Source organism: Oenanthe melanoleuca, chromosome 18 (genome assembly GCF_029582105.1).
Source record: "Oenanthe melanoleuca isolate GR-GAL-2019-014 chromosome 18, OMel1.0, whole genome shotgun sequence".
In the NCBI taxonomy this organism is placed as follows: domain Eukaryota; kingdom Metazoa; phylum Chordata; class Aves; order Passeriformes; family Muscicapidae; genus Oenanthe; species Oenanthe melanoleuca.
This window is the reverse complement of record NC_079351.1, coordinates 4,081,503-4,221,690: the sequence shown is the minus strand read 5'-3', so window position 1 is coordinate 4,221,690 and position 140,188 is coordinate 4,081,503. Positions and strand designations below refer to the sequence as shown.

At 43.9% G+C, this 140,188-nt stretch overlaps 3 protein-coding genes across 9 annotated transcripts; 2 read left to right on the top strand and 1 right to left on the bottom strand.

The window, feature by feature from the left end:
- Nucleotides 1-438: 438 nt before the first annotated feature.
- COIL (coilin) lies at nt 439-6,328 on the bottom strand. Its single transcript, XM_056505967.1, has 7 exons — nt 6,042-6,328; nt 4,234-5,404; nt 3,837-3,923; nt 3,234-3,281; nt 2,546-2,621; nt 1,747-1,835; nt 439-1,267 (listed from the first exon to the last, which is right to left on the bottom strand). The coding sequence occupies exons 1-7, from the start codon at nt 6,287-6,289 to the stop codon at nt 1,187-1,189; spliced, it is 1,800 nt and encodes a 599-aa protein (XP_056361942.1). The 5' UTR covers nt 6,290-6,328; the 3' UTR covers nt 439-1,186.
- Nucleotides 6,329-6,345: 17 nt separating this feature from the next.
- On the top strand, nt 6,346-17,653 carry SCPEP1 (serine carboxypeptidase 1). The gene is made up of 13 exons (XM_056505969.1): nt 6,346-6,451; nt 7,306-7,451; nt 8,309-8,398; nt 9,072-9,227; nt 9,683-9,757; nt 9,968-10,040; nt 10,969-11,006; nt 11,183-11,311; nt 12,784-12,868; nt 13,633-13,746; nt 14,374-14,511; nt 15,830-15,993; nt 16,106-17,653. The coding sequence occupies exons 1-13, from the start codon at nt 6,400-6,402 to the stop codon at nt 16,169-16,171; spliced, it is 1,326 nt and encodes a 441-aa protein (XP_056361944.1). The 5' UTR covers nt 6,346-6,399; the 3' UTR covers nt 16,172-17,653.
- Nucleotides 17,654-24,318: 6,665 nt separating this feature from the next.
- RAB11FIP4 (RAB11 family interacting protein 4) lies at nt 24,319-138,425 on the top strand. 7 transcript variants are annotated; one of them, XM_056505960.1, is made up of 15 exons: nt 24,319-24,715; nt 59,638-59,725; nt 68,262-68,350; nt 118,895-119,118; nt 122,409-122,600; nt 124,115-124,249; nt 125,670-125,705; nt 126,593-126,692; nt 127,120-127,223; nt 127,745-127,885; nt 128,422-128,503; nt 128,749-128,886; nt 129,342-129,500; nt 129,831-129,974; nt 131,735-138,425. In XM_056505960.1, the coding sequence occupies exons 1-15, from the start codon at nt 24,572-24,574 to the stop codon at nt 131,849-131,851; spliced, it is 1,893 nt and encodes a 630-aa protein (XP_056361935.1). In that variant the 5' UTR covers nt 24,319-24,571; the 3' UTR covers nt 131,852-138,425. The 7 variants fall into 7 exon arrangements, with proteins under 7 accessions (XP_056361935.1, XP_056361936.1, XP_056361941.1 ...); XM_056505961.1 differs by lacking the exon at nt 122,409-122,600; XM_056505962.1 differs by lacking the exons at nt 24,319-24,715; nt 59,638-59,725; nt 68,262-68,350 and adding an exon at nt 107,954-108,090.
- Nucleotides 138,426-140,188: the final 1,763 nt, after the last annotated feature.

Genomic DNA, 140,188 nt, shown 5'->3' with positions numbered 1-140,188 from the left:
CCCTGGGCTCATCTGGACTAAGCCTCTTATCTCTCAGAGACTCAGCACCTTCCTGTATTTTCTGTGGCACTCATGTAGTATCAACCGATACAGACAAAGGTATGCAAATAAAACGGGTAAATACACACCCTCACAATTATAGCTTTTGCTTCTGGAGCAAAGCACAGAATGTTTAGAGCTCAGATGAGCAATTTAAGTTCCTCATTGTCAAAAAGGGCTTGAAATTCTGGTTTGGAGGAAGCCAAACCATTCCTGTTGTCTAAGACACAATAAAATCTTAACATAAAAAATTACTGCTACCATTTAAATAGCTACTGAAGTGCTGGTGTCTGACACCTTTTCATCCAGTGTGTAAGAACAGCTACACAAATCTAACTGAACTTTTCTCTAAAAAAACAAATCCTAGCTTGAAATAATGGCATCTGAAGAGAACCACAATGCACAAATTCATTTTACTTGTATAAAAATTATTCCTTCACAAACAAGACATTTTAATAGGGCTGATGCAAAAATGCACAGTACTTTAATGGATTCATGCACTAGGTCAGAGTACATGACAGCTAAACCACAATGTACAAATTTTCCGGTGTTTGTTTGTATCTAGGCTTTGTTTTTTTCTATGTCTTCTCTGCAGGCTCATGTTAGATTTCACTGGTTCCAAGCAAAGTTGACAGATACCAGTGCTATTTATCTGCCTTAAAATTACAGAAGCTCAAAATCCACAGGCTTTTCTGGACATGTTCAGATGAACTCTTTAAGTAGCTGCAGTATGATGCTTGGCAGCAACAGAGGGCAACTTCTGCACATCAACAATACTTATAACTAATTTTTAAATGAAAGTGACCTCTGGCAGTTATACAGCTTGAGCCTAACCCAGACATTTAAATAGTTATTCACAGTACAGAGTTGTGTTTTACATTTTAATCAAACCATTCAAATGCTGCAGCTTGCTACAGTAGGATATAAATATTCAAACCAAACATATCTATATTAGACTGCCTATAATAAACAAAGTTTTCATGTATTACATAAAAACATAGCCTAAGGGAAAAAATGTTTTTCTTTTGGTCTACTTCTTTTTAAGACAGTAACATTCACCAGTGCACCTGCCACTCTCAGAAGCAGAAGGCAGAATTTCACAGAACAAATCTGTACAATTGTTCACATTTTTTCACATCCTAGATGTTCAATTTTCAACGCTGGATCCATTAACTGGAGGCTCCACAATCAGTCTTGGCTCTATCAGTGCATCCCAGCTCTCAGTTATCTGAAAACAAACCACAGGCAGCACTTAGCAGGTGCCAGCAACACCAGCAGATGCAATTTTTGTGTGTTTTGCTTTTGCCTGGACCTGAACAATGGTGCCACTGAACCAAGAGCACAGCTCCTCCTCTGAGTCACTGATCCTACTGATGAACCTCAACCTGCCTGATGTCCTGGGTAAGGAAAGGTGGGTGAGAACAATAGTGATTAAATGAAAAGCTGGTAAGAAAGGATCTCTCTGAGACATTATGTTGTTTTTTAGCCAAAACAAGAGATTTGATGAATGGCTGTGATCCCAGGTAACTGAGTAATATGCAAGAATGGATTATTACAATGTAAACATTCACATTCTTGCCAGAAAGGGACAATTATTTTTGCTTCCATTGATTGAAATCAGATGCATGATTACAAAGGGAATGTCCCTGAGGTGGACAGGGGCAGGCAGCAGGGCAGGTGGCAGCTCTGCAGAGCAGCCCCACGTACCTTGGTGTCCTGAGGCACCGCGTACTCGATCAGCTCCTCTCCATCCGCAGACTGGTACACCAGGTCAAACTTCCCTGGCTCCTTAGCAACTGAAAAACCAAACAACCCAATCAGCTACAAACCAAAGAAACCTTAAATGTTTACCACAAACACCGATCAAAACCAGCTTGGTGTTTGTTTGGTATTTGGTTTGTTTTTTTGAGCTCGGTGTCTGAGTTCGTAATTGTAACAAAAAATCTTGAGGTAAAACTGAATGCTACACACAAAATTAAGGTAATTATCTGACTACTCACATGAGAAAGTCAACAATATGTTGCTGAAATTTGAGAAAAATGCTCATATGACAATTCCTTAATTCTGGTTTAAATGGTAACTGGAGGATACAGAGTCTGAGAAACATTTATCATTTCAGATCTCAGGAACTGCACCTTGTCATTGCAGGGACTCACTTCCACACCCACTGAAGACACACCATCATGACCTCATACTTTCTCTGTAGTTCCATAAAATAATTTCCTTCAGAAAATGAAACCACAGTAGAGGTGAGTTACTGACCACTCAAACTGACTGAAAAAAATGATTTTGTAAATACCCCGGAGCATCTTTCAGCTCAACTAGCAAGGGTAAGAACTTCTCAATATAAATAGACTTCTTGGGGAGGGAATGAGGAGGGGAGGGGTGTGTTGAGAATGAACCCAAGGCAATTGGGAATACTCCTCAAAGATTAAGTGTTCCTTGAACTTCTGATTTTCCAGGTGGCAGCACATGACAACAAACCTTGGTGTCCCCAGGTACGTACATTGTCCTGCTGATGTTGAAAGGATCTCAAGTTCAATCTGCTTTTTGTCAGCATTCCAACTGATTATTTTTGCCTCCTTCACAAAGCAACAAGAGAAGAATCAGGTAAGACACACTTCAGCAGTGGATAACTATTCCATATTTACAATCAGTGTGCTACTTGATTGCTGCCAGAGGAAATAAGTATATTTGGCTATGAAATTTTCCAGCCTCCATGCATAAAATCTGCAAAGAATTAATGCTTAGCAATCTGTAACTACTGGTATCAATAAACCAAAGTTATTGTCACCAACTTTGCAGTTTCAATCAGTACTTACCCAGAAACCAAGTTATTTGAACTAGCAACAAAATTTTACTCGCACCAGTTTTAAGAACTTGCCCTGACTTCAAACAGCAGTAGACTCAAACACAGCTACATTTTTCTACTTGAGAGTCTGGATTTTTTTAATTCTTAAAATATTAATGATTATTAATAATCCTTGTAGTTGGTGGTTTGTTTGTTTTTTTTTTTTAAATAACACCTACACCTTTCAAATTTTCAATTAGTTTCAGCTTCTAGAGTTTTGATTTTTAATGCTGCACCAGGAATAGCTGGATGCAAGGAAAAACACTGCACACATCAAAATATTTAAGCCATACCTCACCTATCAGTTCTGTGAGTGAAGGAAGGGAGGAAAGAAAACCAGTACCTTATAGTCTGAAATTTCAGGACTGTAATTTTCAGTTAGTTCCAGGCGCTGTTGAAAGAAATAAAAGTCACAAATTGTAACTTTTCCCAATCTGTGATGATTCCACCTGCATCCAGACAGTTTCTTCAGCAAGAGCAAGGTGCAAGAGCCAAGTCTCCTACCCCTGGAACCCAATGCCAATCATGGCCCCTTGCAGACTTCCAGGACTTGCTGCTCCAAAGGATTTTACATTCAGGTCAGGCTGTGAGGATATCAGGGAGATGCATCCCAGTCTCCTCAAGTGCAGGGATTTCATTTACATTTACTTTTTTACTTTGCAGTGCAGTGTAATTATTTGTATGGCAAGATTTATAATAACATTTACATGGAAAATTACATTGAAATGACAGCAGAGACAGCATTTCTTGTGTTATACAAATACAGAAAGTCTAAAGAAATGCACTTAACTTCAATATATGCTCCAAACATTTATAAAAATCAAAGCCAGGCTTTACAACAAGTGAATTTTCTAGAGAAACTATTAGGTCAAAACTTAAGAGCGGCCCAAATGAAGCAATTTTAAGCGATTAACATTCAGTTAGTAGCATTTCCAGAGTTCTTTACCTTAAAGGCAATTCTTTCCCCCACTTGGGGTGGGGCTGCTAGAAGAGGTAATGCACTATAGTCTCTCTTGGGAATCTCCACAGGATTCTGTGAAACAAAGAGTAACCCACTGATTTAATTACTGTATCACTGAAAACAGAAGACAGTGTTCATGCTGTATGGATTGCAACAAGCTCTGAGAACAGTAAGGTATATGCTCTGTTTTTAGATAAATAATACAATCACTTTATTGTTATTTCACAAACACATCCTCAGGCTGACAAATGGAATTACAGTAAACAGAAGATCACCCTTTATCCTAGTAATCTGTTTCTGCTATGAATTACTCATCCTATAGGTTTTCTGTACAATTCAAGCTGTCAGAGAAAGGTGACCTCTGCCTGTGTCAGTCACTCACCTGGATTAGGACAGAAGTGTTTGTCGCAGCTTCATTTAACTGCCTCTGTTTCTGGCCTTCACTGCTGTAGTTATAGAAGAAGCCAGGGCTTGCTCCTCTCCCATGGCCCCTCATCATCCCACGAAACCCATGGCCCCTAGGTCCTCTCCAGAAGTTATCCTCTCTTGCTCCACGCCCCCTTCCACGGCCTGGGCTGGCAAACGATCCTTGGGCACTGGCTGGCAACTGGTTAGTGCAGTTCCTTACCATGGAGTTACCCAGTCCAGCACCTGCTGCAGATTTTTTAATGACAATTGTTTCTGAGTCTGAACTATCAGAGTCTGAAGAGGAGCTCTGTGCTTTGGGAGCCTTGGTGCTGGCTTTTACAGCCACCACATGGTTTGGCACTGATTTCTCCTTTGCAGTGCTGTCTTGTGCTGGTGTCACCTTCTCATCCTCTGTACTCGAGTCAGAATCTGAACTAGAAGACTGGGGGTTTTTAGCATTTTTACTAATTGCAGTCTTAGCCTTTACAGTATTAGACTTTACAGCCACTTTATTAGTTTTCACATCAGAATCTGAAGCAGCCTGGGATTTGTCTTTGGGAAGTGTCACCACTACAGTCTTATGGGAAGATTTATTTTCCTTTACATTTAATTCACTGCTGTCACTATCGGACGATGTGCTGGAGGAATCTGAAGCTCCCACCCTCTTTTTCCTGGACTGTGTTGTGATCTCTTTGGTGCTATTTTTACCAGAATTTAGAGAAAAGCTCTCATTTGCCCGCTCTAAAGCGATCTTTGCTGCAGCAACCTTTGTCTGCTTTTCATCCTTCTTTTTTGTTGCCAACTGCTTCTCCCTCTCTGTTTTTTTCTTTTTTTTAGAATGGGAGGTAGAGCTCTCTTCCTTACCTTCTGTGAGACTATTTCTTCCCCTAACTTCTTCTTTTCTTTTTCTTTTTGTGTACCTTTTCTGAGAGTCCCAAGTATCTACAAAAGTCTCTTCTCTGCAAGAAGAATACTCAAGGTTATGCTTCTCCTTTTTCTTTTTCCTTTTATGCTTGCCTTCATTCCTAGAGGATTCTTCCTCATCCTGCTTGTGTCTGTGCCTTTTTTTGTCTTCTTTTGTTACATAAATAAAGCCATCATCTATCTCTTCATAATCATCTGCAACTATCTCTTCCAATTTTACTCTGTAAAAACAAACAACAAACAACATGTACCGTTCAGCATAATGAGCATTTATCCCTACATGTGAGCAGCTCAGGCAAGCTCCCCTAGAGTGAAGATGCTCCAGCTCTTCCTGGGCACCAGTTCCTGCAGCTGCCTCGTGTCCCGTGTCTCGGTACCACCGGGCAGAACCGGTCCGGCTCTTGGCACCGCCTTTAGACACTGATGAGCGCGTGTGTGGGACTGAGCCCCGGTCCCTCTGTCCCGGTTCCAGTCCTGATCGGGGCAGCAGGACCCCTGGCCCGGTCCTGACGCTCTGATCCCGCTCTCTCTGTCCGGTCCCGCTGTCCCTGTCCCGATCCCACTGTCCCTGTCCTGTCCTTCTGTCTCTGGCCCGCTGTCCCGGTCCCGCTGCCCCTATCCGAGTCCCGCTGTCCCGGTTCCAGTCCTGATCTCGCTGTCCCGATCCCGGTCCCGCTCTCTCGCTGTCCCGATCCCTGTCCCGGTCCCGTTGCCCCTATCTGGGTCCCGCTGTCCCCATCCCCATCCTGGTCCCTGTCCCGCTGTCCCTGTCCCTCTGTCCCGGTCCAGTCTCAATCCTTGTCCTGGTCCGGTTCCTGTCCCGGTCCCTCTATCCCTCTGTCCCGGTCCGGTCCGTACCGCAGCGAGTCGTTGTCGCGCACGAGGCGCGCGCTCTCGGCGGGCGGCAGCAGCGCCCCCTCGAGGAAGAGGCTGAGGCGGGCGCGGCGGCTGAAGCCGAAGCGGTGGCGGATGAGGCTGAGCAGGTCCGTGACGAGCCGCGCCTGGCCCGGCTCCAGCAGCAGCCAGCACAGCGCGCAGCCCGGGCTGGCCGGCGGAGGGTGGTCGAACACCAGCCGCAGCCGCAGCGGGCCGCCGCCGGCCGCCATCACGCAGGAGGAGGAGCAGCAGCAGGAGGAAGGGGCGGGGAGGCGGGCACGGGGGTGGCGCCTCAGGGCGGGCCCGGGCCGGTCCCGTGACGGCGGGAGCTGAGGGAGCCATGGGGCTGCTGCGCGCTGGGACCGCGCTGTCCGTGCTGCTGCTGGCGGCAGGTACGGGACGGGACGGGAGGAAAAAGGAGCGGGGCCTCCGGGCACGGCGCTCCGTGTCCCGCAGCCGCTGCTGGGCAGGAAATTCCGCTCGCCGGGGTGGCGGTCGGGAGGGGGCGGCGGGAATCCCGGCGGGAGCAGCGAAGGTCACCATGGCTTGGAAAAGCCTTATTGCTCGTACTCCAGTGCGCTGTTGCCGTCTGCCCTGACCCCTGAGATTAAGAGATGGCGTGTCAAAGGTCTGTTGCGTGTCCGAGATGGACAGTAGACTGACCGCGTAACGTGACCAGACACTGCTGACTTAATTGAGTTTAAATTATGTTTTGGGTTCCTTTAGAAGTGACCCCCTGTCTGTCTGCATCTGGTCTGTGAAGCGATGCAGTCTCCGCAGCCTCCCAGACCAAAGCGCTGGGATGAGCCCAGTGAGGCCGATAACGCCAAGGCTGCGGGTTCGATCCTGCTCTCTGCACGGTTTTGACTCCTTTTGACCTCAGAATATTCTGTGACCCTTGTCAAAATTGGGAGTTATTCCATTGGGGTTAGTGGGGCTGTGCTTTCAGCCCCGGCCTTGAAAACACCTCAAGAACAAATTTTTCCAGCTCTTATTTCAGCGGCAGCTCTAAAGCCAGGCTCTGATAAGGAAGCACTTAATTACCCACTTCATTCATTGATGATAACTCAGCTGTGGGTGGGGGTGTAAGTATAGGCAGGTTTCTTATAGTAATTTTTTTTAATAGTAGTAGCACTTCTAATTATCGCTCCCAAGATTGAAATGTAATGTTTTGGAACAATTCTGGTGGAAAACCCAAAGCTGAGCCTTTTTACCTGGCTGATTGTTATTTTTATTTCCCCTCAAGGTGTAGTTCTGAGGCAGCCCCAAGAGCCAAAAGAGGTGTGGGGATATGTGGAGGTTCGGAGCAAGGCTCACATGTTCTGGTGGCTCTACTATGCAAATAACCCAACCCAAGACTTCACAGAGTTACCTCTTGTCTTGTGGCTTCAGGTAAGGTTTGCTGAGCGACACCTAAGCAATAATTCTTTCCATCTGTGGCTGGTTCAGTCTGAAATCTGATATTGTGCAGCTCTACAGAAACAGGATTCAAAACTGCCTGGTTCTAAATGCCTTGCCTTGTGAATGAGGTGTCTAGGTTGGGAAAAACAATGATGATTTCATTCTGCAGTTGTGAGGTGTCCTCAAAGGCTCACCTTCCACCAAGTTCAATTGCAATTACAGAGATTGTTCTTACCCTTCATACTACAGTAGTGATTTTTGTGCATTGTAGTTTCACAGCTCCTTTCCTGGAGAGCTTGAAGTCTAAACAATGCTCAGAGAGAGAGTAGATAAAATAATCAGAGATTTAGGATGATTTCTAAATGGAACCAATCTCAGTTTGATAAAAGTGGGGACATGTTCTCCACAGTACTTTCAGAAGTTAATGTTGAACAGAATCACTTGAGGACTTTTGCTTATTCTTTCTGGGTTATTTCATCAGAGTGAAACCCACAAGCTGTACATGCTGATTAAGCTAATGACTTGCAAAGCCCCAGTTAGCAGATAGTTACCTTTTGCACTCCATATTCAGGGAATAAGATTGTGAAACTCCTCACAGAGCAAGTAGCTTACCAGAAGCTCTCAGAAGTGGATGACTGCTTCTCTGCTTTCAGAAGAGGCATATGTGCCCATAACCCAAGACCATGAGGATCAGAGCCCACTCTGCAAATTAATGTTTAGTGTAAAAGCCATTTAAAAAAAATTACAATCTGTCATTCTACTTACTTGCTGGCTTGTATTTTGTTCCATCTGTCATATCTATGCCATGCTGCCTTTTAATGTCTTTGTCATTTGGTATTTCCCTGCAGGGAGGTCCAGGAGCTTCAGGCTGTGGATATGGGAACTTTGAAGAGATTGGTCCATTAGACAAAGAAATGAAACCAAGAAATACAACCTGGGTACAGTAGAGAGTTCAGCTTCTACCTACTAATTACATATATTTGTTTTCTTATGTAAGCAGATAATTGCTATGCAAAAAAAATTGAAGTTTTTCATTTAAAGTTCAGTAGAACTATAATATTTCAAGTTAAAATATAATGGTTAATAAATTAACCTCTTGTTTAGAACTGAGGGGTAGACATATTAATTTGATTTGATGAAGTATACCTGGTCTTCCATGAAATTGTGAAATGCAGAGAGCAGGGAAATTGTAGAAAGTGGTATTTCAAATCACAGTTTCATTTGTGCATTCACAGTGCTTTTTCTGTGTGGCTGGCAGTGTAAAACCTATGGCTTGTAATTACAGGTCCAGTATGGCCTTCAAGGGAAAACAAATTACAGCTGCCTGTGAAGATAGAAGTTTAATTAGTGCAATATATTTGTGCTCTGAGCTAGCAATAGTCTGAAGCACTCCAGAGTCCCCTAGATGACCTGCCTCTGGATCACTGGGAATTTTTGGGTTATAGGGCAAATTAAAGGACTTCATGTTCTTCATGTTGCATCTAATTTTTATGCAAATTTTTTGAGGTCCAAGGATTTGCTGGCCCAGTTAATCATTTGTACCATCAAAACTAAGTTTTTTTGCTGGTGCTGAACTGAGGTTTTATACAAACCTTCTTTCTGCTCCCACAGTTGCAGGCAGCCAGTGTCTTGTTTGTGGATAATCCTGTGGGCACTGGATTCAGTTATGTGGATGACTGTAGCTTGTTTGCCCAAAACCTTACCACTGTAGTTTCTGATATGATGGTTTTTCTTGGAGAATTCTTCAAGTGTAGACCAGAATTCCAGGTAAGTGAAATGAATTCTTGCTTGTTTTTTTCTCTGCTTTTAAATAGAATTCAAAAAGAATCAGGGAGCAGACTTCTAGATGAGCAGTGTTTTGCTGCTAGGTAGTGTTTGGTGCAGGTGTAACCACTGTCATTTATGTTCCACAATTCAGAAGTTGTGTCTTGATTTTGGAGTTAGTTAGATAAGCATTGGGGTGCATTATTGTCTGTTGAGTGATCTGAGCAGCATGTAGAGGATCACAGCTACTTATAGTTCCAAAATACTTCAGAACCAACCCCAGCAAATCACCAGGATGTTATGGAGCCTAATGTGCAGCTTAGAATAAGAAAAACATTAAAATTTTGATGGTGAGAGGTGAACAGCTGGTGCCCGGGTCCTGTGGGATGTGGGAGATGGTTAGAGGTAACTTCTGCCCTCTGCCTAATGAGTTCCTTATGTGGCTTTTCTGTCCCCAGACCATCCCATTCTACATATTTTCTGAATCTTATGGAGGTAAAATGGCTGCTGGAGTTGCTTTAGAGCTGCATAAGGTAAGTACTTGGAGGATACAGTTCACTTTTCACTTTAAAACATGGGTTTCTACTTTTATTTTCTGGAATACTCTGTCCCTGTTGCCTAATTCACAATGCTACTTATTTTTTCACTTAAAGAAAACTGGTTCTAGAGTCATGAATAGCTAATTAAAATTTGATTCTTGATTTGTTTTTTGATTTGTTTTGCTTTTCCTCTTATGCACGAAGGCTGTTCAAAAAGGGACCATAAAGTGCAATTTTATGGGGACTGCTCTTGGAGACTCATGGATTTCTCCTTTGGGTATGTTTAAACTCCTCAGACTGTGGATGATTTGTTGTTATTTTGTTTTGTTGGGTGTTGTAATCATTCTATGAGAGCCTAAAGTCAAAAATGCCATCCCTGCCTTAAGTGAATTAACTCTATAGTGAGACTGGTAAACCAAAAAGAAATTCTCAGCCTTGCAAGCTGTGACTGAAGAATCTCCTTTTAGAATGTATCTGGATTAGGAAAAGTCAGAGAAAGGTCAGTGAGGAGCACACTTGCATCTGAAATGGAGGGATGGTGAAATGTGCCTGCACATCTCCACAGCCTCTGGTTTGTTTTGTAAGAGTCTTGTGCTTAAAGGTGGCCACCAAATTATTCATAAGGCTGGAAGAGAGATTTGTGTCTGGTGGAGGACAAAAAGCAAATTAAAGGGTTATTAGTCTTTCAGTGGGATTGGCAAGGGCAGACTTCACAGATTCCCTGCTGCACAGAACAATACCAAGCAAATTCTTATCTATCTGCCACCTGCTGATCCTTGAGAATTTACGAACAAAGTTGTTATAAAGCAGATTTGTTTTATAACTCAATTTTTCCCTTGTGACTTTTCAAATAGGTCAGTTTAGATAATTCCCATCCTCTTGTTAGATCTTTGGCCATGTTCTGGCAATGTGCTCTGCAGTGCTGGGGGGAAAACATTTTGGTAAAAATATGTTGGATGCTTTAAATAAATTTGACTGGTTAACTCATAGGGGGTTAATGATGTTGCAGGATTTGTAAAGAACCTGCTCTGTTCTCTAATATAACCTTAGGGTTAAACAGAGCTGACTGTGCATTTTTACTGATTAATTCATCCTCATTTATTTTTCTCATAAATACTGTTGCCTCAGTAAAGGAAAAGTAAGTTAAGACTTATGTCAATGATTGATTGTCAGTTTTATGTTTGAAATCTGTTCTGTTTGTTTAGACTCTGTGCTGAGCTGGGGGCCCTACCTTTACAGCACTGTAAGTACCTCCTTAAACTCTTGGTCCTCACCTGATCCCTTGTGCTGCCAGTACAAATGGGTGTTGAGTTTTAAGGTTACCTCTTGGCCTGAATAAAACCTTGAAAGCATGGAGGCTGTTTGCAATAAATGGATGTGGAATTGTAATTGAAGCTGTTCTTTGTGTTTGTTTTCCAGTCTCTCCTTGATGATAATGGTCTAGCAGAGGTGACTGCTGTTGCCAAAGAAATAATGGATGCAATAAATAAAAATCAGTATGGCCTGGCCACTGAGCTCTGGGGCAAGGCTGAGGGTGTCATTGAAGAGGTGAGATGTTTGACTAACATTAAGAACTAATTGCTGCCTGAGGAGGCACATGATTTCAAGTTCTCCTTTCTCTTGAGTGCTGAGCTGGCATGAATTCTCCAACTCTCTGCCCAGTCATTTTTGCCAGGATTTGTTTTATCCCAGTGCTGATATAAAGGAGTCTTTGCTGTACTCTGCTGGGTGTGTGAGAGAAAGTGGGCAGGAGAGCCCTTGTGGTCTTCCTGTATTGCACTGTGCAATGTTTCAGCATACCACTAGTCCTCTTGATTTCCACAGTTTCAAATTAAATAAACTATATTTCCTGGAAAGCTTTGAATATTGAAAACTGCATCCACCAAGACACAAATTTGAAGTTAAGCATACATGTCTATTTGAAGAGCTACAATAGGTGCACAGGATGGAAAGGAATCTTGAGTTATGGTCTGCTACTGTGGGTCACTGCATCTTGCTACTTAGGAAGTTCCACCATAAAAGATTGGTGAAGTTTTGCTTTTGTTTCTCCTGTTAAAAGGTTGCTCCAAAATCTCATTCCTTGTTACATCTCATTCTTTAGTACATGTAAAGCTCTGGCTTCCTTGGACAATCTGGAGCCACTTCCTTTTTTTCTTTTTTTTTGTCATTTTTTGTTTGGGGTTTTTCTGTTTTATTTTCTGTGTTTCATAAATGACAGTGCCTTGCACATAGTTAGTTTCACTTCTTGCTGTTTGGAAGGAACTTCTGGTTCCTGTTTTACTTTTCAAATCTACTTGGCTTCCTCTCTCAGTTGTGATGATGCTGGCAGGTGAAGGCACTGTAGTTCTTCTGGGGTTGCTTTTGTAAGCTGATTTCTGACCTAAGCATCAGAACTTTAAAAACTCAAAAATCAAGTAAAGCAGGGCTTCAAGAATCTGGAGTAACTTCTCTAATGGCAACACTGCTTACATTTGTCCTTGGATGCAGGCAGCCTCTGAAAGCTGCATCAGAGCTGCCAATCTGCAGTGCTTGGGCACATCCAGCTGTCAGCAGCTCCAGAAGAGGGGTGGCTCATACCCATCACCACGTTTTTGAGGAAGCATTTTAGATTTTGGAGGATTGTAGGTTGGAAGGATGTTGAGCGAGAGCAGCACCAGACCAGCTGTGGCAGTAGGGGCTGTCTGAAAGCATCACCTGGCACTGCAGCTGTCTGTCATGAGTAATGCAGGGTAAACTTCCTGTGGCTTCACATCTGCTTCAGAGGAGCAAATAACATCTCTGGCACAACCTGTGTGTGAACAATACAGGCTTGAGGAATCTCTTTCCCAATTCTCAAACTAAATGTAGAACTGAAGTTTTTCCACAAGTATCTTCCTGGTGTGCAGGTAAAGTGACTGGTCACAGGGTCCTTTATTTAGGATTTACTTATGTTTTTTTCTTCTTTTCTTTTCAGGAAAGACTGTTCTTCATATCTGAGAAATGTTTTTATTAGTGATACTGAAATTATCTTGTGTTTTCAGAACACAGACAATGTGAACTTTTATAACATCTTAACTAAGGAGGTTCCAGAAGTGAAATCAGATGAACAAGAAAATCTCCATCTCAGTAAGTTGTATTTAAATACTTGAACTTTAAATATTAAATAAAAGTATTTAAATACTTAAATACTTGAATTTGAGGCCCTGTGTTTCCATTCACATACTCTGACAGTGGAAAGAGCCTCAATGTAGCACATCCTTAAAATGGATGTTGATATTCTTCTGAGCAGGACTTGTTTGCTGTTGCATAGAGACAGAGAGGAATGTGGAACAACCCTATAGATGACACCTCCACCTATACATCCTGCACAAATTAGAGCAAGGAAGCAGTCACTATAATTGCAACATCCTTTTATGACCTTTTAAGCTACTTCCTCTTACTGTGTTTCATTTCTGTCTTTAAAAAAAGTGTCTCATCAGTATAAACAGTCTGATTAAATTATTGCTTCATAATTTTTGTGCATCAATGTGAAAAACACATGTGTAGTTTCTTTCAAGCTCTTTTTCTGTTAGCTTCATAAGGGAAGGTGAAATTAACTCCTGAAAATAAAATATCACAGCTCAAAAACAACTGGTCTGTTGAGAAGAGCCAAGTGGTTAAAGCAGAAAAAGTGCCCAGTGTTAGCCAAAAGTAGGAATGGATGTATCATGCTGCCCTAAATAAGGGTTGACTTTAATGGTTTCTAGTAAAAGTAAGCAAATCTCTCTCTGTGATGTTGCATTTTCATTAGAATAGGGTTTGTTGGCCATGATTGACACTGAAGATTGTTGTCTGTGCAGGATGGTGTCTTAAATGTGCCACTGATCAAAGTGTGTTCTCTCTTCTTTCAGTTCGGCTTTACCAGCGCCATGTTGGCAAAATGCATCAGAACAGCCTGGATGAGCTGATGAATGGGCCCATCAGAAAGAAGCTGATGATCATTCCTGACTGTGTGAAGTGGGGAGGTACTTTCCTGTCTGTTAGTGTGCACCTGATGAGTCCCTTACCACTGCTTATAGTATTGCATCCTGTAGGAAAATACTCTTGACAACCAGTCACATTCAATTGTTTTTATCCATGGAGCTAAGGAGGGGATTTGTTCTCAGAAATGAAGATGTTGTGGGGCAAGCCTGTGGGAGCAGGTGTAGTTCTGATTCTGATGCTCATATCTATCTTTAGCCAAGTAAATAAAAATACAGAGGGAGGGAGGAGGATCCTCTGAGCAGCAGTATTTCAGAACTGTTTTCTGTCTCGTGCAGTCTTGCTGGAATTTCTGTCAGCTTTTCTCTGCCAGAAGTCTGGTGTCATGTAATGATGCATCTTATGGAGGAGAGGGTGTAAAACAGGCTTAAAGGGCTGATGTCAGCACTCTGTGTGTATAAATAGGAGCCCGAAATTACAGCACTGTTTATGGAGCACAGCTGCTGTCTGGTCCTCCTCTTCCTCAAACTGATAAATCACAGCCACTTTGGGCTAGGACTGTTTCTTGTGCAGTTGTGAACTCCATTTTAGAGCCTTTAGCCCATGCTTCTGTCCCAGCTTGGGGATGACATACTTCATCACTTAAAATTTGTCTTTCTGATTCCAACCAGGTCAGTCCAGACAGGTCTTTGAGAACATGGCTGAGGACTTCATGAAACCTGTCATCGATATTGTTGATCAGCTTTTGGCAGCCAATGTCAATGTTACAGTCTATAATGGGCAGCTGGACCTCATTGTTGACACCATGGGTGAGGAAATTCTTGACTAGGGGTGGAAACAGAACATGTGATGAGTAGAATGTGGAGCTGTCAGTATACTGGTACCCAGATTTCTCCAATCTCCTGTACAAATATCTTAACTAACTAGCAGTGCTTAAATACTACAGTCAGAAATGAGCAGCACTTAGGATGTTTTGCTTGTGTCCCTCTGAGAGAGGGAAATCCTTTACCTCCATTATACTGTTGAGAAGTGGATCTGCAACATCAGTAATTGCTTGCTTCAAGTAAGCTAATAATTCACTTAATCCTCCTGGATAGGCACATAGATGTGTGTGTGTGTCTGTATGCTCATTCATAGGCAAAGAATGCTGGTAATTAATGAGGGAGGGTGCAGTGTAAGAGTAATCACACCTGCTCTCAGTGAAGGCTCCTGCACACTTTGGACTTTGTTTGCTGCTTGCATGGTGCTGCTTCCGTCCAGAAGCACTTTGAGAACGGGGCCAAGTGCTGCTGAAATGCCTTATAAGGCTGCTGTGCTCCCTTCCAGTGGTCTTTTCTTACTGAGTTAAAGAATCTGCAGTCAGACTCCACAAAAACCTTCCTATTGTGTGAAAGGCTTTATTCCTTGTATGTCTCTGTCCACGTAAATATTCAGATGCCCTTCCCGAACAACACAGCAATCAATAAATCCAGGAAACACAGTATTTAGGCTGTCAAAACAGATTAGCAGTTGGTGGTGTTCCAGTTTTTCACATTTTAGTCTAAAATTGAGCTGTAGCTAACATGTAAATTCTTCCAGCAGTTCACAGATAGGCTAAAGCTTGGTCCCCCTTGGAGTCCTGGAAATGATCTTGTTGCTGTCTTGACCTCCACCTTCTCTAGCAGCACCTGGAAACAGAAAGCCTTTCCAGCCTTCCCTCAATGAGTGTCTAATAAACAGAGAAAACCAGGAGGGGGATTTGGTATGGATGATTCTTCTCCATAGCAGGACATTCAAGGTGTTTGAGTTGCAAAGTGAAATGTGTTGGAATTTTTGGGGCTGCAGAGCCAACAAGAAGCACATGTTCAACTTTTACAATCCTAAATCCATTTCATACACACCTTCACTGTTTACTTACTCCCTTCTTCCCTCTACTGGTTTGTTTCAGTTTGTCCTGAATTTTTCCAGGCATAACAAAACTGTTTAAGATCTGAGCACACAGACTCTGTGCTAACTCTGCTGTACTGGTATCCAGTGCAGGGGGCATCCAGCTGAGCTGGACTCCAGAGCTGCTGTGGAACCAAGTAGGGGTAATTTCCAAGTATTGGTAATCAGTGCTTAGTAATCAATATCTCTTACCTCCAACAGGTCAGGAGGCATGGATCAGGAAACTGAAGTGGCCTGATTTGGACCAGTTCAGCCAGAAAAGGTGGAAGGCACTGTATGTGTCTCCAGAATCCACAGAGACAGCTGCTTTCCACAAGGCTTATGAGAACTTTGCATTCTTCTGGATTCTCAAGGCTGGGCACATGGTAAATAGGTCATGTCCTTGGGGTAGAATCAGCCAGAAGGCTGAAGATGTGTGTGTAGCTGCTGTCTGCTTCCTTAGAGCAGCTGCTTATCCTGTGCTTTTCTCTGTGCTAGGTACCAGCTGACCAAGGAGAGATGGCACTCAAAATGCTCAGGATGGTGACCCAGCAGCAGCACTAGGGGAGGGGAGGTCAGCTGGTCTGGCTTCCTGCCCAGCACCAGGGTTCTGAAGGAGTGAATCTGGGATCCTAAGCCAAAGAAGGCACAGTGGCTGTTTGGACACACAGCCTCCCTCATCTTGCTGATACTGTGCTCAAGTGCTTGTGGAAAGGCATTTTTTTCTTTGAATGTGTTACTGCTTTTGAATTTTTAAGCTGTGATTTGCTGCCTTAACACTCTTCATAAATGACTCTTCCAGAGGGAAGTTCCCTGTCATAAAGAATAAACCCTGAACCTTTGCCTTGGAAGGATTTTGTGCTCTTGCCCTTCCCTGAATGCTCTCTTGTCTGTTTGCACACCAAGAGTAAAACTGATTTGACTTGATTTGCTTTGTGTTCCTCTGGGGAGATGACCTGCTTCATGAGGCTGTGGAATGTTCCTTCCTTTGGCTTCTGCTTGAGTCACCTGGCTGCATTACAAGCTGAAGACATGGAAATGCCAGGACAGAGGACCTGCCCTAGAGGAATCACAGTCCATCTCATCTTGCTGAGGTGCCTGAATTAGGATCCAGGATTCTTCAGACTTCCTGTGCTATGGAGAGAGAAAAACATCCCACAGAGGAGGATTTGACCCTTTTCATCTGACCATTTGTTTCTTGTCTCCATTCTTCATGCCTGCTACTCAAACTTTATCCTCAATACCTAAAGCACATCCAGCAGGAATTCCTGCTTTTCTGTGTCCTGAAGCAGAAGGCCTGTTAATACCCTCTTGTACCAAAGAGTCCCAACAGACAGAAGCCTCTTAAAACCTTCTAGGTATAGCCAGAAGGAAAGGAGCATTATTTGAGCAATAACAGCATAATTCTGAAAGGTTAGAGGAGTGTTTAAAGGATGGATATACAAAATCTTGCTCCATGTCTTTTAGAGATTTTTTTAAAGTTTTGCAGAGACCTATTATTTTGAAACTTTTTTTTATTTTTAATAATACACAGTCAAGAAGAGATTTGGTCAGACATCATTTTACTTTTGCTATGGAGCATGAAGTAGGTTGTTTTTTATTGGTGTCTGATAGGAGGCACAACAGCTCCTTCCAGCTGTCAGAATCCTAAATAAATAGCAATCTCTCAATTACACCAGCCACTGAAACTGTCATGAAATACCTGATAGTATTGTCTTAGCAAGAACTGAGGTACAATGCTGTGTGAGCACACATGCAATCACTCAGCAGCTGCACTATTGGCACCTAATAATTGCTTTCCTTTTTCATGTTCCCTTCTTGTATTCTTGAGAACTTCAGCAATGCAAATCCAGATTTTTTTTTTAAACGCCTTTTTCAATAAATAAGGCTAATTCATCTCTCTTCAGCATCACATTGATTTCACTGCTTAAAAATGACATCTTTTCTGTTTTGGCTTTTAGATGAACAAGAGGAGGGTGCTACCAGTGTGTAAATTTGCATCTGTGCATTCTTGGAATATTTTTAAATAATTTGCCTAGCAAATCAGTATGTTTTTTGCCTGGGTAATGTGCTGGATTGGGCTAGGATAGATTTAGTTTCCTTCCTAGTAGATAGTATGGGCTATGTTTTGGATTTGTGCTGGAGATGTTGATAACACAGGGTTGTTCCAGTGTGGCTGAGCAGTTCTTTTCTGCCCTCACCAGATCCCATCAGTAAGGTGCCTTTTGGGAGCACAAGGAGTTGGAGGGGACACAGCCAGCACAGCTGACCCAAGGGATGTCCCAGGCCAGGTGGTATCATGCTCAGCTGGGGGAGAAGGAGGGAGGGGAGACATTGGGGGTGATGCTGTTTGTCTTCCCAAGTAACTGCTGCATGTGATGAAGCCCTGCTTCCTTGGAGACAGCTGCACACCTGCCCTGGGAAGTGGTGAATGAATTCCTTGGTTTGATTTGCTTGTTGCCTATTAAACTGTTGTTATTTCAACACATGAGTTTTTCCACTTTACCCTTCAGTCTCTTCCCCATCTGTCTCAGGGGGAAAGTAAATGGGCAGCTCTATGGTGTTTGTTTGCTAGGTGGGGTTTGGACCATGACAGCAGTTTGAGTTGGCTGGTCCTCAGTCCTGTTATATACAATATTCTGCATTAATCCTAAATTAATACTACAGGGCTTGAGAAAGGAAAATAATTGAGAAAGTGGTCTCTCCAGAAAGCAGCATTTACTGCTGTTCTCAGCCCTCTTTATCAAATGGGACATTGATTCAATTGCTATAGGCTGGTGCTCAATCACAGGCCTGAGGCATCTGTTCCTGCTTTGTTTTAGCTTCAGCAGGTTTTTCTGTTGGCAGAAACAGCCTGTGAGGAAAAAAGATGGTGTCAAGAAAGTTGGTGGTAACGATTTGTTGGTTTTAGGGGCTATGCCAAATCTAAGTGTGCAAGAATAAAAACACTTGCCCATGGAGACAGGCTTTTAACTAGGGTTCATTTAAATGCAAACAACAAAGCAGCATCAAGGAAGATTTGTTTTATTCCAGTAAAGGCTTTGTCACTGGTGTGTCATAGCTCTAGATGATCACAAAGGTAGGTCACCTGTCCAGCAGATGCTGTAAGGAATCAGTTGCTTTGAAAGGAGTTCAAGTCCCACTGTGTATCTGATTGGTAGTGACATAATTTGTCTACTTTGATTTCATGCACTGTGTCTTTTCCAGATAAGGGCAGTCACTTGGCAAATCCATTAGAGTGATTCATTCTAAATATTAATGCAATGTTTTACAGATGCTGAATCAGTCAGAAGAAAACAGCCCAGTGTCTGTATTTCATCCTCTGCAGCTGCAGGCTCTGATTGCATAGGTAGCCTGACAGCCACTGACTTATTTTGCTCACCATCAGTTAAAGTTATTTTCACAGAAAGAAATCTCTGTTAAAAATCAGTAATTCAGCACTGCAGCTTCAGCATGAAGAGTTTTGGCTTTCTATAACAATCTACCTTTTCCAAGCCAAAGAAAGAGACCTAGTTTCTTTCAAAGCCACAAGAAAAGAAGAATGTCTGTGTACTGAGCCAAGATGGAAATCTTGAAGCACTTCTTCATTGTCATGTTGTAGCTATTATCCTGTAAATATTCTTATGTATGGCAGCACAATTTTTATGTGTCATTTTTGGACTCTGAGACATATTCATGTTTCTCCAGAAGGGGTTCAGGAATGGAGTAGTAATTTGTCTAGCCCACAAACTGATGCAGAAACAATAAGAACTTGTATAGAGTGGAGTTTACCCTCACAAATGTTTTTTTAAACCTGATTTTAGCATTTGCTGTATGATAGATTTGATAGTTAAGGAGTAGCTATAGGTCTTGTGAAGGAACAAATAACCACAAATCTGGATGTAAAGTACACTTGTGGTAAGGCAAGGTTTAGGATGTGGGACTTGTTCAAATTTCACTTGGATGTCACATAGGCAAACAACTACAGATTCACAGGGGACTTGAAAAAACAAGGCCAGAATGAGTGCTGTACAGAGTGCCTCTGCAGTATAGACATCACACTTTTACTGAAGCTTATTCAAATCTAAGAGCTCCTTTCTTTTTGGAGACACAAGTGATGACTGACATTAGCATCAGTATGGTGTATACCATGTTCTAATTTTATTATTCTCTCCCATTTCTCCTTGCTGAATACAGCAATATCTGGGAATTACATTCTTGTAGTCAGCTCTGCTAAAAGTGCAGATGGAACATTTATTCAATGGTGTGTAGTCAATCTTGGATAGGACAAAATAAACAAAGTTGTAGAAACTTCATTTGAAGCAGTAAAAGATTATTTTTAACAATTTATATGCTGTGTTATGGGTGATTTAGACCAAAAAAATACTCTGGCTGATGTATCCTCAGTCTGTTACAACTGCTAGATGATTTTCTAGATGATTCATTTATTTTTTAACAAATTGAGGGAAGGGAAGGAAAGGAGGAGAAAGAAGTCTTTGGGAATCTGGGGCTTAATGTGATTTCCTTGTTAGAGCCAGAGAGGAATGTCTGTGTGTCACTTGACAGCCCTGTTTGGAGTAGAAGTTGAAAATAGCTTGACTGCTGCTACTACACTGGATCTGCTTTTCACAGAGTTTTCCCGGAGTTTTAAACATTTTATTGCTTTCAAGAGGTTGCCAGATGCCATTTTATGTTATAACCTGAGGGAAATGTAAGCCTGCCCAATTACTTGGAGCTGGTCAGAGAAAAGTGGGCAGGTGCTGTCCTTTCCCTGAGGCAGCAGGGAGGTTTCTGGAATGTACCAAGAAAAGATGCTTGGTCCCAGGGCAGCTGGAGAACTGTGGGATGTGGAAGAGGGAGAAAACTTGTCTATTCACCTTGGCTTTACCTATTCTACCTTTATTCTTCTTGCCAGCCTCGGCAGGTGGATGCCTTGGGATGGTGCCAGACGTGCAGTGGTGTGACCGGCCACTCGGTGGAGTAAGGAGACCTCGGAATGCCAGGGGAACATGCTGGCATCTGCAGCCCTGGAAACGCCAGGGAATGTTAGTTTGATCCTATGAATTCACTGTGAAATGTGAACAAGGACAGAGGATTGTTTATTTTAGCAGTAACTTCGGGAGAACAGGTAGTTTGGTCTTTGTGTAGTATGTGTGTTGTAAAAAAAAACAAGTAAGGCATTAATGTGTTTGAATTTAGTCAGTTGCTCTCTAGCTGGGCTTATCTGACAGTGTTTTGCTCATGGCTAATTCATAACCTGGTAAGAATGCTATTCAAATCAAGCAAGAGCATTCATACTATATAAAACTAAACCAGTAACACTTCTACAAGGTGAGGTCCTATAGCACTTAAAAAATTTCAAGGAATATTCTTGCTTGTAGAAACATTTCCCCAAAATTTCTAAGTTTTGTTCTTGATGTTTAACTTTTCATAATAGAAAAATAGATTAGAGAAAAGGCAGTAAAAAAAAATATCAAGTATCTTGCTTTTGTTCCAAAGTTAATTTAGCTAGTCTTAGGTAATATTTTAAAGTTCTCAGGGGCAAGGGTGATTATTTCTGCCTGTTTGTGATATTTAAAGATAATGTCCAGCTGATAAAGCACATCTGTTAGTCAGAGCAGTCAATGGGAAACAGGATTTGATTCAAAATACAGCAAGACTATGAGAAGCCAAATATTCAAGGAAGACTATATTGTATATACTATGGAGAGAAATTGTACTATGAAGCTGTTCTTAGAGGCTGGGTCTCTGGATGTTGCTGCAACACAACCAGAATTGTGGACAGGGCCATCAGCCCTGGGGAGTGCCCTCCTTAGATGCTGTTTTTGACACCAGATTACAATTTGTTATGTGAGTGGAACTGACATTGATGGAAAAGTAGCTGATTGTAAAGAAATCCTGCAAATGAAAGCCATGGCCTCTGGTATGCAATTAAATATTTTCTTTTGAACTATTTATTCTTAGCAGGCAAATATGGAAAAGCACCACCAGTAGTCATATTTGAAGTTCTAGAAGGAAACTAGAGTGGCAATATGTAAAATTATTTATTTCACATAGTTTGAGTCAAATGAGAAGTTGCTAAATATCTCTAGTTAAACAAGTAGTTAGATGTACCAGTAAGGAAAAATAGTCCACTGGTGCATGTCCTACCTAGAAGTGGAAAAGCAGGGATGAACAAGGAGCAATGCCAGCTGCACCACTGGAAATAGAAAACAACCTCCTGGATTCAGCCCTACAAACTTCACCTTGGCAGAGCAGCTGCCCAGCAAGTGGGTGGCATGTTTGGTTCACTGTTGACTTTAACTCCCATGGGACACTCCCAGCTTTAAAATCACAGACCTTTACTGACAGCATTTCTCATCCCAGTTCTCCTATGTTCAGTGTTATCAAATCATCTCCCAGCTGTCAGATATTTGCTTGACATATTCAGCTGTCTGTAATGACAGCTTCTACAACCTCTCCAGCTCTCTTATCAGCTGTCTGTGGCAGTTCTTGGACTTCAACACTAATTCCCCAAACTATAGTGTCTGAACTCAAATCTTCTTCCCCTGCATCCACCCCTTGCAAATTCGTGCAAGATTGAAACAGATTTTAATGCAAACAGTTTCGGTCTAAATCCATGTTATCCCTTACTTGCATATCTAGACCAAGTTCCTTCATCTTCCAGCAGAAGATAAAGGAGAGTCAGTGGAAATTAACTGGATTTCATAAAACTGAGCACAACCCCTGTGAGGTGTGCTCTTCCTCTAGTCATGACAAACAGGAATATTCCTTTTTTGGTTTTTTGTTTTTTTTTTAAACCACAGTATTTATTGTAACTCCACTTCCCAGTCTGAGCCAAGCACAGCTGCCCACCTACATGGGGAGGGGAGTCAGAGCAAGGAGTCACTGAGACAATCTCAGCAAACGAGGTTGTACAGTGACACAGATGTGCTCTGAGCCTTTGAAGAGGTTGAACTCACTTCAGAGCAGTTAGACTAACAGGAGCTGACTCCACACTGGTGTCTGCCCACAACTCCAAGGGGTACCAGCTCACAGATTTTTGAATAGGTGTCCCCAAGGGGTGTGCTGAGCTCAATCCCCAAGTAATCTGAAGAGTTCAAGGGTCTCAAGATAAAAGCTAAATATCCCCACATCTTAAAAATCCTGTTTTAACTCAACAGCTTCAGAGAAGTCTGCTGATCAAATATTCTGCTTTTCTTTTCACATCTCTTCATATCTCTTTAGAAATTCTTTGCTTCCCAAGGTTCATATCTGATCTCTGCACTTTGATTTTTTTTTTCCCCAGACTGGAAAGACCGTTTAGTACATCAGTGAGGGAAAGGAGAACTCTTCCATGGTTTTTTGTAAAAATAAAGATCAAAGTGGCAGAGGCTCTGGAATCAGCTCCTTATCTCTCTGAGGATGGATATGTGGGGAATTGTATTGCTGTCACTGTGTTGTTGATTGACAACTGACTTACAGGCTACAGGAATGTCAAGCCATCCTCTTTCCAAACCCTGAACTTGCACATAAATGGGATGAGAAACTCAAAGAAATAAAACTTCCTGAGAACACACTCGTTTCTACAAAAGATATAAATTTGAGCAGCTTGCTCTAATCATGTAATTTTCAGGGTTGTTAAGGGCCATATGGGCCTCTCTTACTGCAAGAAGCAAATGAATGGTTACTGTCTCAATTCAAAATCTGCTGCACTTACATGGTCATTTTAGCTGGGCAGCTTTATCAATCACCTACAGGATGTCACTCAGTGATTGATGATCACCTGCACTCAGCATCTACACCAGGAAAGGAGTGCTGAGAGGCACTGAGTACCTGAGCCTGACCAGCCAGAGCTCCTTCCTCCCCAAGAGCTGGACCCATCACGCCTGGTCTGAGGCTCGGTGCAGAAACCAGAACCACCCCCGCTCTCCTCCCTGGCAGCTCACAGCTGTGGGCTTCAAAGGCAGTCCAAAACACTCTCGAGAGAAAGAAAAGGGGTAGAGCAGAGATCAAATTAAAACCCAGCCATGGAGCACAGCAGTTTCAGGCGGCTTTAACGAGGGATCCTGCAAAGGCAGGGCCAGGCTCTCGCTCCCCGCTCTGATGAAAGCGGGGGCGGGCAGTGTCAGTGCCCAGCCGAGCCCAGCCGAGCCGGGATCCTTCCCAGGGCTCTGCCCGCTCGCTTGAGCGCAGCGGAGCGCGGGGAGCTCCGCGTGTCCTGCTGAGCCTTAATTACCCCTTAACTCTTTGCACTCGGCTTTTCCCCTCCAGTCTGGAACTGTTCAGAACAGGCTTTTTCTAACAAAAATTTCTTGATTTATAAGAAAAAATATTGCAATGTAACTGGTGTACTATTTGGGGCGTCGGACTGAGGTATGGAGCAGTGAAGGGGCTGCGAACGGTCCGTCCGCCGCCGCAGAGCCCCGGGGACGCCGGGCCGGCTGCATCTGGGCTGCTGCTGCTGCTCTCCCGTCCATCCCGCCTCGCTCCTCGGGCAGTTTCCCTGCCACCGCCGCTGTTCCCGCATCCCGCCCCGCTGTCCCCAGTCCCGCTGATCTCCCAGTCCCACTGTCCCTGTCCCTGGTCCCGCTGTCCTCCGGGGTTTCGCTTCCCCCCTTTCCCTCTCCCCGTCTCTGTGTTCCCGTCCCGCTATCCCCGGTCCCGCTGTCCCCGCTGTCCCGGTCCCTGTCCCCATCCCGCTGTCCCTCCTGTCCCCGTCCCCCCGCCCCCCCCGCTCTCCCTGCTGCCGCGGCGCCCCCTGGCGGCGGCCGCGCCTCCCTCAGCGCCATCCTCAGCTCTGCCCTATTGTTCCCCGCCCGGCGCTCCCTCCCTCCCTCCGCCGGGGCTCGCGTCCTCCCCGCGCTCCCCTCCATCCCTCCATCCCTTCCTCCTCCTTCCCGCCGTCGCTCCCGCCCCGCTCCCTGGAGCTGATGTCACGCACCCGCTGAAGGCGCGGGCGATCATGGCTGCTGCGGCCGCGGCCGTGCCGCCGGCCTCCAGCTAATGCCCGCGATGGAGCCGGCCAACCTGCTGCGGTTCCTGCGGAAGCTCAAGGAGGTTTTCGACGTGTGCGATGAGGATGCGGACGGGTTCATCCGGGTGGAGCACTTCGTCGCCCTGGGGCTGCAGTTCGGCCAAGGGGATGAGGTGAGTGCGGCGACTCCCGGCCCCTCGCAACTTTCACCTGCTGTGTGCGGCCGGACCCCGCCCGGGCCGCCCGTCCCCACCTGTGCTCACCGCGGTGTGTGTCCCTTCGGAGCCCCGGGTCGTGCCTCAGGGCAGCCCGCTCCCGCTCCTTTCGGGGTGCCTCGGGCTCCCTCCGTTCCTCGGGGGGTCCCGGAGCGGCCCCTTGGCGGCCTGGAGCCCCCTTCCTTCCCTCAGGGCCACCAGCCGCCTTCCCCCTTGGCCGTGGAGCGCTCCCCAAAGACAGCCCGGCTCGCTCCTTGCCCAGGGGTCCCGGAGCATCCCCCGTCCCTCGGTGCAGGCACCGGTGGCGGTGCCTTTCGAGGGCTGTTTTTATTCTGGCTTTTGTCCGTCCTGGCTGAGCGTGCCGGGCTCGGCGGGGCGGGGGAGCGGAGCCGGTGCGGTGCCGGCAGTGCTGGACAGCCGGGGAAACACCTGTCCAGGCACCCCGAAACCCCCGGTGATGGGCTGGGAGCGAGGGCTCCTCCACCCTGCCTCCCCCCAGCCCTTCAGTGACACAGCGCAAATCTGGAGTCGCGCCACCGGTCTGGGCAGAGCGTTGCGTCAGTGGGACCGGTGTGAATCGTGACATCAGTGAGGATGCGAGTGGGACTGGGCCAGAGGCCATGGGGGCAACGCCAGGCGCTGGGTGGGAACAATTCCCTTCAGTGATTCGATCAGGGGCTGCAGCTCCCGCGAAATGAACCAGCAAGAAACGCTTTCCTAGGAGAACTCTTGGTATGTTGCACTTCACTGTTCAATGCCCCACAATGCGCCCCAGCAACTCCGGGTGCCAGGAGGAGGAGTGAAGCTGGGACTGCGATGAGGTTCAGAAAACCGGTGTCAAACAACCTTTTAAACTACAATAAAACAAATTTATGTGAGGAACTAATAAAACGGTGGTTTATAGAGGGATGCCAAAGAGGCAGCAAAGCCAGAGTGAATTCAAGTAATTGTTGGAGCAAATAGCTTATTTATAATAATAGCTTATTTATAATAGCTTGCCACTCATAATGAAACACAGCTTATGAATTAAATCAGGAAATTAGGAGACAGAAGGCTTATTACTTACAGATAGTCATAGGTCTTAAACATTTTCTTGAAGAGAAGATACAGGTTGTGGTTTTAACAAGCAAAATAAGAAGTGAATAATCGTAACAAGTTTTGTTGATTTTGGGTTTGTCTCTTGTACAATTTTATATAATGTAATAGAAGTATTTTTAAATCCTTATTGCCAGATAAATTTCATCCAAATTGCTTTTTGCACTACTGTGTTTGTTTGGAGGCAGATCAGTGGCATTCTTGTGCAGCACTGAGGAAGACTGATGAAATCCCACTGGTTGTTTTGCAGTAGGATGACAGTGATGGTCATAACAATCCTTTCTCGTTTTAGAAATCTTTCAGGTTGCAAGAATGCAGTAGATGTTCTGTAAGATGCAAAGGAGGGTTTGGGTGATGATCTGACAAGCTTAGAGTGAATTGGAGTAAATTAATTGAAAAATATTTAAATGGAGAGAAAGAGAAAACTGGAAATCCCAGTAAAGAGAGCACTAGAAAAGTACCAGTTGTCAGTGATAGTTTCAGGATGGGCTGCCTTGCTGGGCAGGCACAGGAGAGAGTGCTATTGGTGAGAAATGCTTGCTGTGTATTTCATTCAGTTGTAATTGGCAGTGTTTGATAAGATATTTGTAAAACTGGGACAGAGAAGTCTTCTCTATATATCTTACCCCTATATCTATCAGTGTGATAATATAACTTATTCTGGTTTACTCCCCTGTTCCTGGTAGTTGGTGTTGAAGTCCCTTGGCTTCAGGAGAAACTGAGTAAATGGGATTTGTAAATCACCCAAAGAGGTTTGCCAGTGAAATACAGAATCAATTTTCCAAGTGCAGATTTCCTCCAGAGCAACCACAGCAGGTGAACTACTCTAGTTTAAAGGCTCATTAAAAGTGAACTTTTTGTGTGATGAATCACAGTTGATGTTTGGAGATGGTGAGAATCTGTTCTCCCAAGTAACACAGTGCTTTTCAACCTTGCATCTGCAGGAACCTATCAAGTTCTGTGTGAAAATGCATCTCATGAAATTAAACTGAGGAGACAGTTTTAGGGAGCAGTTTCCCTTTAACACATTAGAACATATTTACTGTCAATGAAAATTAATTATATTTTTGATAATGCTAAACTTCTTGGGCCACACCCACTTTGGCTCACTTTGCATTCAGAAGAAATCTTTCCATGGGCATCTGTGTAAGATTGATTTGCCCTCATGTGTAATCAAATATTAACAGAATATTAACAGAATATTATAGCCTGGGGTCATGTCTATGAAATGAGAGAGGATCTGTCCCTTCAGATGTGTCTGAAGGGTACACACAGCTTTCCACCTCTTCTCTACCTCCTCAGAGCCACCACCATCCAAAGTTTGGAGTCTATAAATTCTTCATACTAACTTCAGTAGGGTTTGTAGTGCATTTAGCCTCTTCTGGTTTTTTTTTTTTCTTCTTCTTTCTGTTTTCTTTTTCTTTCTTGTGTGTATGTGTGGGGTGTAGTCAACATGCTGAATTTTATTATTCCTGAAAGATAACAACTCTCTGAAAACTGCCCCAAGGCAAAAACATTGCAGCAAGGCAGCAGCTTTCCCTTCAAGCAAAGCAGTCCTTACCTGCACAGTTGAAATAATAAACTTTAATGTTTCTGGTTAACTTCTTTTCTGTTTTATTTTTAATGGGCTTTTGAAAGCTCTGCTTCTAATAGATTCTAGCAAGATTGCTTGCAAGCTTTTGCTTTGCCCTGCAAAGCATCTGGTTCATCTAGAGGAAAAAAGGATTTGGTTGTATTGATTTTGCAGAACCAGGAACAGAATCTCTGAATTCCTGAATTTAGAGCAGACCTGACGGGCTGTCAAGCACTGCTTGCATATATAAACAGTTGTGGAACTTGTACTTTTAGGCAGTTGGGCATTCTGGCCTTTGTTCATCCCATCTGACTGGGCATTTAACTGAGTTGTCTCCATTAATCTTTCTGTGTGGATGTTGATGAGCAGTTGAACACTCAGAGGCTGTAACAGGACCAAAGGATGAAATAAATCCCTCAGAGATACTTCTCTGTCTCCAGGACAACAGAAACTCCAAGCTGAGACTTTTGGTTCTGTGCTTGGGTCTGACTTTCCTTGTGAATGGGGTGTTTGCCGTTTGTGTAGAAATCTGAAGAAAGACATGAAGGGCTGTTTCCAGAGCGACTTGACTGGATGGCATGTGCTCACTAGCTAAAGAAACACTTCACATAACACTGAGAAATGCCAAGAGTCACTCACCATCTGGTTCCCTTTCACTGGGAAGAGTTGCAGTAGCAGCCAAGTGTCTGGGAGCATTGTGAGTGACATGTTCTGCAAGCCCCAGTGCTGGCAGGGGATTGTGTGAATGTGTATTTCAGGGTAGTGCCAGTTGATGTTTCATTATGCCAGATTCTACTTAAACTCCACACTCAGTTTTCAGCAACAACTGAAGTAAGCTGAGCATGTTGACAACTTTTTTTCTGAGGCAGGTAAACACATTTTTGAGGTGTACAAACCAGGCAGGTGCTCACACAGTCATCTTTGTCATGGTGAGATCTGCTCATCAACTTGAAGCAGTGTCACAACTGAAAAGGAGCTTCAGCAGCTAATAAAATGTATAGGCCAATATCAATTATTCACATGAGTGGACAGTAATTCACTTAAAGTGAATGTTTTATTAGTGATGTAGAACAGAAATAGCTAAAAATGAGTTTATATATTCCTCATGAACAGATGAAAAATTCTTGCCAAAAAAAAAAAGGTTATAGGGAGATGTTTGTTGGCAATTTCAATAATCAGCCCCATTCAGGGCTGAAGTTAAAGGCATCAATCTCAAGTGCTCCCCCAGCAGTAGGTTGTGGCTGTGGCTGAGTTTAATGGCACTCCTGGTACTTCATTTGGATTTGCTATCAGGTGTCTCCCAGAAACTGTGGTTGTCATTCTCCAAACAGCCCTACAGTTGTAACCACTCCAGAAGTAGCTTCTCCTGTAGTTTCAGCACTGTGATTTCACTGCCTGACAATCCAGTGCCTTTCTGAGGGCTCTGGGTAAATTTCAGGCTCCTGGCTGTAGTGTTGCAGCTCAGAGCTGCACCCAGAAATTAACCCAAGTTCCTGTCACTGTGCACAATGACAGGGCAGCTCATACCTTCTTGGTAACATGAGTCTGCAGCCATGAGAAAAAGAGACTTTGGCACTGAAACGTGGAAACAAAAGGGTGTTACCAAGTGATACTGCAATTCTCATAAGGGCATACTTCTTTGCTTTTCCTGGAAATAATTATTAAAAGGAAAAAAGAAAAGAATTTGCCTAGACATTAGTAAGCATACAAAGAGCAGTCCCACGTGACAGCGTTTTCTAGGCAGCAGCAAGGCTGCCACACATTCAGGCTCCTTAAAACTCTATTTGCTAATGACCCAGATGTTTAATATAATTTACAGTGACTGGAAAAAAAATAGAGCTCTGAAGTGGAACAGTGGGGTACTCAGTTTATGGATTAGTCAAGGTACAGCCACTGTAGCCTTCCTAATTCAATATGAACTAGCAGTGAATATGTTTAAAATAGCCTTTTGCTATATGCTGAAACTAAGCATGTATTTCTAAACAGCTGGCATAAAGCAAGCTTGGTATTTAGTGTTAATGAAACGTTTGCCAAAGTGCTGTGGTGGAGAAAGGAACTGAAGGTTTGCTGTGCACTCATGAGTTTAATTCGTTATGTAATGTTTGCATTTCAAAGGTAAGAGCTCTGAGGGGTGCAGCTAAGAATTGATTGTTGCTGTGTTTTGCAGTACAAGTCAGTGAACTGAAACAGTATATTCTTAATGCCTGAAGGAAAGGCAATCAATTTTGATAGCAATTCGTGTTATTTAAATGACTATTTTATTGCTACCTCAGTGTTTGCATTTAGCACAGGTACAGTGATATTGAATTGACTTATCATTAAATGCAAAAGTAAAAAAAGGCATGAATGAAGCATAAGGACAGTATGGTGTGGAAAGTAGCATATGTAAGCGGTGTGTTAAAACATTCAGCTGCCAGGCAAGGACAGATATTTTCTATGTAAATTTTTCTCCCTCCATGCCTGATTCAGTCCATGCTGTTAAGTTGTAAAATTGGTGTTCTTTGTCTGTGATACACCTGCATGTTCTCCAGAAATTTGCTCTTGCAAATCCTACAGAGGTTTTCTGTTTTCTCACATGTATTGATTTTATTCCTCTAATATGATTAAACTCTGAAAAGCAAATTAAACAAAATTGCTGGAAGGGAGGGTAAGTCTTGGAGGGAGAACAAGCCACTGCCATCTAGAATTGGTGGGGGTGATCCCTAATACAGAATTTTTTTTTTTATTCTAAATTGCATTGTTACCTGCAATTTCTCTCTTTGACTCAAACTCAGCAGCAGTGCTTTTGTAGCAATGAAGTCGAAACAAATCAAATGCTTTTTAACGTTTTATGTTTTTATTCTCTGTGCAGTTGACAGTATAGTTTACAGTTAATTTTATCTGATTTTTAACGCTGGTACTCACAAACATTTTAAAATCTTTTATCTGATTTTTGCATTAGACTGTCTGCTCAGGAGTTCTAACAGTTCTTAAAATATGCAGGATTTGGGGACACACGTGATCTCAGACCTAGATCCTGGCACAGGCTGCTGAGTAAACACCCATCCCTGAGCTTGGTTAACTCAGTGCAGGGTGTGATTAAACACGAGTGATAAAAGAGAGCGTCAGACACAATCACTGCTACTCCAACATAACAACAGCAGTGTGAGTGTCAACCAAGCACTGTGTGATAGCCTTTTACTCAAGACACAACTGAAGGGCCTCATTTGGTTAAAACCATGAATAGCAGGGCTCCTTCCTGAGCCTTGGATCCATTTCAGTTCTAAAGGATGTTCAGCCTCAGAATGAGAGACAGGACTGAACTGTGGGGTCAAAGTACAGCAAGGGAGACAGGGTCAGTGCACAGGGCACAAAATGCAGGCACTGGGAAAATTGCAGTGTACTCCTTTTAAAGCTGCTTTGACAGTTTAGTTTGAGTGAAGCTTTATGGTTTTAGGGGGTCAAGTGAAAAGCTTAGAAACAGGTGAGACTTTTCTCTGTTAGGGTTCCTGAAGTTAGAAGGAAAGGACTGGAATGGTGTGCTCTGAAATGCAGAGGATATTGGCCTGTTTCAGAATTATCTGCATTTCAGTACTTATATATGTGTGTTTTGTCAGGTATTCCATAACATCACACATCCATCTGCATTGTCAAACTTTTTTTTTTCCCTTTGAGGGACATTCTGGTGGTGTTGAGCTGACCCTCCCCAATGGAATCCAGATGGTTTCTGGAACATGGGATTTTATTTTCCAGTGGCAAAATATCCAAACAAATGTGCAAACAGCTTTGTCCATGTGTTTGCATGGTATTAATAGATTTGAGAAACTGTCCTAAAATATTGGTGACTTTGCTAGTTTAGTGATAAGTGACTATATGGGCAGTTTTAAATCTAATATATAGGATGTGTATGTTGGGATATGTTGCAAAGGCAATTTTCTCAGTGTTGTAACCTACTGGGAACAGGAGGAACCTGTAGGAGAATTTTATTGCACACTTTATGCAGACTCCTTAACGATTGCTTTATGAGTCTGGCACATTATTTCTGCCTTAAAGAAGTAGGAATGTAATTAACTTCACCTTTTGGGGTTTTCTGTAAGTATGATATCTTGATGGATTTCATTGGAAGCTAGCTTTTTATTGACAAAATTTAAATTGAATATTTGGCAAACAAGAAGTGAAAATGCTCCAAAATAGAAAATTTTGCTCAACACAAAGCATTTTTCTATTTTCTTCTGAGAAACATGTAAAAGAATAAATGGTTTTGATTTCCTTTACTTGGTAATAAAGCTGAAAAATCAATTTTTTACCAAGTTATGTATTGAGTGGGTGCAGAAATTTTGTGGATGTTGGAGGAAGGAGAAGTATGTTGCTCAGTTCTCTGCCTAATTGGAGTAGTGTTCAGGTTGGAGTTATCCAGAGGTGTGGGGAAAATAAAGCAACAGGTAAAGCAAAACCATGAATAATGCCAAGCCATGTAAGAGACTAGACAATGTAATCTGCAAGAAAAGAAAATCAGTGAGTTTGTACAGGAAGCAGTAACAGCTTTAAAGTGTGGTACAAGAGAATTTAGGATTATGGTCCATGAATGTTTGTTTGGCTATGATTCATTTATTGCAGCCTGACATGAGGGAAACTTGTGAATTTTAGCCTCCAGCGTGAAGAGTGAATTGTGTGTTTCATTCCTCAGTTCTCTTTGGGATTGCTTGAAAATAAAGAATTGAGGAGTGCTTTGGGACACATCTTCAAAGGAGCTTTGATAATGTCAGTTTTGCTTTTCGTGCTGAGCAATTACAAGGCATGGAAGTTTCCACCAAGGAAAACTGCATCTGGCCTCCTCACCTGGGAATTGAGTGCTCTTTGCCAAACACAAACTCCTCTACACGGGCAGCTGCATTTCACTGGGAAGTGCTGTGGTATTTGCTTCCAATCAGACAGTCCAATGTGGCTTGTTTAGAGAGAGAATGGAATTGGTTTGAGCAGTCTGCTATTGAGTGTCATTTGGGGAGGTCTAAATTTGAAAGTCAATGCATCTGTAACTGCTTGTGTGACTTTAGGGGTGGCAGATGATGATCTTTATCAATAACCTACCACCTCTCTTGTGTCCTGTAGTCACCTTGACTGATGACTCTGCTGGTTCTCAGGATTTCTGGACATCTGTCAGCCAGATTGGAAGCTTTGGCTCTAACCAAGCTCACAGTGTCTTTCCAATGGGTGAAAGACAATTTGCTATGTGCAGAGAATTTGGCACAGGTCAAGTCACTGTCATGGTGCAAATGCAGATCATTGGTTCCTTGATTTAGATAGTCACCCAGATAACCTCTGGAAAAGGTCAGATATTCACAAATTACTTACATTTTGCCAAGGGTCACAGCTCAGATTGCTTTTTCTGTGTGTGTAGGCCCATGTGATTTCTCCTGCTGTATTTTTCTTGTACATTTGGCCTAACTACTATGAACTGCACTTCTTTTCCCAGAAATACATTTCTTTCCCCTGTGGCATTCTAAATGCATTTTCAGGAGCCTGACAACCCTGGTGTGTGGAAGCATCCTCATGGTACTCCTGTGTGGTTCTCCCTGAGTGGGTGGTGCAGGTTGGTGATCCTCTGTATCAGCTGCTTCTTTGGGGTAGGCACTGAATATTTGGTGCATTGGCACTGAATTGGTGCAGGGCCAAATTGCTGCTCTCAGCCTGCTGCCTGGGGCCACAGGATGGTTCGAGGAGGAGGAGGAGGAGGAGGGCTTCAGGCAGCAGGGATATTTAATGCAGGAGGATCGATGGTGCCTCAAGGGAGGCATCATGAACAGACTGCAATCCCCACTGTCACTCTGCAGCATCACAGCTCTGCTGGGTACTGCTTTTGCTGGAGACTGTCTGAAGTAATGTGTGATGTTCTGGCCTCACTGTGTTATTCTCTGGATTTATTCCTTCCATCTTCAGGGACAGCTTTAGTTCTGGACTGACCATGGCTTGTGCTTTTTGGTATTTAAGTAAGGGTGATTGTTAAGCTCTGGTTTTGTTACAGCAAAATAGCACCTTTTGGAAGGGAAGGGAGCTTTGGAGGGATTGGTCTAAGTAGTTGTAAACACAAATGATTCACACATTTCAGGTGAAAAGCTTGCTTGATTGAGTTGGTGGGATAATGTGGCTATAAATTATCTTTGGGTTTATTGCAGTTGGCTGCAGCAGAAGATCTTTAGCAATCCATTCTGTTTGGTGGCACTGCTCCTAATTCAGTGCCTGACACTGCTTGCATTTTGTAGATGTTGCACTGTTCTGTAGAGCTGCTTCCCTGGATTTATGGTAAAGGGTGAAGAGCGTAGGAGGGTAGAGTCCTCCCACAGAAAGAAATTGCTGATGTCTCTGTTTTAGGGAAGAAGGGTTGCCACCCCCTGCCCTGTTTGACTTTGTTCTGGAAGGACCATGAGCATCAGGTTCATCTTCCAGACTTCTGGATGGCACAGGGTGGCTGAAGAGACACTGGCATTTACTCTTGTTGGCTTCCAGAGACATTTCCTGAGCCCACAAGGACACCAGGCTGAGCACCCTTTGCAGAGCAAAGCTGCAGAAGTGGCCTTTTGGGAGGGGTGATTTTGGATAAAGATGTGTGTTCTGAGTCCTTTGAAGTGCCTGTGAGATGGAACCTCACTGAGCTGGTACCTCCCTTCCCTTTTCATACCGTGTAACTGCTTTACAGCTTACAGTGCCTTAGAAGGTTGTGTCATTCACTGAATAACACATGTGCCAGTCACAGAAGGTATTTATTTAATTAACCAAGTACTATTTCAACTTTAATTTCTCTTCTTTTTCCCCTGTGTTTTCTCTCCCACTCTTGCTGCTGATAGAAATGTACCCATTTTGCAATCAGTCTGTCATCACTCCTGCTTAACTTTGGTGAACCTGCTGTCAGTTAGCACTGTGTGCCACCATCAGCTCTCACCTGTGGTTTCCCTAAATCAGCAGGGCAGAAGGATCCCCGTGGGAAGGGAGAAGGATGTTCCCTTCAAAAGGATTGCAGACATGGACAGCAGTGAATGAATGCAAAGGAAATGGTGCACTGGTGAAGTGCGCCCTGTAATACAGTGTCAGTGTTTGAGGGAGTACCTGTGTGTATCTTAATACTCACGTGCAAGAATTGATTTCTAGGAGTAAACTGCCAGCCTGAAATGGGAATGGATTTGAAGACCCAAAGCATGTGCTCAGTGCACACTGTAATTAGATTGTGATTGCAATTTCAGCATAGGACTGAACTTCAACCTTTTAAAAACTCAATCTTTCTTCAGTAGCTCATGGGGCTGTTTATGATATCAGCGATGGACTCAAGGAATATCACAGCTATCAAATGGGGAGGAAAGGAGAGGCTGTCAAAAGATTACATTTTGATGACATTTTAAATGTTACCCCCTACACTGTATTTAATGACTCTCTAGTTCTGCTAAAAGTCAGTGGCTCCAAAAAACTCCAGTCATTTTTGAAAATGTGATTTTATTTCCCCAGGAACAGCAGAGGCTTTGGCCCTAGGAAAAGACTGGGAAGTGCAAGACACAATAACACATTGCTCTCCACAGAGCAATTTTCCCCTGTATCAGAACTGGCTGTTGTGCTTTCTGTTATTAATGAGGGACTTATGGTTCTCTTTAGGAGAGGTTTCCATGTTATCTGCTGCTTGGCATTTCAGAGACTCTTACTAAAGAGCTGATGTGATTCCCATGGAGATTTTGTGCTCTCTCTGTTAAATGGGTCACTCCATGCCGGATAACATGAGCAGTGTCTGCGCCACTCCTTGGGACCAGCAAGGAAAGCAGGCTCAGTACAGGCTGTGTGTCAGCACTGCTTGAAAGGAAAACCTCACAAAATTTTAAAATATTCATCTCTGCTCAACCAATATGACCAAAGTAAAGTAATAAAATAGACTGGGGTTTTTTGATGCTGGATTAATAGATTTAGGTCACAGCCTGTAAATGAGTGTGACTCAGCTGTGTGAATAAATCAGTTCACTTGATTGTGGGATGAATTTACACTTTCAAAGCTTTTAATAGGTAATGAATATTCAGGGTCTGCCACATGGAAGGCTTAGATTGCAGCAGCTCTGGCTCTCAGTCAGCAAGTGTTACAAAAAGAGTGTCTTGGAGTGGTAGAGAGCAGTGCTGCTCTCATCCCTGCTTTTGTTCTTCTTTACTGCTGCTAATAGGAATGCAACAGTGTGATACACCAAATGTGCAACTGGTGGATTTAGAAGACAGGTTTTACCATGCTGTATTGATGCTCAGAGCTTGGTGGCCTCTCATCACCATTAGTGGACATCAGATGCAGTTGAACAGGTGTTAGATAGGGATTTGAAATCTCCCAGTAGCTTGCAGAGCAGTTTGGGAGCAGTTGCTCACCCCAGCCCTGCAGGCAGGGAGGCAGCACCAGGCTCCCTTTTAGTTTAGGATAAAAGGCTCAAATCTGGGCAGTAACTGAAAGTATTTGATGGACCACTTAACAACTAAGTTTGTGCTGAAGAAGGTGACTCCCCTGGATTCTTCTGACCACCACAGGGTTTGAGATGGTAAAAACCTGTTTCAGTGAGAGTCATGGCATTGATTTCCACTGTAGAGCCCGTGCTCATGCAGGAGCAGACAAGAAATGCGTGACTTTCCTGGGCCCTCTTGAGCAGCTCAGCATCCTGCAATAATCCCTATTTTCTTAGTTTTTAAAATACTGTTCACAAAAGTGGTGGGGAAGGGGAATAAAGTTGCTGGTGCAAAGTTACCCAAATTAAGAATAGCCCATAACATGACTATTAAGTGTTTTACATTTAATATTTTTGCTTGCAATAGAGATTTCTTGCCAGAGTTCTGTGTGGAAAATCTGAGTTCAAGGTAGCTGGATAAGAAAAAAGGATTTGGCAGTACTATGAAAATCTTTAATCAAAAAGGGTCTATACAACACCTCAGCAAAGTTCTCCTGGGCACAGCCTGTCACTGCTTTGTGTGTGCCAAGACAGAATCACAGCTGATGAGGAAGGTGACAGGGCTGATCTGGAATGTGTCTGGTTTAGGTGTAGTGTGTGTTAACCTGCCACAGGAACTCTGTGTATGGGCAGCCCTGGGGGTGGTCAGCACTTCCTGAAGTGGAAAAAAAGGAAGAACACATTTGTTACCAAAGCTGAATTTATAATCCATGTGCAACCAGGACCTCCTGGTGTTCCACTGATATCTCTGCAAGCAGTTGCAGAGTTTGTGATGCTGACAATCTCGATAAGCTTCCTTACTTCTGCTGAAAATCGATCAACTCAAAGAAAACCAAGCAAAACAAAATAAAAGGTGTTAGGTTTCTGAAAGGCAGGGGAAGATCTTAAAAACAGCATTGTTGCAAGGAAGTCTGGTGTAACCTGCACAGCTTCTCCTCTGCCTGAGTGTAGCCAGGCACTGATGGATAGTCTGAAACATGTGACAGAATTTATACAATTGGTAAAGACAATGAAGGGGAGGAAAATCAGGCCTCAGCTGTACCAAGCACTGAGATGGGTGCTCCCAGGGATGTTAGTAGGGTTTGGGTGTGTGAAGATAAAAGCACTGATAGTTTCTGTTGAGCAGGAGTGGGGGCTCAAATTGAATGCGTATAGCTGTGATTTGTTGCATTTAAACCATGCTTTTTTCCCCCTCAAAAAGTCCTGTATGATTTGCGGCATCCATTTTAACAGGATTGACTGGAAATTAATCTGAAAGCATGAGGGATGTAAAAATTGACAGTTTTCTAGGGTTTTAACCACACTATAGAATTCTACAGTAAAAGTACATTTCACTCAACTTCTACAAGAGGACTAAAAATGTGCCATTTCTATTCACTACTATAGGTTTTCTTCAATAGGGTGGTTAATTTATTATTTGATTCTGTTACCTTTAAGAGCTAAGCAGTGGGAAAAACTACTGAGAGTAGGTGTAAAATATTTAAGATGTTTGAGTGGAATGCCAGGATATTATTGAATCAGTCCTCCCAAGCTATAGCATAATGTTCCTGATGAGGCAAGGGCCACATTTTTGAGAGACAGCTCTATAAGGGCATTAGGCTAGCAAAAAGAAAATGGAGAACCAGGGAGTGTTTTTGACAGACAGAGGGTTTGAACCTGCAGAATTCTGAACTGGCAGTTCAGCTTTGTGGTTGTGCTGAATTGGGACTAAACTGCTCAGCATTCCTGCAAGGTGGGAGTCTGAATTGCAGAGCATGGCTGAGAAGGAAATGAGTTTGCTGATCAAGATGTTCCAAAGTGCATCTTCAAGACAGGTCTGAGTCAACACTGAGATAATGCTGTCAGACTAGATGGTAACACAAAATATTCTGACAACCTATTTGTCTGGAAGCAAACACTATCTGTTCCTTTGCAGTGATTTCTGATTAAACTGGGGGCTCTACTTGCCAACGGCCCAGTGCTGGCCATTGTGACTCCAGCCATTGACTCCTTCTGTTTGGCATAAAATATTCAAATATGTAAAAAAAATTGAGTGAATTATAAGAATAATCTTTTTATTTGGAAAATTAAACTGCTCTATCACTTTATTAAGGCTCTCTGAGCTCTATCTGAGGCACAGACAGCAGTGAGGAAGCTCACATACATGTCACAAAATAAAATGCTCAAGAGAAGCTTTTTGATATAGGTACCCTCCATCTATACTTTGCAATTGTATCTGACCTTTTAAAATAACCCAGGTGCAGAAAACATGCTGGAATACATCACACCTAAGGTGAGCTTCAAATACACTTACTGGTTTCCAGAGAGCCCTGCTCTTTGCAGTGAAGAGCAATCAGGTTGGTCAGAATAACTGAGAAACAGGAAATGAAATGGCATGCAGGAAATTCTCCAGGTGCAGATTGTGTGCATTGCCTGTGTAGTAAAGTCTCACCTTGGGTAATCTGTGCTTTGGCAACAAAAGGACACATGCAAGTCTGGAAGGTGATTTACAGTAGGAGGATTAACAATGAAACAAACAGGTTCCTCTTCACTAGAGAAGGTCTGTCAACACATTGTGACAGTTTGGTGCATTAGTCAGCACAGCAGACATAATGTGAAAGTGTCATATCTGTATGTCAGGAAATCAGCCAAATTACTTACAACTCTCAGGACTCTTTAATGTCTTTAAATGGCTTTTTCCTTATATGAATTTTCCCATCCCATCTTTTTCCTAAATCAAAGGTGGGGTGTTGTCAGAAGCTACTGCCTGAAACGTGGCATCTCACTTTTTCCTGGTGTAAAGAGACTGAATGGGCATTGATGAAATGGACATAAGTTGCTTTAGCTTGTCACTCTTTGCCATTCGTGACCAGAGCTTGACCAACTGCCTGGAAACCAATCTGTAAAGTTAGATAAAGATTCTGTGGTCTTCTGCCACAGTCTTTGTGGAGCTCATCCGACTTCAGGAGGGGTTCCCTGTGCCCACAGAGCATGCCAGAGCAGAGCTTCATCTATTTGCCATAAGTACCTTGGAGAGGAGGGGAGGAGGATCAGCCAAGCATTTAGAAAAGCATCCCTTACCAAGGACCATGGTGGTTAGGACAGAGCTAAAAATAGATGCAAGGAAAATTAGTAAGTGTCAGAATCATTGGGACAAAGTGGAAGAGAATAAGGTACCTTTCCTGGTGCCTGTTCAGTATGTTTAAATCGTGCTTGCATTTTAAAATTATGGGACAGACTCAGCAAACAATCAGTCCTGGCACTTTCAAATCAACTAAAGGGCACTCAGCAGAAATGTTAATGGATGAGCTGTAGTGAATGCAGAAGGGAGAAGGATGGAAATAATCTCAAAGGGTATCAGCAGATTTCTCTGCATTGCTAAATGCAAAAGACTAATGAGTAGTGGCTGAACACTGTGACCACTGCACTTACGGTACATGTCCTTCTGCAGTGTTTACTTTTTCTTGCTAGTGACAGCTGTATCTGGAACCTCTACTGACTGCTTAAAGACAGATCTTCTTGTTCCTGACTTAATTTCTTGCTCAAGAAGAACAAAAACTTACACCTAGCTCAAGTCTGCATTTTTACAGACAAGTTGCTGTATATGTGGCAGTGAAGGAAGGTACAGTTCTGATTGTATTGAAGATTCACAATTTTGTCTGAACTGGGTTTAGCCAAACCTGGGCCTTTGAATTAAAAGTTTTCAGTGCAAGCAGAACACTGTTTAAGTATTTTCCATGTCTTTGTCCTTGTGGTAAGATTGATATTTTCAAACAAAAACAAAGATGTTTCATCTTAGACTGACTATCTTTGGTCTTTGCTGCTGGAAACCCCAGAAGCCTCATCCTCTGTTTTTTATTGGCATGAAAGAAATAACAAGAGAGAGAACCTGTCTGTCCTCTGTCACTCTTAAAAACATTGGAACTGAACAAAAGAAACCAGAGGCTTTAGTGACCTCATGGAAAACCACCTAGGAAAAAAAGATCTTCTTTCCTCTTAACAGATGAGGGAATTCTTTTTAGGAATTTTATTCATTCAGATTAAAGGACATTTCAAGGGTCTAACCGTTCTGCATTACTTCAGCATTGGTGTAGCTAAGCATTAATAAAATGCTGATTGATAGAATCAGACCTGTAATGGTTCTCTTACAGAAAAAGCAGCTGTACCAGTTTATACGTAAAACTCAGGAGCCCTATTCCCAAAGCAGTTAAGTAGCTTTATACAGAAGAAACAAGGAAGTGATTAATAAATGCTGTTTTAAATATCTACAGGTCTTTGTCTTACTTCTTAGAGATGTGTATGAGCAGCTGTTTGTGGAAAAACTGCCCAACCTCTCTGCCTGACCAGATTTTCCCTGTTTTTGTGCACAGGATGCAGTCGGAGGGGTGGATGCCAGCCTAGTTGTGCTGTGCAGGAGTGTGTAACCCTCTGGCCCCAGCAGACAGCCCTCCACAGGGGAAAGCTGTGTCTGTGTCAGTCATCCTTTGGAGACCTGTAGTGATCCCTGGTGTTTTGGTCATATCCTGGCCTACCTCCTCCCTGACTGGGAGCTTTACTTCACTCACACTCTTGTTTTTCTGGCTGCACATGAAAATAGCAGCTCCAGGGAATTTCTTCCAGGTATGGTCAGAGTGGTTCCTGCCATTGTTTGTGATCTCCACCCTTTGCTGCTAACCATGGGGTTTGGGCTCTATGCCAGGAGTGGAAGGCTGATGAACTCCCATTCTAGATTCTAGCATCACTTCTGACACATCTTTTCCATGCACATTCCATGCACAGGCTTCTAGACTTGAATATCATAGTATGCTTCTCAGCACTGCAGTGGAGAGTGGGAGTGCTGGTGGGATCAGCTCTTCTGGTGGATGAGCAGGAGCAGAAACATCTGCATAAGAGACAGTGGCAGGCAGGTGTGGTCTGCCCTTGCTTGCTCAGTATTCAGTCTGCATCAACAACCCAGTGCTTTAGAAATATACAGCACTTTCAGAGCTCTATTTGTAATATTTTTCCACTTCTGAGGGTAAATGCTTTAGATTAGTTCCATGATTTTAGTGTCACTGCTCCCTGTTTGTGCTTGACTTCAGCAGCTCATCCTTAAAGTGTTTTCCCTCATTCCAAATCTTTATTGGTGAGTTATTTGCACAGGATTTGCTGCTGCCTCTTCTCTGCTGTTGGAATTTGAGCTTGCTGGCTGTGTGCTGTGTGCTGGATGGTGATTTCTTTGGCATATTTCCTTTCTTCCTTTGGCAGGTCCTGAGCTTATTCCATTATCTTTATGAAGTGAAAAATGCTAAGCAGAATTTTCAGTGACTTTCACTTTTATTTAATTAGTGCTTTATCTTGACATTGTCTAGTGTGTAAATCTTGCCCTTTTGGAGACCAGGAGCAGTTGATGTATGGTGGTTTTGACACTGGCTGCAGATACCTCTCTGCTCAGCAATTGGTGTGTGACACAAGCTTATTTCTGGGGTGGGCAAGTGGAACCACTACATACCTGATAAATGTTCTGCTCAATAGTAATGCAGAATGTGATGTTCTGTTGCTGCCACATGACCCTCTGAATATTCCATTCTCCTTGGTTTCTTACACTGCACCCCTCATTATTTGCTTTAAACAGGCTGTGAGATTGCAGTATCCTGTGGTTCTGCTCCCCTCTCTTAATTCCAAAAGCTGTAAGGGACAAAATCCACACCAGTGCTGAGCCCATATTCAGGGCTGTGGATGTTAGTCTAATGTTTTGGATAAATATGGAGCATTAATCTGCCATGCAGTGGGGTACTCTGGAGACTACTAAGTGACATCTAAGCTCAAGGGGACTTTTCAGGAGCCCATGAAATGACAGCACAGATCTGATCAGCTGCAGCAGCAGAGATTTGTTTTTTATGTCAGATAAGCCAAATTATGCTCATTGTACACCGTGGTGAGGTGAGGTTGAACCAAATTTTGTAATGCCAGCATGTCTGACTGCAGGATTCCAAGCTTCTCTGTGTGCTTGAACATATTTTTTCTTGTGAGTGAAGTGCAGGAGACCTGTGAGTCTGAGAGGACCATGCACACATTGGATATGGGAGAAGCAGTTTACCCTGCAAGGCTTGGGCTGAAGTGTGTGCAAGTGCCACCCACAAAGCAGGACACAGAGCTGCAGCACTGAGCACAGTCTGAGGCTGTAGGATAACAACTGGTTTCCCATGCAAATCAATGACAGTGCAGTGAAGGACTGAGACTGACACTGAGGTAAAAACAGTTGGAGCCATTCCCAGGCTTGAACTGAGAACACAGTTTTGTCATGTGTTTGTTGGGAGGAAGAAGAGTCTCCAAGCCCTCTCACTTATGCAGTGCCCTTGCTAGAGAAGAACAAGTTAATTGTACATCTGACGCAGCAGGAGCCTTTCTGGGTGTCTTTCAGATGAGTTGACAACTGATAATTATAAGAGAAGTACAGGCTGTCTGTCCTCTGCTACTTTCACTAGCAGAAAGCAGCACAAGGAATGTGAGAAAACATTTGATTATAGGGAAGGAAGTAAGATTTGCTGTTGTTGTTGCCTGCTCTTACCATCTCCAGCCAACCTTAAATCTTACAGCTGGTACAATTGCACAGTGTTGGTCGTGTTGCTGCTGTGTTTCAGATTTTACTCCAGTGGGTGGCTGGGAAGATGTGCACATCTAGGCAGACTACTCTGTCTGGTTTCAGCTCTGTCAGGACACACTTCCAGTTTGCAAGGGGCAGAATTTAGGATGCAGCACATCTGTGCCAGCTTTAGTGGGATCTCGTGCCTAATCTCCTGCTCTCCCTGTATCTGCCCATCTCTCAGCAGTAACCTGAAGTCAATGTCAGTGATAAAATAAAAGTTGTTGAAAGTGTTAGATGAAATCTGGGTGTTACATCTGCTTGCAGATTGTTCCCAGGTACTCTATAAGCTTAACTCTGTGACTGAATGAAATGGGCTGTATGTGCTGGAACATTAACCTGTATAAGCAATTACAGCACTTTTACTACTTTTCCCAGCACCAGTTGTGCAAGAATCAGAACATGCTGTAGTCAAATGAGAATGGGATTGGGAAGTGGGGAAGAACAGTATTTCTTCCAGCTTGCCATAAACTTGTGACAGGATGCTGTGACTCAAATCTGAGCCCTGGAATAGTCCAGCAGAGGAGGAAATCTTACATACAAGAGCATGATTTTGGATTGCCATGGTGGTCTGTTCTGGGGAACCAGGGGATTTTTTGGGTTTTTTTAATTGTTCCAGTTTTAGAGCTCAAGCTAACCAGGCTGGGGATTAGATCCCTGTTACTGAATTAGACCTCTGTGTGTTTGACTGAGTATTAGGGTGATGTCCTACATCAGTTCACTGACAACTAAATTTTGTCTTGCGTCAGAGCTCTTTTTTGGCTGATTTGATAATTTGACTATTTCTGGCTTGTCCTCAGACTTTAAAAACCCCTTCTTGCATGTCTTATGTATGTATTTGGGCCATGTTTAGATTCCAGAAATGGTCTGCCACTAGGATATTAGGGAGTGCAGGGCTGCTCACAGAGCAGGACTGGAACCAGGTGTTCCTTGGGCACTGGGAGCTGCTGCCCAATCTGTCAGCCAGGCCAAAGGAACATTTTCCTCCTCATGCTTCTCTCCCTCTCCCTGCACTGGTTATTTTTAGAATCTCTCCACCTCTGCATGTCAGTTGTGGAGCTGTGTTGAGCTGAGATGAGAGCAGAGGCCAAGTAGGTTCAAACCAGCCAGGCTTGGTGTTTCTAATGGTTTTTATATAACACTGCATGAGATGTTTGCTTCTTTTCATATGTCCATGCTGTATGCCAGCTCCCCACTGTAGCATTGCTCCAGTGCCTGAAGTGGAATAACATTTTATTTTTCAGTAATGAGATTCCTTCACATAGGACTTGTTTCAAGAAGAAATCTGTGGATAGAGAAGCATTTGCTTGGCCTCTTAGGGTTCTTGGAGTGCAATTGCCACAAGTAATTGCTTTAATGTATACAGAGCTATGTATGCACACAGGTTTGGGGTCATTGCTGTGTGTCTGAGTGTCTCAGTGTGTGCTTACTGTCACTGTTCTGGGAGTTTGGGAGTGGACACAAAAAGAAACTGATGACCTGTCCATGTCCAAAACACTGAACTTGTGGCTGAGTTGGTAATTTAACCCAGGTCTGCTCAAAGCTGAGCTACGCTTTCAAGAACCGAGACTTACTTTGTATGGAAGGTGGTGCTGGGGTGAGTTTTGCATACCATCCAGACCATTTCAGCAGAGAATTAGCCTTACTAATTACTTGCTCTCCTTCCTTAATTGAGTATTTACTTACTAGCTGACCTCTTTTAACATATTCAAACAATCTGAGATGGTTTTCCCAAGTTCAGTCTTCAGCTCTTTATTCAGGCAGAATTATCATTATACCAGTTCTGCTCACTCTGGAGCAGAGCCAGCAGCTCCTGCCCAGGCTAAACCATGGCCTTTCAGACAAACCACAGATTTTTTTCATACTTGCCATTAGATGCTTTAAAAGCACTTGGAGAGTTTTGCTTTCAGTGAGGACAAGAGCAGAATGCAGGAAAAAGATTCTGTTTCTGTAAAAGATGGAGGTTTGTTGTAAGTTCTGCAGGGACTAGAGGAAAACATGTCCGAAACTGTATAGAAAACTCTTATTCTCTGGAGATATTTTTCCAGTGTCACAGACAGAAGAATCTTGGAGCACTCTGCTGCATGGACATTTGTTTGATGCAGAGTGAGTACAGATAAGATCTGACTGCACTTTGTGTCGCTGTGTCCTTCAGAACAAGAAATCCCTCTCCTCTTCCCTCTTTTATTTCCCATCCATTTGCTCTTAAAGCTTCAGAGTCTCACCTTGTCTCCAGAGGCAGCTTCCTGGCATTATGGGCTGAGTGGTGCTTGTCTCTTGTGTGAGAAGTTGCTGGTGTTTGAATGATAAAGAAGGAAGACCCTGGGGCAGTAAATGCCTCAGCTGTGTTTGCAAACTTCCACAGATGAGCAGTCAGTGGATGGGACTTAAAGTACCAGGGAAGTACAACAGGAAAAGAGTGATTTTTTTTTTTTTTTTTTTTTTTTTTTTTTTTTTTTGAGAATGGCATTGTATTACATTCTTCTTTGAGCAGATAATTTATTCAAGGAATGACAGATTGTCTGTCTGAGGCACTAGCCTGCAACCCGGATTTAGCTGTGGTTGCCACAGATTCCCTTTGCTGTCAATATGCAGTGTATCCAAGCATAAAATGAGCCATCAGACCACAGGTCAGAGGTTCTGTCTTAAGTTGGAATGGCCTTGAAAAGCAGTTTCCTGCACCTCATTCACAGGTTCTCTTAAGGCTTTGGTCTGCAAAGCTTTAATTCAGCACACTGTATTCGCACCGAATTTAAATCTTTATTAGATCTCCAGCAGGATATTAATAGCCCACATAGCAAGTGTCCTCTGGAGCAAGTGGAGGCTTTCCTGTTTGAATCAGCCAAGTAATTGATCCTGGAATACAGGCACAGGAAAATGCTTCAGAACCAGATGAGAAAGGCTAGAGAGAATTCTGAAAGGTCAAGAATGAAAAACTTACTTGGAGATGTAGTGCATAAAGGAAATGTCCTAGAAAAAGAGTATCCCATGTTATAGGGAAAGTTTTTTCCGCTGCCAAGAGAAACAACAGAAAATCATGAACAGAGAAACAGTTTCCGAGGAGTCTGACACTTGCAGTTTGCAGCTTCTCCCTGATATGCTTCTGGCAGAGCTCAGAAAAGCTGCTGATCTCTGTCAAATCCCATAGTAAGTCTCACTTCTCCTGTTGAGTGCTGCTGTTTGTACGAAGTTTGACCAAAGGTGAGAAGGACTTGATGGTAACTGACTTCTCCTCACCACCAGTGCTGCACCTTGACCAGTGCTGCACCCTGACCTGGGTCAGTGGAAAGGATCTTGTGCACTTCTCTGAGCTTTGGCCCCATGCCACAGCTGGCCCACTCAGGGTTACACTTATGTGATTGTGACTCTGTCCTGGCTGTTTTCCCCTCATAATGTCTCAGGACTCAGGGCTGTCCCCAAAATACACCCTGTCTGCTATAGAACCCCTCAGCAAGGTGGTCAAGGCTTGGTGGAGATCTCAGCCCACAGGAGGTTTGGCCACCTGACACCAAAACACTGGTGAGCTGGGCGGCACCTGCTTCATTTCAACCCATGCCAGCCTCCCCAATGAGCTCTTGTGTAGCTTTGGGCTGAGGTCTGTTGGTGGAAGGCTGTCAGAGTAAAACTCTGCAGCTTTCCCTGAGCTCAGCACTTGCTGTTCATCTTCCTGAGTCCTTTGTTCACCCACATTCCATAAAATTGACAGCAACAAGGACAGAAATATCACCTCCTAATATTTCATTCCTTTGTATGAGTGTTGCCTTCTGTTTCCTTGGCAGACTGACCTCTGACTGGAGCTGATGCTGCCATTCCCTGGTGCACCATTCAATGGGCACTATGCTCTTAGATTCTTTTGTTTAATTATTATTATTTATTCATTTTCATCCCAGACAAAGCATGTGCAGCCTTTATACGGCCTTGCCATTGTTATCTGCAAGTGCAGCAGTGATTTAGTTATTGTACCTTTCCCTAATTCTCACCAGTGCAGCAGCGTAAATGCACAGCGAGCAGAGACACATGGTAGGAGCCAGAAACAATTTAGCCACAAGAATTTATCATCAAGATACAAAGCACCCTGGAGCAGGGAAATTGCCTCTTTTACCAGCTCATGGCCTGACTGTTGGCCAAATACATGATGCCCTTCTTTTTTTCACTGACAAAATATTCCTTTTTGTGGAGCCTTGGTGCTTTCCCTGATCTCACTGCTGCATGCAAACTACATGAAAGAACTATGCTATGCTGTTCAAAGAGACATGGAGCTTTCCTGTAGGCTCCAGTCATTAAGAGACCAAGGATATCTGCATAGAGCTGTATTGGGCAGGCTCTGATTTGGTTGCAGTGTTTTGAGAGGTATTTGTAAGGCTTTCCTGGTGGTCCCTTTCAAAAGGTTTTCCTATTACAGTGAAGGGGAAAACCATTTTGTAAACTCTGGGCAAGAAGTAGTGTATTCTGTTCTGTGGCTCTTCACCCCATCGAAGTCTGCAAAGAAATGGGAGTGATGAATTCCTGTGATGAATGCCCCACATAAGGTGTGTGGAAAGTTACCCTTTGTATGCAGGTTTGGAACAAGAGTCTGTACCAGCATTTCTGAGCTCTATGATGATAGACAGTCCAAACCCAAGTGTGCACTGGCCAAAAACCCACAGCTGCTGAGACCAGCAGATATGCAGGTTCAAAACATTTCCTGTTTGAAATCCTCAACACTTCACATTTGCACTGATCCTGCCTAATGAGGCTTTTACAGACCTGACTATGAAGAGATTTGTTCTGGACTAGTGAAGGTGGAGGATTTCCTCTGCTATAGGGAGTCCTGACTGCTGAACCATTTCTGAGTGATAGAGGCTCCTGGAAAGTGACATCCATCTGGAGAAGGTCTTGGTCTGGGACAAGTCTGATTTAAGTCCACATCATAATGATGCCTTCCAGCATCTCTCAAATAAGGGGGTAAGTGTTGTTTGCCAAGGTTTAGAAATTTATTGCAGAAGCACTTTTTAGAGTTAAAAATCTTCCAGTGGTTTGGGTGATTTGTAGATTTTATGGCCATTAAGTTCTTCTAGCATGACTTTCATTGTGTAATACAGTACAAGTGGTTCCTGCGTCAAGTTCCTTCTGGTTTTGCTCAAGGTCAGGTTTAGAATGGTGCTAAGGGAGTTGTTTCCCCCTCCTGTCTACTTCCCTCCCCTTGTTAACCCATTCCTGTGAGCTTTTGATGATGTGATGGTTCTTTGGCTGCCTCACTACCTCGATACCAACCTCACTGTTTCTCTGTCTGGGCAGGGCTTGGTCATTTAATAAAAATGCATCGACCTTTATTTGTGGGAAATGTGAATGCACACCTGGAAGGAACAGCAAGGACATCATCAGGTGTAACATTTCACTGTGACTCAGCTTAGGTGTGTGTACTTAAATCGCAATTGCCCTGTTCCAGGTCACATTCATCCAGATGGCTCCTAGAGCCCCACAAAGCATCTCATTTGCACCCTCTCCATCATAGCAGGCTGTGCAGCTCCAGCCCACTGCAGTCACACAGGAACTGCAGGGAGCTGTCCAGCCGAGGGGGATATGGTGCCATCCATGCAGGACAGTGTGTTTGTCTCTGCTCCATCCCAGAGTCGGTGTTGGCAGAGTTCCCATCTCTATAATAGCTGTGCACCTTGCCTGTGAGGTTGTTATTCCTAATCTTACAGGAAGTGCATGGACCCTGTCCAAACCAGGACAATTAAGAGATATGAGAGCTGCTGGCTTTTCAGGGTGAACAGGGTGAGGTTTGCAGTGGGGAGGGAGCATCTCTTTGCTGCTGCTGAGACACCTGCATTTTGTTTGGCACCAGCTCATTTTTCCTTCAGCATTCCCGCCTGTACACTGACCAAGCTGCAGCCCTGAGGTTCATCTCTTCCCACAGGCAGACTCTTCATAGAGAGATTTTAAGAAGACATGGACAAAAAGGCACCTGGTCCATGAACACATTAGGTAGACTCAGTCCATCAGCCCTCTCTGTGGGGAGCCCTCCACACTGAGGCCATAGTCAACAGTGGCAGAGAGACAGATGTAAAAATGTCTGTTCAACTGGAGATGGCTAGAAACCATGAAACTGCTTCAGTCCATGATGAGGAAACCTCACCATGCCCAGTGAGAATTCCTTTTTGAACTTGTCCAGTGAAAGGTGCTCTGAGAAAGCTCCTTTTTTTATTTCAGGCTCTCGGCATTCCACATCATGTTTCATACATGTGCCTTTGCTACAGAGCTTTGCTGAGCCTTATCACTGAAGGGTAAATTACATCCTTGTTACTGTACCAGGTATGTTTTAAGCAGGTAACACACAGCAGACTGAAAAAGCACAAAAACTTGTGGTTTTTTTGGGGGGGCTGGTACATGTTCAGCTATTAGCAGTAAACTGGCTTCTCTGATCCAGCACTGCAGTGAAATGCAGCTGGGTGAGGGCCTTGCAGTATAAATCTATTGTGATTTCTGCATGCTCTCACCTCTTGATTGTAACTCCTACAAGGCAGCCTTATGTTGGAGGACAATAGATGCAAGCACAGTTTTGGCAGGCTGGGAGAAGGCAGCAGCAGAACTCCAGTGACCATTTCTTACCTTATTCCTAGGGCCCATCTAGGAGAAGCTCTCCTGATTCCCTTAAACAGTGCCTGTTTGTTTTTTACACGGAAAGAGTTGGTTGGTTTTGCTTTCCAAGCAATTCATTTTCACTGTCTGTGACCCTGTGATGACATGTTGTCATAATAACTACAGGGAACTTATTTGCTGGAAAAATCAAAATGACAATTTTTTTGGTCAGGCTTTGATTTGATTTTAATGTGGGAAAAATGAATTCACATACTGATACACAAAACATCAACACATATCAAAAATAAAACAGTATATACCACTGGGAGATAATAAATATATACACGTTAACAGAAAAGGCAAGCTACATCCCTACTAAAAGGCAGTTGGAAAAAACTGTAGAAATGAGCAAGATCAAAACAGTAACTTCTTAGAAGGCTTTAGAAGGAAACAATTTCACAGAACAGGAGCAGCCCTGTGGACCTCTGTGCTGTACATGCAGTCATGAACACATGGTCCCACACACAGATGGACAGAAATGCCTCTCAAGTGACTATTATCCTGAGTGACAGCTGGACTGGGAACAGTGACCTGCTTACCTGAGCCTGAGAGATGTGATTTTCCAGCTGATGAAAGTCACCACATCATTACCCAAATCTCTTTTTCAAAATCCGCCTTTTCCTGCTCAGTCCCCAGGCCTAGCACACTTTCAGTACATCTGTTTCTGGATAAGAAGAGAAGGTGAAATCACATGTCAGTTGAGAAAATTACCTTTGTGCCAGATACTATCTCTCCAATAGTATGTACAGTGAGCCGAGAATGCTGGGTCAAGTTCCTCACTGAGCTTCTTACAATACCAAGACTAATTGATAGGAGGTTCATTGGGCACACTGCTAAAACACGAAAGTACAGTCCCATTGAAGCTGTGCACCTTCATCTCTTTTTGGGATTTTTGTACGGCATTTTGGACCTTTCTTCCATGCAGCCTTAAAACCATTTAGAAGTACTAATGTTGACCAGGCTGTGATGGCTAATGAGGATGCACAGTGCAGGCAGTCCTGTAACATGAAGCACCCTTTTACAGCTTCTAAGGCTGTAAAGAACATTCCTTTTCTATGCATTCAGGCTTTGTATTTCTGTCCCTTTCTACAGAAAAATGCTGGCTGATTATCATTCCTTCTAGTGGCTTTCCCTGGTGTAGATCAAAGAGCAATGTGGATTTCTATGTGTGATTTTATACAAAGTTCCTCCACTGCAGTTTGAATGACACATTTCACTATAGGGGAGTTGCTCATGACATGGGAACGTCTGAGGGGGCTTCTGGGCTGTTGCATTGCCTGGAGCTGGCAGCTGCAGCAAGGCATGGGGGGGATTAGAAAGATTAACACGGTGTGAGTGCTCTGCTCAGGAAGGGCTCCTTCTTCCCTCAGCCTTGAGTGGTTTTGCTGTTGGTTGGGGGGTTCCTTGCTCAGCACTGACAGTCCCAACTCATGCTCATCCCCTGCTGTCACAGCCTGCTATCCCTGCTTCCCTTGTCTTAACGTCAGAGGAGTCAGCTGCTGTTCAAACCCGTCACACTCGTTCCAGACTTGCTAATTATCCCACCCTAATGAGTGGCACTTACTGCTCATTTCCTTTTCTGCTCGGGAAGGACGGGGGAAGGACATTATCTCCCAGCCACACTTTTCTAAAGGTTAAGATCTTTCCCTTCAGCTAAGTGGAATATTGTTCCTTTAATCATACCTTTCTGCCTGATGTTTGTCATCTTAACTAATGTGTGTCTCCCTGAGCTGGATTCATCCCATACTCATTCCTCCCAGGATTTGTGTCAAAGCATTAATTTGCCATGAAATTTCTTTCATTCGGTTTAATTTCAGGACTGCTGCTTTTTTAGATCTCAAGGCCTGCATTTCATGCTCTATATCTGTGAGCATGCCAAAAGCCAAACAGCTGGGCTCAAAACTGCTTTCAGGAGATCAGGCTGAGAGACCTGAGGATACCCAAATTATGCTGCTCTGGACAGGCCTCTGGCTGGCTCTCAGACCAAAATCTAAATTCTTTCTGAAAGTAGATGTGTGTGAAGCACAGTGCTGTGTGCTGGTTGCATATTGCTGGGCTAGCTTTGTGCCTAAAGGAGAGAATATAACAGTAAAGCACACGGTCAAGAGAAGTGGCTGTCTGAGGTGTAACTCTTGCTTTGTAACTCTAAGACTAGAAATCCAGCCTGTGAGGATTTGCTGACAAACTGGGTGATACAGTATCTGGTGAGTGCTGTTGCACTTAGGTGTTTTTGACCTGTGTATCAGAGATGAGCAAGTGAAGTGCCATTGTACGGCTGGTACTAAAGTGCCTTGTTCTGATTTTGTGCATTGGAGCCACTGCCTGGATTTCAGCACGGGCTTTTGCCTCTGGTTTGGTGAATTTTCTGAAGCTCCTGTTTGGCACTGAGCACTGCGTTTTCGCTGGTGGATCCCTGGAGACCCCTCGATGTCTGAGCTGCTCCTGTAAAACCTGCCTGATTTGCTCTGCTCTCCCCACCCTCTCCTTCCTGCTGGCCTTTGGTATTTTGTTCTTTGCAAACCATAACACCTCAATTAAAATGCAGATGTGTCAGCAAGGAAGGCACCAAGAAGGTGTTTTCCAGCACTGAGGGCCCCACATCTTTCCCCGGTTTTACTACAAAACATAATAATTATTCTGAGAGTAGGTCCTCTTTGGCTGATGCAACTGAAAGCCATGAGAAACGTTATTCTGTGTAAGTTCCCTTTATGTACCAATGAGAACGATCACACACACCACAATCTGCAGAGAGGAAGAATATTTTCATTTTCACTGGAAATCAATCCATGCTGCAGCACTTGTAGATAAGCCTGATGTTATGCAAACATTTTTCTGCTCCTTGTTTAAAGGAAAGCATTCTACACCCACATGACCAGTTGCCTCACGTCTCTTGTGATCTGACTGTTTTCTGCTGTATTTGACTTATGCTAATGGGGACGATAATGGGCTGTGCCTCCTTTCAGCTTGTCACAGCTTTTGCTAACAGTTTTGTTTTCCCAGGCAGCCTTGGCTTCCATTCTGATAGCTGTGGAGGAGAAGGTGTTAATGCAGCCCTGCTAATTTTAGCAAGTGAGTGAATCAGTGGTTTTGAGAAAACAGTTCAACGCATTAACCCTTTGTTTCCAGAACAACACTAAAAAAAATCACTGTAGAGTGAACAGATGGCTCGGCATATTCTTAGCCTTGCTCTCTGTTCCCATGGTGCTCCAGACTGTGTGGGATTCCCCATAGACTGTTGTAAGATTGGTGGGCCCAGCCAAATGTCTTGTTTTGCAACAGAGCATCAGAGGGGAGGAGGGAAATGGAATCCTGTTTAAATCAGCAATTTAAGTAACTAAATGAAAGGTTCTCAGTTCTCACATATCCATAGATCGTGGGGGAGACTGTAGTGAGAGGTTGGTCTTATGATTCTGGCATTTGATCATTGTCAGCTGCTACATTGCATTAAGAGGGACAAAATAAATGTGAATTACTCTTCTAGGATTATTGTGTGTATAAACAATTGATACAGCCAAAGATGTAGACTGGTAGAGGAAAAGCTCAACAGGATTTTGGTGGTTTCTGGCTTGATGGGGGAAGGTAGTTTTTGTAGCTGTGAACTGTCTCTTTGGGATGTATAATCTGAGGAAGTTCTGAAACAAATCACAGTAACATAACAATAGATCAATAAAACTTTTCTTAACATACATTCATCCATCCCTTAATTGCAAGAACCAACCATTGCATTACCCCTCTATAACAATAAGTAGAATATTGGGGTATCTTATATGACAAGAATTGTATATGTTGTTATCCCAAATTAGCTTTGTGTCATCATGTATTGAAGACTGCAAGTGATTTCTCAATGTGGAACAGAAATCATAGCATCAATTTTCCTGACACTGCCTGTATTTCTGTTATACACAAACATTCATTGAGGTTGATAGTGTATGATGTTCTCTTAATAGCTCATTTACATATTAGAATGTTTTGAACAAATCCATTCCTAATATGTTCTCTCAGCAGTACTGTGTGGCTCAGTCTTCTACCATCAGAAGATAATAAAATGCTGTTAGCATAACAAAATGCTGAAAACAAGACAATGACAAGGGTCTGCCCAGTGGGGCAGATTTCACTGCAGCACAGCAAGTTTAGAAATACCTGTGTATTGTGTCAGATCATCAGCATGCCTGGTGTTTCATGTCAGTTGAGCAGATGTTTTCAGGGATGACAGACACCAGGCTTTGGGCAAGTGAGACAGGGCAGGAAACCCGGCAAGCTACAGCATGGACCAGCTCTGTGCAGGTTTCATTGATGTCTGCAGCATCACTGCCTTTGTGGTGCACTCTGACTGTGGTGTGAGTATTGCCATCACCATTTTTAAAAAGGGGAAGCCAAGGCAGATGAAATAATATGCTGGTAACATCATGCTACTGGAAGACTTGCTGCTCTGTCCCCTGTACCACAGCCCCATGGCCGCTGGATACCATGTCCTTCCCCAGCAGCAGGGATCTCCCAGTCAAGATAAGCCCTCCTGCCCTGGGAGCTGTGATATGGATCCTACAGCTCCTGCCCTCCTCTGCTCCTTGTCCCTCAGTGCAGTGCTGCCCAGCCCAGCCCAGCCCAGCCCAGCCCAGCCCAGCAGATTGGGGCTGTGTGTCCCTGCCTTTGGGAAGGGCAGCAGCTGCCCTGCCGTGTGTCCTGCAGATCCTCAGTGCTCTACCACTCCTGCTTCAGCAGCTCCACTGCACACACCATCTGTTACCCACCTGAGCCCAGGTGATGCTTGCACAGAGCATTAATAACACATCAACACTAGAAGCTTCCTTTTTCCTCAGAATGCACTCAGCCACCTGCAGTGCCTCTGGAGCCATCTCTTCCTTTCTTTCACATACTCCACATGGTGGATGTTTTCTCCATCTGGATGACTGGGGCTATTTTTCTCCCCTTGCACCAAGGCCCCATGGACTCAGGTCATATTTGGAAGAAGATGCAATTCCATGTGTTGATGCTAAACCCAGGGAAGGCATTTGAATGGACTCCCTTGAATTTGATTAGACTTTTTGCATTGCAACCATTAGTAAATGATGGATTTGACAGATTATTACAGGAGGCCAAGATTACTCAACAGATTTGCTTATGTCATTTAGGACACAATCCCAAGATCTGCCTTCTAGCTAGTAAATTGGGTGTGCACAGCTAAAGCAGAAACCAAAACAATCCTTTCTGTTTACAGAGAGGTCACAGAGAAGCCAACTTTCAGGCTTGAATCCCACAGATAAAGGGGCAATGAGTGATGCTTGAAATCAAAATTCAAAGCAAATTCAAAGCCATTGTTTCCAGCAATGATGTATGTCCCTGCATGCTTTAGGATCAGACAGCAGCTGATGGAAATTCATGCTGCTGTTTGCAGTGATATGAATTATTTACGATGCACAGTCTGCCAGGGCTAAGTGGGCTGGAGTTTGCTGGACTCGTGACTCCCAAACACTGGCCTTCCACTCCTTACATGTGTGACAGGGAACATGGTCCTGTGTGCTGGAGGGTCAGGCTCAGGGAGAGCATCAGGTCATCTGAAATAGAGACAGCTCAGATTTTAGCCCACTTATTCTGGGCTAGGTAGATCTTCCAGGTGTGTCTCACCTTCTCAAAAGGCCTCAGGTGAGGGACTCCAGTTGCTTTTCATAGTTTCAGGTTGTTCCTGATTTACAGTTCTCGTGGGTAAACAATCATGCTGATAAAACAACTGTGCTTTGCTTTTAATTGGAGTCTGTTCAGTTTTATTTTGCTGATAATGGCTCTTAATGTCTTTGCTACAGCCTTTTGGAACCTACAGTTCCCTGCTTACAGAAGTCTTTATACCTCATAACAAAACATCCCTTTATCTCCCTTTTGCCAAATTAAACAGCAGAAAACTCTCTTTTTTTGATTGCATAAGATGTTTTAATTGTATGTCAGTTCTCTGCAACCTGTCTGTTTTCCAGTATCTCACATGACAGTGGGTACCACAACTGTGTGAGTGCTAGTTCCTCCAATGCAATGTAAAATAATTTCCCTCTTCTTGTGTTGCTTCCCTGAAATGCCACAATATCACAGAGAAATCTCATTTCTTTCCCCTCCATCAAAAGACAGCCCTTCTGACTGAGGAGTTCCAACATCTGGGACCACATCAGTGCTAAGAACACCTGAACCCAGGGGCCAGTGGGAAGAACAGGAGTGGGTCTCACACACGTGCTGGTCTCACTGCCCAGCCCTGCTGCTGGAGCAGCATTTCAAACTGTGGAGTGTCAACTTACACCCTTTCCAAACGTGGGAAAGGCCAGCCTGTTGAAACCAGGGCAAGTGCAAGTGCTGTTACTTGTATAAATCATGTGGGAAGCTCTCTAATTCCACCCTGCAGCATTTACATGTTTAATCTCCTTTTGCTGTTTTTTTTTGAGGTTTCTCACAAATGCTCCTGCCTCAGGAGATCCTGCCCAAATGTCGCTGCCGCAGCACAGCCTGACCTTTTCCTGCAAGTGCTTGTGTTGCCTTTGTCACAGCTCCAGGTGTTCCCTGCTCTCACTTCAGGGTGAGACGTGCTCACAGACCTCTGCAGCATGAAGGCAAACCGCTGAGACAAGTTGTTTATTTCAAATGGCATCTCCTGGCTGTGATTTGGATCCTGCTGCACGATTTCAATGAACAGAGCTGGTGTGGGGTCCCTCTGAACTCAATTACGTGTAATACGTCTGAATCTTACAAATGTTTTTTGTGTTAACAAAATCTGTTCTTTTTTGAAGAAAATTAAGTGGGTTCAGTAGTTGTCTGAGTTTCTTCTTGCCTGCAAATGGAAGCAGGATTCAGTTCCAGTCAGAAAATCTTTGCTGGAAAAAGTACTGATACTGTCTTGGCAGCTTCAGTACAAGAGTTGGCCAGGAGTCTGGAGAGGGTTCCTTGGCTATTCAGTACAGGTGCCCCTGTATTGAACTCACTTGCAAGAAAAGATCAGTTTCAGTATATCTCTTCTGAGATCTGTCAGTGATTTGTCCTCTTTTCTCCCCTTACTCCACTCCCTCCACTCCCCCCTGCTACAAACATTCTTTCCATTCTGTTTTTTCAAGTGTTCCCAGCCTCTTCTTATGTGTCAGAAAACAGCATGGGGCAAACACTCCTTTGCAGGGCACTCAGGGTGGCTGGGAAACCCAAGGGACAGGAGGCAAACACCTTGCCTGAAGTGAGCAGTTATTACAATGGAGAAACATGTTTGCATTGAAAGAGCAATCAGCCATTCATCCAGGTGGGTTAAACAATAGGGACAGAGGTATGGTTTTCTCCAGTTGTTTCCCAAAGGAAAATTATTTATTTCTTCTCTCTGAGATTTATGTCTTCTTTCTGACTATTGGATGCCTACTGAAGGGTTCATTAGAGACACCCTTGTAGCTGCCAAAAGAACCAGCTGGATTATTGAGCCTGCAGCTCATTTTTCTGCCCTTGTTCGCTTCCTACAGTGAAGAACTAGTTTGCAATCCTTGTTTGTGCTGTCTATCTCACATGGTGGGGGACTGCTCTATGCAGAGAAGAGTGTCTGCCCCCAGCCCAAAACACTGCCTCTACTCATTGTGATGGCTTCTGATCATAAACCTTGGAGCACAAAGTGCTCCCTTTGCTGCCTGTGTGTATCACAACAATCACACACTCGTTTCACACTGAATTTTGGCAGCAGTTGGTTTTGTGGTCTCAAGGCCCTTGCCATGGGATCAGCAGAGCCCAGCACAGCCCAGAGATGTGGGGCCAGGAGTCTGAGTGTGCCCAGGACTGGCACATCCTGCATGTGCAGAGCTGGGCTGTGCCACCCATTCCATTATCACACACAGAGCTGCTGTTCCCTCATTCCCTGGCAGAGGCCTTGGGCTCCCTCAATCCCAGGGGGTTGTTGAAAAAAGGCTTCAATGTCACCCGGCTCCCAGGTAGGCTGACAAATCCAGAAGTTTGCCAAGACAGTGAAGAAATAAAACAACTTTTGATTCATTTTTGGGAGCTAACCCTTTCTGAGAAGGAGGAGGAGAGGACTTTATTTCTTTACAAAGTGAGGGGTGGTTTATGTAGTGTGGACACCAGAGAAGATTTAGGGGTAGCTGTAGTTTATTTGGCCACAGATTGAAATTTAACTTAAAGCAATGCCTTCAGTCTGGAATTGCCTAGGAAGAGCCTCTTGCCTTATTCCAGAAAGCTACTGGTAAAAATGTATGATAAAGTTCACTGCAGGCTCTTGAAAACTGTGTGCAAATATGCAGGGATTTATGTACCAAATATGTGTTTATATTAATGCATAAACCCTGTGCATGTAACCAGGCAAACGTAGGCCCCATTGATTGAAATCCTTTTATCCCCTGACCTGTGCTGGGAGCTGTGTTTATTCCTGGCTGAAGATGTGAGCACTGCTGCCATTAATTCCATCAGGCTGTTCTGTAAATTCTTCATCATCTCCTGCACTGATGTCAGTTATTTGCATTGTAATATCCAATTGAAAACCTGCAAATTAGATTTAGGGGAAACTGGACACTGAAGCACTTTGCTCAGGTGATAATTTCATTTACTGTTAAGACATTACTTAGACCTAAATGTGAACATATCCTCTGTTCCTCCTTAATACACACTGCCAGACACATAACATCTCATTCAGTTTGATTTCAAAAGTGTAATTTTATATGTCTGCGCAACGGGTAGACTAAAATCATTGAATCAACTTTGAGGAATAAAGTGCCAGATTCACTGGGAACACCCAGTGACACCACTGTGTTATAGCACAATCTTAAATAGATTAGAGGCTTCCCAGCTGGCTGCAGGAATCCGTGCATTAAAATTTAAAACACAATTGTTGCTTGTGAAGGTGACAGGGATAATACCAACCTGGATTTTCCGTATCAAGCATGTCTTTACTTAATTGGTTTCAGTCAGGATTTTCAGCTAGTCTGGTGTGCATTAACCACACACTGTGGTTTCTGGTGAAGCAGTGGTTTTCTTTTTTTTTTTTCTTTTTTGTTTGTTTGTTTAAAGAGATGTGTGTTCTGGTGCTCTAAATTAGTGGGGTTACAGTAATTCCTTGTGATGCCAGGGTGGGAATTTGATCATGAGTCACACCATATTTCACATCTGGGCTCTGCTGCCCAGCTTCTGCAATATGAAAGTTTTAAGAAAATGTCTAACTTGTCATGAGCTCTGAACTCATCATATAGCTCCTTACTTGCCCTGCCTATATGAGCTGATTTTTTATTTTCTCTAAGAAAAGGAGAGGGGAAAAAATTCAATTTAATGCTCAAATTGTTCCTTTCTCATTCAACACTGAATTTTGTATATGAGTAAAAATTCTGTCCTTTTTTTAATCCAGATTTGCTTGTTCTAAATGAGCCCTTTGGCTTATCAATGGCAGTTATTGGTACAGGGGGAATTTATAGCTTTGAGAGGTGCCTGTAAGAAGTGTCATGTGCACACAGTAGTGCATTATCTGCAGGGCTTTGGGAAGCTGCTGGGGTTTTGCTAGCACACGGGAAAAAACACACCAGAAAATCGAGAAACTGGGTCATCTGGATTCATTTGATGCGTCTTCCCAGCTGGGCTTTTGTTGCTGCTCAGACTGACATATCTGAGCTCACACAGATTGTGCTGCAGCAGGGTTCTGTGGCATCCTCCACGCCTGCTGTCCCTGCACTCAGCTTGTTCATCCTCCTGGGAGTCTGGAGGGCCCAGGCCAAGGGCAGGGAGCTGTGGAGCTGCTGTGAGCTCTTAGGAGCAGCAAGAGGCTGCCTCTGCCTCAGTGAGGGTCCCTGCAAGGTGCTGCAGGCAAAGGCACAGGCACACACGGGGATTACACAAGCTCCAGCAGCTTGGTTGTCAGGAAGAACAGCCAGCTGTGTGTCCAGGTGTGCACTCACCTCCCTGGACTGTTCTGCCTCTCACCTTCTTCTTCTTCAGCTACTTGTTCCTCCATTCCTTTTTGTCTAGACAGCACAAGAGGCTTTCCAGTCTAGGCTGCTTTTCTTCCTCTCTCCCAAAACCCTCCTGAAAAATTTGCCAGACCGTTTTAGGGGCAAGTGCTAGTTTGGTGGCTGTGTTTAAATTCAGTGTAATCTCATTATATTGGTGGATAATGACCAGAAAGCCTAAACTGTGAATCTGAGATTATATGGAGTAAGAACATTGCTTGTTTGCACAGTGTACTGGTGTTGGGGATTGAGTTTCTTTCTTTTTTACTTTTAGAATTTTTTCCTGTAAGTTGCTAATAAACTAACTACTAGGTACTTATGAGTACTTAAGAAAAAACCAAAAGAAGTAGCCAGGGTTGGGAGAGGAGTGTAGCATCTGGCTACACTTCTTTTTTCTCTGAGAGTTTCTCTCCAAGGGGGGAGATACCATGAGATCAGCACCAGTATCATGCAAGACATGATCTCTCCTTGCAGAACCATTCATTGGCTGGTTCAGGTGAACAGTGTGAGTATTCTTCAACTTGTAGTCTTCTGTGGAAGATACAGAGTGTATCAGAGCAAGAGATGATACACCAAGATCAACACATATTTTATCATCTTTTATTTTAGGTGGAAAAACTGGCAAAGTACTTGGACCCGAATGATCTGGGAAGAATCAATTTTAAGGACTTCTGTCACGGAGTTTTTGCTATCAAAGGTATGTGCATATTTCTTAAAAATAATTCAGTTCAGTTCCACTAATATTTCTCTGGTTGCAGAAAATGTAATGATCAAAGACATCCTCTCTTTTAACTGTGGTTATTTGTAGTGACAGTAGACCAGCTCTGGGAACAGAGCCAGGATATTCTTTCTTTTTGTGCATCTCATGTATCAGTGGTGAGCAATGCTAGAGCTCCTGCATCCATAGGTGCTTGGGCATTGGTTTACTGCTAATTTTTGTCAGAATAAATGTGTTGTGGTTTGAAGAAGAATACAGCAGAAGAAAGAGTAGCTTTGTGGTAACAGGCAGGGCCCAGGTTTAATACTTAAGATTCTGATCTTGTTCTGCCACCTATTTACCTCAGGGAGTTAGGGAGCCTTGGGGTTTCAGTTCTCTACTAGGAAATTTTAGACTATTATATTCCTCTTGAGGTATCTGCAAGGTGTAATTAATTCATGTTATCAGGGTACTTGGGGTCCTGTATTGGAAGGAAATGAGTTAATTACAGGTTGGCCATGAAAACCCTGAAGATTGAGTTCAGGTGGATCCAACCACCTCCTTTCCAAGGAAACAGTCCTTGACAGAAGACACAGACATTGTTATGCTTTGCAGCTTAGCCTAAAGGCAACAAAAAAACAGTGAGGAGGGACTTCAGCTGATTCGCTGCTGATTGCTTTTCTGACTTCCCATAGTGAAATAATCCATATCCTGTCCTTCTCTGGACATGTGGTGTGTCCAGTGTAAAGTGTTGGAGTGATGTCATAGCCCAGAGACTTCAGGGACAGGGTGAATCTCACAGTGATGGTGGTGTGATTCCAGGAGAAGCCTCTGGGGAGTCTGCTGTGCTGAGATTATTATGAAACCATAACAATGCAAAAACATAAAACCACAGTACTTTTAATTAAAGTTTATGGCAGCCAAAGACAGTGTATAATTAAGTAAAATTACAGTGAGAAACTGCTCTCATCAATGGTCATGAGGACACTGTCCAAGATGACACTGGTGTGTTTGAGGAGAAGGCAAGAGAAAGCCCAGGAGGAAAGTTATTATCTTTGTGCACAGACCCTAAAGTCTCTGCTGGGGGTTTTCCTTGAGCAAAAAATGCTGCAGCAAACTGAGTTCTAGTTTAAGTAAGATACAAGCTCTGTAAATCATCTGGTGTCTTCTGTAATTCACAGTCTAAAGATTGCACAAATGCACAAAATACCATCAGGAAGGGATAGAAATGACCCAGAACATCTCTTCTGTGGTAACTGTGCCCTTGTCCATGTACCCTCAGTGATGGAGTGAGCAGCTGCATCTCCTTTACTGTGGGGACAACGTGAGAATACTGAGTTGTCAGAGTCATGAGGCCTTGGGGGTTTTCATCCTTGTGGGAACTGATTCTTGTGTTCATATTCCAAGGTTTAATCCTGCAAAGATGTGGCTGGATAAAACTGTCTAGAGTACCTTGCACTCCAAGTTTATGAGTAACTTAAAGCCCAGGTGTGGAGCATGTAGGGTCCAAATCGTTTATGTGATGGTTGTTAGGATGTGTCTGTGAACAGATGCAGAGAAATCACCCAATTCTGCAGCATCACCTACAGCTCCCTTAGCACATCATTAGCATTTCAACACTTACACAGACTCAGTACTAATGTTTATCATCCAAGCAGCAGCAGCTGTATCTATTTCTGATAAGACACTGTGCTGCATATTTTCACAGCATCTCTTTAGAAAAGCTGCTTCTATTGCTAACCTCTCAGCATGGAAACTTTATTCATCTTTGGCTACCTGCCATATTTTTCTTAAAAATTAAATTGTTTATGTTAAAGTTCAGAAAGGGCATGTCTGCCTTTCAGAATGGAAAGCCTTCACCATGTTGTTTTAGTGCAGCCACATCCCAAGGGGAGTAGCAGGCTTATTATCAAACAAAAGCAATTGTCTTGTCAGCAACAGATTATAAATATGATTCTTTGACATCTCAGCCTATTAAAATTGCTTGGGGCAGTCAGATTAATAGAGCAAAATGAGATGCTACTATAAATCCAGTGGGGTTTTCAGTAATAGAGTATGAAGTTGTGCTATCCTTAGCACTGATAGCCAAATGTTTTAATTCAAGCTTTACAATCCTAATACCTTACTATATTTCTTATTTATGAGACTTCATATTAATTTGTCTTATAGATGCTTGCCTTTATAGTATGGTGGTGAAATTGTTTGCTGCACAAAGGGGATATAGTGTCAAGGTTTTTTGGTGGTTCACTGCCTTGAATTTATTTAAATCATGCAGTTTGAGACATCTAAGAGCAACAGATTCAAATCAGAGTTGACATCTAATGCTGTTGGTTTGAGCATTTCATATCCAGGGCTGGATTTCAGCAAAAAGCTAAATGTTGGAACTTGAAAAAATCCCCAAAATCTGAATCTTTAATGCTCTGTAACTGGTTTATAGAGAAACTCCTACCCCTGGATCTAAAATCTGCAACTTGGCCTCTCTCCTCCATAAACCAGGGCATTGTTTTCTCTTGTATAGTACAAATGAGAAGTGTTATGTTCCTCTACAAGTGGATATCAAGCCTTGCTGCCTCCTCAGTGCTTCAGAGCTGGATAGACCTCATGACATCTGGATCGTGTACCTCTGGTACTATCAGGTGGAAACAGTTCATTTCCTTCAGCTGCTGAGTAGCAGGAGCTGTGGGTAAGGATGAGCAGTCCCACTGACTGTAGGACCTTGGGAAGTGGTGGAAAGGACTTGTTCAAGTGGAGGTAAATAAGCTAGAGGGCAAAAGTGTGTTGAAGGAGCTCCTTCTCACTGTGGCTCTGGGGTGGAATACTGGACAGGTTTGGTGCTTGCTATTTATGGAAAGCTTTGCTTCTTTTGCTGGTCTTTTGTGGATTAAAGCACTTTGCCTTAGCATCTGTGCTGAGTCCCTGCTGCTAGGCTGCTTTCCTCATGAAACTGGGCTCTGCCAGAGCCAGGGATAGGCTTGCCATCGAATTTAAAGCTTTGCAGCAATTTCATTGGAATGTCAGAGTATGAAGCTGCCCTCTCTATCTGCTGCCTGCAGGGCTTTAATAAGTCTGCCTGTAGAGCCTCTTTCCTAAGTGCTCTGTGGCGCTGCTCAGAGGCACCGAGAGCTGCCAGAATATCACTCAAAGGCTGAATTCCCATTAAATTTCAGCAGGGTCAGCATGGGAACCATTACTGTTTGCTCAGCAGAACCAATGGCTGTTTTTGCTGTTCTGAATTTATATTGTACTGATTGAGTAAATATTTTCTGCCACTTGTAATACTTAATGGCTTGAGTGGAGCTGTTAATTCCCTGTGCTCTGCAGGCTGGTGGGTTCCACAGCCAGATATGTTTGCAGGACCAGGCTCTAATTGAGTCTGACCTGTTCTCTGTATTTTAAGATTTCTATTGTCTTTCCAATAGTCTCTTTGTTATGGTATTCTGCTTAAAAGTACCCAAACCCTGACAAATTAAGGGGGAGCTCCCCCTACTGCCCTTGGTGTACAGCTCACAGAGTTGAGAGGGTACTGTATGAACACAGATTAATGCAGAATTAAAATACAAAGGCAGATTTATAGATTATTTTAACTATGAAAACAATTCTGACTCCTGTATAGTGTTTGGAGGCTCATGGCTTTTATAATGGGAGAGACTGAGCCATGTCAGCACAGAGCATTTCTGCATTTATGAATCTGTGTGCTTTAGCAGAATCACTGTTTTTTCAGATGAAATCATACAGCTTGTTGTTCTTCTGGAGCAAGGGAGTCTTTCCCTCTTCTTGTAGAAGTTTTAAGGACATTTCAGTTGTGCTCTGTTGTGGAATTTTAAAATGTAGAGTTGTAGGAGCTCCTTCATATTCATTAACAGTGTGGAAGAAGCACAGCTGTGAATTTATATACTTCCCCACCTGCAGCAATAGCAACCTTTGAATCTTCAAAATAGTAACACAGACAATTATGTGCCTTCAAAAATCCATCTCTGTGCTTCCTAGATCCTGAGGCATCTAATTACTGCAGTTGGTTGGAAGGCTTCTAGAAGCAGGCCATATATAAGCAGCTAAAAGTTAAAAAGTAGATATGTTTCTCTGTGAGTTCCTAGCACTTTGTAATGAAAATTCCAAGAATATAGATTTGCCCAAAGTTTCAAAGAAATGTTCCAAAAGGAATGATGGCTGTTCTGCTAGGTCTGACAGTGACAGGTTATTTGGACTGTGAAATAATATGGAAATAATACAGTATGAAATTTGATGGTGTTTTTTCAAAACAAAGTTTTCTAAAGCAGACTATTTCTGGCCTTCTGTTTCACTGGAGATTATTTTTTTTCTTAATAGCCTTTATAGTTTCATTCAGATGCTCCAAGCAAACATGCTTCTCACAAAACCAGTGCCAAGTTTTGGCCATCTCCTTCAACTAATTATAAAATCTAATTTGTATTCCCATAGCTGAGAAAAGTGTTGTACCAGCTGTGCCCTGAAGATCCAGCATGGACTAAGAGAGGGGTGTACTGCAGTCATTTAAAAGAGAATTTATTTGCCTATAATATCTAGGACCAGGACAGCTGCACCAGCATGGGAATTTCAGTAAAGCACATCAGAAAACCCCCAGGTCCACATAAACCCATTTAGGTTCATAGCTACAGATCTCAAACTTCAATGAAGCAGTAACTGGAGATGATGTGGTGGATCTATCTGTTCTGGTAAGAATAACTTACTGACAGGGGTGCTGCCTGGGATGGCTCCAGGGACAAGGACTGCCACTGAATGTGAAGAGCTGAGCTCTCCTGGAGTTAATTACCCTATAGCTGCTCAATGAACTGAAGTTAGCTACTCTTAAAAGTACTTGAGAGTTTTCTAAGACTTAACTAAATTTTACTAAATACACCCTGAAACTATAAATGAGTCTAATACACCACTAATGATCCAAGGGCAGATAAAATAAAAAGCTATTGCTGTTAGGAAAAATGTCAAAAACCAACTACATTCAATTAGGTAACCAGACTTTATTTCCTAGGGTATTAAAATTGCTTAATTGTGTGTGAAAATTGTCTGATGTGTTACAGGTTAAATCTCTTCCTTGGAGCATTTGTTGGAAACAGCTTTCCTAAAATTGAGTTTATTTGTGGCCAGAATGTGTGTTTGCAAATTGAATGTTTGTTGTGGTGTGAAAACCATTTTTTAAATTATACTGAGTGCAAATTTTAAAAATTATCTCCTAAGGGGTATCATGACTAGCAACCTGAGTAAACTGAAAAAGTTAAAGGTTCATGTCTTCCCCTTCAGTGACTTGTAAATGACTCTCATAATTTTTGCTTAGGTCTAAAGATGACCCTGTTCTGGCCAAATGAATCTTGTTTGCTTTTGCATTTGTAGTGTTAGAATAAATATTTTTAAACTCAGATAATTTTGACAGACCAGTCTAGAGAGTGACTCAGTGCTTTGTTAAACTAGAACTCCTGCACATCCATGTTTCACAAAGTCTCTTGAGTGGACAGTGAAGCTGCTTCTGTGCTGGCTTATCAGGTGTCTTTAGCCAGGGAAGAAACTTCAGCAGCTTCTGGCCACTCTCATTTTGTGATCTGATTGTTTAGTCCTTTCTCCAGACAGAAGCTGACCACCAGTCTGTGTCACAGTGATTTCCATGGAGCACAGCCTTTCACAGAGTGTTTCTCCATCAAGGACACCCTTCAGTGGAGCTGCAGCCATGGGTGCACAAGGACCTGGAGCTACTCCTGGGTTACTCTTTCCTCTCTCTGCTGCCTCGCTGTTATTGCAGTGCAGCTATGTCTTCTTGCCAAGTGCTGCCCAGAAATGTAGATGAAATTTTTCAAACTGCAGCAAAGGAGAGAACATTGAGCACATTAATATCTTATGATACAGGTGGACATCCAAATGAAATATCTCTAATCAGCCATGTAAGTGGCTTTCAGTTCTACCTTTTCCGGGAAAATGAATTTATAGCAATAATAAGACATCTCTAGTGCAAGAGGTCCTCTAAGTAGGCAGGAATTATTCCTTTGCTTCATTGCAATGGGTTATTTTTGGACAGATTCTAGCCTTGGGTGCACACTGCTGCACAGCTTGAAATATCCACCACGGCAGTTCTGCAGACTCAGCACACAGGGTTCTGCTCAGGAGTGGTTCTGCTAGTAAAGAACAAATCTCTGTCCAGTACCTTCCCATTTCCATATTGAGATTTTCCAGAGTAAACTTTGATTTGTTGTTTTTCGTGTGGACTGTGAGACACTAATTTAGCTCACTGCAGGCACTTCCCAGGCTGCAAACCAGGATGTGTTCCAATAAGAAACATCCTGGGTGATAAGAACACACATGCACAGCATTTGAGACACTCCAGTGTTCCCTCTTTATGTTACACCATTGTGTAACCCTCCTGGAGTACCTGAAAAATTCCAATTATATTTAGATGAGAGGAGCAAAATGTGAGATTGTATGGACACTGTTGCAGAAAAACACTGAATAAGAAAGCTGATGCATCATCACCTGACTGCATCACCGTCCTGGTGATAAGGGGTGGTCCAAGGAAAGACCAGCATCAATGCTCCAGAGTGAAGAGATTCTGATTTGTGTCCTCACAGAGAAGAGGAGAACAGAGAACTTCTTAAAACTCAGTTCTTAACAGGAATAAAAAAGTGGCATCATCTTGAGATTCTTGAAGCCAGTGGCCATTTCTTCATTGATTTTCTGGATGTTGGAACAGGTTCAGATGTCTGCAAGGTAGTGATGATGTGGTTTAGTAATCTCAGAGGAAAATGGTCTCTAAGCATTTCCTTCTCTTCTTCCCTTTTTAATGGAGTGTAATGACATGCAAATCTTCCCAGGAGGATGAAGAGAGCCAGGCAGCCATGCCAGCTTGCATGCAGAGCAGTGCACAGGGGATACGGCCTGCTGCACACCCAGACATCTCCCACTAAAAAGTCACCTTTGCAGAAGGAGACTGGCTCAGATGAACTGATGCCCTGAATCTGCCAGCACTGATGGGAACCTGGCTACAATAAAAGCAAGATTTGGCTTTGTTTGCCATTTTAAGCTATGCAGTTTGGTAAACAAATTGGATTAAATGCCTGCTGATGTTCTGGAAGTGGGTCTGGTGCTTGGCCAGGTTCTGGATCAGGCTGCAAAAGCCTGGGTCAGGTGGCTCTGGTGGAGAAGTGGTGAGGGCTGCACTGAGTCAGTTGGATGCAAAGGAGGCAATGCTTTTCTCCCCAGTGTTTTACTGAATAAATGACAGGCCAAGAGCTGTCATGAAGTGGTTTTCCCTAATGGACAAGGGAAATTAAAGAATGTGATCAGGAGTAATCTTAGATAAGAAATGAACAGCAAAGAGGAGACACAGAAGGACTCTGCATTTCAGACCCTGGAGATGTGGGAGCTGTTTGTGACTCTAGCTCTAACAGACCAGTCTGGCTGGCCTTTTCAAAGGAGGCAAGGTAGAAACTTTGACCTCTGGTCATTTTTTTTCTGGTTTCTAAAGTACTAATTTCCTTTGAAAGGGACATCTCTCCATAACCTTAAGATGTCTTCATCCCTACAGATGTTATTTCTTTATGTAAATCCAGAAAAGAATGTCAGCTAATGGTATAAACCTGTTCAGGTCACACTTCCTTCCATCATCCTGTTTCCTGTTCAGCTGCTTTGTAGTGGTATCCATGTATAATGTCACAGCCAAAAATATTGCATTAGTGCTGGGATGGAAGGGAGGAATAACTGCTGGGCAATTGCATCTTCCAAGTAGGATAGAGGAGAACACATGCTGAGAAGGTTTCACACAGTCTGGGCCCAAGGCTTTGAGCTGGGTGCTCTAAAATAACCTGGCCTGACATTACTGCCTTCTGCAGCTCACCCTGCCAAGTGCAGTCACTGTAATTAATGGGGAACGAGGCATTTGGTGATTTCAGTGTTTCTATATTTGTCTCAGGTTTTCAGATGAGAGAAGGACCGAGGGAAACACAGACATTGATTTTTTCCAGCTCTTAATGTGGTTGTTAACAAAAGCAAACACAGAAGCTTAAAATCTCTGGTTGCAGTGCATAGATATTTGCTTGTCAAACACTCTGTGACAGAGCTTTTTTTTGAAGGGGGATTTGTGACACTTAGGCATTGCTCCTTTGTCTTTTTGACCAGGGAAAATTAGAAGCAGCTCCACTGACACTGATGTGCTATAGTTGTTAGCTCATGCCAAGCCTGCAAATCCCGTGTTTGACTCCAGAGCCTGGGCTTGGTGAGACGTGGGTTTGTACCCCACAGGGTGGTTTACCAAGCCAAGCAATGCTCAGCTTTCAGTTTCATTGCAGGCTAGTGTATCCATGCTGAGATAATTGCACTTATCAAGTTCCACATGTTGAATGTGTGCAGGGCAGAACTCTGAAGGCAGAGTTGTGTTACACCTATTTAAATAAATCCCAAAGCTGCCTTTCGAGGTTTTGTGCATACCGATTGGCTACAAAACAGTGTTTCTTCCTCCATTGCCCACATAATAGAAGATAAACTCTTGGCCTGACTGTTTCCTCTTGTTTCTCTTTGCCAGGCTGTGAAGAGTTACTAAAAGATGTCCTGTCCCCCGAAAACTCTGAGCCCCAGCACTACCAGCCACAATATGTTGATTACTACTACCAGGTAAGAGAAACACTAATTGTATCTCATGTTAGTGGGCTGAGGAAGCTTCTGGAGTGATGTGTATTTGGATGATTGTAAATGTTGTTTTATTTGGCCTATTGACTCTTCCTTCCTAGGTTCTTGACTGTTAGCAAGCCATCCATACTGTTTTAGCTGCATTTAACCCGGGTTAACTGGTGGGAAAGCATTTAGCATTTAGGTAATGTTCCTCTTACAACCCTCAGTATTCATCTGGCTGTGGAGGGAGATCCCTGTACAAGCTCGCTGGCACCTCAGAGTAGAAAACACTGATTTGTATCTAATTAAATCAGTCAAACTTCGTAGGTGAACAAGTCCTCAGGGAGCTTCTGCAGATAATAAACAGGGACTCAACAGCTGTTGGGAAGCAGAAACAATGCACTGTGTGAAACCTTGGATGGTATTTTTGGCTGATGGGTGTAGCATATTTTAAAACCTATTTTAAAGGTCCTCAGTTGTATTCTTAATTTGCCAGTGTCTCTGCTGTCTAAGAAGTAGAGCACTATTGAGTTTTCTTTTTAGCATCTCTTTGTCCCTCCTTTACTTTATTTTGGTTTTAATCATCTCCACCCAAGTAAGGATTAAAGGTGCAGTTAGCATTGTGCATTCAGAGGATTCTGTGTCAGTGGTGTTATAGACTGCAAATGATACTGAAATCAACAGGAAAAGCATTTTACCTTCACAGGTAGTGAAGTGTGAGGACAATTCTCATGTATTGAGGAAGGATGTGCTAGGTGTGCTGGTGTTACACCACTCTGTGCAGTAACACAGAATGGTTTCCACTGTCCATACAAAAAATACAGACATTTCCTGCATCTCAGTGTCCATCATCACTCTGCTTGTTTCTAAACCCCTGGTTTTTGTAACTGATGACACAGATACCCACCATGCTGTTGCTTGGTTACCTTAATAGATGCCATAAACCAAACTCCTTGGTTTGCAGTAGCTGATAGAGGCCATAAAATGAAAACAGGCTCTGCACACAGTCCATGTTCCCCTATTGCTATGCAGAGGTGTCAGGCTGGTTCTGACACTCTTTGAATGCAGGTGACAGGTGGGTCTGTATTCCTTAGAGATTTCACATCTGCTGTCACACAAAGGTGTCTGGGGAGAGCTCTTCAAGACAAACTGCAAAACTGCAAACTGCACCTCTGCCATCCGTCCTCCAGGAGAGCCTGAGGGTGGGTATTGCAGTTGCTAATCCTGGTAACAGCTGCTGAGTTTCCCATTTGAGTGCTGGATTTGTGCCTCTGGGACAGGGAGGGGGCAGAGGGTGACCCTCCCTGTTCACAAAAAGCTGATCTGACAGTGCTATGCTGGAAGCCTTGCTGGTCACTCCTGATGTCCACCAGCCTCCTGGATGGTCCCTGCAGGGGGTGGCAGCATGCAGTGGGGTCCTGCAGCAGTGTTTGCCCGTCTTAAAGGAGCCAGTGTGGGATTTGTTCAGGCTGGGAGCAGAACCAGGTCCTTTCACACGTGCCCAGAGCAGGTGAGCTGTCCTGGTGGGGAGAGGGCAGGGAATGGTGTGCATTGTTGTGCATCCCATGCTTATCCCACAGCTCCTCTGCACCACTGCCCTCCAGAGGGGCTGGTTCCATCGCCCGTCTCCAGCTCCTCCAGGTGCAGTTTGGAAACTGGTCGCTAGATGTCAGCTAAAGACTGGGAAAAGGCGTGAGCAGCCTCTGCTCCCGCTTAAGGATCCTCTGCTGTGGCAGGAAGTTGGAATTTTCAAGCTGATGAAGCAGAGGAGAGCTGAGGGTCAGGTGGATTTGAGACTATCACCATTCATGGTGTTTGTTCCCCGTTCTTCCCCAAGGAAAAACATACCTGAAAATGGATAAGTGATCCTTGCATCTCCCAGGCCTTAATGAGTGTGAATTCCTGGTGCTGTAATCAAGTTTATGGGCAGCTCCCATTGGCACAAATGGTAGTAGCCTGTCTAATCCGATTTTCACCCCAGTATGCCCTTTGCATGTCTCTCTAATTCTCAGGTGCACTCAAATTCCCAGGCAGCAGAAGGACATAACTGCTGTGAGGGTACAAATAGATATTTTAAAAGGGAATACATCTTTTTTATTCTGCCCAAGGGGTTGTGCTTACACAGAGGCAGGTACTGAGCTGGCTCATTGTTATGCTGTCTCTGCATTCACACAATGCTTTAAAGGAAGGGGAGATTTATCCCTGTCACAAGTTATTTTCCTCTGTCCTCTGCTTTCACTTTTCCTTGCCCTCCTAAGAGCCCCCTCTCTTTATTGTAGCTTTCTGAATCCAAAGGCAGCAAACTGAAGAGGTGAAGGTAACTCCAAGATGTGGGATGAAGTGGCAGGAGCCACTGTGAGGTGCTGAACTGATCCAGCTGTTTGAGTCAAACGGGGAAGAAAAAACTGCCAAGCCTCCAGCCTTTAATTACACCTGAGTGCAATTAATTTAAAGGGATATATAAACCCCCCTGATACCAGGAGCTTGGGGCATTTCATTTGACATTTTTTAAAATGGCCTGATTTTACTTTTTGTTTTTCTTCAGTGTAAACAAGTTTTTAATGTCTGAAAACTTTGTAAAAAAAAAAAAAAATCCTATTGTGTATGCAATTGAAGATGTAAAGGCCATTCCATGGAAGGTTCTTAATGGCCTGTATTGAGAGGTTGTGTGAGTGATATCACAGGCAAATGGAGGGCTCTGCCTTTGAGCTCAAGGCTGTTAAGGTGTGATATGCAGAACATAAAAAGCTAACTTTTGTTACTAAAGGATGTTCCACTGACTTCCATCAGCATTGATTCAGGCTGCAGAGTGTGTTTTGTCTTTGGACAAAGATTTAGGAGGATGGGATTGCGGTTAGGAGATAGCAGTTCTAGAGTCCTTCAGCTCTGGGACCTACAAATAAACCTTTTCTGTCTGTCTGTGAGTTGAGTCTGTAGATTTGGTTAAAGCCTGAATTGTGCTCCATTTGAGGCACTGCTTCAGTTGAGTTTATTAGTATAATTTCTGTCTCTCACAGACTTTAGAGAGGTAATAGAAATACTCAGAATTTGCCAGAAGCCAATTTGTCAATCCCAAATTCCTTTCCCAGTGTTTGCTGCTATGGCCTCAACTCTTGTTTTGGCTTCAGTTTGAAGGGAGACAAAAGTTTCCCTAGTCCAGTTTACTTTGTGACAGGCATCTGGTAGCACTTCAGAGCCCTTGGATAGCCTTTTGGAGATGGTAACCAACACAAAGTCCACAGCTGAAGCTGGTGTGTGAAAACCCAGGCCCAGACTGAGCCAGCTCAAACAAAGCAGAGTGCCTGTGTCTCGTATTTCCAAATGGCTGGCTCCAGGCCTTCCTGGGCTCCCAGCCAGCTGGGAGCACTAGCCACAGGACTCTCAGGGAATTAGGCTGGCTGCATCTGCAGCTCCCTGGCCAAGATCTGCATTGCAAGCCCTGAGAAGCAGTGGTGTGAGTCTAGGTGCTCTTCTGTCTGAGCACCCCAGTTTAGGGAGTTGGGAATCAGAACAGGAGCTCCTTTGTCAGCTCTTCACCTGGTTAGTTTTGGCTGCTCAAATTTGAAGGAAGCCTGAATCTAGATCATCCCAACAGATGACGAAAGAGGGGAACGAGTGACAGATCTTAAAGCCTCTCACCATCAGCTAGCAGGGCACTTCTGAGTGCTCCTTGTGAAGGGACAGACTATTTTTACATGTGAGTTGTTGCCTTTTCATCTGGAATCAATGGCCAAAAGCCATACATGCAAACCAGTGGAAGAGCATATTGTAAGGTACAATAATGGTAGAGTCCTTGTTTTAATCAAAGCTGTTTATTTCTTATTAATTGTTGCTGTATTGAGTTGCCACATACCTTTTTTCTTCTGTTCCCATCTGTAAATAAGGGTGAATCTGTCTCTTACCAAAGTACAGGACGATCGCTGCATATCAAAGAATGAGCTGCCTTTTCAGTCCTCTGTGTGTTCTCCTGCCTGCCAAGTGATTAATTACACTGTATGAACAGCAGAAAAATTGTTGAAACATGACAAATAAATTGTGTTTGCCTCTGGGATGGAGCTGGGACTGCTGGCTGATCTGCTGCTTTGAAAATATTTTCAGTAGCAATTAGGAGTCCCTCACCAGCTTCTGAAAATAGTTTTTCTCCCCACTGGCTGCTTGAGGATATCTGCAGACACCTGTGTCAGAGCAGAGGAGATGATCTGCACTGTGAAAAGACTGTGGTACAAATGGGTTTTTCACTAGGCTGTGGAAGAAGGTAGCAGGAGAGTCTGTAACCACAATATTTTAAATTTTCTTCTCATATATTCTGTCTTTAGAAGCAATGACCCCACCTTGACCACCAAGTTGCCAGTGTTCTAGGGCAGAATTGTGTGTTGTTTTTGCCCCCCTGGGATCACACAGTTCATGTTTGCAAATTGCTCCCTTTGCCAAGCTGCTGGGGGGTTGCTGTGTCCTGCTGCCACCATGGGACCTGTACATCCAGAAGTCTGTGTTACATCCTGTGCTCCTCAATCTTCCAGGTTCTCCTTCCCCTCAGCTTCTGCTGCATCCCCGAGAAATGAGGATGTTCAGCATCTCCAGACATGGCCTTTTGGGAGCCCAGCCTCAGGATTGATCCCAGCTCTACTGAAATTGGTAGAAACACTTCTTAGACCCTGGCAGGTGTTAGATCAACCACTGGGGTTGTTCCTGAGGCCATTGGAGGGGTAAGATGGGAGAAAAGCTTGGTCAAGTGCAGCCATACAGTTATAGAGAAAAAAAAGTGCCTGTTCTAGGCAGGATTTTACACAGGCACTGTGCACTGTCTGCACCAGTGAGAAGTTTATTGTAACCTCTACAGGCAACACTCTCAGCAATTCATTTTTCCTTTTTTTTTGTTTTTTAGTATCAAAAAGCAACATTAACTGCAACTGCTGAGAAGCCCCCAGTGAGCAATTACCAAAAGCAATGCAGAGCACAGTTGGGCCCCCATGTGGGATTCATTTACATGGAAACTGCCTGCCTTCACCTGGGGATATTCTGAATTTTATTTTTTATGGTTGTGCATACATGCAAAAATAACTGTCCTTGGTCAAAACACCTGCATAAAAAATAAGCTGCCCCTCTGGCTGAAATGCTGTGAAATGCTGCCCTGAAGAACTGCTGCACTGAGAACGAGCAGTTCTGCACTTGGGGCAAGGCAGGCACCTTTCAGCAAAATAAATGCCAACTCCTCCAAACACAGCCATAAAAGAGATTGAAGATTATTTTCTTTTTTAAAACCAGCTTGCATTTTTTATATTTTTTATATTATTTTTATTTAGCTGACATTTTTAAAGGGGAAATTACTTTGTCCCTGAAGTAATTTTTGCTCAGTTGTGATATAAAACACACATAAAATAACTCAAAAGAAATGAGACACTCTGGCCTGATCAAAAATAGTTCTTCTCTTTCTCAAAATGTATTTTGGGTTTTCTTTAGAGAGAAATCTGAGTTTTTGACTTTCTCATCCTGGGCTGGGCCACCAAAATACTCTGAGATCTTCAAGCCTGCAGGCTGGAGAAATCTTTTCCCACCCAGTTCTTGGCACAACACCCCCCCCAAATGCAGCCACAGTGTCTGAGGCCAGCAGGGCTGGGGAGTGACCTGGCAAAGAAGCCTCAGCTCTCAGAATGGAGTTTCTCAGTGCAAAGTGTTGATTCAGGTAGTGCCCTATGAGAATCCAGCATCTGGGCTGAATTGGTGATAGGGTCTTGTCTGAGTTAGAATTTACTGTTTCTTAGGACTAAATTTAGCTGGGTGGTTTGAGACGGGGAAGTGTGACTGCCTGGTTCAGACATCACAGCTGTGACTTGGCAACAGAGATGAAGCTCTGACTGGAGCATCCTTCAAGGCATCCATAGGAAAGTAATTGTATACACTTATTGTTGTTATCTGTGTCTCTTTTTTTGAGTATTTTTTTCTGTGGCTCAGGTGGTGTTTTGTATAGCATTTAGAGCTTTACCATTTTGAAGCCTGTCACCTCTCTCTTTGGCAGAACCACTGTTTAATAGACATTTTCTGTCTCAACCTTAATTTTCTTTCTGAGGCATTATCTTCAACCTTTTAATCTGCTGATTTTCTGGCAGAGCAGAGTTTTGGGGGTGTTTCTTCTGAAACTGTCAGTTGCCATGGCAAAATATTCCTCCCATCCTTGGATAAACCAATTTAGGCTGTGGCACAGTATTGTCACCTGCTCCTCATACAGGGCACCACAGCACCATCCTTAGGTAGAAGCTGTGACATGACTGAAAGCTAAAAGTTGGTCTCTTTTATTGAGGAAGCCACATCCTTATGGTTTAATCCTTCAGGTAACTATGGTTTTGTGGCTTAGTGCCTTTTGCCTTTTGTTTGATGTACTAAAAAGCTGCCCACTTTAATTTGTGGTGTGTATTGAGTACAGCATTCTTAGCAACAAAAGCAAAGAAATATTATGACAGCACTCACCTTGCCCCTTGTGTTCCTGTGAAAGAAGTGCAACTGCTCAGTCAGAGGTGCTGAACAAATCCTGACTGATCCACGGCCCTTGGGGAATAGTGAATACCTGTAATAAAGTAGCTGTGTGAGGGCAGGGCACACAGCATTCACTGGGTTTCTTGACACTTGTGTGACAAGGAAATCTTTGTCCTCTGGTTCATAAATTGACACTGGCTCTCTCTTTCATGATTTTTTTTAATTTATTTCTTATTCTACTTTGTATCATTTCTCCTTGCTGCTTGGGGAATTTCTGCTTCGTTTATGGAAGATTGTGGGACAATCACAATTATCTTTTTTTCTTCTTGGAGTATTTACAGTGATAGGGCTGTGAAACTGAAGTATAGATTTGGGGTTTTTTTTTTAGTAAATAATATTGGTTCAAATTGGTTGTTTTCTTTTTATTTGTGGGTTTGGTTTTTTTGGAAGAATAAATTTCTATGTAAACGTGTAAAAGCTGGTTGATAAAACCAAGATTCCAGGTTACTATAAAACTGTAAAGAGAAAGTCAAACACAGAGGGATGTTCTAGCTGATTAAACCAGCAAAATCCCTCATTGCACAAGCAAGCAAAAAGGATCTGACTGTTTCTTTTCTGCCTTTTAACTTCTCTGACAAACCTGAGAGCAGTGTTGTTTTTTAAAGGTGGCTTCTTTCATTTTTCAAAACAATAGCTGCACATACTGCTAGAAATTTTCCCACTGAAATAAAAACATTCTTCCATCAGTGAAATCTTACAAGAGTCATTTCTGTCACACAGCTGTTGCTGTGTATATTTCAGGGTTCAAAAACATTTCAGTAGCCTCAAGAATTGCCACCAAAGTGACCCAGACAGTTCATGAAATTGCCCAATTCTTTTCCCAGTTATGAAAGCTCCAGGACACCTTTCCCACGTCCTTTGTCTCTCATGTCAGTCCCAGCTCTTGCCACATCCAAAGTCCTCACAAAACCACATGGTCTTTGTTCTGCTCACTCAGGTGTCCCCTCAGGTTTTCCTGGCAGGGCTGTGACCTGTCCTGCTGTGGGACTCTGACACAGCAAAGTGTCACAGAAGTGCCACAGGGGGACCATGGCAATCCTGCATCAGAGGCAAAGAACTGTTTAAAATTAAACCATCATACTCAGCTGGGCTTATGGAGCTGAAATGAGATCTTGATTATCCTGTCTGTTTTTAGAAACTGGAGAAGAATCAAAGAAGAATCAAAACGTGATTTTTAAGTTGTTGGGGTTTTTTGTTGTTTTTATTTTTACATGCTGCAGTGTAGAATGACTTTGTCTGGGTGGAGGCAGGCTTTGCCAGCACTGCCACACATCTGGGCTCAGAGAAGCAATTTGTAACTGAACAGGAAGAAAAAGTAGGCCAGCCTACAAGAGAGTATCTAGGAATTACTCCTGAGGGATTTGTGCTACACTGCCTCCAGCAGCTGAAATAACAGCATGAAATTGCGATTAAAAATTAAGAAGAGATATGGGCTATTTGACCTTCTTTCAGTCAGGGACACAGAGGCCCTGTCTAGGATGGGCATGCAGAGAAATGCAGCTTCTGTTAAGCAATTACGTGCCAGCAAGAGGCTGCTCAGGTTCATCCTAAGCTCAGTGGAACAGGGAGATAATTTCTTTCCTTGCAGAATCTAAACCAGTTTTGGCACTGGTTAAAGGGGCTCCTTGCTCCAGCAGCTACAGATGAGAAATAGGAAAGAAAGTGTCAATTGTTAATGTTTTCTGAGCTTACGGAAATTTAGGCAAAATTAATTAGGCCCCTGAGAGGCCTTGTTAATTAGGATTTAATTTGCCAAACTTCTATTTGGCTCACCTTTCTACCCAGGCTGTTACTGTAAACGCCCAGCAGACTCCAGCATCAGCTGGGGAACAGGCTTGAGACAGAGCAGCACTTTGGGTGGGTGTGTACCGTTGGTCCCAGGATTGTTTTGGAACTTGGTTATGATAAGCTGCTAGGAAGCTGAAGCTGGAATAATAAGACAAGCATGGCGGTGTTGATACAGAGCTGACACAAATGCTGATGAGCGTTTTGGGCTGACAGTGTGAATCTGGTGGTTCAGTCTGAACCACCAAGGCTAGGAAGGGTTTGGAAAAGGAACGCACAAAGTAAAAAAGGCAAATCAAAAAGGATGATTCCTTGGAGTTTGTGCCAGCCTGTGTAAATGGATTGTGATAACAAACTGTTTGACTGTGCAAGAGGTTTGGATTTATCCTCAGCCATGGAGCCTGAGAGTTGTGAGGAGACACTGGTGTGAATCCTGCTCCTTTATTACCTTTGGCCATCAGTCTCTGGCCACTCCACATATTGTTTGGGGAAAAGGCTTCCTCAGTGTGTGTTTGTACAGCACCATGTAGAGCCAGGCAGGATAATGACTGCAGGAGAGAAAGTTTGCAGGCTCTGCACCCTTTGATAGATACAGCAAATACATAAATATGGTGCAAATACATCACAGAGTTTTGGCTACCCATTTGTATAGAGTAGTGCCATACTTATGTAAATTGTCTTGCCCATGGTAGAAATTTCTTTATAGCACTCTAGCAAAGCCTGACCTCATTTAAAATGGGGGGAACTTCTCAACTTACTTGACTGTGTTGCCACCTTCTTCACCCGGCAGAGAGAATGTTTGTCTTGTTTTGGTGACACAGCAACAGAAAGAACCTTGGATATTTTTGTGTATTCTCCACAAGAAGTTTCCTATATCTGTAACTGTTCTATATTTATTACTGCCATAAGCATGTTGAAAAAATTAATGGTGTTTGTTGCTTCAATGAATTCTTAATTATTGTGCCCTTGAAGGCTGATGCCATTGGGGAACATTTTTGTGGATAACTGGGGCATGTGTCTTTGATCAGGAGATGGACCATATGGTTACAGTGCCCTAAGGCACAGTCGTGGAAAGGTCTAGTGCATGGAAGGTGGGAACCTGTCCAGAATGGAGAGGGGTATTGAAGAACCATGGATAACTGTTTGTCAGATTCTTAGATGATAAAAATCAACTTAAGAACATGAGACAAACAAGCTTGGTTCCTGCTGAGCTGGTTGGGAGTTCTTCCCCACCTTGGAAGCTTTTGAGACTGTTACAGTAGGAGTTTTACCCATATATCTCTTTCCTTTCAACTCTTACAGCTTCACCCTTGACAGGGTTTCTTTTTGGGTTTTCAGAATTTAAAATGACTTGTCAGTCCTCAGAATATTTCATAGACTAGTTATTATTGTGTAAAAGTGAGGAGTCCTGAATAATGAATGAAGTCAGTATTTCACTGCACCTCTGAGATCTGATTTTTATGGAAATCAGTAATGCAGAATATTATATGAGACTAACAGATAAATATTGCCTTTCACAGATATTTGTTTTCCTCTGAACTGTTCAGCACAAGGATCAACAACCATCCCACTGTGAATCACATTTTGCAGGGTTATCTGGCTGTGGAAGCTGCCACAGATTTGTCACCTGGGAAGCTGTCAGTCAAGTGGCAAAGTAAATCACCAGCTTTTTCTTTCCACTGTGTTTTGAAACTGCACTGAAATGTTTCTGTTTGTCTCACTGCCCAGCCAATGTGAGATATTATAGGGAATTATAAAAGGGAGTTTTGTGCAGCAAATTCAGAGTTCAGCTATCCTCTAGTACAATTCCTTGCCTATAAAGAAACTCTGAGGAAGCCTTCTCAGATTACTGCACCCTGACAAAACACTGCCATCAGGAGACATCCTGTGTCATGGTGTGGTTCTCAAATCAAAGGGGAAAGAGTTTGTGCTCAAATATTGCAGAAGGTGCCCTGCCAAGAGTGACTGATACCCTGCTGGTTTACAAAGAAGAGTTTTAGCAGTGAAATGTGCTGGATAACATTGCCCCATGTGCTTCTTGAGGCAAGGTCCTAGGGCTGGGGAAGAGTCCTGGAGCACTTTCTCTGCAGTTGTTGAAGTCACTAATTTACCCCCATAAACAAAATTGTTAGATGTTTTCTGACGTAGAGCCAGGGCATTACTTGCTGTACTGTTGAGGGACGTGCTTTTCCTCTAGTTGTTCTAGTCTTACTAGATCAAAAACCTTCACAGGAAGAGTCTCTCTTGATTGTATTTTTATAGTGCCTGTCATGTGTTCCTTTGCCTCTCTCCTGGGAGGACAGGATCACTTCATTTTAGAAGGAGAACACTGGAAAGGAAAGAAACCAGCACTAGTAGGAGTATTTCAAGATTTACTGAAGGAAGTGGTCATATTTAGTTTGACTTAGATACTTGCATTGTGCATGGACTCACCTTCCTATGCAATGTCTCAGGGAACTGATACCCAAGAGAGGAAGGACACTTCTGAATAAGCTCCCATGAGTTCAGACTGTGTTAGGACATCCCCTCTGACCTCTGTTAGCATGGCTCCCTGGGGCTGGCATGTGCAGGTCTGCTGAGGAGGCACACATCCCACTTTGCAGGAGGCTGGGGCTGCCCTGGCGCTCCTGACGCTTCCACGAGAGCCCGTGGGTAACAAGAACCACATGGACCACACATCTTCTGCTTCCTGACGCATCTCAGCATCTGGAACTGCTTCTCAGATGACTCAGGGGGTCTCAGAGTTTCCCCTGTTCTGACAACCCACTGCCTCATAGGACATCTTTTCCCACGGCATCCGAACACTTCCATACTGAATGTGATTGATCAGAAGGGAGAGGCGAGTGTCAAGGGCAGGGATCAGTGTTCAAGAGTAGTTCAGTGTTTTAATTTGAGCAATTATGGAAGTAGAAAGGTAACTAGACAAATATATGTATTTTGCTCCCTGCTGAAATGGTAAAGAAAGGTCATATTTAGCACAGGGAGAGCCCATTCCGTGACCTATTCTTTACAGAACATGGGGCACTGCAGGCCCTTGGCTGGACTCACCCCAAAATTATGGGGTGTCTTGGTTTTCACTGGGTTTTTCCAGCCTGCACTGCAGATCATGGTGCAGATGCTGGGTGGGAATCTTCTTCATGGCTTCATTTCCCTCTAATATTGTATATGCAGAAGTATCTGTGTAGCACCATGCCACTGACAATACTGCTGATTACTTCACATCACTATTTAATTAGAATGAAAGACACAGAATGAGCGAGTGGAGATTTTACACTTGGGAGAGAAATTGATTTATGGAACAATCACACTGTTAGCTCCAGCAGACTCTTCTTTAAAAAGCAAGAAAAGTATTCTTGTCACTTTGGGGTTGATTTAAATTGGGGGATTTGTACAAAATTATCCTTTTCAGCCTGTGATTGCAGAGACCTAACAGTTGGGAGGAAGTGGATTCTCTGTTGCATTATGTGCTGTACCTCAGGAGTGAGGAGTTCAAGCTTTCTACAAGCCTGGGCTTAGCAGTGCCTCAGTGGGACCCCAGCCATAGCTGCTCAGTCACAGAGCTCTGCTCTTGCTATAGCAAGGAGTTTCTATCCTTTGGCCAGTGTAGAATCACCTGGGAACTAGCACAGGTCTAATCTAAAGGCATCTGGGGGATGTACCTAGGTGCTGCCCTTCCTCATACTTTGTGTAAATGCAAACATCACCCAAAAGGTGCAAATCAATCTGAAAGGTCTGGATGGTGCTAATATTGTCACAGCCTTGCCCACACTCTGAGCTCTATGGGACAGCTGTACTTTTCTGCTGAAGCTGGGAGTTTTCCCTGAGGCACCCTGAAATAAATGCTGTATGAATTGAAGGTCTTGCCTCCTACAGCAGATCTGCACCTGCTGTTCCCTGCTCCAGGCTCAGCCCAGCATCACCCAGTCTGGCATCATCACACCCTGCTCTGCCAACAGCCCATGTGCAAGGCCTTGCTGTCTGACACCAAATGTCTCCCAGTTCCTCTTCACAGTGAAGCTGAACCAGAGGTCATGTTTTTCCTGGTATGTTTATGTTTATTGAGGAAACTTCACTCTGGTGATATTTACAGCCTTAGTGCCTGTGAAGGGACCATAATAGAAACAAAAGGCTGCTTTCTATCATTCTCTCAGGCTGCTGCAGCACTTGTTGTCCCAGAGTTCCTGTGGGGAGCTGTAGGTTTGGCTGAGCTATAGCCAAATATAGCTATTCTTCCAAATTCTGTAGCTAAAAAGGGGCATGTTTCTGTGACCAAGATGGAGAAGTTGATACAAATATTTGGCTAATGAACATTTGTCAGCCAAGAAAGATTATTTCTAACTTCCCTCTTAATAAAAGGTGTATTTGGAGGGACTCTAACACTAAACATAGGACCAGAAAAGAAAACAGCTGAACTCATTTTCCTATTGCTACAAACCTCCTGTGTTTTTGGGAAGGGCAGCTGAACCATGCCCTCCATATACCATGCTGTCCTCCCTATCAGTAAAATAAGGATAAGTAAGTTCTGACTGTCTGGATGGCAAGTTGGCTGGCAGGGGACATTCACCTGACTGTAGCTGCCAGCTCTGCTGAGCAGAGTAGCCCCCTCCTCTTATCTCTTGTCCAGCTCCAGAGAACTGTCATGGAATTAACATGTCCTGCCCCAAGTCTGAGAACAGCAGCCACATCCCTCAGCAAACAACTCCAAAGGGCCTGACAGTTAGAATATTGCCTCTGCTCCCTGGCTTTTAAGAAGTGAAGTGAAACTTAAATGGGAGTTCTGCAAAGTTTGATAGTCCTTACATTCAGCTGCCATCATTCATGGTGGATGTTCAAGCTTCCAGCCTAATGGGGATTTGTGAGAAGGCATCAACTCAGAAAAAGTGTCAACAGCACCACAGGTCAGACAAGGACATATTATGCACCTTTGAAAACACAGCCAGACTTCACATCTCAGCCCAGCATGCAGCAATCATTAGTCACCCTGTATAATCCTTTTGACCTATTTTTTTTTTTTTTTTCACAGTGGTCATATTTGAAAATACTGTCTAGAGCTGGTTGGGCTCACACAAGGTTGTTAATTAGGAGCTGTCTAGTTAAGGGGTGACACAGAGGCAAAGTTCAGCACAGGGTGCTCAGCACCCTGAATGCTGAGGGTTCCCAGGGAGGTGGTGGCTGGGAGGCCTGGTGTCACCAGTATGCACAGGGACTTTATTGCTGATGCTTTTGAAGGGGCTGGTTCTGAAGCACCTGTGTGCTTTGGTTTATCTGGAATTAAGGATTTGCCAGGAGCTGGCCCAGCAGGAGGGCTGGAATGTGAGAAGTGCTAATGACATTTGCTTACAGGATTGGGAATACCCCAGCTGGAACAGTGGACCAGCCAGGGAAAGCTGCCCACACACCTCCATCCCAAGAGAGCTGGGTGGCCATGGCCTTAGTCATGAGGGGATTTTAAAGGGGTTGCTATCCTTCTTGTTTCCCCCTAAGGCTGGTGCCAAAGCTGTGGGAAGGAGCACAATTCCCAGTGCACTGCAGCTATCACTCACTGTCATCTCCCAGCAGCTGCTTTCCCGTATCCTGCAGGGACAAGTGTGGGGTGGCCCTGCTTGGGTGGAGAGATGTGGAAATGATCTGCAAACTTGGTACAGAGGCTTGTAACTTCTGAGAGATTTATTCCACATACCATATATCAGTTAAATTCCTGGAGGCTGAGGCCAGAGTTATGTAGATGAAGAAATTATCATAAAAACTATTTACAATACTTATTCCATTATTATACTATCAAAGTGCTTTACAGGCTCTAATGAATTCCTTTTGCAGCTTCTCTGGAAGCAAGAAAATTGTTATTCATCCAAGTCTGAAGATACATTGAGCTGTTCAGGGATAAGGCCCAGGTTGGTGGCAGAGTCAGACTGGTTTCCAGATAAGCCAGGTACCTGCGTAACACTGAGGTCACAGAAGATGTCCATCATCGAGTGGGAACAGGTACTCAGCTGGTGCCCTGTCTGCTGGGCCAGCTTTTCTATCTTAGCATCTATAACAGCAGTAGGTGGAATTTGATACTGAATTTCAAAGGCTTATAATTTTCCAGAGTGCCTTTCCTTGTTCCTCTGTCTGCAGAGCCTGCCCAAATGAAAGGCAGAGCAAAGCAGGGTTCTCTTTCCTCAGCCAGGGGAAGGATCAAAGCTCTGGATGGTGCTGAAGGCACATGCCTGTGTGCTTACCTGCACTAGTTTATGCAGCTGCTGGTCTAGGGAGATTGTGCCAAATCTACTTTACAAAACTGCACAAGGGTGGCATTAAAAGTTTGCTGCACCCCTGTGGAAAAGGCTTGTTCAACTGATTAGATCAGGCTGTGTTTTGCTAGAAGCTGGCAGCCAGTTTTGGAAATCTTGCTTCTCCCTATCACATCAGCCTCCCTGCCTTTCCCTGGTGTCTCAGGAGCCACAGCTGGTGTGCTGTTTATCCTCCAGTCCCTACAGGCATTTATAAAATTTACAAGGCTTAAAAATATTTGCAATGCTAAAATTTGGAACTGATGGTCTTGAAGCAGGGTGCCTACACTGCCAAACAGAGGTGGTCAGAAATTGCTTCAGTCCTGCTGTAAGGCTGCACACTGGATGTCAGGAGTGGTGCACTGAGTGCCTTTGAGGGATGGTGCAGGTGTCTTTGTGCAGCTGTTTCATTGTCTGTTTTTGACCTACAGTGACAGGACTGAGCTGTGTCAATCTGTCCTGCATATTCCTACCTTCACTTAAGCCCTGGGTACTGAGTGCTACTGTCTGAGCTCTTTTGCTGTTCATTTAGGGCAGAAGGGCTTTATATTGCCATCATCATCTTGTAAGGAGCAAAGAACAAATGCAGTGTATTCCCTAGATCCAGGATAATCATATCTTGACAGCATGGTAATTAATCATCTCACAATCAGGTAATTCTTTCCCACGTAGCTGTCTAATTACTGTTTAGTAGCCCAGACTTCAGTGTGCAAGTAACTAATATTTTCAAGCAGAGGTTTCAAGGAGAGGAGCACAGTGGGCCATAACTCCTGGTGTGTAACTCCTCCATCTCCTTGGAATTACTCCTGGGATAAATTTGGTCTGTCAAATCTTTTAGTCTACTCAACCACAGAGCAGCCCTAATTATTGCCATATTGGTCACAAGGAAAGAGTGTGCCCAGCTCCACTGCTTAGTGCAATGGGCTGAGCTGCTGCCCTGCAGCTGATAATGTGGTCAGAGTACATCCATATGTTGGCTCCCCAGGAGCTCTTCCTAACCCAGCAGATTATAAGCTAATGAGCTTGAGCCATACTTTGGGGATCAATACACAGGATGCTCTTAAAAGATGGGGTTGCATATTAGAGTGTGCTGAATGTCTCCATGGTAGAGATTTAGTTGTAAGCCAAGGAAGACAGCAAAGATAAAAAATACAATTGTTTAACATGTGTACCTTGAAATTGCTTTTTGCCTTCGTGTTCAGCTCATTCTCTTCTGGTTTAGTTGGGTTGCCTAGTGCTTGGATGTGTCCTCTGTGTGTGCAGGATGAATCCAAACTCTATCCAGCCAAAATTTAGACTCGTTCAAGAACTTTAACCACACTTGGAAGACCAGCAGAAACTTCACAATATTAATCTTCTGTGTTTCATAAAAATAGCCTTTTTTATGGGTTTCATTAAAGCAAGACAGACTTTCATCTGTGGGACTTTACCAGTGTAAAAATGATTTCATACTTCAGCACTATTCCCATATGTGAAAGAAATCAGTGAAAGCTGATACAAGGCAGTTTCCCACTTGCAGAGCTGCCTCTTGGGCTGGAAACATTATTTAGGTGTGTGTGATTTGGGTTATTGCTAACTATATCCCATAATATCTGTGTGAACATTACAAAACTAATCTCTAAGACATCAGTGTCTGGCTTGAACAGCATATGTACATCTACCTTGATGTTGGCTGTGAACCCACTGATAATCTAATATCTCCCATTTTTTTAAAGCTGTGTGACCCTAACAAAGAGGTGACTTCATGTCTTGGGGTCAGGTTTACCCCAGACATATTGCAGCAATTTTCTCAGGATTTTTATTGCTCACTTGTACCCATCTGCCTCTGTATTTGCTGCATGATTATGCCTTCAGTCTCCAGATCATCAGACCTTTGCCCAAAGCAGCCTGAGAATGGCCTTGCAAACACTCTGAGGAGCTGGAGTGTGTTTGATTTTCCTTGGCTTGTTTGCTTTCCATTATCTGTCTTCATGGTGATAAAAACTGCTGCTGTCAAGCTCAGGAGTGCTCTGGCTTTGCTGTGTGGAGCACGCAAAAGCAGGAATGATGTGCAGGCTCTGCTCCCAAGAGCTGCCTCGTGGAGCTTCTCCCCAGAGGAGACAAGAGGAGGGAAATGTCGACCACATAAATAGCAGGGGCTCTCCAAGAACGCGTGCTGAAATAAAAGCAGCTAAAAATAGTCTCTAAGACTAAATGTGAATCATCTGGAGAGCAACTTGGAAAATTTTCTGCAGGAAAATCCTGAAAGTAGGAAGCCATGCTTTCAGAAGCAATCATGAAAGCTGGAAGCAGATAATCTTCCTATGAAAAACTGCAGCTACCAACATGTGCTCTTGGGGAGAGCTCACACCTGCCCTGGGTCTGCCTTCTCCAGTTGTGCTGTGGCTCAGTCTCATTCTTACTGGTGCAGGTTTTGGTTAAGTCTCCCAAGGGACGGCATATTTTTTATTTTTTATTTTTTATTTTTAGATTTTGATCCTAAAGAACCAGAACTCCAGCAAGTGGAATCAGGCTTTGTTAAAACAGCCAGTCCACAGAATTTCTCTCTCCGCCAGGCAATTTGCAGGGGCCAGAAACATGGGAAGGTGGTAAAACTATTTTAAAAATAGTGGGTTTGGTTGCACCCCTCCTTCCAGTGCAGTTGTTTATCCCCACTGACTTCCCTGAGCCATTCATTTGTCCCTCTTTGCCAGTTCTAATCTGCTGCTGGGGCTTACCAGGGCTATTTCCAATGCAACACATTTAATCCGAAATTGAAAAGTCTTTGTGCGCTGAGGCCTCTGTGTCATGTGCTGAATATCTTAGATGCAGAGAGGGATCAAGGTGGCTTCTTAGTTACCAGTAGTTAACACAGCCCATTGTGGTTGATTTAATTGCCATTTATCCGTGTCTTTGTGTGCCCTGCTCGGAAGGAGTGCGAACTGGAAATAAGAAGTGGATAAATAGCCGCGGTTTTGCTGTGGCACCAGGCAAAACCTCAGCTATAGTGCAGCCCTAGTGAGCACTGACAGGCATTGAGGAGCAGCTGAAGCCTTTCTGCTGGACAATGCTGGGCCACAAAAGCAGCATTAGGGCCAGCAGCCCCGGCCAGGCGGGAGTAGCTGATTGCAGAGGGATCCCCCGGCTCTCAGAGCCGCCCAGCAGAGCAGCTGGGACAGGACAGCGGTGCCACTGCTGGGCCACATCTGCTGGGGCACATCTGCTGGGGCAGGAATGGGCACTGGAGGAGCCCTGGGCACACAGACACTGCACCTGCACCTCTGCTCCTCCAGCTGCCTGGGTTTCTTCTCTTCGTGTCTTGCAGCTTCTCTTTTTGCATTGGCCTTTCTGGCTGAGATGCTGGATGTGCCTAATTCGGTGGTAAAGCTGTTTTCTCTCAAAGTTGAAATGTTCATAAAATGCTGGTTTTGACAAGATTTTGGCTCAGAAAAAGGGGAGTCATTTGTGGATTTCAGAGTTTCTCATTTTGATGTCTTTCAAGTGTAGAAGTCTCAGTTTTTCATTTTGACTTGATTTTTATTTGTTTAATCTTTAAGAACACTTCAAGAAGCTGATTAGCACCAGTCTTTACAAAATCCTTCTAGTGAGAACTTTCACATTTTCCTTTAATTCTTTTCAAAGAATCAAAATTTCTCTTTCAGAATCCCTATTTTCAGCCTGAGGCTTGTGAAAGACAGAGCAGCTACCCAGCAAAGCAATCTAGGAATATAATGGGAACGATATTTCATGAGAAATTGTTCTTTTCCATTCAGGAGAAGAATGACTAATGTGTAGTGCTTTTCTACTAGCTGTTAACAATGCATTTCGTTTTTCCTGACGTGTTTAGAAGAATGCGACAAGAGCCCCGAGGCATCTTCTAACAAAGAAACGTATCACTTGGCGTTTTTACAGCGAGCTGAGGCTTTTCTGGGTTACACACGTCAAAGTGAAGTAGTGGGTGTAGCTTCCATTACCTACCAGAAAGGAAACAGAAGGAAACAGTCTGATAAAACTGTAGTTTTATTAAACAAATATTTCTATGTAAGGTCAAGATATTGCTGCCTGCTGAATTTATTCCAGACTTCAGGCCTGCTTTTTGGAAAGCTTTAAGTATGAACAGATAAGGAGTTAATTTACCTTTTCAGAATCAGACCTTCTTAGACCTTCTGAAAAATTCATGGAAATTGTGAATGGGAGAAGTACACTTTTAAACACGCTTGGTTTACTTAAGTACTTGGTTTACTTAAGCCAGTCTTTGCTGTGCAGTGTGGAGCACTTCTCTCTCAATTCACATCCCAGGACATCCTAACTGCTGGAGAACTGTCTTCACTCTCTATCCTGTAGCCTTGGCTCTGTATTCCTAAATTTTGTGGACATCAGGCCCAACTGTGCAGTGATTTGACCTAGAAACTGAGCTCTGCCTGCTTGAGAGTGATGTGCCTTCAGCATCTGTGTGTGAAGAGCTGATCTGTCTCAGGTGCCTCACTCCCTGGGGTGTCCAGAACTAGTTCTATTAACAGATGATCATCTTTTTGGCAGAACTATTCACGCTTAATTTCTTTTGGGCTGAGTGATGAAGCTGGTTGGAGGCAGAACCACTCCAGGGCTCAATGCAAATGCAGTGCCAGGAGCTGGCAGAAGAGCACTTTATTCTACTTCCAGAATGTGTCTAGGAGTACAGTGAAGTGTAAAAACTCAGATGCAAAACCAGAGCTACCTTCCCGTGGTACTTTCTTTGACTCATTGTCTCCTTTTGCTTCCCACTCTCCTTTACAACCCTATTATTTGAAGTCAGGAATTGAGGCCCTCCTGGGAGGGAACATTTAACTTGTCTTGTACAAGGAGTTCATTTTAAGTTGCTTACCCATAATGGTAACTGTAGGAGGAAAGAAGAGGATTCAAGTATATCCTCCCTGAAAACTTAAATATTGGGAATGTTTGATCCTTCCCACTTTGAGCAGCCCTTATCAGCAAAATTCAGCATTAATTTCCAATGTTGCAGAAATCTGAATTTTAGAAATTGGTCTAGTTTATGATTAAATGATAGAAAAGGGCAGGAAGTGTGTTTTCTATACCATTAAAAATTGAAAAAATTAAAAATTGAAAGATACTGACAAATGTTGCCTACCCTAACTCAAGAAGTAATTTTCAGAATGTTTGTGAGCAATATGGAAGAAAAAACCAAGACATGTCAGATCAGTCATACTGATAATTTTGAAATGCTTTGATCCAACTTCCATAATGTAAACATTCTTATTGTAATTGACTTACCTGTAGAATCACAAATTAATGTTGAACAAGGACGCTGGAGTCAATTCAGGATCAGCTGTAACACAGGAAAATGGGATTATTGAATGGCTGTTCACCTTTTCTGGTTTTGCACAGGCTTCCATAAACTCTGTGAACCTTTTCCATCTTCACCACCACTAAGATACACAAGTAACATATTTTGAAGGGACAACAAATTCAAAAGGGTGAGAGTCCAAAATGACACCTGTAATACTGATTTGAGAGGTACCAGAGAGGTTGTATTTTTTCAGATAGACAAGTTTGGCTTCTGCTGCAGTTGAAGCTTCTGTTTTCCTCTTATCTGATTATTTCTTGCTCTCTGAAACTTCACATCTCTTGTATTTTGGACTGTGATATCTTTGAGAAAAACCTTGGCACCATGAGAGCCGACTGTCCAGGACCTGTTGCCATAATGCAAAAGTTTAATTGTGTGTTGCTGCAGTAGTTGATTTTATGAATTCCCTGTATTTCCATCAAGAATCATTTACCTGCAGATCACGAAATTTTGGCATAGCAGATTCAGTTGTTCAGAAATAACTGATTCCACTGCAGATGTCAGCATCAAACCTGGGGACAGACCTCAATCCTGCCATTGTTCCTGTGATTTCGGAGCAGCTTAGAGCAGGGGGGTGAGGCAGAAAGTTTATTTATTTCAAAAAAACTTACATAGTTTTTAACACCGGATACAATTCCAGATTGAAAATGTTTCGTTAATAAGCATTATTTCGAGCTGATGAGAGCACTGAATGGAAGTGGGTCTTTACCTGAATCCCAGAGCACGATGCTGCTCGCAGCCCTGCGGGATGCCCGTGGCCATGCTGAAAGGAGCATTTGATTAGGAATGCCTTGGCCAGGGCAGATCTGGAAGCTTTGGAGTCTGCCTCGGGTGTCTTGGCAACCATACACAGTTGAGAGCCCACATCAGCACAGACACAGAGCATGTCCCAGGTCTGGCTTCACATCCCACTTGTACAAGGCAAGAGAGAAAACTTTGCTGCTGCTGAGACAGGCTTTAGAGACGCTGCAGTTCCCGTAGAGACTTTCACAGTCACTCTCAGTAAGTACAATTTAAATTAAGGAATGTTTTCTTCCCTCTGAAGTCATCTTTGTTAAGTGTGCTGTAGTTCAGGGATGTAAATCAGGCTAAAACGCACAGTTAAAGTATAAAGAAGCCTGCTTTCAATTAGTGTGAAGCTGCTTTAACTAGCTATTAACTGAGTGGTATGGGACTGAAGGAGTCTTAGAAAACCTTAGAGATTGGGAAAGCAGAGCCTGACCCTTCTCCCTTTGTCAGCTTGTTCTTTTCAGCCCATGGCATTGTGTGTGCAGTGGTACCTACAGCAGAGCAGGGACAGCCCCCTGGGCTCTGCACATCTCCCCCTGCACGGCTGATGCAACAGGAGCCCTGCAGAGCACAGGGAGCCATTCCCACTCCTCAGCTGCTGAAGGCAGAGGCTGTGATGAAGCAGGCTTGAAGAGAAAGACTGAGCTGAGCTGCTCCCTGTTTTCTAAGGTGTCTGTTTTCTTAGGCAGAACTGGAATGTACTGTGAGATTTTGTTCCCACCGAGCTTTTCTGCTTTCTGAGCTATTTGTGTTTGCTATTAGTGGAACAATAAGTGATTGTGGAAAACCTGGAGATTTATCCCAAATCAGAGAGGATGTGATTGTGTTTGTATGGCTGGTTTAGGATAGGGGTGTCTGCATCCATCTCTAGCCTCTGTCACAGCCTCAGTGTGGCCTCAGGGAAGGAGCTGATGTCCCTGAGCACTCAAAGCAAGCCCACACAGCCTTTCTCCCTGGCATGTGATGTGCCTGTGTGGGCTGCACTGGGGTGGGTGGGCATGACTGGCTGCCTCGGTGCTCATGGCAACCTCTCCCCACGCCTTTGATGCAAACAGCAGTCACTGCAGGGACGTCTGCACTCCTGGTTGAAGGGTTTTGGGGCAGAGGTGTGCACAGGTGGCACATCCTGTAAAGAAGCACGTTCCTGTGAGGTACATGTCAGGGTAGAGCTGTGGGACTCTCAGGCACAGCAGAGGGCTGGGCTGAGCCAGCTGTGGCACAGCACCTCATGTGCAGTTCTCTCACAGCTCAGCTGCCTAAAGCTGGATCCTGAGGAACACAGCTCCCATCAGTGGTGCTGCTGCCAGGGAGCTGAGTGTGTCTGCATGTCCTTCAGCCAGGACAGGGACCCTCTGTGCCCCCCAGCCCGAAACAGCAGCACTTCACAGCAGCTCCTGGTGTGGGGATGAAGGAGATTAGTCACAGAGTACAGGGAGTGAGGGATTCAGATCTGATCCTTTGGGAATAGTGAGCACTGCAGTGAGAGGAAAGGAAGTCACGACTTGGTTTATCGATGCTTTTTGATCAGGCAGTTGTACAAATGCTTTCTGTGGGGGGACTGTGAGCTTAAAGGAATTTAGTTCAATGACTTCACACATCTGATGCTCAGGCCAAATCCCTGTAGCTTTGGTTCCGTGTTGGAATGAATGTGTAGTTCAAGTGTGGGCTGTCATACTTGACTGGCAGCCAGATGAGGCTGCTGCACCTCATCAGCTCTCCTTGGCCCAGAGCTGCTCACAGCAGTGTCTGTGGGAAGCCAACAGTGACAGAGCCGAGGACCTCTTGGGCTGAGAGGTGAAAGGATTTGGCTGGCCCTGCTCTTCTCCACTCCAGTATCACTTGGGAGATACCAGAACCTTGCCATTCAAATCAGCAGAGCTCACTGAACTCAGCACTGGGACTGTGCACCCAATTAAGTCTCACCTGTCATGGTTTCAGAATCTGACAGCCCTGGTGAGTGAGAGGTGTGTCCTGTGCTCCCTGGGGCCTAGGGACAAAATACAACAAAAGATCTCACTAGGGGAAAAGGACAGCACGCTGGAAGTTGGTGACCCAGCAAAGTGGCTTCTCCCCATTTTATACCCCTGGTGCTGTATCAGGTAACCCTGGCCCCTCCCAGAGTGTGCCAGTGAACTCTTCTTTGCTGTCCATTGATGGAGACTATTTCCTTGCAACTCGACTGGAGGTCAGGTGTTGCCATGCTGCCCCTCCTAGTAACAAGGCTGCCCTCCTCCCCAGTACCCATGGGAGGGGCACAGGTACACACAGGTACACACCCTCCCTGCATCCCTTGGCAACAGGGACTATGGGGAGAATAGAGGACACCTAAACAACAAATCACAATAACAGCTACACAGCAACAGAACTTCTCTTAACAAACAAGTAATATTCATGCCTTAATTGCAAGAGCCAAGCATGCCATTATCTATCTATAACAGTATCCATGTGGATATTTCTGGTTACTCCCCTGCAGCCTGGTGTGATGCCTCAAGGGTTTAGTGCAGCTTTGGCATTCCTGAACCTGTTCCTGCAGAGAACTGTTTTGTGTCAGCCAAGTAAGCTGTGCACATGAGCTGTGCTCTGGCTCCGAGGTGCCAGTTTGCCTCTGAACTGTGCTTCTGCCATGGCTGATGGGAATTATCGTGGGAAAGATGCAGAATAGATCACATTCTTATCATGTTGTGGCCCAGTTCACTGTCATACTTGTTTCCTACAAGGCTGCTTAGGGATTCCTAACCCACTTTTTTCCCCTTGGAGAAAAATGTGCTATTTTAGTAGCAGAAACCACATAGATATTAGTTACTTGCAAATCTCAACATATTGTGGTGTGTCCTGTCTGTTTCCCTCCTTCATTTCAGTATATAAAATGTGCTTCACGAGGAGACTTTCCATGAGCACAGAGCGAGTCTCCTTTCATCTGTGCCTCCCTCCTCCCTCACAGAGTGTTTGTGTGTGTTAAATAAAGTGTCAGAGCTGGTCAGCTCTAGCTTGGACTCATCTCCTGAGTATTAAGGACTCTCTGTCTCTCTTGGCTTAATTTTCCCCCTGCCTTCTTTCTGTTCCTTCCTCTATTCTTCAGTACCAGTGCCACCTAATTAGGTCATGGATTGTTTCATGCTCAGAACCTTTCCGGAGGTTTTCCAGTAGCTGTGGGTTTTGTTACTAAAGGCACTGGTTCTGCTTGCCCAGCTCTCCTGCTTTGTGCCTTTATTAACCTGCTCCTAACACTGAAATATTTCTCATTCACATGGCTGCAGCAGTAAAAGCCTTGTTAGTTCCATAACAAGCTGCTACTGACTCCTTGGGGAACTCCCAAAGAAACACTTTACTCTGAGATAAATCTGCTTTTCTGCATTCCCTACTGTTTTATTAATAAAGATATTTTCCTGAGAAGGAGATTCTCATATAAAGCCGCCTGCAGCTTCAGTGGTGCTCCTCCCTGGAGCCCAGGTAATGCTTCTGCTTGCTCCAGATGTTGGGATCCCCCTCTGGGTAACAGCACACACGTTGCTGCTTTCAGGGCAAGCAGGGGTCAGCAGCATGGTGAGACATACCTGGGACTGGGGCCTTCAGCTCGTATGAAACACATCTAAGCCAAGGTGTGGTTGGCCCCAAATTTTGTTGTATTCAGATTCAAGGACTCATTTACCACAAGATGTTATTTTTCCCCAAAAACAAAGTTCAGTTAAGCCTTAATGAGTAATTCCAAAGGATGTGCTGGTGAGTGTAATCAAGAGTGGCAGAATTGGATTTTTTTATATCTGTAACCAAAGTCTAGGAAATACTCAATACATCCAAATCAACCTGCAGCCAGAAGTCTGTGACAGGATGAGTTGAGACTAGATGCAGTCCTTACAGTAGGTATTTGTAGCAGATTGCTTCCTCCTTCCTCAAAATAAAATGCCATTTTTCTCCTGTTCTCTAATCCTGGCTTTTAAAGAAATTTAATTCATAGTCCTAAGTTATGACTGTGAATTATGCTATCCCCAAATATTCTTAATAGCTGTGTAAATATACAGGGAAAGAAAACCCAACCCAAACAGATGAAAGAAGGGCTGATAATTCAGAAGGATTGAAAAGATTTCTACTTATCTCTAGAGTTAATTGAGAGCAAAGGCTGTTGCCCCTTTACTGCACTAATTTCAATTAGGCTGACAGCAGAGCTGGTCACAGAAGGCTGAATCTGGCCTGTAACAATTTGTCAAGGAAAATCTTTCCTGTTTCAATCATTGAACCTTATTAAATCAATTTCATACAATGTTTTAATCATTGCCTTTCATTCATGCCCAACTAAAGCTTTTTATAGCAAGCAGTGACAAGAGTTTGCATGCTGGAAATAACAAGACTGGCTTTGCCTGGTCACGTGCGGCATAAGAGACTGTCCAGAAATTTTCATCCTGTTGTCTGTGGGATAAAAAGAGGGGCAAGAGGTGCTTCCAGCTCCTTCTCCAAGCAAGGTACCAGTGCATCCAGGTGAGATGGTGGTGTCCAAGCTTTTAGCCTGAGTAAATATTTTGCTCAGGAGGTTTGTTGTGTCACCTCTGGTTTCTTTTGAGATTGACTTCTCATTCCTTAATCACCTCAAACACTTAAACCCAGTGGGAATTCCCTGTTCCAGTGGGAATTTGGAGTAAGTCAAGAGTTTTGAGCTCAGCCTCTCCTGCTGTCTGAAGATGAGATATCCTTTTTGAGCAGGATGTCCTATCAGGCTTACATGGAAATTACAACTGCCTTGGTAATTTTTTTTTTTTTTTCTTCATCTCCCTCATGTGTCTCAGCACATGAGCAATCAGGGATGCAGGCTGACCTCCTGGAGGAAGAGGCATGCTGCCAGAGAAGTAGATCTCAGGTCTTTATAGAAGGAAGTGTCACATTACCAGCTGATTAAACCAGCCTGGCAGAGCCTAAAGCACTAAGCATTGAGGAGGAGCAGTAATCCAATAACTGTCTTGAGAAGAGCCTGTGTAACCTTAGAGGTGTTCCCAGGTGAATCCCTGCAGTGTCTGCAGCCTTAAAGGACAATCCCCTGGGATTGTGCATTCCTCTGAGTTTCGGGTGGAGAAAGGCCATTTTGCAGGAGGGACTGAGGGAGGATTGGTCACAGAGCTCAGGGTGTGCTCAGATGATGGGAAGGCTGATGGCTCTGACCCGAGTATTTTTAGCTCCAGCCAGACTGCAAACTGCAGCTGGTACTGAATTGGTGTTCACATCTCAACACAGGAGATGAGGAGCTGACCCCCTCTCCTGGGTGCCTGTGCTTTGATGTGGGCTCCTGGAGGGGCTGTGTCACATCCATGGGAATGCCTTGAACATCTCGAGGTTTTGGAGTGGCATTAAGTGTCTGTTCAGGCAGCTGAAGGCAATCTTCACTCACACTGGACACCAGATAGAGTGACTGATGACGCTGATCCATCCCTGGGCTGTCAGTGCTGCCTCTGCCTGCCTGGGGCTGAGCCACCAGGAACGAAACAGGGAGCAGACACTCCCCATCAGGGATAACTGGCAGCAGGGACCCTGTGCAGACACTGCAATTATTTCCTTCATTTTCCTTTTTCCTAATTGTAAGATGTATGGTTGCCATAGAGGGGACCACCTACTGTTATACTGTGATTTGAGAAAGCCTTTGAACTTGTTTCTCTTGAGATTTGGTCAGCCAGATGTAAAACAGAAGCAATTAAAACATGGAAGAAGTGAAGATCATGAAGATGGATGTGGAAGTCTGGTCAGAGCCAGCTCTGATGGGGATGGAAGAAAAGGAGAGCAGGTTTATTTCTGGGATGAATGGCACTTTCCCCCCCAAGACTTGCATGAAGCCTTAAACCATACCTGCAGTGTCCATGCTGTTTCCAGGCAGGGCAGTTGTGTCTGCAGGACAGGTACAAATGCAAGCTTTCCTGGCAGAGCTGCCACTCAGCCATGTATCTGAGGCACTCACTTCATATCAGTTGCTACTTACAAATGCATGAAAGTGCCAAAATGCAGCATGTATCCTCTGTGAGCCTGGAAGGTAGACATTATTCCTGGCAAGGAGGGCCTAGCAGTATTCTGGAAGTTACAGGAGCAGAGCAGTCTGATAGGACACACTTCCCTGTTCCCCTTTAAGCTTGGTGGATGAAGGGCACCAGAAGTTTCCAGCTTGTCTCCTGGCCTTGGGAAGCCTTGGCCTGCCTTATCACTTTTCTTGTCTGAACTTGGAGAAGTCACTTGTAAGTAGTTTTAGGGCTGGAGACCACCTAGGCTGTATTCCTGCTGTTCAGCAAAGCCTTTGTTTCTTTGAGCTTTTATCACACAAATATGGAACAGAAGCAAGTAAAGGGTGGGAAGTAGGTGCCTGACCACCTTTAAAGTCACAGCCTCTCTGTGTCAAATATCTTTGCAGTGAAATGCCAGTAGCCACGCTTTCTTTTCATGCAGGTGTTAGGAAATTACACTGATGGTATCCAAGCTGTGGAACTTTCTTTCTTGTTTGGTGTCTGCAGCACCTGACAGCACCTCCAAAAGGCAGTGAGTGAGAAAATCTTCTCCTGGGCGATTTGGGGAAATGAGTGCAGCTGTCTGTTCATGAAACAGCAGCATTGAGCCACCTGTGCAGGCTCCTTCTGCAATAACCTCAGGTTTCATCCTGTCCTTTCTGGTGCTCTCCATCTAAAAATGATCCTCTATTGGAATTAGCTTGTGACATGTAGAAACTATTGCAATGATCCCAGAAGAAACCACAAACTCAAGACATGAATTTCTGACTGCTTCCAGTTAAACACACACAATGGGCTCATTTTACGTCAGCTGGCATTTGTCAAACTTATCACAGTTGATGTTTACCACAGTGTTCTTTTGGGAACCATTAAGACTGCATGTGTCACCCAGGGAAAAGGCCACAGGAATCAGATTCAAAATATTTGCATTGCTTGCAGCCAGGGTTCACAGCATGGCAAGGGTGGTTCAGGATGCTGGGGTTTTGGAGGTGTTGGTGTAGCTATGCCCCAGGTGTTGAGCTGAGAATTAAAGACACAGCAAGGACAGGAGGTGGCCAGGACCCTGTACATGTGCTGCTGGGGACAGATGGCTCACAGCCACCCCTTCCCTCCTCACTGCTGCAGTGTATGCTCTGAAAAATAACAACAAAAGAATTGATTTTATGAAAGACATTTGCATCTGTGATGTTTATAGTACAGAGCCTGCTCCTCCTACTTAACTGTATCATGAGTTAATTCATTCATTTCAGCAGCAAAGCCTGATGCTGAGTTGATTTACACTGGATAATTCCAGGTTAACTAAGCTACAGTCACTGAGCAGTCCCAGTTATAAGAACATTCTTGAGTGCTGGGAGAGAAATAAGACAAGGTGGAAGCACAGACACACGTGGCAGGCAGGCAGAGCAGTGTGAATGTTTACAGACCTTACTGTGAAACAGGAAGGTGAGGCTGCAAAGAGCTTGTGATTGTGGTCCTGTATATTCAGGCTTACAGGTGGGGTTTGACAAAAAAAGTTTGACAAAAAGTGCTGATGAAGACCAGGCTACTGTCCCAGTACAGACTAAAAATACATTGCATTTGTCATTGTGAACATTTGCACTTATTAATAGCCAATATTAGAAAAGCTCTCCGAGTCCATCTGTTAAAATGTCTGGTTCAGGCAATGTATGTTCAGGGTAAGTTTTTGAAAAGTCCCTGCCTTGGGAAAGGTTTTTTGCGGATTTTAAAATGTTAACAGCATTTTTCTGAAATTTGTTAAAAACATTTTACTTACTCAGGTTTATAAATCATGATCAAATTCTCACTGTAACACCACTGTATTGAGCAGTGGCTGAGGAATATTGAGATCAGAACTGGATACGAGTGATGCAGCCTTATATTGGCATGGTCAGGACTAGACACCCCTTATCAGTATATCAAGGACTTCAATAAAATAGAGAAATCATGTACCAGGTGCATGATTAATTATGGTGATTTTGGATAGCCACTGAAGACAGGATAGCATGTGGATACAAGATTTATGTGCTGGGAAATCTGTAAGAAAAAAGGCCTTTATATTTTCCAGCCCAATCACAGGACACCACCATTGTGGATATAAATCTAGAAGATATAAACAAATATCTCCATGTTTGTGCTGGCTCAGTGTGGAATTGAAGGGGCTGAACAATTCACACTGAGCCAGCCCCATAGTGTGACAAAGGGAATCTCTTCATGAGACACCTCCAGTCCCTTGCAGTGGAGGGACAGGACCCCTCCTGCTGCTTTAGCCTGGAGGAGCCTGTTGTGGTGTTAAAGCTGCTGTCCCTTGTGTTGTTCCAGGCAGCAAGTGCATTTGAGGGTGAGCATCCCTTATCAGCCATTCCCATGCTGGTGACTGGTTTGTCCTGGTGACTGACAACTGTGATAATGAGGTTATTGTGAGGAGGCAATCAGTGCACAGAAATGTTTTTATGTCTTATGGTCTGGGATCTTGGGGGTTTTGTGTCCTGAGAGGCTCTGTCTCTAGCTGGCTGGGCCAGAGCAAAGGGCAGAATATGAAATGACTATACAAGAAAAATTCCTGTTTCTTTCTCATCTGCATTGGGGGTTAGTTTGTCAGAGTCATTGTAGGGCTGTTAGCTGTAGTATCAAGACAGTGTTTTTCTAAGTGTTTTTATGTACCTTTGAAGTGAAAATACCTGGGGAGCAAGGCAAGTCCATTAGTCCCTATGAACAAGTGGTGGTTCACAGATGCTCCATTTCTAGGTAAATCCCCTCTGCTGCTCACTTTCTCAAAGCTCACTGAACTCTGTTGACTTAACTCCAGGTTTTTACACAGCTGGCTTATCTCTGTACAGTACTGTGCCCCTGGGAGCCTCAAATCTGGGTTTTGGCTTAGACCAGAACAAAATAGTGAGAAATCTGACTGGGTCTGGCTGGGCAAGAGTGACATGGAGGAAGAGGGTGTAATTCTGGTTGCAAGGTTTGATAAAAAAACTTACCTTTTCTCTTTTATTCTCTGTTTTTGTCTCTCTGGAGTTGTGGAAGCTTTTTCTAATTGCTTTGACCATGCAAAAGTCTTGTTTCCTTTCTCTCTCCCCACTGAACTTCTGCTTATTATGTATGTGTGAGTTGCAAAAAAGAGCCTCAAACCAGCAGTGGTTAAAGCAGCTCCTGTCTCTCAGGGACAAGATTAAAATTCACCAAAACAAGTTGTCATGGAAAGCATTGAATTGAAATTCTCTGGTGCCACAGAAGATTGACTTGCTGTCTCTTGGAGGTACCTGGCTTGCTAGATTTCAGTGTGAATGGAGATGGGTGATGAATAGGAGCCACAAATCACAAAGGTAAAGGATTGTGCTAGGGATGGCCCAGGTTGGAAATGGGATGATTTTGATATCTGTGCTGAGTTGTTAAGGCTAGAATTCATGTTCCAGATGATAAGACTGTCCCTTTTAACATTTAAATTAAAATGTGTATGTCTCTTACTGAGATTGGACTTCCCTTTGTGATATCCAACCATGCCTCTGAAATGCTTTGTAGGCAATACTTATGGAAAGTAGTGGGGGTTTTCCATCTGTACATTAATATTTTAGTGGTTGCTATTTTTTAGCCATAGCCGAGAGTGAGAATTCTGTTTCTGGGTAGAACTGGTGATTGAGCTCATTCCTGACATTTTAGATGGGCAGTGTGATAATTGGCTTTTGCAATTAAGGGATGAATATTGTGCGTATGTTGAGAAGTTTTATTGATGTGTGGTTATGTTATCATAGTCTTGTTGTTTAGACATCCTCTGTTTTCCCCACAGTCCCCTTCTCCCCTCAGTATTGCTGCCACCAGACAGCCTTGGCTGTGAAAGGCTTGTGGAGGGAGGGAGTGCACATGTGCCCCTTGCATGGGGCACTTGGGAATAGGAAATGCTTGTTGCATTTAGGCATGCATGTAGACAACAGCTGACTTCCAATCCAGAAGATAATCTCCCCCAATGGACAGCAAAGAAGAGTTAACTGACAGACTTCAGGCTGGCTGATACAACCCCAGGAGTATAAAAGGGGGAGCAGCCACTTTGTGGGTGAGCATGTGGCAGGTGGGCATACACTCCCAGTGCTGTGTCTCTTTCCTTATTCAGTACTTGGTTGTATTTGTTAGGGTTTAGTAAACCTTTGAAAATTCTAAAGTGAGTGATTGTTTCTCATGCATGATCCAAGATCCTAAATCCACAAGTAATCCTGAACCAGGCTTGTACAAATTTGCCTCAGCTGCAGCTTGGACTGAAATGGTTTTATGAACATTATTTACTGAAACAGGTTTAGCCTGACAATCCAGCTCCTCTGTGAGAAGCCAACTGTGGCAGTGGCTCTGTCAGAGGGAACTGGAAACATCTGGTTCCTCATTTGGTGAAGCAAAGAGCCAGAAGTGAAAGATAAGGGAGCTGAGTGCCAGCACATCTCTGAAATGCAGAGCCACAGGAACCTGACCAGTTCGTGTCTCTTGTACCCATGGAGACCCCAGGAGTGCAGGGGCTGGGGTCTGTCACACTGCTGTCACCATGCAGCCACAGGTGACAGGAAGGTGAAGCTCAGCTGGCAGGGAGAGCACTGCAGGGTCAGTGCTGGTACTGCCAGAGGTCACAGGTCACTGTGAGACAGCAGAGCCACACCTTGACCTGGTGGAAATGGCCAAACACAGCAAACAGTTCAGCTCCTGCACTTTGCAACCTTCTCATCCCCCTGACAAACAGCTCTCCACTCAGCCTGGATGGAGAGAGCACAGCTGTCAGTGCCAGGGGCTGAGCCAAGGCCACCTCGTGCCCATGGGTGTTTTTTCCCTGGTGGCAGCTGGTTCGTGTACTGGTGGCACTGGGATTGGTGGCCAGCTGTTTCAGGAGTCCCATTTCTAGGTCTGTGCTACATGAAGGTGGCACTGGATTGATAAGACAGAAAAGGTTAATAGTCTCAGATACAACTTTCCAAACAAATAAAACTTTGATCTGCAGTGTAATTTAGATTGTCTAAATCCTACACAGTCTGGGGGCTGAGATGTATCAGGATTCTCAACTAAAAAGCATTTCCTGTGGCACAGTTTGATGTCTTTCAGGGATAACAAATGAAAAAGGCTTTCTTTTAACTTCCATGTTCCTCTTCTCCCCAGGTTCTGTTGTCTTTCCTAATCTCATTTGTCTGCTAAAAAACAGGGCTGGAGACAGGAGCTTGTATTGGACAGAGCTGTGAATGCTTCTGAGGCCTTCTGTGAAAGAGATCATGAGGTGAAGCAGAAACTAATGTCAAAAAAAGTCAACATTTTGACAGAGAAGTTTTCTTTTGAGATAGAAAACTGTCCTTTTGAGGGCAGAAGAGGAAGGATCAAGCATCCTACAAGCTGTGATCTATCATCATATGGTGCATGGTCAAGTTATCAGTCTAAACACTGTCCTGGTTTGGAAATCTGTATAAGCACAGATGTGCTTTGGGCACAGTGGGTTCATTGTCCCAAGAAAAATTGAAGGGAGCTCTTGAGTGATGTCTTATTATAGAGATGTTGCTGCTAAAAGCAAATTCTCCCAGAGAATAAGTGCAGATTGTTTCTGTTATTGATTGCCAGGGTCTCTGCTTTATTGAGACCACATGGCCCACTTTGTTTTTGTAGCTGTCTTTTATTAAAACTGACAAAGAGGTATCAGCGTTTGAAAAGATGAGTCTTGAGAGTCCCCTGGGCGGCATTTTCATGCTGTAAAGTGATACTGGCACATTTGATCCACAGATGCTTTTAACACAGTGATAAAACAAAAGCTTTCCTTCCCAGGGTGGTCTTCTACACTACAAAGCTTTCTGTTTTTTCCATGCTCAATGGGCCAAGAAGTGGAGAGAACCTGCAGTTCTTCCTACCTTAAACTGTGCTTTCAGGATCTGGTCCTGTGTCCTAAACTGCTGAGGACATCCCTATGTGTTTAGTATTTAAGGTATACTTTGCTGCTTCATCAAAGGCTCATAATGCATTTTACATTCACATGGGTTATCTGTACTGCTTTTCAGTGTTCCTGGTCAGAATGTTTTCATCCTTCTTCCTGATAACCAACATTTACAGTCCCTAATCCTCTCCTGTTCTGGTACCTGACTTTCTAAGAAGCTAGTCAAAGTTTTATTTGAACACACAAACCTGAAGTTGGTTTGTTTTTATTTTTTTTTTTTTGCATTATATTTGAAGGTATCTAAAAAAATTTACATCTGAGACATTTCATACTAGGACCTATCATGAGTGGAAATATTTGACCTCAATCTGTCTGTGCAGCAGCTCCTGATCTGTAAAATGGGAATACCATCTCCTCTCATTTTGAAGAGACTTTATGAAGATAAATTAATCGTTGCAGAGCACTCAGATGTCAGTGATGAACACCACAGAAAAGCTTGGGGGGAAAGAAATAGTTCTGTCTGCAGAGCAGGCTGTTAGTAGTAGCCATAAATAAGACATGAAGCTGCACTTTGATCAAGAGACTAGAGCAGATATTGAATAGTTGCTGATAAGCCGAGCACCAGCCAGCCAGAGTGCTGAACACATCCAGACCAGTGTGAAGTAGTGTGTAATTGTGTGATTAAAGAGATGTGTTAATGCAAACGAGCAGTAGGACCAAAGTGAAGTTGCACCCATGAGCTCAGTGCAGGATTGTCCTTGCTTTTGGATATTCTGTTCTGCAGCCTTGCTGTGTGCTATAAGAGAAATACTAGCTCCTGGTGAGCATGAATTATTCTCATCCTGGCCAACTGATTCTTTTTCTTTTCATTTCCTTTGCTAACAAGTTATGTTATGCAGAGAAGGGACTAAAAGCTTAAAAACATGTAGTGGAAACATGCCCAGGGCTGAAACTACCAAAAATTCTTCTGGCAGCAGCCTGTGTTCTACAGACTGTGCAAAGCATAATCCAGCAGGTTCATGTGTCAGAAGGGTTGTCAGAACCCCCTGCTCCATCCACAGCTCCAGGCTCACCTGAGCCATGGCCAGTTGCTTGCTAGAAAGAAAGCACTGAAGCCTCCTATCCCCACAGGCCCAGTGGAGACAGCTGAGTAAATGTGATTCCATCTTTCTGGTGCAATGTGGAGCTACTTGGCTCCACCTTGGTTTAAACTCTGAGGCAGCTGAAGGATTCTCACACTTTCCTTTCCTTTCTATGCTCTTGTTAGCAGAGAATGTGTCCATGCCCTCCCAGAGTCCTCCCAGCCCATTTCTAAAGGAGAAGCTATGTATTTTTCACTTGAATTTGCTCATGTAGCCTGTTTTGTTTTATCTTTTTATTATTGGCTATTTTGACAAAGGTTAAATAGAATAGATTCTGTCTCTGGCATATTTTTGTAATGCTTTTGACAAAGGTGCTTTAATAATGGGTTCATGGGCACAATTATGAGATGCCTTCAAAGCTTGACATGAAAAACCTAATGGTACAGTTGCAGTGATGAACAAAATATAACCTGCTTTTCAGAGGGGGATGTGTATCCTGTGCCATTATCTGGCCTTTGCACTCATAGCTCCTGACTACTTGTCCCTCATGAGGGGTTTTGGAGAGGAACACAGAAAATCCCTCCAAACGCCTCATTAAGCCACCAAAGTATAAGCTACAGATGGCAGAGAGGTTACAAGTGGCTCATCTCTGGGGAGAGCAGTGGGTGAGTCCCCTGAAATGTCTTCACGCTGTAATTGCATGTCAGAGTCGGGTCCAACTTCATTACAGGCCCATGGAATCGGTGCTAATGGGCCCTCAGCCAGCCCCGTCCTGCCCTCCTGCTCTCACCTCACACAGACCCTGCCCCGTGCTCGAGCGGAGCTGTGTGATGTGCCTGCCCTGCTCCTGGGCTGGGACACAAGCAAGCTCTCTGCTCTGGAGGTCATGGAGAGAGCAGACCCCCGTGGTGTAGAGTCTAAATTGCTGCTTCCTCAGTTACTAAAATAAGCTTCTCTGCAGGCACTTGGGGGTTTGATTTTTGGGAGTGGGAGCAGGGGTTGAGCTGTGCCTGCTGCACCCAGAGCAGTGTTCCCCTGCAGCTGTAGTTTGGAGCTGACCTCCTCACCCTGTTCAGGGGTGAAGGGATGGGGATGGCAGGGAAGAAATTGCAGTAAGTTCTGGAAAGAACTTTTACAACTCTGCCAGCTGTAAATGCAGCCTGTTTCTGTCCCCTCTTCAGTCTTCAGCTCCCCTGCTCCACACTGTTCCTGTGTTCATCCTATCTCAGCCTCCTCCTGACTTCCCCTTGAATCACGGGAACAAGTTGTAGTTGGGAGCAAGTTCATTCTGTCCTCTTTTCCCTACCTCAAAGTGTCTTAGCCTGTTCTGATTGCAGCGTCTTTGGGGCAGGGACTGTATGCTCCCTGTGTTTTGGCAGAAACTGCCTTAATTAGGGATCGTTCTTGGTTTATTCTGTCATAATAAAAGGGATTCATAATAATACTGCAGTAACTCACGCCAGTCTTACTGCGTTTCCTTCAAAGGAAGCACTCCAAAATAAGATGAGAGTAGATGAGATGAAGATCAGACCAGCTGTAATTACAAGTCTGTGATATCTCATTTTGGGGCAGAGCAGTTACACGCAGTAGTAACTTGGCCAGCTCTTATTGTAGGGGAAAAACCCACACAAAAGGTATTTTTACATAAGTCTCTGTAAAATAGCCACCAATATTCATCAAAGAGAGCATGATTAAAGGCTTTTGAAGCATGATTGGAGTTGCCAGTTTTCATGAGATAATTAAGATGCAGGTTTGGTGTATATATTCTGGTGATCTCATTATCTTCATTATTAATTAGTCTCTGTTCTTCACATTTCAGCTCCAGTTTCTTGTCATTAGGGTGACTCGCCTGTGAGCGATGCCTTAGTGAGCTGCAGAGGAAGGATTCTGCCTCTGGAACAGCAGAGGAGGTGCCAGCCTTTGTTCAGAACTGCTCCAGAGAAACTGCAGTGCTTTGTACCAGATCAGCAGGTTTCCCTGCCGTAAACCCTTTCAATGCTGTGCCCTGCTGGGTGTTTCCTGGCCAGGAGCCCCTGGTTTCACCAGGTACTCTGGGTGCTACTGGAAAGTCATAGAGTTGTGGAGCCATAGAATAGTTTGGGTTGGAAGGGACCTTAAAGATCATCTCATTCTAACTCCCTGCCATGCCTCACCACCCTCACAGGGAAGGGGACAGCAGTGATTGTGATTTAGGCATCCAGTGCTCTATTCAGCAATCTTCTTCTAATCACCAAAATAACGAATGCTTTTCCCAAATTTTCTCGGGCATGCTTCTGCAAGCACCTTTTTCAGGATGCATAGTGTTTGTTTGAGAGATCTGTGGGATCTGGCAGTGCCAAGCATCCTTTTGCCAGTGTACCCATCTCTTTTCTTTCCTGTGGTAATGAGGATAAAAGTTTAGTCTCCATTGACTGCTACTTGTCACCATGCTCAAACCCTGGACTGGATTGATCACAGGTACTTTGCAGGTGCGCTTAGTAAAAGTGGCATATGAAGGGTGGGATTTAGGAAAAAATAGATGAATTAAGGTGGAAACCGAGTGTGAAGGAACGCCCTGCCTTTTCAGGTCCGGCTATTATGTCCCTGGATGGGTGTATTGGCATTGAAAGGCTTCCCTCTGAAAAGCAGCAAGTGTGCTGTTGATGCGTCTCAGTGGGAGCCTGCTCCTGCAAACACGGGAGCACAAAGCCTGGAGCGTATTTCAGTGTCTGTGGTCATCTGAGCAGTCACTAACCTGCACAAATTCCTCATCTGCCTGAAATCATGACTGGAGAATAGACTCCAGTCTCAGATGGGCAGAATGCATCACGCGAGGCGTCCTTGCGTGGCGCTGACTCAGTGGAGCTGCAGCTGCAGCAAGCGGAAGCTGCTGCCCCAGCAGACATGCAGACACCCTTCCTCTGCACCCTTGCTGCACTTAGGCACGAAGCACTTAAAGGCCCGTGTCACTCCCGAAATTAATCCTCATTCTTCCAAGAGGAGCCGGTGATGGTCACCTGCCCTCCTCAGCCATGACAGTGTGCTATGTTTTCCCTTTGTAGGAAACAAATCAGAAGTATTAAACAGAAAATTATCACTTTACCAGGAAATGTGTAAAAATAAGATTTTTGTCTCGATGGAGATCAAAGGCAGCTTATAACAATCTCTATTTAATCAGGCTTAGATTTAATGAAGTGAGAAATGGACCTGTATTATAGCTAGGCTTATTACTTAATAAAGATTTTATACAGTCACTCCTTAATGAGGTGTGATTGTCTAAACTCCTTACATTTTCTAGGACCTTTATGAGAAATACATCTATCAAGGAGAGATTTGTGCCTCCTGAATTATTACTGTGTAATAAATGTCAAAGCCCTGGGTAGCAAACTGAGTAGTGCATTCAGCAGGTGTACAACACAGCTGTGCATATGTCCCTAACATCTCTATTATAATATTCATTTTAACTATTGCTGCTTTATCTGTTTAGTGCTTATTTTATGGTTTTCTCATCACAAGCTGTTGAAAGTAGGTCTGTGTCAGGTAATGTTCTGTAATTGTCAGGTTTCACAATGTCCGTAGTAGTGTCTGATCTGTGTAACAATACAAACATGCTTCTGACTTGCATCTTTCAGGAAACAATTACAAAATGTAATTATTTCTTGTGGAATTGTTGTTAATTTTGCGGTGAGCCCCTGACATACACCTCTCTCAAATTGAATACTGAAAGGAAAAGCAGATTTTTGAAGTGTCCTATTTTAAAAGCAATGAAGTTGTCTGTCCCTAAATCTGTCTCGTAGAAATTGCTTTCCCGTTCATTTAGATTAGTGAATAGGAGGATGTTGGGGAGGGGTTTTCGATTCCTGTTGTACCGCTCATTTTCAGCTTCTCAGCTTCCCGGGAGAGCTCCCCACAGGAAGGGTCTGGAGCCCAGTGCCACCGCAGGGAGCTGGGTCTGCTGGGTCTGCTGTGTGCTGCTGCCCCTGCTGTGCCCTGTGACCTCCTTGCACACTTGGGGACAGCAGCCTGTGCTGGCTGAAGCTGCCCTTGGCTTTCATCTGTTGCTGTTACACTTTGTTACACTAAACCTCAGGCATCCCCCGCTCTTCCAAAACTGTGCTCAGCAGAGATGGAATTCCTTTCATTTTCTTTCAATGAACTGCGAAAAGGGTCAAGTTCAGTGAACTGCTTTAAGCAGTGCCTATATATAAGAATTGGGACTGATTAATTTCTTTCCCTTCTTTTGCGCTTTTGTTTTTTTTTTTCTTTTTTTTTTTTTTTTTTTTTGAACAGCAATGCTTTACACTTAGGAGTCGCTGGCTGTGATTAAAATTAGAGTAGGTTCAGGGAATACATGGGACATGAGATGTTGTGCTGGTAGATGGGTTTGTGTCTGCCTGCTTTGCTCTGTTTTCTGAGAATTTCCTTATCCTTGCTTCAAATAACTTTCAGGCCTCTCTGGAAAACACTCTATCTTTGGACATAGTAAAGTCTAAAATATTTTAGAAGTATGAAGTACTTAAGTGATCTTTCTGTGATTTACATTTACAGCATCTTTATAACTCTGTGTATGAGCACCGTTGCAAAAATATGGCCCAAAGAGCTTTGCCCCTTCTGAAGTACCTGGAGGTAACATTGAAGACAAGCTTTGGAATATGGCCAGATCAAATAGCAGGGATTCTTTCCTTTTCTGAGTCTTTCAGTGCCATTACAGTTGGGAGGGAGGTGTTTGTTTGCTGGCTGAATCCTGCAGGATGGTGTTTCCTTCCATGTGTGACCCAGCAGTGACAACTGTGACAGTCAGTAAGGGCAGGGTTTGGCTATCAGATAGGAATTTTATGGAATTTTTTTTTTTTATTCCCCTTTCTGCCTTGTAGTTTTCTGTTGTAAAGGCACAGAAACAGATTTTCTTTACTTTTTACTTACTTTGGTTTTTTTCTTTGTTAGCACAGTAAACACGGCTTTTATGAGGTGTTGCGAAAAAGGAAGTTACACAACTTCTGAGAAGTGAACATAAAATAACGAAGTCAGTGTGACTGTCCTCAGCCTTTGTGTTTTGCTTCTCATTATCTTGTAACTAAAGGGATTAAAATCAAGGACAAAACAGACATCACTTCCTAACAGGGTCTGCTTTGCTTTGAGCACACTGAGGTTGCTTTAGCCTGACACCAGCATCCCGGGGAGGCCGTACATGACTTCAGTTGTGACTCTGTTTTAGGAATGAGGATACACCAGGCAGGTGAGGCTGTCCCCTATGAACTCTCATGTCCCCAGAGATTGTCCCTGCCTGGGGACCTGACAGCCCTCAGTGCCTGCCGCTGCAACCCCTTCACTTATGAGGCATCAGAAACCCAAAATTAGTCTGTAAAAATTCTTCTGTTCCATCTCAGATGTGTTGCTGCACCCTGTCCACCCTGGCCTTAAACACTTCCAGGGATGTGGCATCCACATCTTCTCTGGGCAAGCTGTGCCATGTACACACACACAATACTATAAAAAGCATATAAATTACATATAAATATCTAAATAATAAACATATAATTGCATACAATTTTATTTTATATACAATATAAAGTTATATAATGTAATATTATATAATATAGAGGGAATTAATCGGGTTTTAATCGGGTTTTAAGCCTCAGGACCTCCAGGCATCTTCTCCTCTCACCAGCAGTTGCGGATAATTTTAATTACAGCCAATTTTGAGCAACACCGCATTATTTTTGAGCAAAACCGAGTGACTACGACTAAACCCACGAGCGGGGCCGGGCGCGCGTCACTCCCACCCACCGGAGCGCAGCACCCAGCCCGTGCGGGGGGGACCTTCCTGCGCTGCCCGCCCACCGCCCGCAGCCCTGGGCACCAAACGCCCTGGGTACCCCTGGCTGGCCCGGCTCCCCGGGTACCAAAATCGCGGCCCCGGCCCCTTCCCGTCGCCTGGTAACGGCGGGGCGGGGATGCTCCGATCCCGCCCGCGGGGCCGCGCCGCGCTCCGCCCGCTCTGCGGGGCGGGCACGGGGCGTGGGCACCGCACCGCACCGACCGCCCGGCGCCGAGCCAGGTACGGGCAGCAGCAGCAGCAGCAGCAGCAGGAGGAGGCGGGAGCCGGCCCGTGTCTCCTGCGGGGTGAGGAGGAAGTTTGCAGTGGGGTTTTGGGGGTTTTCCACGCCGCCGCTCCGGCGCGGGTTCCCGCTCTGCCGCTCCGCGGAACCGGGAGGAGAGGGGGATCCGTGCTGGAAGGGGGATCCTTGAGGCCGCTCCGCTCCCGTGGGGATCCAGAAGCGAGGGGGGAAAGCATCTCTGAGGGTTTTGGTGCGGTATCGGCTTTTTCGTGAAATGCGTTATATTGCAGGTAGAGCGAAACCCTGCTGGGTTTTTTTTTCTTGTTTGCTAAAGGAGGGGATTTTCGCTCCAGAGTTGTGTGTGCTGGAAGGTTGGGCTCGCTATGGAAGTGAGCCGGTCCTTGGGATATTGTTATATGGGAAAATCTAAACCCGTGTGTGTCTGTCAGCAGCTGTGTGGGATGAAATGGGGGTGTTGGGGAAGAAGGGGTTATCTTCCTGCATAGCTGAGCCTCTTACAGCTCGCAGCTCCGTAACCTGGAGGTGCCCAAATACCTGGGATTTAAACCTTTAAAAGGGGAAGAGGAGGAGGAAAAAAAAAAGTACTTTTAAAGGGTGAATGCAAGCAGTGGGCTTGCTCTGTAAATTATTTTCTGTGGCACTGGCAATGTGTTTGGATTGCCATTACTTATTGTTGAATGTTTTTAATACCCAAATGTGGTTCTGAATTCATTTGCTGGCTCCGGGATGCTGGTGACATAGGCAGAAAAAAATGATTTGTGGTTAGTGTGTGGCTGTCACGACAGCCTGTGCTGGAGCTACAGATGCTGCCTGTAGCCCTTGTGTGGGACCAGCATTGCCCTGATGCAGTGGGTGCAGTGGTTCTGCCCCTGTGGGCCTGTGTGAGATTTGTTTGGCAGCATATGAAAGCAGCTCACAGCAGAGATCTTGTAGATGTGAGCAGTTCCTGGCCGGGAGTTTGTTGTGTCCCTGAAATGGAGAAGGGCAGTTGTGCTTTTCTTTTAGGCAGAAGTGAGGTTTGAGATCCCGGGGCAGGCAGGTGCCCTCCTTGCTTTGTGCTCTGCTGATTTTGAGGTGGAATTTTAATGTTGCTGCTTTGGTAGTAGCAATATTTTCACTGCTTGTGGCAGATTTCTAAGGGTTGTGGTTTTGGGGGCAGAGAGAATAGTTTATTTTCATGGTATTCAGCTGATTTATCGATTGTGGGTAGGGAGAAGGCACAAATGGGAGAAAACTTCTGAAATGGGTTCAGAATAGACATGAACTCCATGGTACCTGTATCCAGTATATTATTACCTTATATCAGTATAATTTGTGATTATTTTGATCCCTTTTGCTATGTTATCATAACTGCTTCTGTTGAAAATAGTTTTATTCTGTTCAGATTACATGTGAATAGGGGGATTGCTCCAGTAATGGGACTGGATTGCCCTTTCCCAACAAAAGTTATTTTTCTGCCCATGACCCTTCCTATTTTTGGGGGAGGTGGGCAATAACTTGGTGTCACCACCAAATATGTGCAGTAGTGTGGAATATTATTCTTACAGCTGGGCACAGAAGGAGGGTAGGATTTCTATTGGTGGTTTGGCAGCATCTGCCCAAACTGAGAGGAGCCTGAGCTGTACCCAACACAAGATGTGGCAGCCTCCAAGCAGCTTTAAAACCATCTCTAATGGGCTTCTTTTAAGTTTGTTATTTGAAGAATTACTGCAAACAGCAGCAAGTCTCCCAGAAGCCACCTGATGTGCAGATGTTTCTTAGCTGTGGCTGTCTTGACAGGGCTCTTACCACCAGGGTAGTTGGGGAATCTTTGCCATGTGCAAAACCTGCAAAACAAAACACTTCCCATGCCAAAATAGCAGGCGGAATGGAATTGCTTTGCTCCAGTTATTGATTAACCAGTGCTGCTATATCTGTCGAGCATAGCTTGATCTTAACTTTTTCTTTTAAATGCAGTGTCTTAGTGAAGTATTTTAAGTGGTTACTTAACTAATCACAGGTTGTTACTGAATTAACTATTACCCAAATATTAGTATTCAAATGCTCACCGTGTTTATTTAGCTGACCCCTTAAAATTCTGAAATGCAGCATAATAATGTCACTCTGTTTGTTTTTCATTTAGTCATTTAGGTTGATTGCTGCACCAAACACAGACTGTAAGTGCTTCCTAACAACACAGAGCAGTGCTTTGGGCGCACTGTGTTGCAGCTAATACTGAATACTGCTGGTTAGTAGTAGGGGGTCTCTGCATATGTCTCTGCTTTGAATTGTGTTTTCAGTGTACAGCCTAATCTTATAAATTATTTTTACTTGGTTCCCATCTGCTTTGTTTGTGCAGGTTCAAGGGTATCTCCTGCCTATGTGTATTTTACTGTGTAAATAAAAAAAACCCCAGCTTATTGACCAAACCAAGGTTTATGATCAGTGGGTTCTTAGTTTGTGTTTGTCATGTGTGGAGCTCGATGATGTGCTTGGCAGCCCTTCTGCAATTAAGTGCTTTAACTTCATTTAGAAAAGGAATAGATATGTGAGAGCCTTTGTTTAAAAAGAAATGAAATGTCTTTTATAAATACATGGGAAGACTAAATTTTTTTAAAAATCAGTACTTGCAATCTTTGCTGGGTAAAGGCTGCAATTCCAGGTATTCCTGCAGTAGAAATGCCTTAACCTGTGGTTTGCCCAGCCACCAGCTGAAGAGCAGCCACAGTCCTGCAGGTCCTTTCTTCTCCTAATGAAGAGCTCTTCAGAGCTACTTCAGTATTTCTTAAACATGAAGTAAATTACCTTTTAGGCTTGTCTGCATTCAGAGTGACCAATGAGCTCTGGGAAGTATTTCTGTATAAACTACAGCAAAGCCACATCCTTAATGCTTTCCCTCTGCTTGCCAACATAAACTACTCCTCATCAGGCATGGCTGGACTTCTTACTGTGTTGGAGAAACTCGAGATGTTTCTCTACCTCTTGGGGTCTGAAATTGCTCCCATTCCCCAAGCATCCCTCCCTGCTGGAGACTGCAGTGTAATCTAACCCGGGTGGGTGGCAAGAAGTATGAGTTGTGAGGTAAAAATCTTTTTTTTTTCTTTGCTTTTCCTTAAATTGCTTTATTTCTGGTGTTTGCTGGAGACCAGACTTGCAGTAATCTAGAAAATAAATGCAAAAGTTATAGTATCCAACTATAATTCTGTTCCTTCGGCGAAGGGAGTTCCACCAGTGTTCCTGTGAATAATTAGCTCAGACACAGGCAGAACTGTTCCTGCCTGGGACAGCTTCTTCCTGTTCTTCACGCTGTTTGTGTCTAATGGTGCTGTGGAGGTGCCAGGAGGTGCCTCCTCCTCCTCCCAGCGGCTGGGGCAGCACTCAGCCAGCTCGGGGAACTCTTCACCCGTGTGCCTGCAGCACCCGCGGGCAAGTGTGATGCAAGGGTTTTGTTATTTGTTGGGTCCCTGCAGGGTGACCTTGAGGCTTGTCAAGGGAAACATGTTGTGAGCTCAGCTGTCCCCTGAGCAGCAAACACCACTGGTAAACAGCGTCTTGTAACTTAGAGTTGGTTAATTAGGGGTCTGAACTGAGAAGTGAGTGCTGAGCTCTGCCTTAGGCATAAGGACATTTATTTGAAAGCAGCCTCCGGCTTTGTGACAGCATAGGTGTTCACTTGCTTTAGAGTAATGTTATCTGATCACTGCTGTGGCCCTTGGTCTTAAGACTGGTCTGTACTGGGGGTTCTCTGGGGTGCCTTTGACCATGAGCTGCAGCTCTGTGTGAGGAATGCTGTGACATCTGGCCAGGGCACCCAGGACACAGTTTTGTCACTGAGTGTTCCTGCCAAAGGAGTGGGGAATGCTGCTGCCCACAGTGTACCAGAGCTGCCCTCGCTGGCCCTGCTGGCAGCTTCAGCCCCAGTCCCAGGCAGCAAACCCTGGTGAGAGTTTGATGTTTTCTGTCCTCCCTTCCTGCTACTGCTGTTCTGACTATAAAAATAGAATGAGATTGTCTCATCTCAAGGCAAAGGCTTCTCAAGAGGGTTAATTATGTCACATTTATTATCTTCTCTGCAGATCTTTTTTAGGCAAATATGAGTATTTTTTTTTAAGTTGTATCCCAGCTTTTATAAACCTAGGTCTGCAGCACTCCCACACACAGCACGAAGGTGATGCTGAGTTGCCCACAGCTCATTTCAACACACAGCTGCCTGACCAGGGTGCCCTGTCTGGAGGAGGGGTGGCAGGGGGTACCTGCTGTGGGCTGTCCCAGCAGTTGGCTCTGTGGGAAGGGCCCTGTCACCAGTTTGAGGAGGTCTGGCAGCTTGCACAGTCACAAGCTTTTCACTCTAGAAATGATACCAGAGACTTTTCAGCTAATTAGATCTTGTTTCTGCTCTTGCTGGAGTGGACACCTTGGGAGTTTCCTGAGTAATGTTTGTGACATGCTTGTGGTGTGTCAGCATGGTGCCACTTTTCCTAGATATGTGAAAGAGAAGGAAACTGCCTTGCAGTTCAGAGGTAAAAGTGCCTTATGCAGTGCTGGTACAAGGTGCCAAACAATGTGGTGGGTTTAAATCTGAATTCTGTGGTTGATTTGCTGGCCCCCACCATGCTGAAGGTAATGTACTCTTGTTCCTAACACTGCAGATTAGGATGTTTTTTCATCTGCAAAGGGATTCTCCTTGCTTTGATGACCCTCCAGTGATGGCTGATGAGTGCATGATAGTCCAGTAAAGGGGAGCAGCCCCTGGAGTGATGGGACACAACTTCAAAGTAAAGGGAAGAGCTTTTTATTTTTTTACTTTCTTTAGAGGATCAAATTAGCAGTCTGCTAAAGCCCTTTAATGTTGAAACTTCCAGAGCATAAACAATGACCTGTGAAAAGGAGTGCTTGGATCTGGACCCTGCATATGATGAAGTCTGGCATCTCCATTATGGCCAATTAAAGTGACAGCAGAGTGTAAACACTCCTGACTCCTGCGTTCCCTGCCTGGCTCCCAGCTGCACACAGCCTTTCTCCTCTGCCTTGGAAAAGGCACAATGTCACTTTGAACTTCCCAGCCAGAGCACAGAGCAGCCTTTCAGAACCCCTGTGCCCTTTCCTTGTGTGGTTCAGCAGGAACAGCCCAGAAACTGAAGCTTGGTCTTCCAGTCAAAACCTGTTGTTCTTGAATTGCTCGGTTGTAGACAGATGTTATTCTGCACAGGGAAATGAGGTTGGCAGTGCACTGCAGGACAAGCTTGCCCTCTCTCTGGGGACTCTTCACTGCCTTTCCAGGATGCTGTCCAGCACTTGATCCAAGATCTGGATCTTAGGAATAATCTTCTCCCTAGAAGTTTCTTCCAATACCTACAATGCGTGAAGTTTTGCCTTAAACAGAGCTCCAAATGTTAGATTTGAGTAACTAAACAATCACAGGAAGCTATTGCATTGACCAGACTTAACTCGTGGCTCTAAATAGCTTCTTATTTGAACGGCTGAGTAGAATAGCAGTGCTCTGCACGCTGATCTTGAACTCGCATTTTACATTCCTAGTTATATGGGGTGACTGGGTGTTTTTGCGTGTTCTGCAGCAGGAGATGGCAGCGGTTTCTGTGACTTCCTCCCTCCCCCATCAGCCTACCTGTGAGCAGCCTGTGCTCACAGCCCTGTGCACAGCCACAGCAACCTGGGTGAGAGAGAGAAACGTGGGCGAGAGGGAGCCGGCCGTGGGTGAGAGCTCGTTCACATCATGGACACAGATGCACATGTGTGGTCTCACTTAGGGCTCCTACATTTTCCTCTTCTGTCTCTTCCTCTTCTCCTGTTCCTGTCAGATCAAAGGGCAGATCAGCACCTCCCCACCTCTGCCTGACAACTGTAAAGGAAAGGAAATACCCTGGGGAAAACCTGCACTTTCAAAAAGTGTTCACAGCCCACTTGGTGTAAATATGCAAATGTTTGTAGAGGAGTGGCTGTTTCTAAGACACATTAGTGAGAAATGCTTCACACCCTTCTTTGTCAGTCAGTAATTAAGAAAATACTTGTCTTCCAATGCAGTGGCTGCTTAAATAAAGATGAGAGAGCCTGAATTTTCTCTTATGGTGGAGTGCCGGAGTAAGTAACTTTCATCTGAAACTAAGCCTGGCACATCTCCACATGGCACCTCTTTCCTTTCCAGTTGTGGTGAGGTGACTTTTCCTGTGCTTTTGCTGGGAAGAAAGTGGCTGGGGAAGGTGCAGGGACTCAGACTTGTATCTGTGCCACAGCAGATTGAGCTTGTCAGAGGAGTCAGAGGTATGATCCTGGTGAGAGAAGGGCTATGGCTTGTCTGCATGGGGCATTTCTTGTTTCTGATGGTGTGTGATGGGTCCAGCTCTCACTAATCAGATTGCACAGTGGTGGGATACTTGGATCCTCTTTTCTTTCCTGTCTCCTCCGGCATACTGTGAGGCTGTCTAAATGTCAGGGGTGCTGGTGATTTGGCTGTGATGGGAGAGAATTTTAACGAGGCTTGCTCTTCAGCATGAATGTATTGATGTAGGCATGTCATGTAGCCTGTCTGTCAGCCAAGTTTCTAGCTTTCAGCTGCTTTATATGCATATTTTGGAGATTGCTTCCAACCTGGGAAAGCCCAGTCAGGTCACTGCAGGGCAAGGCAGAGCTCTATTCCCATACCCACCTAATGCTGACACTGCTTTCCTGCCCCACGAGGATCAGAAGGAATCCATGGGAATCGCTGTCTTCTAGCTCCTGCTTCTGTTTGGGGTGGCTGTTGCAAAGGCAGGCTGGGCTTACTCATCTGCCTTCAATGCAGCCACACAATGCTTCTTTCGAGGAAGGGAATTCATTAGTTTCTGTGAAGTGGCCTTGGATCTGTGGGCAGCAGGTGCTTCTATAGAGCAAACTGTTGCTGAATATTCAACAGTTGCTATACAAGTGTCTGGCCGGCTGCCTGTGAAGCACTTGGGAGTTATCTTGAGCATCCGATTAGATAAAGTGCAAACCACTTAAGGCTTTAAAGCTACCCGCAGCTATGTTGTGTCGGTGGTATTTTAACGTTCAGGGTTGGGTTTTCTTTTTATGAGAATCTTCCAAGATCATAAGCAGCAGCTTTATCTCTTTTGACTCAGCCAACAAAGAAGGGAGCAGCCTAGGAGAATGACAACCCCAGTGATTCATAGTCAAGTCGTCAGAACCTCATTCTCTTGCTGGTTTCTGCTAATGACATGTGCACTGGAAACAAATGACTCAGGCTAGAAGTGTCTATTCATCTTTAAACTTAAACTTCCCTTAAGTTAGTTCTCTTAAGGCTACCTGAATAACACTTGTACTTGCCAGCCTCTAATTTGATACATGAAATACTGTAGATATCTAAACTATGAAGGAATAATTTGAGAGGCTAATGTGTGCAATCAACCTTTTTTTTCCCATTTTAATTTCCTTAGGTGTGGTTTATAAGCATCTTGTGCTAGATGGCATAATTGCAAGTATAGTTCTGTGAGAAACCACGATCACTGAACAATTACAGCTTCAAATAACTTACAGCTTTACTCAGTAAGGTGGATGCCTGTGTATTGTTTACCAGCAGCATGCCCTGATTCTGTTGTCTTGTAATAGCTTACTTAACCTCTGTTGGTTATTTTAAAGATGCTTTGTGTTCTACTGGTTATTTAGGCCACAGAAGGAAAAGCTTAATGAAATGTGTGATTGTGCCAGTTGCACTGGAGGCTGGTTTCACCCCGGGAGCTGAAGAGACACCCGAGTGGTGTTACCCCAGTTCCATCACCTGTTGTACATCACCTGAAATCGTGTTAGCATCGACTGGAGGTGGACAATGAGCACTTAAAAGTGTGAATTGATACTGGAGCTGAGCCCTCCTGCTCCTGGCACGGTCATTCCTGGTGCTGCTGCCTTTGAAAGGGCTGGGGTGTTCAGTGTGTGTGATTTGGCTGCGGGTGCTCAGGCGAGCAGCTGAGATGTGCTTCTTAAACACCCACTTAGTCTGCATCGGGCAGTGGGATCGGGCCAGGTTTGTGAAGAGGGGCCTTGGCAACCTGAGATGTGGCATCTGCGTTCCCTGTGTGGGGGAGCAGCGAGGGGGAGCTCCCTCCAGCAGCTCGGCTGGCCCGTGTTCTCCATTTATCCATCAGTCCTGAGATCCCCACTGCTCCAGGACGGGATCACCAAAGGGAGGAGCTGCTTCCAGGAGGAGTTCCAAGTCTTGCAGTGAGGCATTTCAGAAGCTGTAAAGCAGATGTTGAGGATTATGATGGATCACTGCCTCCAAAAACTCATTTCTTTTCCCTCTTTTCCCCCCTTCTCCCCCTTCTCCCCCTTCTCCCCCTTCTCCCCCTTCCTGCTGCTCCTTCTTTTTATTCCAGGGCACTTTAAAGTGCAGGAATGGAGGAATTACACTTTGGAAAAGAATCCCTGGCACTGAGCAGGCTGAGGATAGTGGAGTGTGTGCTCTAGGTGTAGATCAGCTGTCCCATACAAGTAAATGTGTGAAGGTTGCCAGAAAGGGACAGGGAGAAGTGAGCCCTCAGCCCATAGAGATGACACTGCACATTTAATCGCTAATGGACTCTTTAAAGAGCACCTCAGCTGCTATTATTAGAAAAAGCAAATGTGTGGTGTTACCTACAGGGAGCAAAAAGGGAGTCTATAGTGATCTTCTCGACCTTTACTTTCTTGTGCTAATTTGTTTTATACCAGAGAGATTTTCCTGCTGTAAAAACTTGCTTAAGCAGAGATTTCTCCAAAACCTCTGAAAAAGACGTGCTAATTTGGAGCTTCAGGGATCTACTGTGTACTCCTTGCCCGTCTCTTTGCCTCCTGGATCAGACTTCTACCAGCTGGTGCAATTCCATAATAGCAGTCAGGCTTTATTGCATTAAACTTGTTAAGAAAATAATGTCTGTGCCTGTGAGGCTCAGCGTGGGGGAGGAAACTTCGGGAAAATGTAAGATAAATAAACACTTCTGGGTACTTCTGAAACATTGTAATTGCTCTTAGCAATCTTTGCTTTTTCAACACCTACTAAAAAGGACTTTCTGCTCGTCCCTTGGTCCCGAGGTACTTTGCAAAGAGCAGCAGTGGCGTTGTCCCTGCTTGCTTTGGGAGGGCGCAAGGTGCAGTCAGATGTGCTGGAGAACCCGGGGCTGAGGCGTGGCAGCTTCCAGGGCTGGTGTCTGCCCTGCCAAACCGCAGCTCGCTGTCGCTGTGGCTCAGAGCTGTAGGTTTGGTTGCACCAGGCAGCGTGGCTTCAATAAGTACTACACAGCACAGACCAAGGATAAATCCTTTGGGACATCTCCCTAAGCAATACCTCAGGAAAGTTTCAGGCATAATAAACCTGACACAGAAAAGCGAGAAAGCGCTTTTTGAATAGTGCTGGGTGTCTCACTGGCTTGTTCGTCTGGAAGGTCTGTTGAAAGCTCAGCTAGAAAAGCATCCAGGTGTCTGCTCTGAATGTGTACCTAGAGTTTCAAACACAGCAGGCAGTGCTGTCCTTTTCCCTGCTGGGGTATTCGTTAGTTAATGAGGTTTGAGCAGGTGGGGTTGTTTGGAATTTCTTCAGCCTCCATATGCTAGGAGATTTCACAGTTATATAAATTGGTATTTCAGGGAAAAGGTGGATGGTGAGACCTGCATTTTTAATAACAGTTTCTGCAAATCTTGGAAAGCTGCAGCTTCTGACTTACTCTTTTCCTGTTGAAGTGGAAAAGGCAATTTGTGTCATCAGCACAGAACATCACTGGTTCTGTAAAAGGTGGTTTGAGCCTCCTTTACTCCAGCAGAAGAGTCTTCAGGGGCTGTGGGGGTGGACTTGAAGCTGAGCTGTGGCAAGGGGTGCCAGTGTCCCAGCAGATGTGCTCACCAGCAGGGCAGGGAGTGCTGTGATAGTGCCAGTGCCTTGAGATTCCTGGGTGGGATGAGCTATATCAGGTATATCCCTCAAGGAAAGACTCCATTCCTTATGCCAATGAACTCAGCTTTAAAAGCTTCACTTGCTAGCAGTAGCTCAATGGTCAGGCTGCCTGTGGTGCTTCCAGATGAGCTTTGGAGTGGAGCTCTGAGTCAGGACTTGCTGGGTTATTTGTGTCATGCTGGATGGCAATTGTCAAAGCAGTATTGTGTGGCTGCTCATCAAAGGATAGAGTAAAATCCTAGCCTTTATTTTTTAAATTAGGAATTTTTATTTGAGCCTCAGGGACAAGCAAACAGAACCCAGCTTTTGGCTATTCTTAGTATTCCAGGGGAGGGAGAGGGCAAACAGCAAGAGCAAGGAGTTGCAGTAATGAGAATGATGTCTTATTTTAGTTGATACTTAATCAAGACATGTAGTTCCAGGAAGCAGGAAGAGATGATTTTGCCTTTTTTTTCCTGCTCTCATATATCTTTGATTATCACCAAGACTTACCCTAAACAATTTAACGGCTGCCAATTCTTTTTGCACCTTTTTTTGTCCATCCTCAAAGACTTATCTGTTTTGCTTTTGTTTAATCTGTAATATTTATCAGAGGACTAACTCTTGGTGACTAACATATTATCATCTCTCAAAAGATGCCTAATTTTGTTATTAAACTTTTATTTATTACTTCAAGTACATTTTGTTAGCGAATTAGGGTAAAACTGACTGCATTTTATAGCTGGGTGTTGTGTCCTTCTCCCATGTGAAGTGCTTGAGCCCTTCTGGAAGGTACAGGCTGCTTTACTGGCTTGCAGGAACTGGCTTTGTAAAGCAGGTCGGCTTTTTGATTGATGGCTTTTATTCAGTATCACTCTTACATGGTGTCCAGAGAGTGTCTTATTCCTTCTCCTGTATCTGCTGAGCTGCCCGAAGCGCTGATCCGAGCTGACTGTGGATTTTCCTTCCCCAGGGCGGTGAAATCCAGGACTGTGCCTACCTGGACAGCGAGAGCGCCTACAGCGAGTCGGAGCTGTTTCCTGATGAGGAGGCGATGACTCTGGCCCAGCAGGAGGTTCACCATGAGTCTGACATGGACAGTGCCATCGAGAGCGCCCAGAGCTCCGAGGCCTCGGACGTGTGTCGCAGCGAGGATAAGGACGGGCTGCTGGGTGGCCTCTTCTTGCCCGGTGACAAGTGAGTGGTGCCTTTGTACCCTGGCTCTGCTTCAAGGCCTGTGCCAGGGAGGAAGGAGCCTTTGTGTGGCTAATCCCTGCTGAGGGAGGCTGAGGATGGCTGATGGATTTAGAAACTTCACATCCATTTACAACATAAGGGGGATGGATGTCCAGGTCCTCTAAGTGGCTTAGGTAGTCTCAGTCCTGGCTCCTTCTGGCACGTTCTGTGAGCACTCACAGGATTTGCATGTAGTGTGGTGAAGTGAAAGCCTTGGATCTCTCCAGAACAGATCACTGCATTAGCATCCCCCAAAACATAGGTTCTTCTCTGTTGCCATAACCTTTATATGCTGGAATTAAAACAATACTTCCTGAAAAGCAGTTCAGTATGGGGAATACTGCTGTAATCTTTTGTACATCTGGTTGTGGGCTCTGCTGATTTGCTTTGCAACTTCATGCACCAAGTTAATTCTTTGTGTTTCTAATTTTCCATAACTTTATTGTGCAACAGTAAATTGTGTGTAACACAGGGTGTCCTGGCATGTGCGTGTGTAACATAGTTTGCTGTTAACACCAGTGTCTCTGTAACCCTAACTTGACTCTTCCAGGTGTGTACCTAGGAGTGTTGGTTAAAGATGACTGTGGGGGGAAGTACCTAGTTTGGTTTAATCCTGCTTTGAACTGAATTAACACATTTACCACAGGACAGAGCTCAGCTGGGTTTACTTTGCAAGCCTCTGCTTTGTTTTCCCTATTTTTGGCCTGTCATCTTGATTTGTGCCTCTTGAGCTTTGTTCGTTGCTAAGGCAGCCTTTCTTCTCTCTCCTGGGCCTCTTTGGATGCTCCCTCTGCTGCCTCATTCCTGCCCTCCTCCTGAATTTCTCAGCTAGCTGAGTTCTGCCCTTCTCCCATTTGCTCAAGCAACCTCAGGGACTTTATCAAGATAATTACAGTTTTCATCAGCTCTTTATCAAACTTGTCTTCTTTGCTTGCCGTTCCCAGTTCTCCAAAGCCCCATCTTTGTGGTGACTGACTTTTTCCCATGCTGTGTTTGAAATGTTTTTCCTCCCAGCTGTGCCAGTCATGCTCTTGTGAAGGGGGTGGATAAGTCACTGTGCGTCCTGTACCCTTCTTCCAGGGCAGGCAGGAACTACCAAGAGCTACTGTGCTGCTGCTGATAGACCTCCATTTATCCTCAGAGACCTCATCTTCTGTAAATCTGTGGGGAGGAAGCATGAGAAGCTTCATGCTTTTGTGTTAAAAGAGGCAATAGAGGTAGTTATACTTCGGGCAATAGAGAGATTAACTTTGCTACTTGCTGAAGAAGCAGGTGGGTTGTGTATCAGGTGTGTCAGCCCTCTGACATCCTGCTCTGAAGAAGGAGATTACCTTCAAAAACAAACAAACAAAAAAACCCCAGACAAACAGAAAAGTGCCAAACACTTGAAAGTTCCCTTCAGAAGGTGTTAGAATGAGGAAAATCGGTTGCTTTTAGCAACTCTTTTGCAAATGACTCTGTGATTCCTAGGCCTCTAATCTTGGTGGAAGTGTTACAAGGAGCTTCTTCCCAAGCTGCCTTGGTGTAACTGCAGTTGAGATGCAAATAGCAGTAGGATTGTACAAACTCCCAAAACTTACCAATACAGAGTATGTCCATGGCACAGCAGCACTTTATGAATAAATGTTACTGTGATACATTGAGCTTCTCACTAATCCCTCAGCCAAGGAGTCTTGTTAGATAAGTTTGATCTGTTTCTTGTATGAGTATTCCTATCTTCATCCTTCAATAGTGTGCCTGGCTTGACTTGCCCTAATTTCTGTTAATGTGAATTAGATAAATGAGTTGCAGGTTATAAATGGATCTCATCAAAACAGGAGAAACAAAAGAGCATACATCTGAAATGTTGGCAGGCTTCCTCTGCAACTAATTGCTTTTGGAGGGAAGGGATATGCAAATGATGCTTGCACCATTCACCAAAGGAACACTGGTGCATCTCTTGTTTACAGCTCACAAGTGGAGTATTACAAGAAGAGGACTCTCCCTGTAGAGAGGTTGAGAGGCTCAAGGTAGACTCAGAAGAAATTTAGGAGGAAATATTGTTGATCTGCTGGAGAACAGTGTCACCTGGGAGCTACTGTCCTGTGGCTCAGCTAATGGAGCTGGAGATACAAGCACTGTGCACTGAAGCAGAGGGAGAGAAAAACTTAACCTGATCTGCATAAAGTGCCAGCACATTCCATCAGTGCCTGGTCTGTACTGCAGAGACCTTGGATTCTGCTGTAGAGGGAACAGTTGGGCAATGCCAGGGCCTCATAATTTGAGCATCTATTTCAGGTCTTCCAGGTGTGTTTTCCATAGGGAGAAGTTTGTTTATAAGAATTTTTTTGTGACTTTACTGGCTTGTCTGTTTGAATGGCTCACCAAGGTGGGAGCTGAGCAAACCGGTGTAGAACACCTGCCCTCTGCAGGTGCACTGAACAGGGCAGTCTGGACTCTGGGCAGGTGAATCCTGTGCACCATCTGCAGCCACCTTGCTCTGTTTTATTGGCTTTGATGTGCTCAAAACTGCTCTGCCACTTGCTTTCTTGTGGTGCCTGACTCTGCTGATCTGTTTACCTGTGTGCCCTCTTTCTCTGAAGTCACAGGGTCTTGCCATTCCCTACCCATTTAACATCATTTTAGGTACTTTTCTGGTAGTTAGACAGCCTTTTCTTATGGTCCATATCTCCTCTGAAGGACAGAATTTATCCTGATGGAAGGAAGGGCAGGAACCCAGCCGCCATTAGTCACATCAGTAGCTTTAGTGACTCTGGTAAGTGGTGAGCTGAGGTTTCTTTCTAACCACACAGAGGAGAGTGGCTGGAATTCCTGGGGTGTGGGACAGTATATTGGGATTACTGGAAAACTCTGTGATTGTGGAATAGAGTGACAGCCTCTGTCTTACACGTTCCTCTCACTATCCCATGCATTTCAGAGCTGTCTGCATGGTTTCTGGATTCAGAGCAGAAATCCCCATGTGGTCTTCACATGGAAGTGGTGGCTGAGGATCATCAAAGTGTGCTCTTAAAAGCAAAGTGGTTTGTGTTGATCCAAACTTGTCACACAGGTGCCTTGTTCATAGGTTCTAATGCTCTTGTCTCTCAAGGCACTCTGTCAGCTGCACATCAGGTACATTTAGCACTTCAGGGGTTTAGCACAAAGGTGAGTTACAGCTTCAAAGAGGGGACAGCCTGTGGAGGTGGAAGGCTCCATGTGAGGTGAGGTGCTATCAAAGTCGGCCTTCGAGATGTTTTGACCTCTTGTTTCAGGTCAAGTCCTCACAACCCTTCTGCAGCATCTGACCTCTCCACTTATTCCACCGCCTCCCTGATCAGTAATGAAGAACAGTTTGAAGACTATGGGGAAGGAGATGATGTGGATTTTACTCCCAGTAGCCCATGCCCTGATGATGAGACCAGAACCAACGCCTACTCTGACCTTGGCTCATCTGTATCTTCCAGGTTGCTCCTTATTCATTAACAAACAATTGTTCATTTTTATTCTTCTCTGACCATAGCAGAGTTTACACTGGTTAGATAGATTCACTTTAAAAGCAAAATGTTACCAGTTAATTTCCTGCCCTCTAATTGACAGACTGCATTTAATAATAAGAGCTATAGCAAATATGTCATTTCTGAAAACCTGTATTGGGTTCTGTTGAAATAAATGGGCTATTTTGCTTGTAGAGATTTCTCTCTATTGCAGACAATAATCCCACAGTTCAGGGCTAGTATTGGAAGGGATCTGCTGTAAAAGAAGCCAACTTAGCATTATGTACCCACCCTGATATAGGGAAGACTTACAAGAGAGCTGTTTCTGTTTAGTGTTCTGATACTACAGCGCTAATCTGTGAGGGGAACTGCAGCAATGTGTTTAGGGAGTTATTTGAAGCAAGCATCCTATTGACTTGGAATGCCTTGGGAACCATAAATAAGCAAATAGCTGCTGTCTGTTAGGAGCTAGAAATGCCACAGCAGTGCACTTGCCTCCTGCATGTATCCTCAGTCTCTGCAGCTCTTACATCCTGTGGCCAAGGCAGGTCCAGATTTTGCAGTGCTTGTCCCAGACAAGGGAATGGGTGAGCAGGGTTGGGGAGAGCTGAGCATGAAGATTGTCTAGGATTGGTCTGCTTGGATCAATAGCACACAGAGGTCTTGTCTTCATTGCTAACACAGGACAAGCTCACTGCATCCTTCCGTTCCGCATGCGACCCCCACGTGCTCCCCTCTGTTCCCAGCATTTCTGCAATCCAGCCTGGCCACCTCTGTCATGCATGCAGAGCCAGACCCCTTTCCACTGCCCCTTGATGGTGATGGCTCATGTCTTTCATCCCTTCTTTCCTCAGGTTTATGCAGCACTTTCCATTCTCATTCCTGGGGCTTAGTGCACACCATGCCATGAATGCTCTTTCATTTGAGTTTATTTTCTCTTTATCATGCCAAGAGGTACTGTTATCTCCTCTATAGACCTGTGTCCACTTCTCCCTTCCTCCTCATTCCAGGGTTCCTTTCATTCTACCATCTGAGGGGGTTCATGTGACTTCTTACCAGAACACTCAGTTTTTCATCTTCCTGCGTTTCTCTTGGAGAGAAGACTCTTCAGGTTGCATGCCAGGCTCTAGTGGGAAGATGGGCAAGATGAGAAGGGGACATTGCTAAGGTTGAATATGCTCCTGTAGCTGCCTTTGCTGTGTGCATCACAATGGACCCCATGTACCTTCTGCTGTTCTTCTGGTCACCCAACTGATTCTTTCCAGTGCCACCCAAAGACATCCATGTCCTCTGGAAGGCCTCAGCTCAGACAGGTGGACTTGCCCTAAGAGTAGCACTGGCCATCATCAGCTCTAACATAGATTAGCTGTGGTTAGAGATGGTTCTTCAAGTCCCTCATCTGTGATTCTGATACACAGTCACGAGGAAAACCTGTTGTGAGTTGGTTACTACAGCCAGTAACATCTCTCCTTTCCTGCAAACAGTGCTGGCCAAACCCCCCGAAAAATGAGACATGTTTATAACAGCGAGTTACTGGATGTTTACTGCTCACAGTGCTGCAAAAAGATAAATCTCCTCAACGATTTGGAAGCCAGGCTGAAAAACTTGAAAGCAAACAGGTAAGCAGCGTATTGCACTGCTTTTGGCAATGCCCCCTTGACATGGGACTGGCTAATAGCAGGAGGAGAGGGAGAGCGAGCCCTCTCCCTTCTGTGTCCCATTCCATCCTACACATGTATTGTTCTTACAAAACAGTCAGAAATTTAGACTTGGATATGTAGCCCAAACCACAATGCTGTTCTTCATCAGCTGTTAAATATTTTTCTGGTTTAAGGTGTAGACATCGTTACTAAACTCAAATATTTTAACCAATGAGCTCTTTGATTGCAGAGTGAGAGTGATATTTCAAGGAGTTTTTCCCAGGAAGTGGGATCTGCTGTGCTGCTTAGTGCAGATCTACAATTAGCTACTGCTTTCTCCAGGTGGGAAGGAGGGATCTCCAGATCCTTGGCTAATGCACATAACCTTACATACACCTCTCCTAAAGCTACTGGTCAGCAGAGGCACTTGGCTCCTGTGGGGTCTTTTTGTGATGTCAAGGAAATTTGAAAAATTATGAATCCTATGGCAGAAGTTACTTTTGATTTCTTTGCAATTTCAGCTTTTTCCTTACATTTCTTTCTCTGCCACTCCATCACTCCTAAGCTGTGCTGAGCACTTAGAAAGTGCTTTCAACAATCACCTAGAGTTTTGAAGGGAATTATTTGGTGGGATTTTAGCTCCCCCTAGAAACTGGATGTGAGTCCTGCCTGTTGGAGTGATCTTTGGGATGGAGCACGCTGCACTGCTGCTTCTTGTGACGCACAGCAGGGTAGAACTTGTCATGAGCAATGTTCCTGCCATAGCAAGGAGTCTGCCAACATCCAGCCTGTGACCAGCCAGGGCTTTGGGAATTTTCTGGGGTAGACTGGCTGTGCCTGACCCAGAGCTGTGTCTGTGCACACAGAGATGTGACATCCTCTTACCGAGAGATGCAGCAGGATATTTTGATCTGGTTCCAGTGCTGCTGTCTGCAGCAAGGGGTCTTCATTCAGATAGCACCAGTCTCTGGCTGCACAAGGGAACTGTAAAAAAGGAAAGACCTCAGTTCCTGTGCTGAACTGGGAAGCATTATGGGGAAGGATAAACTAATTGTTCATAAAATCATCTAAAAACTGGAAATCCAGAATAAATGTCCATCACTAACTTGGTGTCCCTTTGTGGTGTTTCTAATGTTAGTTTTCGCTCTGATTTACACTGACAAATCTCTGCTACATGTAACAGTATTTGCAAATTGACTTATTAATGATCACAGTAATTTGTGGCTTCACTCATCTTTGCGTTCTTAGTAATATCAACTTTTGATTCAGTTGTTAAAAAATATTGTCCATAGAATCATCTTTTGACTTGGCTATAAAAGTCTTTTATATTTCATTATGCAATTAAAATTGAATCAAATAAGTGTTTAATTCCTGTATCATTCCTTCTGTATCCATGTAGCCCTAACAGGAAAATATCAAGCACAGCTTTTGGAAGGTAAGAGTCTTCAAGTTTTCTATGAATATTTGTGGCATCAGCCATAACAGTTCCATAAGTCGGAATGGGAGATGAAAGTAGGAATAATTTTAGAAAAACAAAAATGTACCAAGATAAGTTTTTAAGGATAGGGCCCTGTGTTTTGGTATGAATGTTGCAGAATATAGAAGCCCCTGCTGCTCTTGGAGCTGGCCCCTGAACTGGAAAGAGCTCTATTAAAAATGTAGTCTTTGCTTCCTTGTCTGCCAAATGTATTCCTTTGTACTGCTATTCCATCAGTCCAGCTACTGCTTCTTTAACCCTCATAATGTGGGCCTTGCTGCTGTTGCCAAAATGTAAAGGAAAGCAAGAGCACCCCTTTAAAAAGGACATAGAGGATTGTCATCTTCCTTTGACTGAGTGAACCAGCCTGGGCTGGGGAGGGCTATAAGGCTCAAGGACATTTTATATAATCTCCAGTGTTGCATATTCTAACACTGTTCTGCAGATTTCTTTTTTCCTGTTTTTTTTAAAGTTCTTACTGTATGAAATTTTCTAGCTTAATTGTACCAACCAATGTGCAGTGGTGACCTTATTTGAAATTTGTAATAAGGCAAATACAATTCAGTGCATGGTGTGAATAAGACAAGTATTTTTAAAACTATGTTAATGCCAGTGGCAGATCCTATCAAAAGCAACAAAGAACTCACTCTGTAGAACTAATGTCATTGACTGTGTTCAGTATGACTTCATTTAGCTTCCAGTCTCTTGTAAGACTTGGGCTTAAACAGTTCTAATTGTCACTGAAATGATTGCACAGATTTTACCATCGGATGTTCAAAGTATGAAGCCAGACTCTTTGTCCTCCCTTCTTATCAAGCAAAATAATTATCCTTCTGATCTTTCAGACAACTCTTCCACAACAGTAACTTCAGCAGTAGTAATGGCAGCACAGAAGACTTGTTCAGAGACAGTATAGACTCCTGTGATAATGATATCACTGAAAAGGTGAGAATCTCTGTGCCCTGGGAGTAATGTACCAAACCAAACCCTGCTGGAGCCCTGCATAGGGGATGAAAGTCTTGCTCAGAATTACCCATGATCTGAAGTAGCTTATTCAAAATGTCCTTGATGTTCCATTATTATTACAACTTCGCTTGGCAGTAATGCAAGAACTGAGCAAGCACAAATCTAGTCATTGTGCTAGGACTTCTCTATGGTGTATTTGCAGTGATTAGCTTCAAGGAACATGCAGGGTCTGTGGAACTCAGAACTGTGGAGCTTAATTTTATTGCTGGCTTTGCAGAGAAAAAATGCCCCTTTTAAAGTGGTAGAGTAGCTAAATTTCTAATTATGTTCCTAATAAGTAGTCAGGAACAGTGAAGGGGTGTTTGAAGAGAGATTCAAACTCCGTTTTTTCCACTTGTCCTTCCAGGTAACATACCTAGAGAAGAAGGTGACAGAACTGGAGAATGACAGCCTGACAAATGGTGACATGAAGAGCAAACTGAAACAAGAGAACACACAACTGGTTCACAGGTAACAAAGCACAGAGCCAGGTCTCCACCATGTCTGAGCAAAGCTAGAGCACAGTGGAGAAGAAATACTTCTTCCTATAGGGTATTACCAAGTCTTCTTCCTTAATGCTGACAGATGAAATAAGGCTTCATCTGAGAAGTCCTGGTGGAATAGGGTTGCCTTGCTGAATTTCCAGCAAGAAGAGGCCTCCAGACAAGTGTTTTTGACAGAGATATCACTGACTTCTACAGAGAAAACTCTTCTGCTGTAAGCAAGGTTACCCTGGGAGGCTGGGGCTTTTTTCCTTGCATGTAGCAAAAAAAGAAGGCTGGGTCTTAGTCCCAGCTTCATGAGACTGAAAGAATAATAGATAAACTGATATTACTTAATTCTGTGTTTATTAGTAAATATGAGAGATACTGGGAGAGGTTAAATGCCAAGAGAGATGGTGAATTCGAATGAAATAAAGAAGTAAGCAGGAAAGAAAGAGACAATGAATTTGCTTCTGAAGCTGTTACTCAAATGAGATCTGATTTCCTTAGAGTTCATGAGCTAGAGGAACTGTTGAAAGACCAAGAAACATCAGCAGAACAGACTCTGGAAGATGAGATAAAGAGACATAGAGAAGCTTACAGCAAGTATGAAAAAGAGAAAGGCACTGAAATTGAACTGCTAAATACAAGGTAACAAACATCTTCCTGCCACCCTGGACTGGGCAAAAGGTCTTTTTTTCTTTGCTTTTACTTTGCTTGTAAATGTAGACTTTTCACCAGCAGACAGTGCACAGATGGTGGAAGGTTGGCAGCTCTGTAGAGTAGCTCTGCAGTCACATGTCTAATGCCCAAAAGCTTGAAGGATGCTTTACATTAATGCTTTAATCCACATGGCCCATGTAGACAGCTTAGCTGGATATTTGGCATGGATTCAAGGAGGGAATCATGACCAATTCTAGCAAGCATTTGTGCCTGCGTTTGTTTTTATCATTTTTTTTCAACTACCTGTTGTTAGAAGCACAAGAATCTGAGGGTCAGTGTTGCATTTTGGGTCTTAAAAATGAACAAGCAAAAACTCATGCACTTAAAAAGTGCTATGATTAGAAGGGTTTTCCCTGTTTAGTCTTTCTGTCAAGTGCAAGTGAGATGCCTTTTTAGAGCACACTGTTCTGCATGTCTGCATTCTTGAAGAGGTATTTGCTGTAAGATTTTTGTTATTAACACAGGGTTCAGCAACTGGAAGAAGAAAATGGTGATCTGAAAAGCACTGTCACACGGCTGAAATCCCAAACAGAGAGACTGGATGAGGTAACAAAACTGAGTCCTTGAGCAATTTAACAGCAGTTTATGTGAGAGCAAACTCTTGGCCCAGCTGCTTACATTTTCCTTCCCTAAACAAGATTATTAATGGAATTGGAACACTGGTCACCTTTAGAGGCAGGAATGGTCTGGACACAAGCCAATTTATGGCCAGCTGTGCCTGTAGGTTCATGTTGAGAAGCTGAGGGTGTCCTGTTCCTGCCAGCCCGTTCTGAAGTTCTGGTTCGTTCCAGGAGAGGCAGCGCATGTCAGACAGGTTGGAAGACACAAGTCTGAGACTGAAGGATGAGATGGATTTGTACAAGAGGATGATGGACAAACTGCGGCAGAACAGGCTGGAGTTCAACAAGGAGAGGGAAGCCACTCAGGAGGTGAGTGTGAAGGGGGATGTCAGACCAAGCAGTCACATATCACCTGCATGGAAGTCCTCTGAGCAAGAATGGGCAGACAGGATGAACACTGACATCCAGTGAAACTATTGTTGGGCTGTGTTTCTGTGGGAAGGGTACCCACAGAGCAGTGAATGCTGCACGAATACTTAATAAGTGCCAATCCCTGACCCAAAGGATTTACAGCTCTTTGAGGACTGTGCCCTAAGGTTTCCTATACTCAGTTTGCAAGGGAAATTATGCTTCTTATGCATGAGCTTAGCAGTCACAGCCATTGCCAGCTCTGGGGCAGTTTAGGTGGCCTGTGCTTGCAAAGGAAGAAGAGGAAGAGGCTGTGTTGTAGGACTCAGCCAGGCTCAGGGAATGCTTCTGCCTGAGTGCAGAGGGGGCTGCTGGCAGGGAGGGCTGCACAGACAGGACCTGTTTGCTGCCCACAGCTCATCGAAGACCTGCGGAAGGAACTAGAGCACCTGCAGCTGTACAAGCTGGAGTGTGAACGTCCTGGACGTGGGAGAAGCTCTTCCTCCAGCCTCAGTGAATTCAATGCCAAAACCAGAGAGGTGGAAATGGAGCATGAAATAAAACGGCTGAAGCAGGTGAGCAGGGAGAGACCTCTCAATCCACATCACATGGACAGGAATACCTTGAAAAACACAAGCCCAACCACTCTGCCTTCAGATTTTGTCCCTCCCTTCTCACACAAGCACAAGAGCCTCGTTGCATCTGTGCAGGACTTCTTTGCACTGGTGATGTAAATTATGCCCCAGGAAACTCAGGCAGGGAGGCCTTGTCACTGGAGGCAAGAGTTGCTGTCAGCTGCAGCCTCACTCTGTGTCATCCAAGCTACCTGTGATGTTAATTTTTTTTTTTTTAATGAAACCTTGTAGGAAGAACTCAGAAAACAATGTCTTTTCATCCTTAAATAGGAGAATCAGAAACTTCGTGACCAAAATGATGATCTTAATGGACAGATTCTAAGCCTGAGTCTTTATGAAGCTAAAAACCTCTTTGCAACACAAACAAAAGCCCAGTCACTGGCTGCTGAAATTGATTCTGCATCGAGAGATGAGGTAATGTGCTTTTCTAATCAGGTACTACATCCAAGAATACTCAATTTTCAATGTAATTAACTGTCAAGGTTGAACTATCTGAAGTTGACAAATTAATAACAGAAAATTGTGCTTTGCTAGGTGTTCAAGGGTGTTAAAAGTTTGCCTTAAATCTAACACTGTGTTGATATCCTTATATTATAACTGTCCCATTTTTCTCAAAAAAAATTTTGAATTATTAGAATCTCAGTGAACTGTTTTACATTTCTAACATCTAGCATCTTGCAGGGTAATGTGAGAGTAGGACATTGATTTCATACAAAAATGGCCATTGCTAGTTACTTTAATTTTTACTTTCTGTTCTAGATTAGTTCTAAGTTACTTCAGTAATTAGCTCTCACTTAGACATATATTTGAGCCAAATATTCCCTGTAGCAGAGCTTGGAGAAAGTAACTTGTCTGCAAATAATAACTTGGTAATGCTTTGAAAGATATTCTGGGAGACCCATTTGTATGTGAGCTGAGTCCAGCTGGTGTAGTTTCCTCTGAGCTCCAGGACAGATTGTGAGATCAGGCCAATGGATACATGAGAGCTAGCAGGGAAGAAGACAGGTTAGTGGTGAAGGAGATCAAAGGAATTGTTTGTCCTTGATGCTTTATCTCTTACAGACAGAACTTCCCATTTCTTCATCAAGAAAAGTTGTGAGACAGAAAAGTCCTTTTTACTCGGTCTGTACTGGACTGACCTGTCAGCCTTAGCTTCTGGGCGGGCCCTTGAAGTGAAGGCCCTTGAATTATATACTTGAGAACTTAGTTTCTTGCTGAACCAGAGCACTGTGAGGAAAGGCTGTTTACTTTTTGATCTCTAATTAGGTAAAAGCAAACTGGCTTTTGCTATTGTCAAGAAAAATCTGACTTTGTCCCTCTCAATCTTGTGGCTCTGGCTCATGTGAGAAGTATCCAACACTCCCCCTTTAAAGGAGGAAAGTGCCTGAAGGCTGTGGCCCAGAGTCAGCAAAACCCCTGCACAAACTGTTTCCATTATGTCATTTTTCCTGTATGATCAGAACAGATTCAGGGTGGGACTTCTGTGAAGTCTTATGAAAGTGGACAGGCAAATAATGAGCTTTAGGAGAATGTGGGGCTCTGACATGCCTTGGCAGCTTTGTCAGTTGGGCACTAAACATTCAGAGATAAAAAGCAAAGGAGTCTTCATCTTTGAAGAGGTTGAGGGGCCTTTTACAGCCCAAAAATCTGGTGGAACACATGTATTTAATATAGAACATTGAATATCAAGTGCATTATTCTTGTAAGTAGTGGATGCTTAGGGGTTTTATTGAGAGAGAGTATGCACATGATCCAGAGGAAGCAAATATTTTTCCTGGTGTAAAACACTGAAATACTTGTTCTGTTCAGCAGCCTTTCATGCACACACCTTGAGATTTCAGTAGTTATGAAAAAAATTGAGTATCATGAAGCTCTTCCTCTGAGATTATGCAGTTGATCCATGATATGGATGCAGGATGGATTGGCACATTAGATGGGGACCTTGTTTCAAATGACCTGGAGATGACTCTTAACCACCTTGTTTGATAGCAGAGATCTGTGACATACAGAATTGTTTCTAATACAGATACATGGAGGAGGTTGATTTAAAAAACCTGTCAAAAAAGGAATTGGTGATCCTGAGCAGGCTCTGGTCTCTCACCTGTCTCAATTTCCGACTGTTACATAAAATAATGAGAATATTTCAGGAATAACTTGGAAATATTGTGTTTTAGCTCATGGAAGCCCTCAAAGAACAGGAAGAGATAAATTACAGATTGCGACAGTATATGGACAAGATAATTTTGGCAATCCTGGACCACAATCCATCTATCTTGGAAATAAAGAATTGAAGAGAATATGAGAAGGAGAAGCAGCAACTGCCTGATATTTCTGCACATGCCACTGGATCTAAGCAGCACTCTGATACTGTAAATGAATCTATAAATACATATACACACTAGGTGTGAGTGTGGGTGCGAGGGTGTGTTTATATGATGTTTGGTACACTGTTATTTGTCATTGAATTGGCTTGGTTAGACTTTTTCCATGCACTTTCAATACCTGTGATGAGATGGATACTGTATATTAATGTAATAACAATATAACTGGATCATGCTGTTTTAGATACTGGATTAAATGACTCTACCTCTAGTTGTAAAGGTAAAAAAAGACAATGGAAACATATGGATGTGGTCCTAACTTAAGGAGCAAGAATTTTTTTCTTCATTCTTCCAGGAATCTGGGTGCCACAAACCAATTGACATACCCAGGTTCAGTTCCTGACTGGTGCTGACTGTGCAATTTCCTATTTGATTTAGTACTTAAACCACACATCAAATTAAAAAAACAAAACAAAACACAAAAACATAACAAAAAACAAACTTTGGGGAAAAGACACAAAGTAAATGGGAAGAAAAGGAAGATATTGCAGAATTTTTGCTATTTATGAAAAATCACCATCCACTTGTTTGCCACTGTCAGCACAAAGTTTTTTTGATGTAAGATCACTTTGGAGCCTGCTTTGGGATGCTCTGAGCCTGCTCTCTAATGTGTGCGCATGTGTGTTTTTATGCCAGGGTCCATGTAGCATTGAGGCAAAGAGCTTTTCAAATCTGTTCCCCTATTTTCAGGGGTATGTCATGGGCCATTAGGATGAATTTTGGGATTCTGCCCCTTCCCCTCACCCTGATTTTAAAGATCTAAAGGAACACATTCCAGTTCTTACAAAACAAAACAAACAAACAAAAAACAAAAAAAAAAAAACACAGAACAACAACAACAAAATTTGCATGAAATATTTCACTTCAGGGGGAGGAGGAGGATCAGTCCTCGACATTACATGCTGAGTTGCTCTTCCACCCCAGACAGCTGCACTCCTTTGAGAATTTCATTTTTTGGGCAGGCTGTGCAGAGGAACGGCTGGTTCCTGGCACAGCAGTGGAGGACAGTCATACAGAGTGGCTTTTACTTATAGGGCAGGAAAAAGAAAGCTTCATCTTGCAGGAGTTGCCAGTCCAGACTGAGCACACACATGCATATCTAAAGCTCTGAGTAGGGAACTCATCCTGACTTAGATGAGCAGTTGTGCAGGTGCTTAACTTTAAGTGTGTGCTGCATCTGCTCATCAGTGGGACAGAACATTAAGCTTTAAAGTTGAGTGTATGCTTAAATGCTGCCTTAAATAGGGATGACTTCAAATGTGCCTGTGTTCTCCAGAGCTGGATCTATACTGTAGGGCTAGGATGTTTTTAATTCATAATGTAGCTTATATAAAGAGCTTATGTTTGGGTAGTTGAATGCTAAAAATGAATTTTACTCCATGCACTTTTTTTAAAAGTAAAAGTCTCACACTTTTGATTCACACCAACTGCCACAGAAAAATCAGATGGAGTATCTGGCTTTCCCCAGTGCATAGAGATGTTTCCTCTATTGAATACACTCCCTAGAAGAATGTTACAGTAGCAATGACTGTGCTTTTCTGTGTATTTCTTGCTATTTTGGCAGTGTCTTGCCCCTAGTATTCTCTTGATGTATCTTGGTGTGTATATGTGATGCATTTTTCCTGAATTTGAATACATAAAATTGTATTCAGTTATGGGTGTAAATATATATATATATATATTTTTCTGCAATCTCTGTGCTCTTGCCTTCAGTGATGTGTTACTGGAGAGATGGGAAGCAGGAGAGATCCTGAAATCAGGCTTTCTTGAAGGCAAGAAAATACAAAACAGTTTGTTTCTATGTATCTGCATAGGCAGGTGTAAAGTAAGTGGAAGGAGAGAGGGACCAGAGGAATGACTGAGGGACACAACATCCCAGTGCACAAAGTGCTCTGGAGAAATGGGGCAGTCTGGTTCAAAGTGATGTCACAGGGCTGGCTTCCTGAGACTCTGGGGTACTGTGGAGGAAAGGACTTAAGGACCATTGCTTTGTCACCTGGGAATGGTGTAAGATGTAACACTGCAGCAGCTTCTGTTTGTGTAGAAGTAGATGGAACTCCATGGAAACCCCACATATCCACCTTTCCCACCTGCTGCTGCTTCTGGATGTGCCACCCAGAAGGTGGGAGAGAAACAGTTCAGCCAGCTTGGTGCTTCCCTTCCTTCCTGCAGGACTCCTCACTTGCACTTTAGTGATGGCATTTCCCTCTGCCTGGTGCTGTCTGTGGGTAGTGCCAGGGACTTTACTCTCTTTGTAGGCCACAGAGAACTCTTCCACACTGTCAGGGGGCTGTTGCAAACCTGCTGTGACCCAGCAGCCCTGCTTCTGGAGCTGACTGTGTTTGGGAAGCTGCACTGCTGTCCTGCTCTCATGCAGTGGATTTCAGTGGGAGTGAAGCTGTTGCTGGTTGCTTAGGCTGGTGACTGAATGTTTTCCCCTAATGTTTTTTTTAGACTCAGCTTCAAAATTTCAATGATCTAGAGCCCATTCCCATTAGGAACATCAGCAAATGTTGAGGATTGTTTCACGGAAAGCAAAGCCTGTGGACTTTAACAGAAGACATAACTATAGTGATAGCCAAGTTTTTGTGCAGATAATTATATGTAGGAGGTGAATAGTCACTAGGAGTGACAAATAGTCACCACATCTGGCTGATTCCCGAAAGGGATATTCTAGCCAAGGGTACCCAGCAGTGGAAATTTCTTAAAACTTGCAGGACTTCTTGTTTAGCTTTGTACCCAGCTATGTAAGTATTTAGAAGCTCTTCCTTGCTCCAGTGTTTGCATTTGAAGAGATGTCTTACCACCATGTTGGTGGTGTTTGTAGCTGTGTTTTATTGTGTAAAGGAGGTATCCTCCTGCTCCTGTGGGGCCCTCAGTGTGGTACTGCCGTCTGTTTACTTTGGAAATCATATCCAGATACTTGCTATGTTTGACAAATAATGGAAGTTGGAGGTGGGAGAGGCATTTCACTGGCAGATATATTTTCCTCTAGGGTATCCACCTCTAAAAATACTAATTAGCAATTGCATTCTTAGACTGAGTAACTACAGATATTAGACCAACTCATCTTGCAACTCAAGCCCTGGAGAACTCTTTTATTCCAGAAAAGAAGTCATTGTGTTTTATGACATGCAGGTAATTTGGTAAGAAAGGATCACTTGATGGCTCACTGGGGCAGAGAGAAGAGTAATCTGATCTCAGTGTTGCAGATATTTTGATCGAATGTCAGACACTGACACTGGCAGAACAGACAGGCAATGTTGCAAATAGGGAGACACTAATTTTGCTGTCCTCTGATAAATTCTTACTTCTTTGCTGTGGACATTCTTTGTGTTCTCAGGCTGACCAGGAAAGTACAGCCTGCCTCTGTCAGTGTTACTGTTGGAGGAACAAGGGCCTCCCTTCCCTGGGCAAATCACTTCAGACTCAGAAATGTGGTATCATTTCCTGGCAATACAGAAATGCAGTAAACACTCCTGTGTCAAACCCTTGGTTCTCCTTAACCCTTGGGGATGCAAACACAATCCCAGGTACTGTATCTTGTGTCTTGATCTGTTTCTTAGTTCATTTGACCTTAGATTCTGAAAAGCTAAATTATATTCTGGTCAAACCTGTTGCAAACCACTACAGGTATTTCTGGACAGTGAAAAAAAAAAAAAAAAAAAAAAAAGACTTGTTTTTGGCTAGAAGCTGGCCTTGGTCAGGCTAGTCCCACCCAAGGTACTGCAGAAAAATTACCTCTTTCAAAACTTACACTTAAAGAGTACCTGAAATGTAGTCTGTCAAGATTTTTCTGGTATTGGCTGCTTCCCTCCGGACTTCAGACATCAGCTGCTGCCTAGTTCTGATTTCAGAATGATTCTGATTCAAAACTGTTTTGACATCAAAAGAAGATTTTTCAGCTTTTTGAATAGCTTCTATTTAAGACTGAGCTGTTAAAGAATTTGTCTTGAAGTGCAACATTGATGAACTGTAACCATCCCATCTATTTTTAAGGAATTTTTAATAGGCAAATATGTAGTGAGTTTCAAAATAACCCAGCATCCAATGCACTTTTGTTGCCAACTTTCCTTTCATGGTCTTTGGGAAAAATTCAGATATTTCTCAGCCAGCTCTGTAGGGAGTTGAACACAGCATTATTAATTCTCAAAGATGTGTATCAACAAATATTTTGCTGTCTGAGTGCAGCAATGCTTCATTTACTTTGGTAGAACTGCACTGCTCTCCAGAGAGGATCTAGACTGACAGTATTTAGGCTCCCTAATCTGGTTTGTAAATGAGGGCTTGGAAGCTGATCTATAAACACACATTTTGGGCTGCTACACGAGGCACTGCTCCGTGGTCTGTGCATCATAGTGCCCGTGACATGTGATGAGTCTAAGAACTAGAATTAACAAATAAAAGAATGCTTTTTTTACATTCTTTAATGGCAGTGAATATACAGTGGTTTTCTCTTAAAACAAATACTGTATGGTGTGGTCTGAGGGATTTTTTTCCAAGGAAGGAAGGAAGTAGCAGCTGATCAAACACTTGCCAAATCAGTGGCTTAGCTTGTACTGATTTAAGTGAAGACTTGACTCAGATTTTAACTGAACAGTTTCTGGTGTAAGTAGCAATGCTCGTATTCTTTTTATGATCCTGTTTGTTACTCAAGAACCATTGTCAAGAAATCAAGACAGTGATATAACAGCTGGTTGGTCTTAAAGGCCATAGTTCCACAGTTCTGACATTTTGTTCCTTTGCATCTCAGTATTTTTGAACTCAAAATATTGATCCTAGGAGCAGTTTGCTGTTAAATCATGCATGGGTTTCTAGTTAATGAAACTCTGCATGTACTTTTGAGCTTGATGAGAACTGCAGTCAGTGTTGTGTCTGAATCCTGTCACTCTGCATGCTGCACTGAGAGTTGCTCCCATGTGCAAGAGTTGTTTCTTTCTGGGACTCCTCCTCAGTGTTCTGTTGGCATTTACACTCTTGGTCTTGTCCTGAGCCACTGTCAGGTGTCTGTGTCCTTTGGGGCAGCACTTTGAGCAGATGGGAGTGGCAAATTCAAAATTCTAGGCTTCATTGGACTTTAGCTACCAAGGCAAGAATTTCAGTCCTGTCTTTATACCAGGCCAGTCCTGTCCTTTTCTTTTTTGTGGTCTTGAAAACTGGTTGTGTCCCATGTACCTGACAAAATATTGTAGCTGATTCTCATGGTATACAAGCAGGTAGGGTGAGTGAACCTGAAGGTGATCCAGGTGAGGGATCCCTGGGATGTGCCTCAGTTCTGTGCAGGTGTCCCTGCCTACACGCTCTGGGAGGCTCAGCACGGCCAGCACATGGCAGAGGTCACAGCAGCAGCCCGAGAGGATCTGCAGGCAGTCTGCAGCAGGGCCACGCTACCAGAGTTTGCCACAGTGTGGAGCCAGCTGACAGGGTCCTGCTGCTCTGCACCCTGGCTTTCAGCTTGCTGCCTTCAGTCTGGGGCTTGTGTTCAACTGCCAGAGTAATACCTGGTCAAACATGCTGTTAGAGAGATTAGTTCTTACTTAAACTTTAAACCTACTGAAAATATTACCAAACATGGGCTTCTGCAGTGTAATTTAGACACCCAGACCTGGAATGGAGGTGCTGTGAGTGGAGCAGCTGTGACACCAGAGCTGTCAGCTTTGCTGTCACTGTTCTGCACACAGTGACACCCCCAGAGCTGCTGTGCCCCAGTGAGGGGTGGCAGGTGACTGCCCTGGAGAACAAATCTGTGCAGATGGTAAGAGGGGGGCTGCAGACACTCCTCCTCCCAGTGATGATCTTACACTCCCCAGCATCAGCCCTGTTTTATTTACTACCTTATCCATAGCTAAATTATTCTGGCTTTGGAGAAAGGACATCAGAAGGAGAACCAAGAATTTAGTATCCTGTGAACACTTCAGTACACTACAGGACAGTAAATGTTGCACTGATATATATTTAAATACTGAGGCATTTTGAGAATTACTGTAAAATCAGTTGTGAGAGCCATTTGTTTTTCTCTGTTACACAGACTAGTCACTTTTTTTGCATGGTTACATATTTTAGTACTTGTGCCTTTTATTTCTCTGTTGTGAGGATACATTTTATTTTCACATTTTATCATCTGGTTTTGGACACTTTTTATATACACTTCTTTAATCATCTCGTTTCTTGTAATGTACATGTGTATATATAAAATAGATCAGATTTGTATTCATGTGCCTCTGAGATGTAAAAAATACTCATTTTGTACAGGTTTTTTTAGAAGCACTAGGTCATGGTCTAAATTATGTAGCAAATGAAATTTAACATAATTAGCAGTTCTTTGTCTTTTAGGAATGTTGTGTCAGATGGTTGGTCTCTTGTAAGGCAATGTCACACACTGCAGATTTATTGTTTTAGTATCATTATGAGGCCAGTTCTATCCACTTGTTGGCTTCAGTTAATTCAAAATAATAAAACACTTAATTAAATGTTACAGTCCTGACTTGGTGATTATAGTTTTTATTTCTATTAAAGCCCATTTGCTTCCTTTTATACTTGAAATGGGCACCAGACCAAAACTTCATTTGAACACATTGCCCATTTCAGGTTAACTTCCATTCTGGGATTATTTTTGTGGGATCAGGCAAGTGATTTACTTTGCCCATTGAAATGGAAAGCAAAAAAAATAGCATTACCAATTCAAAGACTCTCCATCTTAGAGTGCCTAAAATGCTTTAGTTATTCCTTCTCTTCTCTCCCTGGCTTCTGTAGCAGCAATTCCTAAGACCCTGGATCTGCACGACTGGTGATCTTCCTCTTGCAGATGTGAGATTGGGTATCTTGCTCTTCACATTTTGGCAAATGCTGAATGAACTCCTTCCCTTGGGGTTTGTAGCACAGCACTCCCCCCCGCAGCATTTGGGAAGCTGTATAGGTGCATTGTGAGCCTGGACATTTGTAACTCTGGCAACCAGGGACCTGGTCCTAGAAGTGTGCTTCCCTCCCTCTAGCCTCTTCTCGAGCTGGTGGTTTCATTTCTGGAGTGTTGACCCTGTTCATCTGATGAGATCCTCAAATTTTTCTGTCTCTCACACCTTGTTTATCAATACCCAACTCACTAGCCCCCAGACACAGTGAGATAATAAACTGTGGCAAGTCTCAAGGAAAAAAGTCATCAATATCCCCTAAATCTTCCAAAAAACAAAGCTTTTATCTGTAAAAGAATATGTTCCACTCTCACAGAGCAGATTTTTTTTGACTGAACTTGACACCTATTTCACAGAATATAAAGCTGCCTTAGAAGCAAGGAGGTGGTTTTATTTTTTATTTCAAAGGCTGCTTGGTATGAAAATGAGCAAAGTTCACTCGCTCCACTGTTACTGAAAAAAAGCAGCCAGCAAAAATGGCATATGACTATTTTTAATCTCATTCTGTAATTTCTAACATCAGTGAAGTCATGTCAGTACTGTTGCAATGTGCCGTTACACTATTTTCTCTGTATTTTCTTGAAATACTTTCTGGGGACAATAAAACTGTCCTTGCTGATGTGAATCCTTCAGGTAGTTGTAGTGTACAATCAGATATGTAAATAAATTATTTGCTTTCCCTGCATGACTAAAATGTTGTCTGTGATGGATGACTGATTCAGTGTCCCTCCTTACCTTCCTCCCTGGCCCACCTCTATTTCTGTGCTTCATTTGAAGAAGGATTGCCCAGTTCTGTTCTCACCTGCCCAAATACCAGCTCCATCAACTTTACATAAGTTGCACAGATGGCACCAGGGAAGGAGTTTGCTCAGTCCAGGCCTTACCTGACATCCACACTTGTGTTACATTTCCAAGCTGAAGCTTCCCAGGACTGACCCATTAATCTCTCCACCTGCAGCGCTGCCCTTCTCAATTGATGGGAACTCCAGCTGGGAGCTGTTTGCAGCTTTTTGGCTCCAGCTTTTTAATGTGACATAAATATAATTATTTACTGACCCATGTAGCTAATGAGCACGTGCTGTAGCTCCTTCCTTGAGGAGCAATGAGCTGTTTGTGGGGAGGGCACAACCTGGAGCTCTTGCTGGGGCAGTGTGACCTGCCATGGGCAGCAGTGACCACCCAGGGCAGGTGCTGGAGGTTCCACACTTAAACCAACAGCAGCAGCTTCCCCAGGAGAGCCCTGAGGGAAAACCCTGCTGTGGGTGACCCCGGGAGAGGCCGAGGTGCACCTGGAGAGACTGAGGTGCACCTGGAGGGGCCGAGGTGCACCTGGAGGGGC

Excerpts from the sequence above, each read along its gene's own strand:
- SCPEP1 (XM_056505969.1), top strand. The coding sequence starts at position 6,400 with ATGGGGCTGCTGCGCGCTGGGACCGCGCTGTCCGTGCTGCTGCTGGCG. Across the intron at positions 7,452-8,308 it reads CTCTTGTCTTGTGGCTTCAG|GGAGGTCCAGGAGCTTCAGG; the intron begins GTAAGGTTTGCT and ends ATTTCCCTGCAG. Across the intron at positions 10,041-10,968 it reads CTCATGGATTTCTCCTTTGG|ACTCTGTGCTGAGCTGGGGG; the intron begins GTATGTTTAAAC and ends CTGTTTGTTTAG.
- RAB11FIP4 (XM_056505960.1), top strand. The coding sequence starts at position 24,572 with ATGCCCGCGATGGAGCCGGCCAACCTGCTGCGGTTCCTGCGGAAGCTC. Across the intron at positions 126,693-127,119 it reads ATAATGATATCACTGAAAAG|GTAACATACCTAGAGAAGAA; the intron begins GTGAGAATCTCT and ends TTGTCCTTCCAG. Across the intron at positions 129,975-131,734 it reads ATTCTGCATCGAGAGATGAG|CTCATGGAAGCCCTCAAAGA; the intron begins GTAATGTGCTTT and ends ATTGTGTTTTAG.
- COIL (XM_056505967.1), bottom strand. The coding sequence starts at position 6,289 with ATGGCGGCCGGCGGCGGCCCGCTGCGGCTGCGGCTGGTGTTCGACCAC. Across the intron at positions 1,836-2,545 it reads TTCAACATCAGCAGGACAAT|TTGCTAAGGAGCCAGGGAAG; the intron begins GTACGTACCTGG and ends TTGGTTTTTCAG. Across the intron at positions 1,268-1,746 it reads CGGTGCCTCAGGACACCAAG|ATAACTGAGAGCTGGGATGC; the intron begins GTACGTGGGGCT and ends GTTTGTTTTCAG.